General features: G+C 54.5%; 4 protein-coding genes across 12 annotated transcripts; 1 reads left to right on the forward strand and 3 right to left on the reverse strand.

Moving 5' to 3' along the window:
• The first annotated feature begins 4,988 nt into the window (after positions 1-4,988).
• On the forward strand, positions 4,989-22,272 carry TMBIM6 (transmembrane BAX inhibitor motif containing 6). Of its 5 annotated transcripts, none has more exons than XM_089308302.1 (10): positions 4,989-5,121; positions 12,192-12,279; positions 14,447-14,555; positions 15,662-15,782; positions 17,582-17,630; positions 17,712-17,809; positions 17,973-18,052; positions 18,881-18,981; positions 19,716-19,791; positions 20,547-22,272. In XM_089308302.1, exons 2-10 carry the CDS (start codon positions 12,224-12,226, stop codon positions 20,568-20,570), a joined length of 714 nt encoding a protein of 237 aa, XP_089164428.1. In that variant the 5' UTR covers positions 4,989-5,121; positions 12,192-12,223; the 3' UTR covers positions 20,571-22,272. The 5 variants fall into 5 exon arrangements, with proteins under 5 accessions (XP_089164428.1, XP_089164429.1, XP_002711141.2 ...); XM_089308303.1 differs by having other exon boundaries at positions 4,989-5,115; XM_002711095.6 differs by having other exon boundaries at positions 4,989-5,043.
• A 7,647-nt stretch (positions 22,273-29,919) lies between these two features.
• NCKAP5L (NCK associated protein 5 like) lies at positions 29,920-63,461 on the reverse strand. 5 transcript variants are annotated; one of them, XM_051845449.3, is made up of 13 exons: positions 63,323-63,407; positions 41,142-41,203; positions 39,537-39,665; positions 39,136-39,204; positions 38,984-39,022; positions 38,327-38,446; positions 36,016-36,129; positions 32,744-35,361; positions 31,936-32,095; positions 31,617-31,698; positions 31,128-31,436; positions 30,902-31,044; positions 29,920-30,746 (listed from the first exon to the last, which is right to left on the reverse strand). In XM_051845449.3, the coding sequence occupies exons 3-13, from the start codon at positions 39,645-39,647 to the stop codon at positions 30,534-30,536; spliced, it is 3,978 nt and encodes a 1,325-aa protein (XP_051701409.3). In that variant the 5' UTR covers positions 39,648-39,665; positions 41,142-41,203; positions 63,323-63,407; the 3' UTR covers positions 29,920-30,533. The 5 variants fall into 5 exon arrangements, with proteins under 5 accessions (XP_051701409.3, XP_051701410.3, XP_089164430.1 ...); XM_051845450.3 differs by having other exon boundaries at positions 39,537-39,695; positions 63,323-63,377; XM_089308304.1 differs by lacking the exon at positions 63,323-63,407 and adding an exon at positions 44,255-44,361 and having other exon boundaries at positions 39,537-39,695.
• A 10,981-nt stretch (positions 63,462-74,442) lies between these two features.
• BCDIN3D (BCDIN3 domain containing RNA methyltransferase) lies at positions 74,443-79,870 on the reverse strand. The gene is made up of 2 exons (XM_008256429.5): positions 79,570-79,870; positions 74,443-75,964 (listed from the first exon to the last, which is right to left on the reverse strand). Exons 1-2 carry the CDS (start codon positions 79,804-79,806, stop codon positions 75,398-75,400), a joined length of 804 nt encoding a protein of 267 aa, XP_008254651.2. The 5' UTR covers positions 79,807-79,870; the 3' UTR covers positions 74,443-75,397.
• A 24,186-nt stretch (positions 79,871-104,056) lies between these two features.
• FAIM2 (Fas apoptotic inhibitory molecule 2) lies at positions 104,057-127,783 on the reverse strand. The gene is made up of 12 exons (XM_002711124.6): positions 127,619-127,783; positions 125,331-125,526; positions 123,477-123,580; positions 122,989-123,053; positions 122,647-122,700; positions 117,917-117,967; positions 117,706-117,745; positions 117,234-117,271; positions 116,657-116,744; positions 116,305-116,400; positions 114,732-114,785; positions 104,057-104,338 (listed from the first exon to the last, which is right to left on the reverse strand). The coding sequence occupies exons 1-12, from the start codon at positions 127,631-127,633 to the stop codon at positions 104,189-104,191; spliced, it is 951 nt and encodes a 316-aa protein (XP_002711170.1). The 5' UTR covers positions 127,634-127,783; the 3' UTR covers positions 104,057-104,188.
• Between the last annotated feature and the right edge of the window lie 10,586 nt (positions 127,784-138,369).

The following is a 138,369-nucleotide window of genomic DNA, read 5'->3' on the forward strand; positions in this document are numbered from 1 at the left end:
TGGAAGATCTCTCTTTGTCTCATCCTGCCTGTTATTCTGCTTTCAAATAAATCTTGGGAAAAAAAAAAAAGAAAGAAAAGAAACTTGTTGGCCAGTTGGAATTGAGGCTTGCTCACACAGCCGGAAGACCCTACAGGCATGAGTTCCAGAGTTCCTCTGGTGTCCTGGGATCAGAGGATGTTGTGAAGGAGAGAAAATGGGACGAGGGCTCCTGCAGAGCCTGGTCTGACCTCAGCTTTGAGGCACCCAATGGCCCCAGCTGCTCTCAGGTAACTACAGAGAGAATTGAGAAATTTCCGGAACACTTCCCATGGCCTGAGGCCTCTGAGGCACAGCACTCAGGCAGGGATCTGGATGCAAATCAGGTGTCTTAAGAAAAAAAAAAAAAGAGCTCCTCCATGTGTCACTAGGATTGCTTGCTCTCGGCCAAGCTGGCCCTCCTGCTGTGAGGACATTGGAACAGCCAAGGGGGAGGGTCTAAGGCTTCCTACTAACACCCAGCTTGGAAGTAGTCCCCTCAGTCCTAGTCAAGCCTGGGGTGACTGCAGCCCCTGGGGACTGAAATGCCCAGCTCACAAATTCCTAACCCACAATCAATGACTCCTGGTTCAGGCCACAAAGTTTGGGAGCAATAGATAAATAATCCCTGAGGCCAAAACCCAGCAATCCCACATCCAATCTGGCAGGAAATCCCACTGGGTTTATCTCGACAATAGAGTAAATTCTTCCTATCCCCCAGTGCCTGCACCACTTCCACTTTGCTTCCAGACTGGTAACGGCTCTGCTTCTACCTGTGAACCCTTGTGAAGTAGGCAGGCATATAGGTTAAAATTGATTAGGTTTGTGAGCTGGAAGACCATGCCTTCGCCATGCCCCTGTGTGACCTCATGCCCTACCTGGCCACACCTGGGTGCCCATCAGCCAATCAGGTTAATTAACCACTCCCCTTTGGAAGCCGGTCAAAAGCCTGGGACACAGTGTGTCCCCGCCCTTCTCTTCTTCCCTGGCCTCTTGCCAGGAGGGGGCTTGCTGTAGCCCTGCGCCTCCAGGGCACATGGCCTTCGGGCCACCCGTGCCCTAGGCTTCCTGGTCTAGATGCTCCTCCACGTGGCTGGTTCCTGGTGCTCGGTATGAACCCAGATTTACCTCTCTCTCTCAATAAAGCCCTCACTCTCCTATGCACCTTTCACACTAAATAAAAGCCTAAAATGTACCATGCTACCTCGTTTATCTGCGCTGGTATTTAGAATTCTTCTCTAAATATTAGGCAAGAACCCTCTTGGGCTTATTAATATTGGGGATTTATTAGTAAGCATATGGTGAAATCGTATGGCACCCTGAATTCCGGTAGCATATGTGGCACCCCAGATAGCGCTTCTGGGGAACTTTAAAGGGCCACATTTTGTGTAGATTTTAAGGAGTCATCTCTGATTTCACTCGCAGCTTGTTTTCCAGTGGTAGCCGGTATCCCTGTAATAAAGCAAGCTAGATAATCTCCTTTGCTCAAATCCTGCAGGGTTGCACAGGTCCCCAAAACAAAAAAAGTGAAAGTCATCCCAAATCTTTTTTTTATATATATATTTATTTATTTGAAAGGCAGAGTTACAGAGAGGCAGAGAGAGGTCTTCCATCTGCTGGTCCACTCACCAGATGGTTGCAATGGCCAGAGAGCTGCGCCAATCCAAAGCCAGGAGCCAGGAGCTTCTTCCGGGTCTCCCATGCAGGTGCAGGGGCCCAAGGACTTGAGCCATCTTCCATTGCTTTCCCAGGCCATAGCAGAGAGTTAGATCAGAAATAGAGCAGCAGGGGTTTGAACCGGCGCCCATATGGGATGCCAGCGCTGCAGGTGGCGGCTTTACCCAATATACCAGAGTGCTGGCCCCATCCCAAATCTTTCAAGGCCCTACACCATCTACTCCTCCCACACTAGCTCCCTGCATGTCCATCTGTTTTCTCTTGCTAACAACAAAATGCTACGTAAATGACAAAGAAAAGAGGTTTACTTTGGCTCACAATGCCGGTCCAAGGTTTAGGGCCCACACTTGGCAGTGGCATTCTCACTGGCAGAGTCCCAAGGTGGCACAGGGCACCACATGGCAAGAGGCGGGGTCAACACATGTCCCGGTCACTCTCCGTCTTCCCACAGAGTTCCTGGTACTCAATCACAGGCCTTCAACCCAGTGACCTCATCTAATCCTATGCACAACCCAAGGGCCCCACCCCTACGCCCAAGCATCAGATGAAATTTCCACCCTCTTAACACCTCACAATGGGGATTACATTTCTTTTTCTTTTTTTCTTAAAGATTAATTTGTTTATTTGAAAGTCAGAGTTACATAGAGAGAGAAGGAAAGGGAGAGAGAGAGGTCTTCTATCTGCTGGTTCACTCCCCAATTGGCTGCAAAAGCCAGAGCTGTGCTGACCCAAAGCCAGGAGCCAGGAGCTTCTTCCAGGTCTCCCAGGCAGGTGCAGGGGCTCAAGGACTTGGGCCATCTTCTACTGCTTTCCCAGGCCATAGCAGAGAGCTGGATCAGAAATGGAGCGGCTGGTGTCCATATGGGATGTTGGCACTGCAGGCAGCGGTTATACCTACTACACCACAGCGCCGGGCCCCGGGATTACATTTCAACCTGAGTTTTCAGCAGGGGTTGGGGGGAGGGACACAAATCCTGGCCTGCTATTCTGTCCCATCCCCCAGCACACCAGGCCCACTACCCTCCTTACCATCTGGCTGTGCCAGGCAGACCCCTGCCAAAGTCTCTACACTTGCTGTTCCTCCACCTGGAATACTTTTCCCTTTAGCTCCTGCATTGTTTAATCCTTCCTTGCTTTCCAGTTGGACTGCCTCGTAATTTCTCAGAACGTCTGATCCCAATTACTCTATCCCTTTGCACTTCTACACTAACACCCTATATAATTCATTCATTTGTGATGTTTCCTGTTCAGTTTGTCTCCTCTGGCAAGAATGAATGTAATGTCTATGAGGCCAGAGATCTTTGTATTTTTATGGTGATGTGTCCACAAGTACCTAAAACATGTGCATCATCAGTGTCCAGTGAATGAGTAAGCCTGTCCACCGACACAGGCTAAATTCAGTAACCTATTGTTCTAGGTAGGAGATTCGGTATTAGCCTAATGGAAGGTTAACAACCCAGAAACACGGCAGAAGTTAGGGTTGGGCAGAGAAACCCCATGACAGTCTGATAATATATGTTCTTCTGTTCTGTGGAATGAAGTTAAGAGTTAATATTAGGGGGCTGGCACTGTGGTGCAGTAGGTTAATCCTCTGCCTGCGACACCGGCATCACATATGGGTGCCAGTTCTAGTCCCAGCTGCTCCACTTCTGATCCAGCTCTCTGCTATGGCCTGGGAAAGCAGTGGAAGATGGTCCAAGTCCATGGGCTCCTGCACCCACGTGGGAGACCCAGAAGAAGCTCCTGGTTCCTGGCTTCGGATTGGCCCAGCTCTAGCCATTGCAGTCATTTGGGGAGTGAACTAGTGGATGGAACTCCTCTCTCTCTCTCTGTAACTCTGTCATTCAAATAAATAAGTCTTTCTTTAAAAAGAGTAAATATTAGAAAAATTAATAACCTTTCTAAAAAGAAACATGAAAACAATAAATATTAACTTGCAACATAGGAAATAAACTTACATTTATCGCATTTGTAGGTTTGTGTTCCAAGAATCACACATCTGCATTCTCCAGTGAAACCACTCTATCCCAGAAGGTGACATCCTGCACCTTGGATTCTGATCGAATCTCCATCGATCAAGTGCCTAGTCTGAATTTCTTCAATTTTTTTTTTAAACCAGAAACTTTTCTGTCTGTGGTCCTGTTCTGTCATCTGGAAAATGAGGAGCTGAACTGGCCTGAAGCAAACGAGTGTGGGACTCTACAATTATGTAATGAAGTCAATATTTATTTAGAGTAAATAAAATTATGTAACAAAGACAAAATTATGTAATAAAGTCAATATTGATTTAGAATAAGAAATCATCACAGGTTTTAAAATGCCGGAAAACACCAGACTTCGCAAAAATAACATTAACTGCCTAATAACCGCCACGAATCTTTCTTCCTCTGCCTCTTCGTATGACTTTTTAATCTATTTCTATAGAGACGGTAGACAAATAAAATAAAAATTATTAAAATAAAAATGTATCGATAGCTTTAGGAACTTCTTATCACCTTTGCAACTCCTTACTCTAAGTCCTTGCACAGTGGTTGGGATTAAGCCCTAGAGGGAGCTCCAGCCCTTCGAGCTCCACCCGCCGCACCCCACGCCCAGCGTGCAGGGTACAAGTGGCTTTGAAGAGCCCACCTCCCCCAGGCAGGCGGCTGGGGAGGCGGTCCCCGCAGAACCCAGGGCCCCCATTATTAGGTCTTCCCGGATGACCCCCGGGGTGGGGTCCTCGCCGTCTGAAGCTGGACTGGGGCTGCCGTTTCCTCCTCGCTTTTTTGGGGAGAATTTGTTGAGTCTAAGCGTTCTCTGAGGCTTAAAGTCCCCTAGCTTCTCAGTAAAGCGGCCCCCGTGAGAGCGATTTTCTGTGTGTGGTCTGAATCGCGTCCTCCCTGTAATCTGAGAAACACGAGCATGTAGCATGTAACATGGGAAGCTACATGCATGTAGCGCTACCCCATAGCGCGTCACGGGCGTCCATGACTCCCCAGGTGTTCCAGGCAAGGCCCGCCCTGCTTCACTTTCTCCACTAGAGGCAGTGGCGGACACCAGTCCTTCTTTACTACCGCGGAAGAAGGCGGACACCTTGCGCTACGACACCGGTTCGTGGTCAGAGCCTTGATCGACAAGGGAGCTAGCTAATGACTCTGAGGTAAGCGGCCGTTGTTTATGCACGTACAGCCAATGGAAAGACAAAAATGTAGCCAACGGCCAATGAGAACCGGCCTCGAGGGGGGGCGCGGGGCGGGGCTTCTGTCGAGGGGCGGATGCTGCGTAAAGAGTCTGGAGCCAACGCTGGGAGGGTCAGAGCACATCCGGTGTTAGAAGAGCTCGTAGGCTCCTGCGAGGCGGGTGGAGAAGGTACGGCCGAACCTAGCAGTGGGCAAGCCGGGAGCGAGAAACGGAAAAGGAGCTAGGAACGTCCGAGCGAAAGTGGGCGTAGGCTCTGTTTTGAGACTACACGCTAAGGGAACGGGGGCGACGAGACTCGGGAGACCCGGGCGGGTAGGGGAGCTGGGGGGGGGGGTAACGCCGCGCATGCGCACCGGCGCGGGGGAGGGGCGCGCGCGAGGCCCCCGTTCTGCGCCGGGGCGGCGGCGGGGGCCCCTGGTCAGCCCGGCTGCTCTCCGCGCTCTCCGGGTGCTGGCTCCTCCCCCGCCGGCCGAGCGTAGACGCCGGGGCGCCTCGGCCCGGGCTCCCCCGCCTCTTCCTTCCGAAGGTGGGTGGAAGGGAAACGGCCCGTGGGCGCCCCGCCCCGCTGATGGCGGCTGGGGCCGAGGCCCGGGCTCGGGCCTGGTCGGACAGGCTGCCTCGTCACGCTGGGCGGGTGATGTAACACTCGAGGCTGCGTGGTGACCGGCGGGGAGGGGACACTGGGGCTCGGCCTGGCTTCGCGGGCGCTCGGGGGCGGCCCTGCTCCGGTCCGGCTGCTCACCTGTGGACAGGTGAGGTCTCGGGCGGAGGCGGGGGTTGCCTCTTCCCCACTCCGGTCTGGCTGCTCGCCTGTGGACAGGTGAGGTCCCGAGCCTCTCGGGCGGGGGTGGGGGTTCTGTGTGTTGCTGGGTTATAGACCTGTGGTCAGCCGCTGCCGGCCCGGGTTTGCCTCTCACCCAACGGCGGCGGAATCCACTTTCAACCTGCGACTGGGCTCTAGCAGAAGTTAGCTTGTGAATGAGTAACCCGTGGAAGTGCTGACTCTGCCCGGAGCGGGGGCCAGGGTTTTAAGGGTAAAGGCTAATTGGCTTTTCTAGTTAGCGATTGACATTTATTTATAGTTTTTTCTTTCGGCCTCACTGTGTAGTTTTAAGAATTCAGTTCCAGAATGATTATCCACCTTTCATAACCGCGTTTCTTGCAGTCTCTGTAATTTTTAGATTTATTCTATTCCTCTTTGCCTAGCCTTTCGCTGTGGCTTCGAGAGTACATTAATATTTAGATTTTCTCCTATTTCCTTGCAGTAAGAACGGCATGGCTAAGTCCTTGAGAAATGCAGTCTGAGCTGGATCTAGAGTTTCCCTGCTCCCTTATTTGTCTTGTGGGAACGTGGCTCTGCCCTTTCTTCTTTTCTCTCCCTTCCCCACTAGTAATCCCAATGAAGTCTTACTGTTTGAAGAGTAGGAAAGGCCAGATTAACCCACGAACTTCGCATACCCAGATGCCCCACCCACCCACCCCATTTGTGCTTATTGTCGAAATGAATGCTGAAAAATACTGCAGAGTGTAACAAGAATCATGTGTTTCGGGTTTTTTGTTCGCTTGCTTTTAAGACAGTTGGGACTGTTTTAATGAGAGCTTCCTTTCCTGTTGAGTGGAGCAGTGGGAAAAAAGCACAGACGTGGATGTTAGCATATCTGAAATCGCGTTCTGGTTCTGCATTTTGAACTTGCTGGTGTTGTTCCCAGATTTTCGCTCAGGCATTCTGTAGAGCAGGTATTAATCATCGTGCTTATCTACCGAGGAGGAAGCGAATGACCTTAGATAAAGTGATTTTTCTCAAGGTTGTGTGGTAGGAGACGGCTGGACTTGTAGCACAGCTGGTGTTCTCGCCACTGTTACACTGCCTTTTTTAACTTAAAAAATAAATAAATAAATCAGCACTCTAAAGTTTCCCTTTCCTGGCGGATAGATTTGAAGATTAAAGGGGATAAAGTATGTAACAGCACATTGAAAGTTGTAAAACTTTATGTAGGTGCAGGCCGTGAGGTTATTGTAGGAGGGACCTCCGCTGCTGGTCGGAAGGGTTTCGTTTTGTTTCATAAACTTCCCAAGGGTATTGCCGTCCCCTGGGGAGACCGCCAAAGAGTCTCACGATGCTCTGGCTCCTGAATTTTCCTTTGCTGATTGGACTTGGCTGCAGAAGCTGGTAGAAGTGCCTTCCACTTCACCCTGTTTTGTTCTGCCAGAGTTTCGTAACCAAATTTCAGAGCCCTTTATAGTTTTTATATTATATTATACATTTTGTTGTTTCCCAAAGACTGTTCAAGATCAAGGGAACAGAGTGGCTTTTAGGGTAGGTTCCACCCTGAGCCTGTATGCAAATGTTGATTGGTGGCTGCTGCACTGACAGTAGAGACTCTCCATGTGCCTAAGTCTGGGGGCGGCCAAGGGGAGTCAGATGTAAGCTCCGCTCCCAAGGTGAGAAGTTCCTACAGGATTAACTGAACTCAACACACTTGAAGGGTGAGAGTGAGTGTGCTTCCTTATCCTCATCTGGGCTTGCTAATATTGGGCTCAGCAATTGGGGAGGGATTACTGATGTACTGGAAGATGATTATGTATTTAGGGTATTGGAGCCACCTTGTGAGTCAGTCTCTGTCAAGCAGTTGTGAGTGTAGGGAGGGAGATTCAACGTGTTAAATTTGGTACAAAGGGTAATTTATGGAAGGCAGTAGACATTCCATGTCGGTTTACTGGTTTGGTTTTGAGGAATGGATCCAGTGTCAGCTGATGGGGAGAATTTGGTCAGAGTTAAGGGCCAGGCAGGGACGACTTAGGGTCCTGATATGGGATGATCAGAGCCCAGCCCCAGTAGACAAGGAATTCCGGGGATTATTCTGAAAGGCAGCTGACTGGGGGCGGCAGGGAAAGCGTGGAGCTAGTGACCACTTAGCTCATCAGATTCTCTGCTGAATCGGATCACCACTGAGGGGTTATTAGGCTCTCAACACAGGAGACACCATGCAGGTGTGTCAGAGAGAGACGTCATTTAAACAGAAGTACCTTTGGCTAGTAATAAGATGCTTAAAATTCCTTTAAATTTCAATTTATACTTTTCTTTGTTAACACCCCCCATTTAATTTTACTCTTTGATTTGGATGAATAATGAGTTTTTATGATGTGGTTAGCTGTGAGTTATTAATATTTTCTAAGAAATTTACAAGGCTCGTGTAAATGAGACCTGGGATAAACATTTTCTAAAACTAGGCTTTTAAAATGAAAAGAATACTGCTCTGAGACGAGAGAGTAATGAGTACTGACATCAGGAATGCTGGTTCATGGTACTGAGTGCATCCTATTGTGAAGCGCTGCTCTGAGCACTTTATTATCTCTTACAAATGTATGTCACCCAGCTAAGGAAGTAACAGCCATCTATTACAATGTAATAGATAATGTAAAAGGTACAGATGTCTCCTGGTAATGACTCCCCTGCCAGCCTCTGCTGTATCTTCCTCTCTAAGCAAAAACAGACCACAGAAATACCTAACTTACAACATGGTTGCTTTTTTTCTTAGTAAAGCTATGCAGAAAGCTCTTAGCTCTGTTTTGTTTGGGGTGGCTCTGGCAGAGAAGGCTGACCTGGGGAACACAGAATGACAAACAGAACTAAGCAGTATGTGTGTGAGACATTCTGATAGATTCTGACAAGTGTTGGAGTTACTGCTCTTCTGACGGTTATGGTGTAAACTGAGGCTGTGAACCAAGTTGAAGGAGTCGGGTTGTAATGAACACCTAAACATTGATTTCTTAGGCAGATGCAGCATAATCCCATTTCTCACATCCCTCCTCCATCTTTAGTATTTAAGAAATGGGGAGTGGCAGAGGGTCCAGTTTGTAGATTTCTGTGTGAATTGGGGTCCACAGGAAGCCAGATTAGTGCTATAATCATTTTGTAATAGGCTTAGGTATATATTAGGACTGCTATATTGTATTTTTAAGCAATGCATAAAATATAATAGCATTTTAATGTACTTTTTCTTAAACAGATTTTCCCTTAGCTGTGGCTCAGAATGTTAGCTGAGTTACTTAGTGGTTTTGAGTACATTCAGGCTCTAAGTGCCGTCAGTTTCTGGGCCTGAAAATACTTTTGGTATGAGAGCTGCTATTTTTGAGTTGAGTGCAATTTAATCTTGTTAAGCTGAGTGTGCATATTAGCCATTGAAAATGTAGGTATCTTTGCCATGTGACATCTGAGCACAACTAGTTGAGGTTAAGATAGAAACCTAGTAAGTTTATGTGATAAAACTTGAGGGAACATTTGTAATTATATACTAGTTATCTGTACCTTAGTTTTGTCTGTTTGGAACAGACCTAAAGCAAACTATCATATTCCTTGATTCTAGGACTTATTTATTCTGATGGATCAAGGACATAAACCTCAGCTATTTTAGGTGCCTATTCCCCTGCCTTTTTTTTTTTTTTTTTTTTTTTTTTTTTTTTTTTTTTTGACAAGCAGAGTGGACAGTGAGAGAGAGACAGAGAAAGATCTTCCTTTTTCTGTTGGTTCACCCTCCAATGGCCGCTGCAGCCGGCGCGCTACACTGATCCGAAGCCAAGAGCCAGGTGCTTCTCCTGGTCTCCCATGCGGGTGGCAGGGGCCCAAGCACTTGGGCCATCCTCCACTGCTTCCCCAGGCCACAGAAGAGAGCTGGCCTGGAAGAGGGGCAACCGGGACAGAATCCAGCTCCCCGACCGGGACTAGAACCCAGTGTGCCGGCGCCGCAGGCGGAGGATTAGCCTATTGAGCTGCAGCGCCGGCCTCCCCTGCCTTCTTTCAAGAGATCAGTAACATCCCCATACCCTGTATTGTTCCCTACCCAACCCCCTGCATTCTTCCCCAGGTTTGGAGCCAGTGGGCCAAACTTGAAGAACCAGTATGGAGAAGTTCACTTCTGCCTACTGCCCTCCCCCCACCCCCAAGATATAAAAGGGCCCTGCCTGCTGAGGTCTGGGTCTGCCACTTGTTCCCTGTGAGCATGTATTCCGTCTCCTCTCTGTTCTGTGCCTCTTTTCCTTATATTTTGGTGCCCCGTGTAAGGAGGCACCAATCTACACTCTTTTCCTAACATTTTCCCTTCAAATTTTAATTTTTCTGTAATAGATTGTCATATCTATTAAGTCTGTTTTATTATTTTTCCCCAAAGCTGTTATTAAAACGACTATCTCTTTGGCAGCTGTAAAACCTGGTAATTAACTGCTTCAGTTAAATGTGTGCTCTAGTTTTGTTTTTGTGTGTATAATTTTCAGCTGCTAGTGAGTCAGGGTGAAGTTAGAGTTGTACATCTGCCTCTCCACCCTGGCAGCCTTTGGAGGACTTGACTTGCTCATGAACAGTTGTTAGAGCCCCGGAAAGAGGCAGGCAGTGCTGCCGGGAAGTGCCAGCAAGCACACAAGCCTGCAGTTGCACCCCGTGGGGTCTGTTGAGTAGGTGCTGCCCCTTTCTGACTAACGAGCCTCTGGGCATTTGAGGATGTCCTGCCACCTCCCTGGTCTGATTCTTGAAATGGGAAGCAAGAAGTACTTCACGCTGCTGCCCTGAGTACTGAGAAACGTGGCTGTGAAGGTTGCTTCAGCGCTGTTGCGTGTTCTGTCTGGGGAGGTCATTAAAGCCTTAATGGAAGCCTTAGCAAGGTACTTTGCAGGTGCTGGATTCTGCCCTCTTGTCAGTGTGCTCTCTGGAGGGCATGTGCATCATGGTGTGGTAGGCAGCAGTTGCCCTTGCAACAGCCTGCAATAGTTGCGCCATCTAGATCAAGAGGGCTCACAACCCGTGACTGGGGAGGGAGCGGCTTTGGTGGCTTCCTCAGCGCCTCACTGCTTTCTCCCTAAGAACAGAACTAAGGGAAGAAGTGAGGTGAGTGAGCCTGTTGGTGAGGGAAGGGAACGGGAAGTCATCTGTCATGCTTGTTCCCTGTGTGGAGAAAGCCCCAGCACAGCAGTGGGGGAGAGGCCTAGGGACTCAAGGGCAGCGTCTTGGGAGGGTGTAACTAATGTTTGAGAGAGAGAGCGATCTCGTGGACTGGCTCTCCCCTCCATGTATTCTCGACCAAAAGTTAGGAGCCAGGAACTCTATCCGCAGGAAGCCGGAGTCAGGTGTTGAACCCAGGCTCTGTGATGAGGAACTTGAGAATGAAAACCACCAGGCCAGATGCTGGCTCCTGGGGGTGGTGCCTTCTTTGCCCAGAGTGGGTATGCTGACTGTTGGCTGGGTGCCAGCAGTGCGTCTTTCAAACAGCTCATCCTTGGTGTTTGAATCCCTCGCCTCTTTTGGTAGATTCGAATGGGTGGGCATTATGGGTCTAGTAAGGGTTTACATTTAGAAAAGATGAAAACTTTTGATTAAATGTTTAGTTCTATAGAAGGGATGTGTTTATTTCAGAATGTGTGTGACATAGGGGAGGGAGCAGAACTCATGGTATTGACATAATGCAGCCTGGGTGTAGCCGGTTAAAATGACATTTCTCACGTAGTGGACAGTTAGCAAAATCTGAATCAGGCTTATAGATTGTGTCAGTGTGAATTTCCTGCTTTTGATCATTGTTTTCAGGATATAAAACTCAAATATTTAGGGGCATACTGTCTACGTAGAAAAGTATTTTCAGAGGATAAAGCAAATATAGTGAAATACTAACGTTCAGTAAGCCTGAGTGAAGAGTATACGGGGCTTCTTTGTGCTGGTCCACTTTCCTACAGAAGGGCTCTGAAAGTGTCAGACGTGCAGAACAGGCGTTCCTGTCTGCCTCAGTTTTCAACGAGGACTTTCCCCTCCCAACTCTAAATTGTGAATCCCTCTCAGTTCCTTTGTAACATGTATTAAGTAAGCAGTTTTCTACTTGTATTTTAATTCAGATCGTAGTGCCAGACTCTATAGATTTTCTTTCTTTTCTTTTTAAAAAATTCTTGAGGAACCATTACTAAGAGAATTCTCTAATACTCTGAAACAATGGTATAGAATTGCTTCATACTCCAGTAACTTATCCCTTTAATTAGATGGCTGATTGAGAATTTCTCTGACAAACTATTTAAGAGGCACATTTTCTTCTGAAAGAATAGAAAGCAACGGCAGTCACAAAATAGGGAGAGAAGAAAATGGGTTTGTATCCTCTGTTCCCTTTAAAATGGTTGGTTGACCAGGAATCTGGGCATGTTCTAGAAGGCCATGCGCAGGCCCTTCAAAAAGTTTCTGGAAAGTGCAATTAAGAGATAATTTTTTCAACCTTGTGTGTTGCTGTTGCTTGGAAGGACATTGTGTCACTTTACATGTTTAAGCTGGTCTCTCATTGATTCTGCAGAGCCGAGGCTGTGTCCCACAGACTCTGGAACCATGAACGTGTTTGATCGGAAGATAAACTTTGACGCGCTCTTAAAATTTTCCCACATGTAAGTGTTTTCACCTTGACTGCAGTTTCACCTTTCTTATCTGGTTTCTTCCCTTTTCTTAGCGTATTAAGGTTTTTTTTTTTATTTTTTATTTTTTTTATTTTTTTTTTTTAAGATTTATTTATTTATTTGAAAGTCAGAGTTAGAGAGGTCTTCCATCCAGTGGTTCACTCCCCGTTTGGCTGCAACTGCTGGAGCTGTGCCTATCCAAAGCCAGGAGCTTCTTCCGGGTCTCCCACAGTGATGCAGGGGCCCAAGGACTTGGGCCATCTTCTACTGTTTCCCAGACCATATCAGAGAGCTGGATCGGAAGTGGAGCAGCCGGGACTAGAACTGGTGCCCATATGGGATGCTGGTGCTTCAGGCCAGGGTGTTAACCCTCTGCACCATAGCGCTGACCCCGTTAGCAAATTAATTTGGCTAAAACCCAGAGGAGCTGATAAAAGTACCCAGATTCTAAGGATTGCTATGTGGTATTGGGTACTAGTTGTTGATAATTTGGGGCTTTTGGCTCTTTCCCAGCTGCTCTTTTTTTTTTTTTTTTTTTAAGATTTATTTTATTTGAAAGAGTAAGAGAGGTAGAGACAGAAGGAGAGAGAGAGCGTCTTCCATCTGCTGGTTCATTCCCCAAATGCCTGCAGCAGCCAGTGCTGAGCCAGCCCAGAGCCAATAGCTTCTTCTGGGTCTCCTGTGTGGTTTCAGGGGCTAAGTACTTGGGTCATCCTCTGTTGCTTCCCCAGGCACGTTAGCAGGGTGCTGGATTGGAAGTAGAACAGCCAGGACAACCAGTGCCCTCTCTCTTCTCCAATTTTTAAGATTCTGTTAGGGGCAGGTGTGTAGCCTAGCAGTTTCAAGGTGCTTGTCTCCCTTAGCAGAGTGCCTGGGTTTAATACTTGGCTCCAGCTCCTGCTCATGCAGACACTGAGAGGCAGTGGTAGAGGCTAGTGTTTGGGCCCCTGCACCCATGTGGGAAACCTGGATTGAATTCTTGGCTCCCAGCTTTGGCCCAACTTGTTCTCAACCATTGCAGGCCTTTAAGGAGTGAACCAGAGGGTGACAGCTTGTGCTCTCTCTGCCTCTCAAAGAAATTAATTAGTTTTTAAAAGGGGGCGCCAGTATTGTGGTGTAGTAGGTAAAACTGCCAATTATGCCGGCATTCCATATGGACACTGGTTTATGTCCTTGGCTGCTTGACTTTTTTTTTTTTTTTTTTTATATTTATTTATTTGAGAGACCTAGTTACAGAGAGAGAAGTCTTCTGTCCTCTGGGTCACTCCCCAAATGGCTGCAGCAGCTGGAACGGGGTCAATCCAAAGCCAGGAACCAGAAGCTTCTTTTGGGTCTCCCACATGGGTTCAGGGGCCCAAGCACCTCAACCATTTTCCGCTGCTTTTCCCAGGATCATTAGCAGGGAGCTGGATTGAAAGTAGAGCAGCCAGAACTCGAACCATCACCGATACGAGATGCCAGTGCCACAGGTAGAGGCTTAACCTATCATGCCACAGCGTTGGCCTCTGTTCCACTTCTGATCCAGCTCCCTGCTAATGGCCTGGGAAAAGCAGCGGAAGATGGCCTAAGTGTTTGGGTCTCTGCCACCTATGTAGGACACCCAGATGAAGAAGCTCCTGGCTTTGGCCTGGCCCAGCCCTAGCTATTGTGGCCATCTCGGGGAGTGAACCAGTGGATGGAAAATTCCTCTCTGTAGCTCTTTCAAATAAATAAATATTAAAAAAAATTCGGAGGCCGGTGCTATGGCTCAGTGGGTTAAAGCCCTAACCTGCAGCACCGGCATCCCTGCTAATGTGCCTGGGAAAGCAGCGGAGGATGGCCCAAGTCCTTGGGCCCCTGCACCCATGTGGGAGACCTGGAAGAAGCTCTTGGCTTCAGATCGGCTCAGCTCCAGCCGTTGCGGCCATTTGGGGAGTGAACCAGTGGATGGAAGACCTGTGTCTTTGTCTCTACCTCTCTCTGTGTTTATTTCAAATAAGTAAATCTTTTTTTTTTTTTAAATCCCATTAACCTATTTGAGACCATTTTTTATGTTACTATATAGTCTCCTCAGGCTATTTCAGACTGTCTGAATACAGCTTTCACACATTCTCTGGGAAGGGAAGGAGCACTGAGGTCGGTGCGGAGGTGCTGACCGTTACCCTTCGTTGCCTCCTAGAACCCCCTCGACGCAGCAGCACCTGAAGAAGGTCTATGCCAGCTTTGCCCTCTGTATGTTTGTGGCGGCTGCAGGGGCCTACGTGCATGTGGTCACGCATTTCATCCAGGTAAGAACGGGGTCCTGTGCTGGTTGCTGTGGCACAGACCGCGTGAGGAAGAAACCAGCTCAGCAGTGTGTGTTGTGAGCCTGTGCCCCTCCTTCATCTGGATCAGTAGTTTGGGCCCTGTAGAGCCATTTTCATTTTTAGATACTGAAAACACTGCGTGTGAACCTTTGCACTGAGTGCTGTGTTTCTGACCACACTATAAGAAAGCTGCCCGCTGAGGAGAGCCATGAGCGGGTGCTAGGGTCCTTTCTTTCCTAAGTGACTTAAGTGAGTCATTTCTCAGGAGATGCAGAGTTGGGACCTCCTAGCCACTGTTACCTACATGGTGGGGTGAAAACCTTCAACCACTCGTTTTCCTGTGTTTTGGAAGAGTTCGGGGTTGGCCAGTAGGATCAGGAATAATAACGTTTGAAGTTCGCACTGATGAAGCACCATCCATTTTCAGTGTCTTTCTTTTTTTTAGCATCTGCTTAGAGCGTGCCTGTGTTGGTGTTTACCATTGTGAAAGAAAAACTATCCTTGTTGTTGTTCTGAGTGATGAGAAAAGAGTCATTTCTGCTTGCCTTGCAGACGGATTGTGCTTCAAGCACATGGTGCGTTGGTTCTTCTGTTTCCGTCTAGACGGGACTGACTCATGGTTTGACTTGGGTGTTTGTGCTATAGTTGACAGACTTCTCAAACCAGAAGAGCCTCCAGCGTCCACTGTGCTCCTGACCCTGGCCTTCAAGGCTCTGGTTTCTCTTCTTAGTCCCAGCCTGAGAAAACACTGCCTTTTCCCCCATGACTGTATTAGGAAGATCAAATGACTACACGAAACTCAGTAAGGTCTCTTGCAAAATAAATTGGGAACTTTGAGCTACATATTCCTTGAAGTAGTGATATTACATAAAAATCCGAATAAATTCAGTTTTAGTTGAAAGTATTGTAAATCAAAGAGCATTTAGTACACCTCACTTTCTGAACATCCTGACTTAGCACACTGTAGAGGATCCGTTGTTCACTCTCGCGAGAGTGTCAGAATGAATAGCGCTAGCCTGGAATCCCTCTCGCCCTGTTGTGAAGTCAGGGGATCGTCTGTGTGTAATTACTGACTCTGGCTCTGACAGGCTGGCCTGCTGTCTGCTCTGGGCTCCCTGGGGTTGATGATGTGGCTGATGGCAACACCTCATAGTCATGAAACTGAGCAGAAGAGACTGGGGCTTCTCGCCGGATTCGCTTTCCTTACAGGTACAACAAGGGATTGGTCTGATTTTGAGGGAGGGAGGCTGTGGAAGCTGTGTTTTTAGTATCGCTAGACAAATGCCCAATATTTATTTATTTATTTTAAAGACTTATCTTTGAAATAGGGGCAGAAAGAGATCATCTCTCTGCTGGTGCACTCCCCAGATGGCTACAACAGCCTGGGCCTGGACCAAGCCAAAGCCAGGAGCTGGGAACTCCATCTGGGTCTGCTGCATGAGTGGCAGGAACCCAGGCACTGTGATGGGATCCAGATGTCCCAGGTGGTGGCTTCCACTGCAGTCCAGTGCCTGCCCTGGGATCTCTTTATTCTGATTTCTGATTTACTCCAACTGGCGGACTTTGTTGTCTGCATGCACAGTTCCCTCAGAAGATTTTTCTTTGTGGGGGCTTCTCTGAAGCGTCTCCCTCTATCCTAATGTCTCCCTCCTAGCATCATACTGGCCAGTCTCGAGTGTTTTGTGCCTTGCGCGGCTCTTCTGTCTGGTATGTGCTCATCCTGCTTCCCCATCCGTAGGGGGACTGACAGCTGTAGCTTCTGCTGTAATGTACTAAGCAGGCAGTGAGTGCCGGGCTGAAGCAAGCCCGGGAGCCGACATGGTGTAACTTGTCGGTGGCAGTCACGGTTCTAAACTGATTCTCAGTTCTGAGAGTGAGTGACCCGCACTGGCAGCCATCACATGAGCGTCCGTCCTCAGCCTTGCAAACCATGAAAGCTGTATGTTGAGGTCCATTGTGCAGGACACTTTGCTGATTCTGGAGAAAAATAAAAGTGGAGCTCTTCTAGAATTACCATGAAAGGAAGTAGGACTTAAGCTGCATAATAAAAATACTTGCAAAGCAGCATTTGAATTAGTACAGCTTGCTCCGAGGGACGGTAATCTGTACAGTGTTGAAGAACTTTTAGCAAGGAAGAGATTTAGGGATTAAGGTTTTTGATTAGGGAAAGCTTATTTTTGAAGGCATCGAGCGGTGGGATTACCAGCAGGAGAGAGGAGAGTAGCCAGAGTAGGAGAACAGCCAGGGCCAGAACAGGTTGTCTTCCTGCTGGCAGCGTCCACCTGCAGAACCTGTCTCACCTTCTTCCCTGCGAGAGTCAGTCCTGCACGACTGCCGAGGTCGCTGTCCGTCTTGCTCTTCTGATTCTGGGCCTGGCCGCATCCTTCTAAATAAAAGTACTTGACCTGCCTGCTTCATTTTTCCCCTAATTTCTGTTTCTCCTGAGATCAGGCATGATTGTCAGCTAAAAGGAGAGTTTTGCAGCTCTATTACATGCTCTCGAAAAACGGGTGAGGAGAGGGAGAAAGAGCCTTCCCTGCTCTGGTCCACATGTTTTGTTTGTTTTGGGGGAGCACGATCATGTCTGTGCTCTTAGTGGTCAGCTTTTGGGCCATGTACCTCTTGAAGAGTTGATGTTGGGGGTGGGGGGAGTCTCGGTGGTGGTGCAGTGTGTTAAGCTGCTTGTTGGGACACCCAAATTCCGGATCAGAGTGCTGGTTCGAGGTGCTGCTCCACTTTCAGTTCCACCTTCCTGCTGTTGCACACCTTAGGAGGCAGCAGGTGATGGCTCCGGTACTTAGGTCCCTACCACCCACTTGGCAAGACTCAGATGGAATTCTGGTTCCTGGCTGCAGTCTGGCCCAGCCCCGACTGTGTAGCATTTGAAGAATAAACAGAAGATGTCTCTTCGCTCTATGTCTCTATATTTCAAAAAAAAAGTACTTTCTAATTAAAAAAAAAAAATTGATGGTAATACTGTTTTCTGGGATTATTTTTTTATTTCCTAGGAGTTGGCCTGGGCCCTGCTCTGGAATTGTGCATTGCCATCAACCCCAGGTAATTATTTTCACAGTGTCATGTCTTCTGAGTGTGGGCTGTGTGTGTGTTGCCTGAATCCAGTGGGCTTTGTCTTGACAGCATCCTTCCCACGGCCTTCCTGGGCACAGCCATGATCTTCACCTGCTTCACCCTGAGCGCACTCTACGCCAGGCGCCGTACCTACCTCTTCCTGGGAGGTGAGTCTGGGTGGGGAGTGGGTTCTGCTCCGGCCAGAATTCCTGTTAGGACTCCTTCCCTACCCTGGCTCCCCTCATTTTGGGGAAAGTGAAAAATGGCTTTACTGAGAGTGCTTTGCTTTGCTGCGGCTTCTCTGAAGGTGGTTTTTGCCCTGTCTCCTAGGTATCTTGATGTCGGCCATGAGCCTGATGCTCTTGTCTTCCTTGGGTAACCTTTTTTTTGGATCCATTTGGCTTTTCCAGGTGAGATTTGGCAGAGAATTTCCCAGCAGCCATTTCTTTTCCTTGCTGCTTTTCTTGCTTAACCCTAGAGTAAGATGAGATTGACTGTCAGGGGTGCCCACTGTTTTGGGCACTTGCCACCTGGTTTAGGTACCTTTTAGTTACGACAGCTAGAGTACCCGAGGCGCTCCTTCAGCATAAAGAAGGTTTAGCCCAGCTTCCAGTGTTGCCGATTCACAGTCCCGTGTTGGGGCCCCCCATCGGCTTGGGCGTCTGGTGAGGCCAGAGGATGGTGCCTTTGTGAGCGGGGCAGCAGGGACGGAAGCAGGGAGCCCGCTCTTGTTAGGTCTGGTCTCCTTACAAAGCCACCAAGTGAATCAGTCCAGCCAGTCCAGACACTTCCCGAAGGTCCTGCCTTCGAACACCATAACTGGACCAAGCCCCACTGCAACCCATGAACATAAGACTGGGCATTAGGCCTCTAGCACATGGACACGTGGGAGACTCCCAAGCTGTTCTCCAAAGCGTAACATCAGCTCCCCCTCAGGTGAAGGTACAGGCTGTGCGTGATTGGCCCTTGCTAAGGAGAAGGTGTTTTGCTTAGAGATCATTTGCCTAAGGCAGGTCCAGCAGTGGTTCTTTGTTAAAATGGTTGAAGCTCTTCAGTGACCTAAAAAAATTGAAAGCAGAACGGGTAACGTCTGCATCACAGGCCCGCTGCCGTGAGTGTTCTGTCTGTAGGATTAGCTTTTGGTGGACTTCGCCGTGACCAAGAGCCAGAGAGTATGACTGTCTCTTCCTTCTCTGCCACATCTGCTGTACGGTAACTTCATTTCAATCTTCTGTTAGGCAAACCTGTACATGGGGCTGGTGGTCATGTGCGGCTTTGTCCTTTTTGATACTCAACTCATCATTGAGAAGGCTGAGAATGGAGATAAGGATTATATCTGGTAAGTGTGAGAACTGGTCTTTATTTTTCAGGATTATATATTTATTGGAAAGGCGGGGGTCACAGAGAGGGGTGGGGTAGAGAGAAAGAGAGAGAGGTACCCACCAACCACTAGTTCACTCCCCAGATGGCCTCAAAAGCCAGAGCTGGTCTGGGCCAAAGCTGGGAGTCAGGAGCTCCATGCGAGTCTCCCACAGGGTGGCAGAGGCTCCAGGACCTGGGCAGTCGTCTTCTCCCTTCCCAGGTGCATTATCAGGGAGCTGGATCAGAAGGGGAACTCTCTGGTGTTGGGTGCCAGTGTCCCCAAGTGGCTGCTTAGCCTGCTGTACCACAGCACCAGTCCCTCATGCAACCTTTAACAGAAAAATACATTTTTAAAAGTTTTGTTTTGTTTTTAATTCAAATGCATTGTCTTGTCTTTTGGATTATTTTAACCCGTAGAATTGTATGTATTCATGAGGCACTGTGTGCAGTTTCATTGTCTGTTTCTGTAATGTAGTCATCCTCTCCAAGTCTCCTGAATAACGAGTGGTGGCTCAGGGTTCAGACGTGGGCCTGTGCAGGCCCAGGCCGTTTTCCAGCCCTTGTGGCTTCAGTGAGTTGAAGACCCCAGAGCTTTCTCTCTTATAGGGGTGTGGTGTTGGAGAAGCTGACTGGCGGGTGAGGGTGGGTTTGTTCTGCACCCTCAGGGGTCTGTGGGGAGTGCGGTTGGTTCACCTGCTGCTGCTCTCGCAGGCACTGCGTGGACCTCTTCCTGGATTTCATCACTCTCTTCAGGAAACTCATGATGATCCTGGCTATGAATGAGAAGGTGAGTGAACCATCGCCTCACAGGCTCTGCCCTGTGATGCCTCGGGTTGGAAACCTGAGAAGGGAACAAGTTGAAACAGGTCTTTTTGAAAAAACAGGCCTCTGAGGTAGTAATGAAGGGAGGTGAGAAAGGGCCTGCAGCCGACAGCGTGAAGACCGCAGAGAGGCCTGGCGAGGCGGGATCCTGGCAGCCAGCTTTGGTCTGTCTTGGAAGCATTTGCTTGTTTTCAGAAGGGCATCTTGGGGAGGGTTAGTGAGTGACGCGCGGTCCAGTCCGACAGCGAGGAGGCGAGTGAACGTCACAGATGCTGTTCTGGAAGAGCAGGTGACTGCCCGGGACTGGGGCAGGAGTCCCCATTTCAGTCGGGGCCCCTCACTTTGGTTCCTGAAACACGTCAGGCTTCTGCCTGAGGTGGTAGGAAGAGGCCGGCGTCCAGATTCCCTCTGTGGGTCGGCCGAGCAGTGGCGCACTCTGCCCTCCAGGCGGGCAGTTCCCTGGCCGATGCAAAGCTGCCGGTCGCGGCCGCTGGCTCCCTTCTTTCTCTCTCTGAGCTGTGGTGGCCGTGAGCGGCCAGCTGGCCTCCGTTCGGGTGGGAACAGGTCAGGCAGAATGGTCAGGATTCAGTTTTGCTGAGCCAGAGGGCCAGTTTCTTGTTTTTATTGTCTGGCCCGCTGGGTTCCAACCAGAAGCCGCCTCAGGAGTTGCAGCGTGCATGTCTCATGCCAAAAACTAACGGGCGGTGTCTGCGTTCCCAGGACAAGAAGAAAGAGAAGAAGTGAGTGACCACGCGGCCTCCCGGCTCGGCTCCCTCCGCCCGCCTTCCCTCCTTGCACACATTACAGGTGGCGTGCTCTGTGATAATGAAAAGCATCAGAAAAGCTTTTGTACTTGTGGTTTTCTCTATTTTGAATTTTTTGATCAACAAACTGATTAGCAGAATATAGTTTGGAGTTTGGCTTCGTATTCCTGGGGTTATTCTTCACTCCCTTCCATCAGCCCCGCCCTTAGCCTCTTTCTCACTCAGCGGCCGGGCCACCCGTGAGAAGAGAGGGAGCCAGCTCCAGGAGCCCGCCTGCCACCCGCTGCGCCTCACCACGTGCACCTGAACTCCTGGGCGGAGCCAGCTCCTCTGCTCCGCTGGCTGGTGGATTGTTTGATTTGCTAACTGTTCCCAGGGACTGGGCGATGTGTTTTTCATTGGAAAGAAGTTTGCCCCATTGTTAACTGAGGCTCATAACATCTGAGGCGTCAGCCCCTACAAAGAGAATCAAGACCACCTCCGGGTGGGTGTTGGCTGCTTCTGGGCTGCCCAGGCTGGTCTGGCAAGCACTTCCTGCCTTGCAGTCCCTGCAGGAGCCTGCCTTTCTGTGGCCCTCACTGGACCTGCAGGGCACGTGCCGGGTCTGCACCCCTGGGGCAGGTGGATTTCAGCACGAAGTGGAGACATTCACGGAGAGGCAGAGGATAGCTTCGGTTTGATTGATTAAGCATTGGTCGTTGCTTCTGTCGGATGGCTGTGATTAGCTGTGGCAAGAGAGGGAGGCTAGGGAGGGGGCGGGGTGCGGGTGACCTCTGGCGGGAATTGTAATTAAGCGCGCCGGACGTGTAGATAAGGACTTCTGGGGCAGGGCGGACAGAATCCGTGAACAGCGTTCCTGACAGTTTGTCCCCAGCTGGATGCTAGAAGACAGAGTGATGTCCATTTTCCAGATGCACTTTAGGTCTTGACCTGGTCGCCTGTTTCCAGAAGTGGCCAGCCCTCTAGGCAGGAACCAGGTGGCCAGGCCTGGGAGAGCCCGGTCCCGCGGGTGGCCCTGGTGGGGATCACCCACCTGTCTCCTGTGTGCCGCGGCTGCTCACAGAGCCTCAGTGTCGGGACCACACTGCGTGCTGAGGCCATGGCAGTAAACGCCATTCAGGGCTCTCCCATGCACTGCATGGATGCCGCAGCTGCTGGCTCCCTGTGTCCCACGCGAGTGCTGTCCCATGAAACTATATTCCTGGGCTGTCTGTTCCTGGAGGGCCGTGTTCCCCAGAAGGTTCACTCCCACCGAGGTGCTGCCCTCCCATCCAGCTGCCGCCTTAGCTCTGGCTCTAGACCTTCCTGAAGGGACTTCCTTCCTACCAGGCCCCATTAGCAACTCAGAAAATCTGGGGTTCTCGGCCAGGCTGAGAATCCGAGTTCTATCTCCTGAAGCCAAACTCCACCTCTTGTGCTTTTTTGCTTGGGATAAAGAAATTTTCTTTAGAAACAGTGCCAAGAATGATGAGATATTAAAAAAAAAAAACTACTTTTAAAGAAAATGCCTAACAGGTTTTTAATACAGTTACCACTGTAATTACCACTTTCTTTTCTAGTTCTTGGTTTTCAGCTCAGGCTGCATTCTCTTAACTCATACTGTGAAGACAGAGGTGTTTTGATTCAGAAGTATATGAAATCGACATAGTCTTAATTTGTAAAAAATAAAGGAAATTCCCTAACCTTTGCGGGTGTTGTGTGTGTGTGTGTGTGTGTGTGTGTGGATTCCAGGGCACAATGGGCGTGGGGCTGGCTTGCTGGGGAGGGCCAGGCCAGGCCAAGGCCACATCTATGTCAGACCCCTGCCTGGGCTCCCACTCCAGCCACAGACACTGGGGTCTTACGTCAGGTGCGCAGCCCAGAGCCTTCCCCGTGCTCTCTCCCTGCCCTCGCCTGTCACGTGGAGTCGGTTCAGATGTGTGACCAAGCTTTGGAATTCAGGGATGCAGATGGAGAAGTCATAATGTACCCACTCTGCGAGTATTTGGTTCATGAACAGCGGCCAGACCCAGTTGTAGGTGCGCCAGTGAGTACAATATAAAATTTCCTGTCCTCATGATTAAACCGGCCCCTGGCGGTCAGGTTACTCAGCTCTGGCGTTTGTCTTGGTGGTGGTCCTTGAAGACCCAACTTTCCCCATGAAGTTCTCACAGGTTGGCCTGTTTGGGTTCCAGGGCCCCATGCGGCTGGCATAGCCACCTTACCCCTTAGCAGGAACCCCATAGGCATTTTGTCTCGTGACTTCGAGGTAAGGGTGCGTAAGTCCAACCTTGACCTTGGACTGGTGGGAGGCACAGGACACAGAGTGCTTCGATGGGTTGTTCCGTGTTCCCACATTCTGAGAGTCAGTTTTGTCCCAGGTCTCCCTGGCAGATCTCTGCAGAAGGCCCTGATGTCTGAAGCCCCTGCTCTTTGGTTTTGGTTTTTAATTATTTGGAAGAGTTAGGGAAGGAGAGAGCAAGCTTCCATCCACAGGTTCACTCCCAAGGTGGCCACAACGGACGGCAGGCTGAAGCCAGGAGCTTCATCTGGGTCTCCCATGTGGGTGGCAGGGACCCCAAAGCGTGGACCATCTTCTACCCCTACTCAGGCCATTAGCAGGGAACTGGATCAGAAGTGGAGCAGTTGGGGCTTGAACCAGCGCCCATACTGGATGCCAGCATTGCAGGCAGCACTTTACCCACCACAAAACCTGGCCCAGCCCCTACTCTGATCTTAGCTTGTGAAGATAACACCAAGGTTAGACCACCTGGTCTGAGGTCATCTTGGCAGTGACCCCAAGTCTTTGCAACCAACATAGAAGAGGGAGCCCCCTGCCAGCCAATTGGTCCCCAATTACAAATTGGGTAGCAAACCAAATGAGTCTAGAGAACCACTGATCCTGTGGCCTTGTGGTGAGACAAGACACATCTTGCCTGAGGGTGATCAGGTGTGGAGTCTGGCATCCAAGGAGGTGAGCATAAGTAAGCTGGTCCCTGCTTTACAGTCACCTCCAAGCACCTCGGGGAGACACTACAGTGGGAGACAACAGAGAAACTGCTCAAGGGAGTGGCCACCCTGGTGCCTGAGGCGAGCCCAGGAGTGGGGGAACAGTGGAAACCACCCTAATGTCAAGTGTACGCTCTCATTGCCCTCCCCAGGTACCAGAGTGTCCTTGGGAGGTGTGCACTGAAAGGTGCAGGCTGAGCCTGGATGGAACCGTCTGCCAGAAGGTGAGGCTTGTGGGAGGTCTCTGTCTCTGCTGCTGATGTTTTCAAATAAAATGAATTCAAAAATTTTTAAAAGTTAAAGTTTATTTAATGGAAAGAGTTAACAGAGAGGGACAGACCTTCCTTCCATTTGCTGGAGCTTCTTCCAGGTCTCCCACAGGGTACAGGGATCCAAGCACTCAGGCCATCCTCTGCTGCTTTCCCAGGCTCATTAGCAGGGAGCTGGATTGGAAATGGAGCAGGACTCTAACCAGAGCCCATACAGGATGCTGGAGCCACAGGTGGCAGCTTTACCCACCATGCCACCACGCCAGCCCCTCCATGAATTTTTTGAAGTCACCCCAAGTCTTGCTGCTGGTGAGGTACAATGGCACAGCCTCCCTGGAAAGCAGTTTGTCAGTTTCTTATAAAATTAAAAAGTTAACCCTGTAACCCAGCCATCACACTGGTAGATACTTATCCTAGAGAAAATTTTTGTTCATGCAAAAGCCTACTGATGAATATTCAGAGGAACCTCATTTGTAATAGCCTAAAGTGGAAAACAACTCAAATATCCTTCAACAGGTGAATGAATAAAACGGGGGTCTGTCCACACACCAGCATATCGCCCTGCAATAAGAACAAACTGTAGACAGAACAACTCAGCACTGTTACGGTTTTCATGAAACTGGGGGACCCCAAGAGCTGCTTCATTTTAGAAGAGAATGGAACCGTACACACAGACACACACACACACGTTATTTGAGAGGCAGTGCACCTGCTGGGGCTGGGAACTTCATCCAGGACTCCAAGTGGTTGTCAGGAACGCAAGCACTTGAGCCGGCCGTGCCGCTTCCCCGGGTGTGCTTTAGCAGGAAGCCGGAGTTGGGAGTCAGAGTTGCAGCTTGAACCCTGGTGTGGGATGCAGGAGTCTTCACCCCAGCCACCACCGTCCAGCTGTAGGCCCTCCTGAACCTCACCTGGAGAATTGTTGGGCCTCTCCAGTCCGCTCTCCATACTATCTCTAATGGAGAACTTTCCAGGGGCTCACCCTTGCCGTCAGGATAAAACCTAAACCTTCGAGCCTTCAGCTTACCAACTGTCCTCTCCATTCAGTGCCCCAGCCATAAGCTCATGTTTGTGCTAGAAGGTCCCCCTTGCTCTCTCGCCGCTGTGCATTGGCAGGATTTTTTTTTCTTTCTATCCAGAACTTTCACCCAACGTGCTATGCCTGACTCAGTTGCACCCACACAGCAGCTCTTAGATTTGTTCTCACCATGAGCCCCGGAGCCTGGACTAGAAGAGCTCCCTTCAAGGTGCTGGTCACAGCATCACCTTTCCTGGATCCCTCTGTGTGGCTGGGTGCCCGGTGAACCACAATGAGGTGGTTGCCTGAGAAAATGAAGGGAAAAGAGAGGAAGGTCGCCCACAGTACCCCGCCTTCAGAAGGGTCGGGAAGAGAGAGGCAAGCAGCACCCAGAGTCCCTTCTGCAGCCCTGCCAATGCCATCCAAGACCTTGGGGCTGGCGGCAGGAGTAGTGACCCCACCATTCCAGGCTGGGGTGTGTGGGGCTGCTTCCAGGGGAAAACCATACAGACAGGGAAGAGCGTATGTCCGTCAAGTCTATATACGCATATTCTCCAGACTTGGTCCCAAGCTTGTAGTGGGTGTGGGGGGATAAGTGAGAAGGAAGAGTGGAGGTCAGCATTTGGTGCCTGGGTCACAAGAAGGTGGAACGAGGGTGCCCTGTACTACTACTTCTTACCACAGGGTGGCAGTGCAGACTGTAAACCTCTCCCATGGAAGCCGTCTCCATGGTACCACCTAGTGGCCACATAGTTTCCCAACTGCTCTATAAAAACTTTTTTCCTACATTTAAAGAAATGTACATGTAAGTTGTATGACAAACTTAGATCTGCTATTTTTTAATTAGAAATTTATTTTTGGAATTTTGAACTTCTTTAAAAGTTTACTTTTTATTTGAAAGTGATACAGAGATGGCTCTTCCATCCATGGGTTAACTCCCCAACTGCCACAACAGCCCCTCACACTCTCATATTAACAATGTCAGCGGGGAGGGCTGGATCATATCTACCTAAAGGGTGTGATGGTTGTTATGAATAAACGCCTCAAGGGCTTAGATCGCTGAGCAGCGCACTGCACCTGTTACATACTTCAAAAAGCTCATGTATGAAAAAGAATCACACATGGACTTCAATTTCCTTTGCACCAAAACAAACTGACCTTTTAATTCCATTTTTCTACTCCCCTGGTTCACTCCCCCAAATGCCTGCAATTGCCAAGGCTGGGCCAGGCCAAAGTTAGGAGCCAAGAAGTCCATCTGGGTCTCCCACATGGGTGGCCGAGCCCCAAGCGCTTGAGCCACCCAGAGTGCACTTGAATGGGAAGAGGAGCCAGCACCCAAACCCACACACAGGGGTCCCAGATGGCAGCTCACCTGCTGTGCTGCTGTGCCAAATGCCTGCCCCTCCCCACCCCTTGGGCCACCGTGAGTTGTGGCGGGTGCCCCCCTTGGTCCCCTGGGGCGGCTCTTGGCCCCTTCTGCCATCTGCTTGCAGCTCTGAATCTCACGCAGAGTAGCTGCGTTGCCCTGGGTGCCCCCTTGCCGTGGCTACTCCCCCCACCTCAGTGTCGCCGTCTCTGATGCTGAGTCTGTCCCAGTTTGCAGGTGCATCCCAGGTCTCTCTGCCTGGGCTTCTCCTGTGTGTGTGTGTGTTTCCATCCAATGTCGCCCTTTTAGAGGGACACCCGTGGGATTGGATTAGGGCCCAGCCAGATGACCTCATGTTAACTCGATTCTTTCTGTACAGATACAGATCCCATCTCCAGTAGAGGCCACATTCTGATAGTTGGGGGGTTGGGGGATCCCGACACATTTTGCCCGTAGCATCTGCATGCCCTGCATCAGCCATCATTTCTTCCTAACCCATTCCTGGCTGCGCTCTGTTGCCCAAGTTTTAATGAAGATTTTATTTGAGAGAGTTACAGAGGGAGAAATAGAGAAAAGTTTTCCATCCACTGGTTCACTCCCCAAATGTCCACAACAGGTGGAGCTGGGCTGATCTGAAGCTGGGAGCTTCTTCCAGGTCTCCCATGTGGGCCAGCACCGTGGCTCACTTGGTTAATCCTCCGCCTGTGGCACTGGCATCCCAGTTGCTCCTCTTCCAGTCCAGCTCTCTTCTGTGGCCTGGGAGGGCAGTGGAGGATGGCCCAAGTGCTTGGGCCCTGCACCCGCATGGGAGACCAGGAGGAAGCACCTGGCTCCTGGCTTCAGATCGGTGCAGTGCGCCGGCCGTGCTGGCCATTTGGGGGGTGAACCAATGGAAGGAAGACCTTTCCCTCTGTCTCTCTCTCTCACTAACTGTCAAAAAAAAGAATGTAAAATTCTGAAGTCCAGGCATAGTTTCTCATAATACTCATTTTGTCATGAGCTTTTTATAAATGCCTCATACTTTATCATTTGTATGTCTTTTTATATTTTAACAGTTAAAAAAGTTTCTTGGCCACTCCAGGATCACAGAAATGCTCACCTGCATTTACCTGGAATTCCTGTGGCTTGGAGGCTTGGATGCACTCACCCGGGCCACAGGCAGGGGGCGCTGCATGCACAGCGCGGTGGTTTCTTTTTTGAGACTTTTTTTTCGATAAAGAAAACAAAACATACTATTTGTAGAAAGTCTTTAAAAAAAAAAAAAAGAGTAAAGAAGGAAATAAAACAACACCGGCAACCAAGAGAAAACCTCAGTTTACATTTTTGGGACAACCCTTGGGGTTGGAGGGGGTTGGGTGTTCTGGACACGGCGGCCTCCTGTGCTTGGGAGGCAGTAGACAGGGTCTTGCACAAGCGGGAGGCAAGCCCACTCACCCACTGTCCACGGACACAGGCGCGAGGTCACTTGAATGCTGCCCGCAGATACTGCAAGCCCAAATACGAAGGGTCACGTGGGTTTTAGCCAAGCCCTTCCTTGAGTCCTAGAAGAAACTGGTTTCCCAGGACTCCTGCGGCTTGCCTGAGTGTCCCCCCAGCACCCCAGCCCAGCCCCTGAATTATTGCGGATGGGACATCCGGCCTGCGTGTTGGGTGCACACTTGTGTGGTTGTGGGATGGTGGTCTGGGTCCCCAAAGGGCTTTGGCTGCACGCTGGGGAATCAGCACGTGTGTGTGTGTGTGTGTGTGTGTGTGTGTGTGTGTACACGTGCTACATTAGGCCACTGTGCTGGAAGCCCAGGGGGCACTTCACATGTGCCACCACCAGAGGGCAGCACAGGGCAGCAGGTTGCTGGGAAGAGGGCAGCTGGGCCCTTGGGTCTCAGCCGGGATGAAGCGGAGTGAGAGTCAGACCCAGGCCCAACTCCTTCCCGGAAAGGCCACAGAACTCTCCTTCGGGCGAACAATGCCCAGTAGGAAATGAGGTAATCTTGCAGGCCCGAGCAGAGCAAAGCGCTTGAGAAACTCCAAGTCAGGAGGAGGACGCAGACTTCCCGGCAGCTTTTGGGAAACCAGTTTATTCTTGGCCCAGAAATCCAAAGGGCTAGAGAGAGAGAGAGAGAGAGAGAGAGAAAGAGCGAGAGCGACCTGGGAATAGAATGACCCGAGGAAATGGGATTGGGACTTCTCAACGAAACCAGGCTGCGAGGCTGACTCCTGACTTCAGGTCAGGCGAAGTCAAGCCCTGGCTCTCAGGAAAGCTCCCAGGGAGGGAGTTCAAGTCCAGGCAGAAGACAAGCCGGCACTGTGGTGCCACCCGCAGTGCTGGCGTCTTAGAGCCCTGAGCGAGCACTGGTTCAAGCCCCAAGCTGCTCCACTTCTGATCCAGCTCCCTGCTAATGCACCTGGGAAAGCAGCAGACGGCCCGAGTGCTTGAGCCCTGCACCCATGTGGGAGACCCGGATGACCGGAGTTCCTGACTCCAGGGTGCCCCAGACTGCGTTGTAACAACTATTTGGGAAGTGAACCAGCAAACGGAAGCTCTGTCTCTCCTTCTCTCTCAGTGTCACTCTGCCTTTGAAGTCAACCAATCCATCTTTTTAAATAAATAAACAAATACCAGTGCAAAGCTCACAGGCAAACAGTACCCCTGTCGGGTTCCACCACATCTCAGCCACAGGTAGGCACTCACTGAGCACCCCGGGCTGCACTGATCTACTTTGCATGTACTGGTGCTTTGGGAACTGTGGGGGTGTTTGAGGAGCAGTGTGTGCTGTCTTGCTCTCAGGGTGCACTGGGGGTTGGAGAGGCACTGCTGGAACGAGCTGGTGTGAAAGGAAGACCCACGAGCTCTCTGGTTGGCCACAGCACAGGCTGGGCCAGAGTTCTGAGTGGGCCCAGCCATCCTCCCTGCCCAGGGACTCCCCAAGCCGGGTCATAGACCTTTGGTACCAACATAAAGTAGGACGTGTTCCTACAGGAACCCCCCACATCACACACAAACTGTCCAGAGCCCTAGCCACACATCCAGGGCCTCCCAGCTCTGTCCCAGTGGCCTCCAAGTCAGCAGGAGGTGATGTGCAACAGGCTTTGTCACATTGCCACACCTTGCACCCCGGCCAGGAAGGAGGTCTTCCCAGTCCAACCCGCTGGCCATTGTGAGATGGGTGGGTTGTCACCTGGCCACCAGTAAATCATCACCAGCCAGAGGACCGGAAACCCACAGTTCCCTATGCCATGACAAGGAAGCTTGGGCCCTTCCCAACAGCCCAGTTTCCGATCCTTCCTTCCCAAACTGAATTCCCATGCCAGGGAACTTCTGGCTGAGATCTGAGCTAGGCATGTGGGGAGTGAGCACCTGGGAGACTGAGCAGAGGCTTGGAGGAAGCAGCGGATGACCCCCCCCCCCCCCCCCCCGCCAGGGAGGCCCACAGCTGACCTGGCCTGAGGCAGCTTGGCCCCACCCCCGCCCAGAGCCCTGGGGTTGGGGTCGCTTAGTAGGCCTAAGCCACCCCGCGTCCCCAGCCTCTGCCCCTTTGAGGGTAACTCCAGCCAGCTCCACTTGCTGGCCGAGCAGTACACAGGGAGCCCAGGTCCCTGGCCAGTCACAGACTGGCGATGCCAGCTGGAAGGGAGACGCCCACCCCTGACACCCCCCGCCAAGTCCTCCCACATGACAGCCCAGCCAGAGTGCGAGGGGCTCCAGGTTTTATTAGGGATCCGGCAGAAGCAGAGGCTGGGAGCAGAGCAGCCACGTTGTGTAACGACACATAAATTAACCGCAGTGCGGGGCTGGGGGGAGGGGACCGGGCCGGGCACTTATATATATATATAAAAACCAGACAGACAAATCGACCCCAAGGACATGGGGCAGTGTGTGTGTGGGGGTGGGGTGGGGGCAGCACCATCCAGACAGCAGGGAGGGCCAGGGCAAGGCAGAAGGCAACTTGTCCCCCGCACCCCACACCCCACCAGTGCGGGATCCTGGGACGACCCCACGGGGCCTTCGGGGCAGGGAGCAGCCAGGTTGGGCAGAGATGGCACAGCTGGTGGGCCGGAAGCCCAGCACCACAAGATGGCTCAGCCCGACGTGGGGGCTGGGGGCTGGGCCACGGCGGCCGTGGGAGCCCCCGGCCCCTGCAGGAAGAGCCTTACTCTGGGTGAGAAGGGGCCGGGGCTGGGGGGGTCTCTCCCTGAGCTGAGCATGGGCGGTGGGCTATGCCGGGGACCCCCGTCACCTTCTTCTGATGCACCTGCCGCCTTGCGGCGTCTCAGGGCAGCACGGAGAGCGCAGGGGGCCGGCCCTCAGCCCTGACTCCCGCAGGAGGACAGCGAATCATACAGTGAGTCGCTGAGAGACTCCGAGGTCTCCAAGCCCGGAGGGCCTCCGCTGGCCGCCCTGCCTTCCTCGCCCACATCCGACGTGCTAGGGGTGCGGCTGCCCCCGAAGGCAGGGCCTTGCGGCGGAGGGGACGGGCGGCTGGGCTCCAGGTTCTGCTTCCGGTCCACGGGCAGGGCCTGCGAAGGAGACGTAGCTGGAGGACGGCCCACCCCTTGTGCACCTGGTCACCTGGCCGCGTGGCCCCAGCAGCTGCCAGCAGAAGCTCCCTCATCCTCACCCCCTGGAGACACTGGCCTCCCCGTCATCCCCTGCTCCCCACCCTGCCTCTCACCAGGGGGTTCCTGGGCAGCCCCTCCAGCTGTCGGGGCGAGCACAGGAAAGGGTCCGCAGAGCTGCCCGCTGCCCTCGTGTTGGGGAAGGTCCAGTTCTTGGCCAGCTGCACGGGGGGTGTTGGGCCTGGGTCTTCACAGGGATCTGTCCAGGACAACGGGAAGGAGGATGCGGCCAGCCGGCTCCCAGAGCACTCCAGGACCCCCGGCCAGCCCGCTGACACTCACCCTCGGGACACTTCTGATGGCCACGGTGGCTCGGGGCGGCCGGAAGCAGTGCCGGGAAGGCTGGCAAGCTGGGGTGCCGTCCACTCACCAGGAGCTCCTCTAGGCCCGGCACCTCCCGCTCCAGGGTGTGGGCACGGCGCGGGACTTTGGTGAGGGCGGGGGGCCGGGCTGGGGGCACCCCAGGAGGGGGCTCCAGCCGTGGAGGCTTGGTCTTGGGAAGATTCTTGCTGGGCGTCCCGCAGCTGCCGTGGTCTGGGGGTGGGAAGGTGCCAATGCCACTGTCCAAGGTTCGGGTCAAGGAACCACAGGCTGGGAGGAGAGAGAGAGCACGTCCAGGGGTGAGCTGCCCGTCCCTGGGCTTGGGGAGGACAGGGAAGGCACTGTGCCCACCGGCTGCTTCATACTCAGGGCCTGGGACCTGCTACAGTGATGGGAGGGAGTGAGGGGGGTGGGGGGTAGATCCCATCCGCAGGCCCCTCCCCTGCTGACCTGTGAAGTGTGAGGCGGGCACTGCCTCTGCCAGGCTGTCCTCCGAGGGGGTCTCTTCCCGCCGCCCCGTCTCGCTGCTTGGCTGCATGGGTCCAAGGAGGTCGGAGTCTGTTCCTAATCCACCTGAGCCCCTCCCCATGCCTCCGAGGGTCCCCGCAGCCTGTCAGCCCTCAGAAAGCACCCTCCACTCCCCAGCGCTTCCCCCAGGGCCCAGGAATGCACCCAGCCCTCCCAGGCCCCAGCCAAAGCGGAACCCAACAAAGGGTGGACCTGGCAGCCCAGAGAGCCACGCCCTCGGCCACGCCCCCAAAGTACATACCTTCCCAGGAGGTTTCCCGCAGCCCTGGAGTGGGCCCACAAGGCCATTGCGGGGCCCGCAGGCCGGCCAGGGGTTCTTGGGGTCGGAGGCCACCGGCTGGAAATCGTACTCAGGCCTGGGGTCCCGCCAGCTCTTCGGCGGCAGCTCCTTGCCATCCACCCTAGGGGCAATGGTGCACATGCAGCCAGGGTGGCCCTTGCTGCTACCCACGCAGGGAAGGGGGTGTGGCTGGCAGTTGCCCCTCCCCCCAGCCCCTCGTGACACTGGCCATGGGCAGAGATCCCTCCCAGTTCCCCTCTCCCCGCTTAGAGACCTGCAAAGGCAGGGGGCAACGTGGGAGAACTCCCCCAGAGCTCCCCGGGGCAAGTGCAGAGGGTGCTCACAGCGTGCTGGTTGTTACAGGTGGATCTGCAGGCCCCGCGTCATCCCCGTCCAGGCTTTCACACCGCTGCCTGCTCCAGCTGAGCCTCAGACACACCTGCTGTCCCGGTCCCACACCCCACCTGGAGCCGCACTCCCATGCACTTCCCACCCCACTGGCCCAGACCAGGAGATGGACAGCCCTGTAAGGCCTTTGTCTGCCCACAACAGGGACTTGTGCTAACAGCCATTTGCTCCTGGACAGGCTGCCTCATCTTCCTGCTGACCCCTCTCAAGTGAGAACGGGGTCCCGGTGACCCGGACATCAGCCAGCCAACAGAGGCAGGTGGGTCGGGGTGCAAATCCAAGGCTTCCGCTCGAAGACCCTATCTGTCCACGGCCGCTCTGGGGAGCCCCAGCTCCAGGGCAAGGGGCCCCAGGCCCTCACCTGTTGAGCAACTGTTGCATGAAGGTGTCTGCGCCCTGGTACATGCCAGCCAGCTGGCCCTGCACCTGCCCGAGCCCTGCGCCGGGCCCCGGGCTGGGGCACCCAGGCCGTGGGCGGGCCCTGCTGCTCAGGTAGGCTTTCTCCTCCTCCAGTGCCCGCCGCAGGTCTTCGGCCTTGGCCATCAGCTTGGAGATGTTGAGACTCTCGGCTTCCAGCTTCCGCGCTTCCATCTTGACCTCCTTGCGGAGCGGGGAGCCCCCGCCGGCCCCCTCCTTGCCCTTGGGGGCCTCCGTGCGGCGGTTCAGGGCCGGCAGTTTGCTCTTCTTCAGGCCGAACCAGCTGGCGATGCTACTGGTGTTGCGATGCTTGACCTCGGGGCCCGGGGCCCGGTCCTGGCCTTGGAGCCGTAACACGTTCTCCTCGATACCTTTCATCACCTTCTCCTCGATGGCCGAGTGTGGGGCTGGTGCCTCGGGGCCCTGGCCTGGGTCAGCGGGGCCGGATGCCGGGGCTGTGCCGCTGCCGCCGCCACAGTCCGCCCAAGGCGGGCCCTTGCCCTTGTCAGGCTTGGGGGGCTCCTTGGCGACCGGGGAGGCCCCAGGCCGGGGCACCGCCTTGGTGGGGGTCTTGGAAGGCAGCTTCGTAGGGCTGCTGTGAGGGCTCTTATTGGGCTTGCCCAGGCTGGGGGCTGAGGCTGGCACTTTGGCAGGGGTACGGGGTACCTGGGGGCAGAGGGCCCCTGCCAGCCGGCTCTTGGCCAGCTCCACTTTGGTGAGGCAGCTCCTAGGCGAGACAGGCTCCAGGTCTACCCGGGCCCCCATGGAGTGCGAGGAGTAGACGCGGGCTCCGGGATCTGCCACGAGTCCAGGCTCCTGCTGTCTCAGGCTGCTAGTGCCTAAGGCCACTGCCCCCCGAAGGACCCCCTTAGCTTCTGGCTGCTCTGCAGGCCTGGGTGTCACCATGTCTCCAATGCTCTCCCCTGTCCTTGCCGGCCCCCGGGCCTTCTCAGTGCCAGGCCGGGCCCCGTTCTTCTCTGCGCCCAGGGGTCCCTCGGGCCCCGTCTTCAGCTTCCCCAGGGCGGCCAGTCTGTCCCGCAGAGGTGGGTAGCCAGGATCCCCGGGCCGACGCCCTGACCCCTGGCCAGTCTTCTTGGCTGAGCCGCCTGGGGTCCTGCGGCCAGGATGCGGAGACTCTGAGCCTGCCTTGTCCAGATTTTTCTCCTGGGTGCTCCCATAGGGACAGGATTCTGGGAGGCAAGGGCTGGGCGGGCCTCCGGGGCTTCTGAGGCCCTCGGGGGCCTGGGGTACCTCCAGAGTGAGTTGCGAGTAGGTGGGTACCTGCAGGGGGGTTGGAGGCAGCTCTGGGGAAGACCCCCTGAAGGTGCCCCGAGAGAGGTCCAGAATGTTCTCATAGCAGGGAGACCCTGCTGCTCCCGGGGACAGTGTGGCGGACAAGGCTGGCGGGGGCGGTCTGAGCTGTGCAGAGTCCGGGGCTGTGGAGCAGGCCGAGGGGCTGGTGGGCAGGCCCTGCGCTCCCTCCGGGGACAGCTCTCCCGCGCCCAGGCCCCTGCGTGCCAGCAGCGGGGAGGGGCTGCCATCCGAGCCACTGTTCCGGCAGGGGATGCGGGAGTTGCGGGGGAGCTGGGGGCTGAGCTGGGGGCCGGCCGGGCTGGGGACCTTCTCCGAGGCGGGAGGCAGCTTTAGAAACTTGAGACCTCTGGCCGGAGAGGGAAGGAGGGGTCCCTGGGCCTCCCCAGGGGAAGCGGGCCCAATTTGGAGCTTGCTTTTGACCTGAGATGAGGAGTGGGGGTGGCCAGACTGCGAGCCCAGTGGGGCATCCCCTGGGCCCGTGAACATGCTGAAGAAAGGGAGTGGCCCCCGGCTCTCTGAGGTAGCACCAAAGCCCGGCCTGTGGGCCTCTGGGCTACCCCCACCCCAGGCTGACCTGGGGGTGCCTTTGGACTTGGACACCTGCGGGGGGCCCTGGTCTGGGGAGGGTGGCTGCCCAGGCCCGGGGTGGTCCCCGTTGAGCGGGCCCGTGGCCCCGGCCAGGAAGGCCTGTAGGTAAGACTCCGTGTCCTCTAGCAACCGGCCCAGGTTCAGCTGCTTGCGAGCCAGCGCCCCGAGCAGGGTGTCGGGGCTGGGTGCCTCGTTGGGCTCGCCCGTCTCATCAGATGAAGATGAGGAGCTGCTGCCCGGGACACAGTGTGGGCCAGCACCGGGGCCCTGGGCTTGGGGGGCACTCCCGCTAGGACCCCAGGGCCGCCCAGCGCCCTCTTCCTCCCCGGGGGCCCCCAGGAGGCGCTCCCAGTGCAGCAGGTTTCCCAGGCTGCCGGGGCCTGGCAGCAAGTAGGGAGCCCAGTGCGAGGGCTCCGGCTGAGGGGGGCCGCAGAGTTCACCGTTGATGGGCTCTGGGGAGCCGGACCCCTGGCCTGGAGGCCGCCAGGGGCTGGCAGGCGAGCAAAGAAGCAAGGGGTCCGTTTCTTCCAGGGCTCTCAGCACCTCCAGTATCTGGGCTTTCTTCCGAAGGAATGGGGACAGGGCATCCAGGGCTGGGGGCGGGGGCGGTGCGGCGGGGGGACCCGGGCCTCCTGGCCGCAGCTGCTGCTCCCAGCACACCTGGAGGGGAGGAATGGCGTAAGGGGACAGTACAGCTGGGATCTTGTTCCAGGCCCTTAGCTGAGGAATGCCAGGAACACGACCAGTCTGGACTTGGCTGTCCCCACGCAATTCAAAGCTCCTGGGACCGGAAGGCCCAGCGTCCTCCAAGGTTGCTGAGGTGTGGTTAGCCCAGTTCGTCTGTCTGGTGCCCTTGGGATGGGGTGGGCAGTCTCTATCCCCTTCCCCTTCTCGGCTAGTCCACTGTTTGGAGTAGCAGGACCGACCACTGACAACTGACCCCTGTGCTCGTCCCAGGGGAGGGTGGGAAGGGCCATCCACTTTTCAGGCTCCAGAAAGAACACGGAAATCCAAGAAGGGGCCGTGCTCCGTCACTGCCAGCCAGCCAGGGGCTCCCCAGGGCAGACAGCTGAGCAGGAGCAGGGGACTGCGATGACCACGCACGCAGCCCTCCCCTGCTGTGATCCAGAACCTTCTCAAGGACAGGATAGTCTTGCAGACTGGCTACCTCTGCAGTCAGCCCATATAAGTTTAGCTCCCAGGCCTCCGAGGTCTCCTGCACCTGCGTCCAGCGTGGTCGCTGTGCTGGGAACAATCCCCCCCTGCCCCAGCACTTGGGACAGAGCAGCTCCCCACCATACCCGGCCCTCCTACCTCTCTCTGGCCAGTGCAGTGTCCCAGGGGCAGCGAGGTGGTTGGTCCCTCGGCGGAGCTCAGGGCTGGGGAGGCTGGGGGCTCGGCTGGCGGCCGGAGTGGAGTGAGAGGTATCTGTGGGGTGGGAGAGGCAGAGTTTAGCACAGCAGCGCCTGGGAGCGGCACCCGGCTCCCAAGAGGCTTCTCCTGCCGGAGTGGGAGTGGCCAAGCCGCTGTGTCCCCACACACTGGCAAGAGGAGCCTCAAACCCGTGGCACAGCTGGAATGCAGTGCAAACTAGGGGCAGAGAGGGCTTTGGGGAAAGAGAAGTGCCTTGTTGAGGGGCCGGCGGCAGCCTTAACCTGGGTACCCCTTTCAGCTCTCGGCCTGCTTTATTTTCCTGTGGGGCTTTCTCCCCTTCTACAAAGAGGCTACTGCGAAGGTCTCTTCCTGTTCCGGCCCCACCCACATGGGATCTGAGGATGGTGGGCATGGCTGAGTCTTAGAGAAGGGACCAGCAGGAGTCATCACTCGTCTCTGCTCCCCAGTCTCAGGGGAAACACCCACTCTGGGGACTGCACAAGTGCGATCTAAACCTGGGCCACTTCTCTCTCAGTCCCTGAGAACGCCAAGTTCCTTCTCCCCGGCATCTCCACCAGCTATGAGTTGGCCTTCCCTGGGCCTCGCCCTGGGTCTCGACCCTGCAGCCCGAGGCTCCCCTCTGGGCACCGGCAGCAGCTCCTTTGGGCCAGATCTCCCTGCCTCGGGCTCAGCATTTTGGTCTCCTAGACCCGGCTGGGAGGCCTTTTGCTCGCATGCACCGGGCAGCCTGTGTGACCCTGTCTCTTTGCTCTTCCTAGGGTAGCTTTGAGCTCAAGTGCCTCCTTGGCCCGCCCACCGAACATGGAAACAAGGCCAGACTCCTCTGTGGGTGCGGGCAGCTCCTCCCCTGGCACTGTCCCCGGCTCCATCTCACCCGCACATCCTCTGCTCCAGCCAAGCCTCTCTGCACCGGTGCCTTTCCTATGCGGTTCTGTCCACAGGGGATCCACTCTTCTTAAATCTCCCACCCATCAAGGCCCAGGTCCAAGCCATCTCTCTCAAGGGATCTTCCCCAGCCTTTCTCTGCCAGCTTCTCCCCACCCTGGAGCAGCAGAGTTGCCTCAGCTCCAGCAGTCCCAGGCTTCTTTCTGGGTCAGGGGCACCCTGCACCGGCCCCAGCTCTCAAATAGGGCCTTGTGATTCACTCCAACTGCATATGCATACACGTTGGCAAAGACACTGCTCCAGGGAGCTGTCACCCAGGGAAGCACAGCATGGCAGGGACCACATTAACAATGGGACACGTGGGCCAAGCTCTGCCCACATCCACCTGTAACATCAGCGGTTTTTATCCCCATTTATATAAAGAAGAAGCTGTAGTTTGCAAAGCTGAACAATTTCCCCAAGGTCCCACAACTAGATAGATCCATCCCCTCGCACCCCAAGAGGCCCTGAAATTCATTTAGTTAACAGAACAAGTGAATTAGCAGGCTCAGCTCCTCCGTGACCAGCGGTCACCAGCAAGGGTGTGGCGGTGAGGTTAGGCCTCTGAGAGTCCAAGGTGAAGAAGCCCTGGGCAGCGGGCACAGACGTGGCGCAAGGGGCTGCTGTCACCACCGCCAACTCAGACCAGCACCGCACCAGCTCGGTGAGACGTGGGCTCCGGAAGCCATACGCCAAGGGGCATCCTGGGGGCCTGGCTCCATCAGACACAAACTCACAGGCATACACGGAAAGCGCCTCTCGTCTCTCCCAAGGAAGGGAAGGAGCTGGCTGCCCTCAGAAGCAGCCCTAGGCTCAGTGCAGGCACCTGCTCCTCTTGCTCCTTCCAGCAGCCACATCTTATCTCCTCCTTGGGGGGTTCCCGATAGTGACCTCAAGTGACATCTTAGCCGAGGCCAGGATTCGGCCTCTGGGCCGAGGCAGGAATCAGAACTGGCTGGAGGCATGAGGGTCTGCGAACACGTGTGCGCTGGTGGCGGGTGCGCGCGCAGCGCACTGCCCACACATACACAGCAACAGGAAGTGAAGGGCCTGACCTCTCGGTGACACTCAGCCCTGGGCTGCCTTCTTCCCGGCCGCACCCCTGGCCCTGGCCAAGAAGAGGCCATGTCAGTGGCCCAAGGGTCTCTTGGGAACTTGAAATAACTGCGCTCGCGGCTCCACCCATCTCCCGACACGAGCAGGAGCGGCGAGAAGGGAGGCCAGCTGGGTGAGGGGCGCTGCAGGGCAGGGACAGGCCTTGCCGGGGCGGTCAGTCCCCATCGTGGAGCGGAGGCGCGGTGCCCACCTGCGGGAGGGAGCCTGTGGTGAGCTGCAGTCTCTGCTGGAACAGGCTGCTCAGCAGCTGGTTCTGCCGTTCCAGGTCAAACACCCTCTTCTTCAGCTTGATGCATTCTTCCCGCAGGTCCTAGGGGCAGGACAGAGAATGAAATGAGCAGCCCCCCGCCCCCCCAGGAGCAGCCAGGGGATGCCCATCTCCTGCGCCCTCCTCTGGCGAGGCACGGGACTGCCCGTGCGTGCATCTCTGGGGTTGGCAGGATTCCAGAGCTCCCCAGCCCTGCCGGGAGCAGTGCCTTCTCTCCTGCCACCCTTCCTTCTGACCCTGGGTCAGAGTGGCCCCTGCAGGTGGGAGCGGACAGTGGGATGCCACTAAGGCTTCAGGGGGGCATCACAACCCTGGGGAACCGGCTGGGGCCAAAGCAAAGAGAACATCCGAGCACAAGTCCTGGTTCCCACTGCTCCAGGACCTGGTCCTCCCTAAGCCCCTCCCTGCCCCGCCTCCAGGTAGAACCGCAGGAATCTGCCCCAGGCCCATAGGGGCATCAGGCCCCTCTTCCACCTCTCGCCCGAGGGAAAGCTTAGCTGAGCAGGTGCAGGCGCCCCAGGAGGGCTCTCCCGAGGCATCTGGGCTTGGAGTGAGAACCCGTCTCCTCTGGCCGCTCACCTTCTGGTTCAACAGGGCCTGCACCACGTGGTTTGCAACCTGCGAACAGAAAGCCCCCACTGTCAGACCACCCAGCTTCTGCTGGCAGCAGCCGCGACCCCCACCCTACCCCCTTGCTCTCAGCCCAGCCCCCCGCTGAGGATCCTGCAAACCTCATCCAGACAGCGCTCGTAGGTCTCCCGCTGGTTCTCGTTGGCCTGGGCAAGTGCCGAGTTCTCTGCCTACAAGAGTAAAGGAGGAAGAAGGCAAGAGCTTGCCCCCCTCCCCCAGGCACATTTCATTCTGGGCTTGGGCGGCAAGGAATCTTCTAGAACATCAGGAAGGCAGGGCTGAGACGGGCAGGGTGTCTGACCCACATCCTTTACACCGCTCAACTCCTGGGCCCCAGGTCATCAGACCGGCGAGGAAAGAAGGCCTTCTCAGAATTCTGCTGAATTCTCCTCTGGGTTGGCCAAGCAGGCAGAGAGGATGGGCTGCCCGCCCCCACCAGGCCCCCACTGAGCTCAGAGGGAGGGGACACTGCCCCCCCGTCCTGCCCCCCACCGGGCCGCACCTCCAGCTCTCGCAGGCGGTGCAGCAGCTCCTGGCAGGTGCCCGACTCCATGCTGCCATCACCACTCTCTTCTGGCCTTGGGTTTCCAGGGCCTGCGGCCAGCTCGTCCATGGCCTCCAATGTCAGGCCCTGGGAAAAAGCAAGAGAGGCCCTGGAAGACTATTCCGGGGCAGGGGAGAAGGACAAAGATGAAACTCTTCAGGGTCCTGGGACTTTAGATCTGCTGACATAGGGGCCACCGACATTGTAACAAGTCAGGGACAGGCTGGGAAGCTCCGGGCACAGAATATGCGCGCGCGCGCACACACACACACACACACACACAGAGAGAGAGAGAGAGAGAGAGAGAGAGAGAGAGAGAGAAACTGCCCTGACTTCTCTGCTGGGTTGGCCTCCAAGGCCTGCAGGTGGATGTGGGCCTCCCCCAAGCATCACCCAATCTCACTCAACGTTTTGCAAACAGACTCTGTATGCAAAAGTGATTTGGAAAAATTTGAAAAAAATTACTTAAGGGGCCAGAGCTATGGCACAGTGAGTTAAAGCCTTGGCCTGCAGCTTTGGCACCCCATATGGGCACCGGTTCGAGTCCTGGCTGCTCCACTTCCGATCCAGTTCACTGCTAATGTGCCTGGGAAAGCAGCAGAAAATGGCCCAAGTGCTTGGGCCCTCGCACCCGCATGGGAGACCCGGCAGAAGCTCCTGACTTCGGATCAGCCCAGCTCCAGCAGTTGTGGCCATTCGGGAAATGAATCAGTGGATGAAGATCTCTCCCACTCTCTCTGTGCGTGTGTCTACCTCTCTTTCAAATAAATAAAATGCACCTTGAAAAAAATAAAAATTACTTAAGACACAAACTATCACTGTTCAAGCAGTAGGAATAGCTGAAACCCACTGGGATTCTGTGCTGATGACCTGTGGTCCCCGCCTTGGCCAGGGCACACTTTAAGTGGTGGAGGCAAACAAAGCCCTGGCTCTGCACCGAGCCTTGGCCCGGCTGTCTGCAGGGAGCTCAGCGGACAGAGGGAAGGCTGCCTGGCTAGTTCATTCACTCACTCAGTCAACCAACCGGTCCTCAGTTTCCCAATTCTGAGAAGTGGACAGAAGGAGTCTTCCTACCCAGGGAGGCATGGCCACCCACAGGAGAGCACCCTGGAAATGGGCCACTCAAGTGCTATCGCTGTGACTCGCGCATGTGCAGAGCTGTGGCTGAGGCCCGCTTCCCATGCTCCCTTGCTGCTGGCAGCTCGGGACACAGCTCCTCCCCCGCCTCCTGGGCCTCATCTCGCCCTGGATATACTGGACCCCTCTCTGTGCATGGGGTCCCTGTGCTGGAGTCTCAGGACACCACCCTTCCCCCTCGGCTAGCTGGCCCCTGTGTATCTCTCAAGTCTCCAGGTCATGGGCAGGTCAGGGGCAGCTCCCTGCCACCTGCCCCCACTAGACAGAGCTTCCTGGACCATGGGAAAGGTGGGCCCCAAGCAGCTGATGGCTCAGATCTGAACACGCACCGCTCAGACTCCACAGAGGGGTGCAGGGGATGCCTCCCCAACCCCCACCCTCTCTCCAGCCCCTGCCACCAGCACGCATGGGCCAGAAGCCCCTCACCTGTCTCTGCCCCCTGCCCCAGGCTGACGTGCTCACTCCCACAGCCGGAACAGTCACCTGGCCTGTGGAGACACAGAGGGGGATGACATCAGGCAGGCATTGCACAGGCACGGACCTGGCTTCTGCCGTGCCAAGCGCTGGGACATGGAGTCAACAAGACAGAGAGAGAGAGAGAGAGAGAGCAAGCCTTGCCTTTACGAGGCTTCTACTCCATTGTGCAAGGCAGACCAACAGAACCCTCAGCTGTGAAGTGACAGTTAGGCAGAGGCCTGAATGATGTCCTGGAGAAATCCCGGAATAAGAAAAGCAGGCAGAGCTGGCGCTGTGGCATAGCGGGTAAAGCTGCCGCCTGCAGTGCCGGCATCCCACATGGACACCGGTTCAAGTCCTGGCTGCTCCACTTCCCATCCAGCTCTCTGCTGTGGCCTGGGAAAGCAGCAGAAGATGGCCCAAGTCCTTGAACCCCTGCACCCATGTGGGAGACCGGGAAAAAGCTCCTGGCTCCTGATCAGCCCAGCTCCGGCCATTGTGGCCATCTGGGGAGTGAACCAGTGGATGGAAGACTTCTCTGTCTCTGCCTCTGCCTCTCTGTAACTCTTTCAGATAAATAAATAAATTCTTCCTCTCCATCGCATCCGACTCTCCTCTAACACCCTGGAAGGGGGAGCTCTGGCCTGGGTGAAGAGCAGACCCGAGAGGCAAAAGGCACTGCTCCAGTCCCAGGGTGGGATCACTCAGCCCACTGGACAGGCCCGGCTGTCCCCCTCCCCCATGTGCGGCGAGCTCTGTGTGCTCCAGAGCCCGGGCGCAGGCTACCGGAGCTTTGCAGGTGGACCGGTCAGGGTTAGAATCCCGCTTCTCTTTCCTTGACTCTGAAGTTAGGGATTAGGATACGTAGTGCAGAGCGCTGCGGAAGGATGAAGCGAGATGATCAGAGCCCTGTCACACGAGCACAAGCGGCCACAGACCCAGAGCCCGCGGAGTGATTGCGGCGAGCCTGCCATTGCTTTCTCTGCTCATGCGCAGGTGGACTAGGCATTGGGCCCTCTCACCTGCAGGGGTCTCACGCCTTCAGCTGCAAGGGGTCTCGTTGCCGGGGCGGCTGAGGATCTCAGCGTGCGCCCCACCTGCCCTGTCCTGGCAGCACCCCCCAACTCCCCAGCTCCCAGGGCCAACCCCAGCCTTCTCTGCCCTCTGCCTCCTACCCTATGGGGTGTGTGTGTGGGGGGGGTTCAGCAGCTGGAGATCCTGAGACCAGAGGTGACAAGGGGGAGCACTTCTTCCCGGGTGTGAGGAGCACGGCGGCACGGGCTGGGGGTTCTGAAAACAACTGTTGGGGAAAGAGACACTGCGCGAGGCTGACTTTTACCACTCCACAACAATCCAAAGTCCGTTGTTATTTTAACATCATAAAAATGTGTCATGCACAGCTTGGTGTGTGTTCACACCTGATCGTGTTTGACACGTTTAGAGATGCACAGACCTGGAAAATAAACGCACTGAAGAAATATCCTCCTTCCTTGGGGCTGGCGCTGTGGCGCAGCGGGTTAAAGCCCCAGCCTGCAGCGCTAGCGTCCCATAAGGGCACTTATGCGAGTCCTGGCTGCTCTACTTCCCATCCAGCTCTCTGCTATGGCCTGGGAAAGCAGTAGAAGATGGCCCAAGTCTTTGGGCCCCTGTGCCCACATAGGAGACCTGGGAAAAGCTCCTGGCTCCTAGCTTTGGATTGGTTCAGCTCTGACCATTTGGGGAGTGAACCAATGGAATGGAAGACCTCTCTCTCTCTCTCTACCTCTCTCTGTAACTCTCTTTCAAATAAATAAAATAAATCTTTTTAGAAAAATCCTCCTTCCAACACACAAATAGGGGTTAAACCAAAAGTGGCTTTAGGTTACCCCCCGACACTTAGCCAGCTCCCCGCCACCATCAGCACCCTAAACTCTGACCTCTGCGTGCTGCCATCACCCTCACCCCTGCCGGGGCTCCCCCTGCCCCCTGCCCAGGCAGAGGCTGCCCCTGTTGACCACTAGCTTTCCCCTCAATCCCTCAACATTTATTTCCCTAATAGAAACTTCCAGGGAGGGAAGGAGGTGGCTGGGGAGATGGGGGGGGGGGTGCTGTGGAGGAGGGGGAGGAAAAAGTTGGAGGGCAGGATCTGGGATGAGCAGCACAAGGTGCATGGCCCAGAGCAGGACCAAGATAAAGATGGGAGCGGGTGTGAGTGGGTGGGGGAAGCGGTGGTGGCAGGGTCGGGGAGGGGGAAGCAGGACTGGCAGTTAAGGCGCCCTCATCCCACATCCTAGTGCCTGGGTTTGAGTCCCAGCCCTGGCACCGGATTCCAGCCTCCTATTCATCTGCACCCCGGGAGGCAGCAGTGAGGCTCAGGTCACTGCGTTCCTTCTCCTAGGTCCTGGTTCAGTCCAACCCTGACTGCTGGGGGCATGAGGGGAGTGAACCCTCCCTCTCTGTCTGGCTCTTAAATAAATAAACAGAAATTTGGAGAAACATTACATAAACACACACACACATATAAAGGTAGGGGGAGCCCGAGGTTCTGTGTTCTTCACTCAAAACCAGAAAGAAAAAAAAAAGTGTGAGCATGGTTTAAAAAATAATTTTAAGAAATGGCAAGGCATCCAGGTTGGGAGGGAGGCCTGGACCCTGAGGCCTGGCAGGGACCGCGGATGTTGCTCAGAGCGGTTCTGTGTTGAGGATGGAATCCCACGCAGAACCCCACAATTGGGGGAACCCCTCGGGCGGAGCCTGCAAGGCAAGGCTGTGACTCAGGCCCTGGCCCTGCCTGCGTGTGCAGCGCTGCCCCCCGCAGAGGGCACGCGGCCGGCAGCCTGGACTCACAGGAGAGAGGTGGGGCCCGAGGGTGGGCTCCTGGTGGCTCAAAGACAACTTCCTGGGTCCTCCTCCAGGGAGCACCCACAGCCAGGACACCGCCCCTTGGAGCTCCAGACCCGACCCCAGTGGGAATCTGGCCCTTCCCAGGCTGGGAGCCAGCAGCCCCAGGCCAGGTGCCCCGTGGCTGTCCTGTAGGGTGTGGGCGTCTCTCCCAGGCCCAGCACCCTCTTCCTCCCCGGGGACCCCCAACTCCTCTTACTCACAGTCTCCGTGCTCGTGCTCGGCAGACCCTGGGCTTCAGGAGTCCGCCCCGCGCATCCTGCACATTGGGTCTGAAACACAGGACCCCAGACAGGGTGCGCAGGGCTGAGGGGCTACGGGGCTCCCCTTGCCTGGAAGCTTCTCCCAGCCACAGTGCCGCGGGGCCCCTCCCTCGCCAAGGCCTGATTCACAGGGAGGTGACCTCAGTGCTGAGGGGACCTTCGGGCCGCCCTCGGTTCTGCCCGGTCAGGCCCGCTGCCCCTCCCCCTTAAGCCAGGAAGGGACAGAAGCTTCCAGGGTCTCAGGCAGCCAGCCGAGAAGGAGGGGGTCTGCAGCTCCATCCCCCTAGCCAGGGCACAGGCGAGACCCCTCCCTGAAACAAGAGTCCAGGGACACAACAGCCAGCAAGCCCGTCCCCGCCATCGCCCCCTCGCGGCTCCTCCGGCCCCTCAGGAGCCCCTCACTCACCAGCTGTTCCCCCTAGAGTTCCCCAGGGGCAGGGGTGGGGGAGGGGCGGGCAGCTGTGGAAGGCAGAGACACGTTGAAGCCGCCCCAGCCCCTCCACTCCCCTCCCCAGCTGCCTTCTGGAATCTCTGCTCCCGTCCAGGTCCCAGGGTTGTCACACCCAGGAGTGCACTTGTAAACAGCAACTTCTGCGCCCACATCCAACTCTGTAGCCAGGAGCAGCCCTGGGCTTGTGGGGAGGGGTGCAAAGGCTCCCAGGGCCTGGGAGCGGCCCAGCCGCTCAATCCCTGGCCCAGGGCATCCCAGCAGCCCTAAGCATTCCAGCTGTCCCCTCCCCCACAGGGAGGGAGGGCAACGGATAATCTCCTTCCTTCCAACAGGCCCTAGGAGACACAATAGCCCCTCTGAGAGAGGCATGGGTCTTGGGGAAGGGGCCAGCTGCACACTCCTGCAACTTCCTCTTTGCGGGCACTCCAGGAACCTGGGTTACTGTGGTGTAGGTTGGTCCCAACCCACAAAGACCTGTCCCCTGCCCTTCTGGGCTGTGGCTGTGCCCCCAGAGCCTTCCAGGTTTCCAGGTCCCCTCCCTGAGCCCTCCCATTCCCTGTCCCCAACGTGATCCAACCACAAACACAGCAGCTGCTGGGGTGGGGAGGGGAAGGGCTCTGATACAATGGGTTTATTTATAGGGCCCACACCAGGGGCTCTGCAGCCCGGCAGCCCAGCCAGCCCATCTTAGCCCAGCCTAGGGGACTGAGAAGGCAGAGCCCCAGCATGTAAGTCCTAACTCTGCCATCTGCCGCGACTGGTGTGACTTCCGGCCCATGGCTCAGTCCCTTCTGGCTCTGACCAAGGGGGAGGCTGGTCTGGAACCGCGTTTCCCAAAGTGGGGCCCAAGCCATTGGCCTTGTGCACCAATGCGCAGAGGCTGTGTTTTGTGACAACACAAGTAACAACACAGAAGCAAATGCCAGAATCCAGCCGGCCACCTTCTGCTAAGTCAGACAGGAAAGATTTGCAAGAATGAAAAGCAGTGGGGTCTATGCTGTGGCACGGTGGGCTAGAGCCCCAGCCTGCGGTGCCAGCATCCCATGTGGGCACCAGTTCTCCACTTTGAATCCAGCTCCCTGCTAATGCACCTGGGAAAGCAGAAGATGGCCTAAGTCCTTGGGCCCCTGCACCCACGTGGAAGACCCAGAGGAAGCTCCTGGCTACTGGCTTGGGATCGGGTTGGCTCAGATCCAGCTGTTGTGGCCGTCTGGGGAGTGAACAAGAAGATGGAAGACCTCTCTCTCTCTCTCCCTATAACTCTTTCAAATAAATAAAATAAAAACTAAAAACAACAACAAAATGAAGATTAGTGATGGTCTTCTCACTTTTTCATTTTGGTTTTGGAAAACACATGTATATATTTACTTCTATAAAATCTATATTATAGGTATCTATTTGAAAGGCAGAGAAACAGAAAGCAAAGATCTCCTATCTACTGGTTCAGTCCCCAAAGGGCCACAACAGCCAAGGCTGGGCCAGGCTGAAGCCAGGAGCCAGGAACTCCAGCCAGGTCTCCCACATGGGTGGGACTTGAATCTGTTGCCTTGTCCAGGGTGTGCATTAGCAGGAAGCTGGAATTGGGAGTGGAGCCGGGACTCAAACCCAAGCACTCTGATTTGGGATGCAGGTATTCCAAGTAGTGCCTTCCTTGCTATGCCAAACACCTATCCCGGAAAATAAATACGCTTTTCATAAAATGTATTACAGTATAAGGGGCCTTTTGATTGTTACTTTTAAACAAATTTACTAGATGTTGAAAACTCTTCAGCTCCAGCTTAGGTCTGTAAGTCTGAGACACGGACACAAGTTTAAGAATTGCTTTTCTAGAACAGGGCTGTCCACGGAACTTCCTGTGCTGATGAAGCCTGTGGTCTCTGGCCAATATGGTGGCCAGGAGCTACACGTGGTTACGGAGCACCTGGAATGTGGCTAGTCTAAGGGGGGGACTGAGTGCCAAGTTTAGCTCTGGAAAGCCACATGCAGCTATCTGCAAAGAACTGAACTGAACACTGCTTCTCACTCTCTTCTGCACCAGAGGAAAGGCCCCACCCCCACCCCGGCCCCACCTGGCTCCCGTGGCTTTCTGTGACAGCGGCTCTCTTGCACCCTTCTCCACTGTCCTCAAACTTCCCAGAGCCCTCCTGCTTCCCCCAGAGGTACGTGGCCAGTTGAGGGGAACCCCTCCAGCCTCCTGCCACCATCCCCAACTCCCCACGGGCCCTCTCCCTGACACTCATCTCTCATGACTGCAGGGAGCTGCCCTTGCCGCAGCCGGGCCGGCTCCTCTGCCCCAGACCTCCCCTCTCCACGGGGGTCTCCACCCCGAGAAGGGGTCTCTGCCATTCGCCATAACTTCTCAGGCATCTCTCACCTTGAAAACAATCATCCTGGGGCCAGTGCTGTGGCGTAGCAGGTAAAGCCGCCGCCTGCAGTGCCGGCATCCCACATGGGTGCTGGTTCAAGTCCCAGCTGTTCCACTTCCAATCCAATTATCTGCTATGGCCTGGGAAAGCAGTGGAGGATGGCCCAAGTCCTTGGGCCCCTGCATCCACATGGGAGACCAGGAGAAGCTCCTGGCTCCTGGCTTCGGATCAGCTCAGCTCTAGCCATTGTGGCCAATTGGGGAGTGAACCAGCGGATGCAAGACCTCTCTCTCTCTCTCTCTCTCTGCGTTTAACTCTGAGTTTCAAATAAATAAATCTTTTAAAAAAAATCATCCTGTGACATTTCTCTAGATACTGTCTTCTTCTGTCCTCCAAAGACAAACTCCTCTGGATCTTTTTAAAATCATTTTTTAAAAAGATTTACGGCTGGCGCTGTGGCTCACTAGGCTAATCCTCCGCCTTACAGCGCCAGCACACCGGGTTCTAGTGCCGGTCGGGGCGCCAGATTCTGTCCCGGTTGCCCCTCTTCCAGGCCAGCTCTCTGCTGTGGCCTGGGAGTGCAGTGGAGATGGCCCAAGTACTTGGGCCCTGCACCCCATGGGAGACCAGGATAAGCACCTGGCTCCTGCCTTTGGATAGGCGCGGTGCGCCGGCCGCAGCGCGCCAGCCGTGGCGGCCATTGGAGGGTGAACCAACGGCAAAAGGAAGACCTTTCTCTCTGTCTCTCTCTCTCACTGTCCACTCTGCCTGTCAAAAAAATTTAAAAAAAAAAAGATTTATTTTATTTATTTGAAAGACAGAGTTACAGAGAGAGGTAGAGCCAGAAAGAGAGGTCTTCCATCTGCTGGTTCACTCCCTAGATGGCCGCAATCCATTGGCTGTGCCAATCCGAAGCCAGGAGCCAGGAGCCTTCTCTAGGTCTCCCATGTGGGTGCAGGGGCCCAAGGACTTGGGCCATCTTCTGCCTTCCTAGGCCACAGCAGAGAGCTGGATCAGAAAATGAGCAGCTGGGACTAGAACCGGCGCCCATATGAGATGCTGGCGCTTCAGGCCAGGGCTTTAACCCACTGCACCACAGCATGGCCCCTTAAAACCATTTTTAAATCAATTAATTTATTTGAGAGGCAGAGCTAGGGGACAGGCAGAGAGCTTCCTTCCACTGGCTCACTTCCCAAATGCCCCCCAACAATTAATTGGCGCTGGGCTGGGCTGAAGCTGAGAGCCACGAACTCAGTCCAGACTCCCACACAGGTGGTAAATCCAAGCAATAGCTTTCGGTTCTCAGGTGTTAAGTGGCCACTGTATCCTGAACTTTGCAGAAAGCCTTGCAATATAGTTAACAACGCAGACAATTCACCCGTCTAAAGTCAACAGTTCAGTTCAGGGGGTCTTAGTATCAGTGGAAATACTTACACATGCACAACAACATCACCATAGTCAGCTTAAGGAGCAAAGTACCCCCTTGGGTCTCCCATGTGGGTGCAGGGGCCCAAGCACTCGGGCCCATGTTCTGCTGTCTTCCCATGTGCAGGGAGCTGGATCAGAAGCAGAGCAGCCAGGTCTCAAACCAGTGCTCTGATATGAAGTACTGGTGTCGCAAGTGGCGGCTTAACCCACTGCGCCATGACACAACCCCTATTTGCCTGGTTTTCTGATTCCAGGCGCCCCGTAAGTGCCAAGTGGCATTTCACTGCAGGGTTACTGGCTCTGATGACACAGGACGCTGAGCAGATAATGGATCTTCCATCTATCTCCCTTGGAGGTGTCTACACAAACATCACCCTTCCGTGTGCACACACAAACACACGCACACGCTTGAAGGAACACAGTAGCATGTTCTCCTCCCTGTTCTACATCTTTCTTTAGCAGAACCATTTTTAGAAAATGAAGCCATAGACTTTATTTGTATCTTAGCAGCTTTTTCCACTGAGGTTCTGTTCCAAGATCCAGGATGTGGTCTCCTAACATGAATTCATGACAGTCCCCCAACTCTCTCCACATCCATCAGCTTGATGCTGCTGGAAGGGGCTTGTTGGCATTCTGGAGAACGTGGTCCAGTTTGAGTTTGAGGTTACGGATTCCAGGGGCAGGAAGGGGGGACTAGCATGGAGGTGAAGCAGTGCCCCTCCCCCCTCCTTCTCCGGGGACACCCATGATGTCAAGACAGCGGATTACCGGTGATCCTTGTTGGGAGGTGTCTCCCATGGGGTTGGCCATTGTCAAGTTTACTGTTTTTCCTTCTGTAACTAACACATATTTTGAGGGGCAATACTTTGAGAACGTGCAAGTATCTTGCTTCTCCAAATTCTACCCGCTAATTTTAGGATTCATCCATGGATCTTGTTGGCGGCAACTACCGTCAGTGTGCTAATGATAATTTTCCATTTCCCCCATTCCTTTTACATTTGCAAACTGGAAGTTTTCTGTAAGGAGGAATTGTGCCTCGACCTCTATCCATTTGATTAGACATTTATATTAGCATGGACTCACTGGATATGGATTCTGTTAATTGAGTTATAACCCAATGTTGTCATCACTTATTTCATGGCCTGAATTCCAGGTTTGGCCACTGGGAATTCGTTCAGATCGGTTCTGTGCGCTTCTCAGGCATCTCCACTGTCGCCTTGCTTTCTTTTCTTTAAAATTTATTTTATTTATTTGAAAGACAGAGTTACAGAGAGAGGTGGGGGGGGGGCTTCCATCTGCTGGTTCACTCCCCAAATGGCCACAATGGCCAGAGCTGGGCTGATCAGAAGCCAGGAGCTAGGAGCTTCTTCCGGGTCTCCCATGTAGATGCAAGCACTTGGGCCATCTTCCACTGCTTTCCCAGGTACATTAGCAGGGAGCTGGATTGGAAGTGGAGCAGCCGGGACTTGAACCGGCGCCCTTATGAGATGCCGGTGCTGCAGGCTGGGGCTTTAACGCGCTGACCCCTTGTCCTTGCTTTCTGACACCATAAGATATTCCGTGCTTAGCTTGTGTTTTCTCTGCCATAACCGCTCTTCCAAGGAGTGTTACCAGAGCACGATTCTAAAACTACCGATCTGACTGTGTCCCTCCGACTTCAATCATCCGAGACCTCCTACTGTTTGGAGTGAGACCAAGAAGTCTCACTGTGGTCTGGCCCCAGAACAATTCTTTCACAAAAGCTTTCCTGGGCTCAGGCAATGCACACAGATCTCTCCACTTCAAGCGCCTGTAGGACCTGCGTTTCAAAGCTGAAGGCATGCCCTCCTGTGGGGGGATGGGAGCTCCACTGAAAACGCCATCTGTATTTTTGGATGCACTGCGCCAGCCAGTGCACCACTCCTGACAAGGAATGAGGCTGAGGCCCAGAGACCCCTGACCCGCGTCCCTCTTCCCCTGTCCCGCCCAGAGATGGGTGATCTGCTTTCATTCAAACCAGAAAAAAAACAAAAACAAAAACAGGAAGACAGGACAGCTAAGAGGACACAGTGGGCTCACGGGGTCCTCCTAGAGATCCCCAGTCATCCACCCATGACGAACCATGCTGAGGGACGGGCATGGGACATTTTCAGATCTGTCCTTGACATTGAGATGGCCTTCTTGAAGCTGTTCGCCCACTCCCACACCTTGCTGACCGTCCTGTGGTGTCTCCTAGATAGGCAAAGAGGACTAATTTACCCATTCTACAAATATTCCTGGACAAACAGCCCATATGAGCTACAATGCTGGGTGTTAGTGCAGGGAGCAATTCAGAGAAAGGGCAGCTCTTTTTTGGTTTCTTGGAGCTTTCAGTCTAGTAAGGGACTAAGACAGGCAGGTACAAAAAAATCAGTAGTACTTCAGTGCAGGCACCTGAGCCAGTGAGGAGACATTGTTTGGGACACCCATATCCATTCCTGGAGTGTCTGAGTTACAGTAGTGGCTCCCACTGAGGATTCCAGCTTCTTGTTAATGCAGACTCTGGAAGGCAGCTGTGATGGCTCAAGTAATTGGGTTGCTGAGTTCCTGGCTCCTGGCCCTGGCCCAACCCCCCCAACCCCAACCACTGTGGGCCTTTGGAGAGTGAACCAGTAGATGAGAGTGAAGCAGTAGATGAGAGCTTTGTCTTCCCCCACCCCCGAGTGAACCAGTGGATGAGAGCTTTCTCTCTCTCTAATTTTTTTTTTAATTTGGAAAGAGAAAAGAATCAGTAGCATTCCCTATACATTAGCAATGAACTATTCAAAAAGCAATTAAGAAAATTCCATATACAATAGCTACAAAATAATAGTATACTCAGAAATAAATTTAACCCAGGAGGTGAAAAATCTCTACATTGAAAACTATAATAGAATGATGAAAGAAATTGGACAGGACACAAAGAAAGAAAGATATCCCATCTTCATGGATTAGAAAACTTACTATTGTTAAAATACTCATGCTATCCAAAGCAATCTACAGATTCAATTCAATTTGTATCAAAAGTCCCATGACATTTTGCACAGAAATGGAAAAAACAATTCCTAAAAATTTAAACGGAGTGGGGCTGGTGTTGGGACATAGTGGGTTAAGCCTGTGAGGCCAGCATCCCATATGGGTGCTGGATCGTGTCCTGGCCACTCCACTTCCAATTCAGCTCTCTGCTTACACACTTGGGAAAGCAGCAGAAGGTAGCCCAAGTCCTTGGGCTCCTGCACCCACGTGGGAGACCCAGAAGAAGTTCCTGGCTCTTGGCTTTGGCCTGGCCTACACCTAATCCTTGGGCCACTTGGTGCAAACCAGCAGATGGAAGATCTCTCTCTCTCTCTCTCTCCCCCTCTCTGTAATTCTGCCTTTCAAATAAATAAATAAATTTTTTAAAAAAATTCATAAGAACCATAAAAGACCCCAACCAGCCAAAGTAATCTTGAGCAAAAACAACAAAGTTGGAGGCATCATACTATTTGATTTGAGGTCTCGTACAAAGCTACAGTATCAAAGCAACATGGTGCCGGCATAAAAACAGACAAGACAAATGAAAAAGAGTACACAAGGCCAGCGCCGTGGCTCAATAGGCTAATCCTCCGCCTGCGGCGCCAGCACACCGGGTTCTAGTCCCAGTCGGTGCGCCGGATTCTGTCCCGGTTGCCCCTCTTCCAGTCCAGCTCTCTGCTGTGGCCCGGGAAGGCAGTGGAGGATGGCCCAAGTGCTTGAGCCCTGCACCCGCATGGGAGACCAGGAGAAGCACCTGGCTCCTGGCTCCAGATCAGCGCGGTGCGCCGGCCGCAGTGGCCATTGGGGGGTGAACCAACGGAAAAAAAGGAAGACCTTTCTCTCTGTCTCTCTCTCTCACTGCCCACTCTGCCTGTCAAAAAAAAAAAAAAAAAAAAAAAGAGTACAGAACACACATCTAGGTTCAACTGGTCTTGAACAGAAATGTCAAGAATATCAAGAATACACAATGGGGGAAAGAACAGTCTCTTCTACAAACAGTGCTGGGGGTGGGAGCATCTGGTGTAGCAGTTAAGACACCACCTGGGATGCCCTTTTCTCATGTGAGGGAGAGCTTGGATTTGAGTCCTGGTTCAGTTCCTGATTCCCGCTTCCTGCTAACTACCACCCTGGGAGGCAGCAAGTGAGGGCTAGGTCCCTGCTACCTACAGGGAAGACCCTGACTGAATTCCTGGCTCCTGGCTTTGGCCTGGCCCAGCCCTGGCTGTTTGGAGAGTGAACCAGCAGATGGGAAATCTCTCTGTATCTCTGTCTGTCTGTCTTCAAATAAATAAAAATAAAGTGTTGGTAAAACTGGATACTCAGATGCAAAAAATGAATTCAAAATGGATTAAAGACTTAAGAATAAGACTTGATACTGTAAAACTACTAGAAGAAAATATAGAAGAAATATTCCATGATACTGGCATGACCCCAAAACGCAGGCACTAAGCAAAAATAGACCAGTGGGATTATCTCAACCCAAACAGCTTTTTGCACAGCAAAGGAAACAATCAACAAGGTGAAGAGACAACCTGTGGAATGGGAGAAAATATTTGCAAGCCACACATCTGATAAACGGTTAACAGTCAACATTATATACGGAACTCAACTCAATAGTAAGAAATCAATGACTCAGTTTAAAAAATGGGCAAAGAACCTGAACTATAGACATTTCTCAAAAGACAACAAATAGGGATTGCATTGTGGTAAAGCTGTCGCTTGCAAGGCTGGCAACCCATACGGATGCTGGTTTGAGTCCCGGCTACTCCACTTCCTATCCAGCTCCCTGCTAATCTACCTGGGAAAGCAGCTGACGATGGCCCAAGTGCTTTTGCCCTTGCACCCACATGGGAGAACTGGTGGAAGTTCCTGGCTCCTGGATTCAGCCTGGTACAGCCCAGGCCATTGCAGCCAACTGGGGAGTGAACCAGTGGATGGAAGATATCTCTCTCTCTCCCTCTCTCTTCCCCTTTCAAATAAATAAAGTAAATTTAAAAAAAGAGAAAAACACAACAAATAGCCAACAGCTGTAAGAAAAAAAAGCTCAACATGCCTAATCACTAGAGAAATCAATTAAAACCACAATGAGACATCACCTCCCACCTGTTTGAAGAGCTATCAACAAAAAGACAAAAGTAATTGTTGGCAAGAATGTGGAGAAAAGGGAACGCTTGCACATGGTTATTGGGAATGTAAATTAAAGCAGCCATTACGGAAAAAAATATGGAAGCTCCTCAGAACATATGACTCAGCAACCCCACTACTGGGTATACATCCAAAGGAACTGGAATCAGTACGTCAAAGAGATATCTACAGTCCCATGTTCACTGCAGCATCATTCACACCACGGGAACCAACCTAAGTGCCTCCTGACAGATGATGGAGAAAGAAAATGTGGTATACATGTCTCAGAGAACACTGGTCAGCTTTTAAAAAGAAGGCAATCCTGTCCTTTGTGACAGCATAGACAAAAAAGAAAATAAGACAAATACTGGTTACACGATCTCACTTCCATATCCACGAAAGCCCAATTCAGCCTCAGAAGAGAGCAGAGTGACAGGCAGTCACCAGAGGCCGGCAGTCAGATGGGGGAGACATTGGTCAAAGGCCACAAACTTTCAATTGGAGCTAAGTTCAAGAGATGCAACGCACAGCAAGGTGAGCACAGTGAATATGGAAGACACTTGAAAATTGCCAACAAACGAATTTTCCCTATTCTCACCACAAAAAAAGTATATGAGAGAATAGATGTTATTATGTGGATTAGCTTGATTTAGCCATTGTACGATACACACATACATTTATATCAAAATATCAACATATATATATAAATATACACAATGTTTGTCAATTTAAGAAAAAAAAAAACACATGTAAGAGCTGTACTGCGAGGGAAGTTCCACAAAGGCAGGCATTGGGAGGATTTTTAAAATCGGGAAGGAAACAGAGCCCTTACAGATAGACAAGGTTTAGATCTTTGTGCGAGAAAGCGGAAGGGGCCACTCCAGACAGAAGGAAAGGCAGACACAGAGAAAGGAGGCAGAAACCACAGGTCGTCATGGAAACACAGTGACTCAGGGCAGCGGGATCTGAGGGCACTTCAAGGTGAGTGCTTCCTGCTCCGGGGCTCAAGCCAGTATTCCTTCCTCTCCTGTCCCCTGGTGGAGTCGGGGCTCCAGCAACTTCTCCACGTTCTGGGCGTAACCAGGGCTAGCTGCCGGGTCCCACGGTAGAGTCTGGGCAGAGGGTCTGCAGAGGGTGGACGGGGGAGGCGTCAGCCGGAGCTTCAGCTACCTGCTCTCAGAGCTGGGATCCAAAAAGGGCCTGTGGCCTGCAGGCTCAGATCTGGGCAGATACTCTCCTAGTCCCCCACGCCTGCTCCCAGTACCCACTCCTCCAAGCTTCACTCCCGCCAGGGTGCAAAGCGCAGCGGAGCCACCAGAGAGGAGCTCCTGGCTTTGATGCTGCCTTTCACACAAGGCCTGCAGGCTTCCCAGGAAGCCAGTGGGGGAGGAGAGAGGAAGGGACAGCAAAGCCAAGAGCCTTAGCCTCCTTCTCTCGCCTGGGAACAGGAAGTGAGGTGCAGTCTACAGGGGAAATGAGAAGCCAACACTCCCCCCCAACTTCCCTTCGGTGGAGTGGAGAGCAAGGCTCCAGCTTCAGGAGGTCCCAGGCCCGGAAGGCAGTACAGTGGGGGTGGGGATGAGGGTGAAGGCATTATTAGCTGCCCCAGGGCAGAGTAAGGTGGGGGTCCTCTTGTTTTAGATGCAATAAAACTCAAGACCCCCCCCCCCCCAGCACATCCCACAAACTGCAGGCAGGTTGGGGGTTGGGGATGGGAGAGAAACCACTGAAATCAGGTTGAGGGGCCGGCGCTGTGGCATAGCCAATAAAGCCGCTGCCTGCAGTGCCAGCACCCCAAATGGGTGCCGGTTCGAGTTCAGGCTGCTTCACTTCCGATCCAGCTCTATGCTACGGCCTGGGAAAGCAGTAGAAGATGGCCCAAGTCTCCGCATGGGAGACCAGGAGGAAGCACCTGGCTCCTGGCTTCGGATCGGCGCAGCTCCAGCCGCTGCGGCCATTTGGGGAGTGAACCAGCTGATGAAGACCTCTCTGTCTCTCTCTCTCTGCCTCTCCTCTCTCTAATTCTGCCTTTCAAATTAAATCAATAAGTCCAAAAAAAAGAGGTCAGGCTGAGAAACGGCAGCGTTCCAGGTCACGTGCACTGTCGACTCCAGCCCCCAGCCTGGGTGCGCTGTGCCACGTGCCTCACATGTGCACATACCCAAGGTGGGGCAGCTTCTCGGAGCACCCCTGCAGCACGTGTTCTTTCCTTACAGCCCTATCACAGCTGCAATTCTGAGCTGTTTAATTACTTGATTAGTGGGCGACCTTTTGGATCACCATTATATCCCTAGAGACTGGCACATAAGAGATTCTTTAAAAAAAAAAAAAAGATTTATTTTATTTACTTGCAACTCAGAGTTACACAGAGAGAGAAGGAGAGGCAGAGAGAGAGGTCTTCCATCCGCTGGTTCACTTCTCAGTTGGCCGCAATGGCTAGAGCTGTGCCGGTCCGAAGCCAGGAGCCAGGAGCTTCTTCCGGGTTTCCCACACGGGTGCAGGGGCCCAAGGACTTGGGCCATCTTCCACTGCTTTCCCAGGCCACAGCAAGAGAGCTGGATGGGAAGCGGAGCAGCCAGGACTCAAACTGGCGCCCAAATGGGATGCTGGCACTGCAGGCGGCTTTACCCACTATGCCACAGAGCCAGCCCCACATAGGAGATTCTTTTTTTAAAAAAAAAAAAAAAGATTTATTTATTTATTGGGATCAGCTTGGGGAGTCTGGGAACAGATGGTGAGTCTGGCATCACGGTCTGAATGCATCTGCCCCCCCCCCAAACTCATATGGGAAGTGACTGGATCGTGGGGACGGCGCCCTGCCCATCCATGAATGAAATCTGTGCCCGAGAGACCCCTCACTCCTTCCCTCAGGGGAGGCCAGTGAACCAGCTCTGGCACCTGTCTGTGAGCCATCACGGACATCCAAGCTGCCTGTCCCTTCATTTTGGGACTTCTCCTTCAAAACTGTGAGAAATCAGTGTCGGCTGTTTAGAAGCCACCGATTTAGGGTATTTTGTTACAGCGGCTTGAAAAGACGACAGCCAGAAACCGGAGACTTGACAGGGGCTGCGGGAAAGATCCGTGCACAGCTGGGTGCTGCCAACAGACAGGCGACAGACTGCGTGGTGCTTTGGATAGACTAGGAGAAAAAGAGTCCATAGCTGTATTTGTTTGGCTTTGTGTAAAGAAGCTGGAGGGACATAGAAGAAAACAATAAGTGGTTAGCTATGGGGGTGGGGAGGATGTTGGTGGGAGTGTGTTTCTCAGTGCATGCCTTTGGATATCATTTTAATTTCTGCACTATGTTAAGGAATCTAAAAAACGATCCAGTGGAAAAAAATATAAAACCTTAAAGGAATGAAACCACCCAACCAGGAGATTTGTAAGGCTCCCAGCTGTGGCTGTCCATCCTCTTCCTACGAGAGGTGGTGGGGACAGGGCCCTCGGACAAGAGAGCAGTTGAGGGCGTGTGGCCAGAGGCAAGTAGTTTGCGACCAGGGGGACACCGCCACCATCTCCACTTCGGTTCTTCCCTGAGACCTCACCCCGGGCTGAGAGCGAAGCCCTGCAACCCCCAGGCTGTGGTGTGGGCCTCGCCACTAGTCAGGAGTGGGTCGGGGTAGCTTCTGCCGGGGTGACAGCTGGGGTCCCTCTACCTCCCTGGGGACGGGGACCAAGTTAAGGGCAGAGGCGGAAGGGGGATGGTAGGGGCAGGTGGGGGTGAGGCGGATGAATGACTCCAGCAAGTGCCTGCGGCTGCTGTGGACAGGTTCTAGGGGTGTCTCAGCAGACGGTTGCACAAAAGGGCAATTACAGGCCCCACATCAAGCTGGATGGGCAGGGGGTGGGGACCAGACCCTGGGAGTTGCAGCTGTTAAACCCCAGGGCCACACTCCAGGGTTCCAGGGGGCCCTCACAGCCCAGTCTAGGAAAATTTCACCCCCTACCCGGAGGGCCCCTGGGGCCACAGAGCTGCAGGAGAGTGAGAGCTGAAGCCCAGCCCCCAGCCCTGCAGGCCACGGTAGGTGCAGCGGCCCAGGGCTTCTGTCCCTTTAAAATCTCTATACATTTCTGTCTAACAGCACGGTGAATGCCGGAGCACTCCAAAGAGCGCAAGGACTGGCGTGAAGGTTCAGGGTGCTGTGGCCGACTGGCTTCTTCCCAGCAGCTGCTGGGTTTTCAGAAATCAGTAATAACAGCAATGATAATTCACCTTAATAACAGCCTGGCCTCCCCAGGCCTCTTTCATCTGCGTAACTCCCAGAGCTGAGAAAACCGTAATTACTAGTGGCTGCCACACCCCAGTGATGTGAGCATTGGCTGGGAAACTGAGGCCCGGGGGGAAGCAGTTCCCCTCACACGGATCTAAGGCTATGGGTGCCAAGGGCTGCCAGGCAGTGGGAACCCCAAGGGACTGGCTCCACACTTGCTGTGTGTTGGGAAGATGTTGATGACAGGGATACATGCTCCAAAGCCATCCAGACCTGGGCTTGGGGAGGAGGTGAGGAGAGGCTCCACTTATGTGTCCCAAGCCTCCGTCCCAGGCTGCGGCAATCCGGCTGGGAGTTCTTGAGCTCACGCACCCAGGTCCCAAGGGGTTGCACAGCAGGCTGCCTGGGCAGGCCTCAGTCTCCACTGTGCTCAGGAGCCCAGGTAAGGGAGGACTCAGCCCTTCAAGCAGCGCCATGCCACAGGCACAGTCCATGAGTGGGGGGACTGTGGGGAGCCCTTGCAGCCAGGTAGGTGGCTCAGATCAAGAAAAAAGTCGGGGTGGGGGGGCAGCAGGGTGGAAGGACTGGTGTCACGGCGCAGCGGTAACATGGCGCAGCTGCTTACAATGCTGGTTGATTCCTGGCTGTTCCGACTCCGATCCAGCTCCTTGCTAATGCGCCTGAGAAGGCAGCAGGCGGCCCAAATGCTTGTGACCCTGATACCTACGTGGGAGACTCAGATGGAGTTCCTGGCTCCTGGCTTCAGCCTGGCCCAGCCCTGGGCCATGTGAGGAATGAGCCAGTGGATAGAAGATCCACCCTCCCCGCCCCATCACTCTGCCTTTCTAATAAATGAATACATCTTAAAAAAAAAAAGAGGGCCGGCGCCGTGGCTCAATAGGCTAATCCTCTGCCTTGTGGCGCCGGCACACCAGGTTCTAGTCCCGGTCGGGGTGCCGGATTCTGTCCCGGTTGCCCCTCTTCCAGGCCAGCTCTCTGCTGTGGCCCGGGAGTGCAGTGGAGGATGGCCCAAGTGCTTGGGCCCTGCACCCCATGGGAGACCAGGATAAGCACCTGGCTCCTGGCTTCGGATCAGCGCGGTGCGCCGGCCGCGGCAGCCATTGGAGGGTGAACCAACGGGAAAAGGAAGACCTTTCTCTCTGTCTCTCTCTCTCACTGTCCACTCTGCCTGTCAAAAAAAAAAAAAAAAAAAAAAGAAAGAAAGAAAAAGTGGGGAAGGGGTAGCCATTTAACCTGTAGTTAGGACACCTGGGTCCCATATCAGATGGCCTGGGTCGATGTCCAGTTCCATTCCAGACTCCAGCTTCTTGCTAATGCAGAATCTGAGAGGTAGTGGTTCCTGCTACCCAAGTGGGAGATCTGGAGTGACCTGGCTCCCAGCTTCAGCCCTGGGCCAGGGGCATTGTGGGTATTTGAGGAAAGAACACTCCTCTTTCTCTCGTAAATTTTTTAATTTAATTAAGAAAAAAAGACCTGGAAGACTGCTTCTTGGAGACCCCAGCCTGTCTTTGCAAACCTCTTCTATCCTTGGCACTGATCCTAGAATCATGAGATCCTTCTGTCTGGTCACTCCTGCAGGAGGCCCGGCTGGCCGATATCCTTAAAGAGGGCTGGCCATGATAGGCACAGAGTCGCAGGAGGCGAGAGATCTTTCACCACTGTGGCCACACAGGGAGCATCGGGTGGAGGCGCTGAAGTGAGGACCCACCCGAGACCTACCACGCGCCTGGTTCTGTGACAGATGGTGGGGACAGACACATGCTCAGCCCTGGGGAACCCTAAGGGCAAAACCAGGCAGCAAAGCAATGACCTTGGCCTTCATACTTGTCTGGGGCAAATATGAAGGGTCTTGTCCTAAGGGATTTGAAGTTGGTTTCCTCGAGCATGTTAAATAGCTGACAGCGCTCCTGGGGGCCCTGGGAAACACTCTGACCCTCCAAGAGCCCAGCTCTCTGCAACTGCAGGCTGTCCATTCGGCCAAACCTCCACCATGAATGAAAACTTAAGGCAGACTGGCACCACGTGAAACTACAGGCCGCAGTCAGCAGTCCTGCCTCTGACGCTCACCGCTGCGTGAATCACTTCCCTCTCTGGCCTACAGTGCCTCCATTCTTAGCACAAGGGCGGTGGAGTCTGTCTCCAGGATCCCTTCCAGCCTGTGGCTCGAGGTTGTTTTGATGTGGTGGCAGATCCCAGACTGATTTACATAAATTTGCATGTTCAATCAGAAATCCCAAGCTCCGAGGATAGAAAATCCAATCAGTCCATTAGTGCAGCCAGACTAAGGGCTGGAGGAGCCTGCTGGGTAGGGGTGACAGCCGGCCGGTGGTACTGGTGGTGGACTGGGGTAGGGGCTGGGAGAAACGAACAAGAAAGGACATCCCATCCGTGCAAGGAGAGGCAGCTCCAATGATCCAGGAGCAACGGGGCCAGGAACCCCTCCGGCTGTCAGGCGAGAGTCCTTTCTCCTCTTGCTTCTAATGGGGCTTCTGGCTGGCTAGCCTCAGAGCCACACCCCAGAAGGGAACAGCAGCTCTGCCTAGCAACAGGTGATACTCCACCATTAACTACTTTCTGGGAGCTTCCATTATCCACTCTGAGAGCTCACAGCTGTGAGGGCCGCTTCCCTGGGTCTAACCTACACACCCCCCATGGGCAGCAGGCCTTCCCCCAAAGAGCCAATAGAGGAAAAGGTAACCAACCCCGGGGGCCTCTCTAACCACCCCCCCCCCCACCTGTGGGACCAAGGATGCAAACAAAGCAGTGAAGGTCTTTGGCTCCTGGGCTGGAGAGCAAGTCCCAGCCTGCAGGAAGCAGGCTGGCACAGGAGGGGCAGGGGCCGCTTCTCCTGGCTGCGGTGGGGCTGCAGCACCTAGCAGGCCGGCCAGCCTGGGTGAGGGCCCCTGGCCTGGGAGTTGGGGCTGTGAGTGCAGAGGTGAGCTGGGTAGGGCCAGGGTGTGGGATGGGCAAGAGCAGTGGGGCCCTCCTTTCCTAAGAGGGTGGATGAGTGTGCTATGTTCCCTGGCCCAGATCCTAAAACAAGTCCCAACAGCTGAGATGCAGACTGTCTCCTGGGAATCTGCTTACCCTGCTGGCCCCTGGCTGCCTCCTCCTCTCTCAACCCCTCCCCAAAGGCCCAATTCAAAGACTGGCTGGGTCAGGATGTCTCTCCAGGGCCTTGATGGGTGGGCTAAACCTCAGCCAGCAGTTCATATCCCAAGGCACCAGGCAAGAGTAGTACAGCAGCTGTTCTCGGGCAGGGGCAGAGTCTCCCCAAGTTCTCATTCCAACTGTGATTTCAGATGCATGCACGTCACCCAACACCCCAATCCCTCTGAGGGGAGCCACCGTTCCAGAAGACTTTTCTCCCCCCTGCATCCAACCATCAGGGCGGCCATTCAACACCACGGTGTGGAAGGGAGGTGCTTTCTAGTCCAGATGCTGTTTTGTTTTGTTTTTTGACAGGCAGAGAGAGAGAGACAGAGAGAAAGGTCCTTTTTCCCGTTGGTTCACCCCCCAAATGGCCGCTACGACCAGTGTGCTGCGCTGATCCGAAGCCAGGAGCCAGGTACTTCCTCCTGGTCTCCCATGTGGGTGCAGGGGCCCAAGCACTTGGGCCATCCTCCACTGCCCTCCTGGGCCACAGCAGAGAGCTAGATTGGAAGAGGAGCTGCCGGGACAGAATCCGGTGCCCCAACCGGGACTAGAACCCGGGCTGCGGGCGCCGCAAGCGGAGGATTAGCCTAGTGAGCCACGGCACTGGCAAGACGCTGGGTTTTAACAATGAACGTAACTGAGCCCCAGAGAGGGAGACCGTGGTGGCTAAGGTCACACAGCAAGCTCAGAAGAGCAGAGCTCCTGACTCAGCCTGAACTGACAGCAGCTTTGTACCCAAACACGTGCGTTTCCGCCTGCCTCTGCAGTGCTGCTGAGAAGCAGAGCCTTAGCGCCTGCAGCCTAGGGCAGGGGCCTCTCAGACCCTCCCTGTCTCCCAGGAAGCACTGAACTGCAGGACATGGGAGGGCTGAAGCCGTCCCAGACACAGACCACAGACTTGGAAAACAAACTTGAACTACACAGGACAGCATCCATCTCCCCAGACAGGAATGCACTTGGTTTTCTTCTGGGGGTTAAGAAACCACTAATCCCAAACTGTGGAGGGGAGGGTGTGAAAGGGGGAGAAGGTATCTTCCTGCGGGAAAAGGGGTCTACAAAAAAAAAAGGAGGGGAGGAGCCAGCAGGCGTTAACATCTACAAGCCACAGTCTGTCTGCAGCCAAATACCGGCGTTAGATTCATTTTCCCCAAAGAACTGGTCACACAATGGTTAGACGCTGACCCCGTCAATGCCTCTCCCGGACCTCTTGCTGCAAACCACTTCCTCTGGCTGGCAGGGTGGACCCACCCCGGGCTGGGGGCTGAGTAGCGAGGCAGGAATACAGGAATCGCCTCTCCAGCCAGGGGACCCTGGCTCCCCAGGCAGGCCGGCCGGGTTCTAGCAAGCAGCAGCGTCCAGGCTTGGGTGGGTTCAGTGATGCAGGCCTGAACACCCTGAAAACCAGGCCCGTGGGAGGTGAGGGCGCTCTGTGCCCTTGGGGCAGTGCCAGGGCTTTGGGGAAGCTGGGGTCGATTTCCTAGCGGGGCTGAGCCAGGGGAGTGCCTGGCAGATAAATTCTCTGCATTCTTCCAGCAAGGCAGCCAGGACCTGAGGGCCTGTTTTCCAGGCGCTGCCCCGTCCCTGCCTCCCTCCTTCCCTCAGCTTCTTTTCGGCGTGCAGCCCCGCAAACCTCGGCAGGGTTGCGCGTGGACACCGGGTCTCTCCGCCTCCCCCACGCCCTACCGCCCCAGGCCACGGGGACTGGAAGGAGTGCTTAGAGGAGCCCCAGGCTCGCTCCCGCGCCTGCGCTTTGGGGACAGCACCTCCCCACCCGCGTACACACACACACACGCACACACATACACGCACAACCCGGCTCCGCTAAGCGGTACCGGACGGTGGGATGCGGGTGGGGCGCGGTGCGCGGCTGGGGCAAGGTCAGTCTTTCAAAGAGGGAGGGCGGCCGGCCCCCGGAACATCCCCCACTCCCGAAAGTTTCCCTTCCGGGGCCACGGAGTGTGCGCGAGGATAGCGCGGGGGGCGGGCGGGGGTGGGGTGGGGGCGGACGAGTCGCAGTGGGACCCCCCCCCCCGACCCGGGCGGGAGGAGAGCAAGGCGGGAGGGAGGGGCTCGCAGCGAGGTGCGAGCAGAAAGCCGCGGCGCCCCCTCGGACCCACGGCTGCCGCCAAAGCCTCACCCTCCACACCCCCAGGCTCCGCCCGGAGCTTACAGACCGCCCCCCTCCCCCCGCCGCCGCCCCATCGTCGCCCTTTAAATCCCAAGTCGGCCTGGAACTCACAGAAATCAGATGTCCAGCGGGGCCAGGGCAGGCCGGATCCGCCGGGTCCATGGCCGCGGCTCGGGGGCGGGGGGCAGAGAAAGGGGGTGCCGGAGCCGCCTCTTGATGTCAAGGCTTTAAAGGGGCCAGGGAGCCCCGCCCCTCGCTCGGGCCCCGCCTCCCTCCTCCAGCGCAGCCAATCCGCGCTCGCCCCGGGTACGCGCCCCTCCCAGCCCGCTCCAGATGTTCCCAGGACGGGAGTGAAGTCTGCCCGGCTGGCGCAAGGCGCTTCCGCCCGGGCGGGAAGGACCTCCCCTTCCCCTGTGGAGAAGCGCTCTCGTCCGGCCTGGCGGGGCCTGGGGCACCTCCTCGGCCCGGGGAGGGAACGCTGAGCGGGGGGCGCAACGGGGGCGTCCAGAGCAAAGCAAACTAAGTCGGGGCGGGTGGGCACGCAGGCGTGCGCGTCTGCCTCTGTGGGGCTAGGCGTGCACGTGTGTCTGTGGTGTTGGTAATTTGCCTTCCTGCATACGTGTTGGGTGTAAATCCTGGGGAAGAGGTTGGAGTGCCTCCTTGGCCTTAAACGCTCCCGCCTCCTTGTTCCGCTGAGAGGATTGGGTCTTCCCGGAGTAATGTGGAAAACGGGGCGCTAGGATCAGGCTCCGCTCTTCCGAGAGCTCTGCTGGCCGTGTCCTCGCTGCTTTAGGCTGGGGACGGCTGGGCAAAAAAAGGATGCAGCCTTGTTTCTATAACAGTGGGGGACCAGTCCCAACCACCTGCAGAAAACCAGCAGCGCACGAAGGCCCCTTTCAGAGGCCCCTTGCATCCCATTCTCATTGGTTCCTAAGCATCTTTGGATACCATAATGTCCCGACCGGCCCGCAAGGTACCAACTGGTTAGGCAGTGCAGGTTCTGAACTGGGTTCCACAGGAAAATACAAAGGATCCCTGGGCACGGTCTGCCCATTGTATTAAACTTGCTTCTGTTGCGGGTGTTCACGGGATGTGACTTAAAGTGTGTTCGTCCGCAGAGGGAACACAGAAACTCAGGGAACATAAGGTGTTCAGATTGGCTAGGGTTGGTTAAGTTTGTCTCTGAAGGAGGCTTCTTATTTAAAATGGGGTTTGAAGGACAGAGAGGATTCAGGCAGAGTGAGGACACAAAGAGACTCAAGCAGGAAAGAGCAGATTGTTGCTATTGGTATGGGACGGTGAACAAATCACCTTTGTGGGCTAGGAAGCAGAAGTTAATGGGAGATTTTGTGTGGAGATGAGGATGAAGGCAGTAGAGGATGCCCCAACTGCTTGGTTCCCTGCCATCCACATGGGAGACCCAGGGTGAAGTTCCTGACTCCTGGCTTCAGCCTGGCCCAGCCCTGGCTGTTGTAGGCACCTGGGGAGTGAACCAGTGGGTAGATCTCTCTCTCTCTCTCTCTCTCTCTCTCTGCCTTTCAAATACATAAAAGTGAGTAAGTAAACACTTTTAAAAATGATGACACCATCAGGAGACAATGTAAGATTGTAAAGACAGGACCATTATTTGAGATAAGAAGAAGAGTCTATTAAGAAAGAAACAAATTGAGAGGTAAAGAGACAAAGAGAGAGCACCCATCACTAGTTTACTCCTGAAATGCCTGGGACAGCTGGGGCTGGGCCAGGCCAAAGCCAGGAGCCAGGAACTCAAACCAGTTTTCCCACGTGGGTGGCAGGAACCCAGTTGCTTGAGCCATCAGCACTGTCTCCTAGAGTGTGCTAATGCAAGAAGGCTTCCATCAGGAGCCAGAGCCGGGCACTGCCTCAGGCACTCTGATAAGTGGTGCAAGCATCTTAACCATTAGGCCAGGTACCCACCCCTGGTGGAAATCATTTACGTTTCCATTTCTCTCCCCTGCCCCCCATGTTTCCTAATGACAGTGGCCTCTCCAAAGGCCTACAGCATTGATTCTTGTTCATTCGATCATTCTGATTCGTGGAGTAGGGATCAGTGGCCCAGTCCTGGGATTACGATTACGACAAAAATTACACAATCTCTCCTCAGAAGGTGTGAAAGACCAATACCACTCCATTGCAGCTGTTGCGTCCCCCAGGCCTTGAGGTGGAAAAGCCTTACAAGTCTGCTAGGCATTTAACTATTTTGGGGTGTTTTCCAATAACAGGTCTTTTGAAGCACACAGAACATTGGGTATTTTTTTTTAACTTTTCATTCATGTTTAGCCTTGGTTAACAAACATAGCCGGAATCTCTGCACTAGGCTCCTGCACACTTGCTGGCTTAGGCATTTAGATTTCTGGCCGATTCTCTATGCTGCACATTCTGCATCCTCACTGGTACGAGGTGAAAGAAGTGTAGTTACTATTGCTCCCCGGCTACTCTTCCGTCTCAGAGGAGGCTTCATTCCCAGTGCTAGTATTCTCTTAAGTCATTAAAACTTCCGCACAAGTCCCCGAGTTGAATTTCCACCCTTTTGCATACCACAAATCATACATTGTTCTTCACTTGAGCTGTCTGTGCTATTACAATACCAGCGAGGCCTCTTAGATGTTTGGTAGCTGCAAGCTATTGGTAGCGAGCCAGTACTGTACATGTAGCGCTGGTGAGTGGCGGGTGGATGAGCTCAGAGAACCACCCCCGCATGGCTCACATCAGTGCGTCCAGACTATGGGGTCATTCATTCAGTTTGAGGCATCTTCATTCCTCAGAGGCTGACCCTGTAGCCACTGTGTTTACACTGGTGGATCGACTGACCAAAGTTGGAACTCCTGAATCAAATATGGTAACTGGGCTCTTAAAACATTTTACTAATCCCCAGGTGGGATTTAAAAAAAAGATTTTAAAAATTCATTTATTTGAAACACAGAGTGACAGAGTGAGAGGGAGACAGAGATCAAGGTCTCCCATCTGCTGGTTCACACCCCAAATGGCCACAACAGCCAGCTCTAGGCCAGGCTGAAGCGAGGAGCCAGGAGCCAGGAATTCCACATGGGTGGCAGAAGCCCAAGTACTTGGGCTATCCTCTGTTGCCTTCGGACCGGAAGTGGACCAGCCAGGACTCAATCCAGCATTCCAAAATGATATCCTGGGGTGGCAAGGAGCAGCTTTACCCACTACGCCACAGCGCCGGCCCCTGGATTGAGTCATGAGTGAAGTCTTGATGCTTTCCATGCTCCATAAGAGGATGCTGGTTAATGTTTTTTTTCTTTTTAGAAATTTATTTTATTTATTTGAAAGACAGAGTTACAGAGAGAGGTAGAGACAGAGACAGAGACAGAGGTCTTCCATCTACTGGTTCACTCCCCAGTTGGCCACAATGGCCAGTGCTGTACTGATCAGAAGCCAGTAGCTAGGAACTTCTTCCGGGTCTCCTACATGGGTGCAGGGGCCCAAGGACTTGGGCCATCTTCTGCTGCTTTCCCAGGCCACAGCAGAGAGCTGGATCAGAAATAGAGCAGCTGGGTCTCGAACTGGCACCCATATGGGATGCTGGCACTGCAGGTGGTGGCTTAACCCGCTACAGCACAGTGCTGGCCCTGGGGTTGGTTAATGTTTGACCTGCTTGCTGAATGAGAACAGATCTTTGCCCCCACTGCTTCAGTCTACACGGGATGGCCATGTTCCTTGGATTCTGACAGCACTGCCAGCACGTGCTCTGAAAACCCCTACGTGGGCACAAACACAATGGATCTGCTCAAATCCTTGAAACTCCCCCCTACCTTTAAATTCCCTTTCCATCATCTACATTTTACTGAGTGTTACCCAGGACACTGCATACAGTGTGGAGCTCACCTGGGGTAGGCTGAGCAGTGACTGGAAGGGTCAGTAGTGGGAAGATCGTATTGCACATGATTGCACGGACTTTGGATGGTTTTAAGCAGGAGGGTGGCATACTCGTATTTTCATTTTACAAAGACTGCTGTGGTTGCAGTATGGAGAAAAGAAAGAGCAGGATTGACGTCAGTTTTTGCAGCAACTAAGGGCAAAAAGGAGAAACTATGTGGTCTGGTAAATGGAGAAGGGATGACTTCATGATATAAATAAGAGTAGAAGGGCTGGCGCTGTGGTGTAGCAGATAAAGCTGCCACCTGCAGTGCCAGCATCCCATATGGGCGCCAGTTCAAGTCCCAGCAGCTCCACTTCCTATCCAGGTCTCTGCTATGGCCTGGGAAAGCAGTGGAAGTTGGCCCAAATCCTTGGGCCTCTTTGCCCACGTTGGAGACATAGAAGAAGTTCCTGGTTCCTGACTTCGGATCAGCCCAGCTCTGGCCATTGCAGCCATCTGGGTTGTGAACCAGCAAATGGAAGACCTCTTTGTTTCTCTTTCTCTCTCTGCCTCTCTGTAACTCTGCCTTTCAAATAAATCTTAAAAAAATAAAAAGTATAGACAACAGATCTTGGGATAAGAAGTGGAGGAAAGCAGAGGCCTGAGACAGTAGGACCACTCACTGAAATAGAAAACCACTGGAGGAAGTGGAGGTCTGGGCGCTGACGCGCTCCCTTCTTAACATGTTCACACTGAGATGCCCAGAGGGCGTCCGGGCAGAAAGAGGTCAGAGCTCCCCAACTGTTGTGCCCAGGGCGGTCACAGCTGTGCCCACTGCTTATCAGCCCTTTCAGTTCTCAGGGCAGTGCGTGCTCCCTAGGAAACACGGCAGCCTTGGTTCTGCTGGACTGCCTCCTGCGGTACAGCACATGCCATCGTTTTCTGTGCACAGGGAGTGGAAACGCATGGTGTAGGTGAAGGCTGGGTTAGAGAGAAGCGTTGGGTGAGTTGTCAGAGCACTGGTGCTCACAGAAGCCGGGCAGTGGTTATCATCATTCATGGAGACAAGGAAAAGGACTGGAACAGTCCAAGGAACACCAACTCTGGAGAAAGAAAACGAAACGCTGTCACCAGAGACCGGGAAAGACCAAGTAGACCAAAACGACTAGCTAGTTCCCAGTGCTGCTGAGGTCAAGCTGGACCAGCACAAGGATGTCCCTGCTGACTGTGGCCACACATCATGGGAGGCTGTGGCAAAACCTGATTCTGAAGGATTGTGAGAAAGAGGTACAAAGCAGATTGGAGAATTCCATCCGGGTCTCCCATGGGGGTGGGACTACGTGAACGATCACCAGCCTCCCAGGGTGTGTCTTAGCAGGAAGCTGGAATCCCAAGTGAAGCTGAGACTTGAACCCAGCCACTCTGATACAGGATGCAGGCATTCCAAGCGGCATCTGAACCGCTGTGCCAAATTCCTGATCCCATTCTAACTTTTTGATTTATCCTTTGATATTGCCAGATATGCTTATACTCTCAATTCTTTGTTTTTTTTTTAAACAGTTTTATTACCATCTATGTATACATTTATTTTTATTTTTTAAAATTAATTTACTTTATTTGAAATGTGTTGGGGGGAGAGAGGGATAGAACAGAGCTCTCCCATTCACTGGTCCACTCCCCAAATGCCTGCCCAGAACACCATCCGGGTCTCCTACATGAGTGGCAGGAGCCCAAGTACTTGGGCCAACTTCTGCCATCTTCCCGGGCCATTAGCAGGAATATTGGATCACAAGTGGAGATGCTGGGGCCCAAACTGACACTCTGATAAAGGATGCCAACATTGCAAATGGCAGCTTAACCCCACACCAGCACTGACACAAGCATCTTAGCTGCTAGGCTAACTGCCCATCACTACAGTATACATTGAGATGTGTAGTGTGCAAATGACCTTTCAGAACAGCCATACTAATTTACATTCCCACTAACAAGATACAAGAATATCTATTTTCCTGTATTCTCGCCACCAATTTAAAAACAATTCATTAATTTGCAAAGCAGAGAGAGACAGAGAGAACTTCCATTTGCTGGTTCACTCTCCAAATGCGTGCAGAGCTGGGGCTAGGCCAGGCTGAAGGTAGGAGTGTAGCGCTCAATCCAGGTCTTCCATGTGGATGGCAGGGACCCAAGCATTTGCACTATCACCTGCTGCTTCCCAGAGTGGGCATTAGCAGACAGCTGGGATCAGAAGTAGAGCCAGGGGCCGGCGCCGTGGCGCAGTAGGTTAATCCTCCACCTGCGGTGCCAGCATCCCATATGGACGCCGGTTCGAGTCCTGGCTGCTACTCTTCTAATCCAGTGCTCTGCTGTGGCCTGGGAAAGCAGTAGAAGATGGTTCAAGCCCTTGGGGCCCTGCACCTGCCTGGGAGACAAGGAAGAAGCACCTGGCTCCTGGCTTTGGATCAGCACAGTTCCGGCCATTGTGGCCATCTGGGGAGTGAACCAATGGATGGAAGACCTTTCTCTCTGTCTCTCCCTTTCACTGTCTATAACGCTACCTCTCAAATAAATAAATATCTTAAAAAAAAAAAAGTAGAAGCAGAACTCAAAGCTAGGCACTACAATATGGGATGCAGCCCTTCCCCCATCATTACTGTTGAAGAAATCTATGAATATTGAACTAAGTGATGAAATGCTTTCATTGTTTTTATATGTGCGTAGTTAAGAAATAAGAAGAAACAACCTTTTAGGTGCTTATATGCCACTGGTTCCTGTGAATGTCTTCTTTTCTGATACTTTTATGAGTTTGTCTTTACGATGATGAAATTAGCCATTTTGTCACACGATTCACACACACTTTTCCTAGATGGCAGTCTGTCATGCAATTTCATTGGCTTTTGGTTATTTTTCCTTTTTTGCCTTGTGCAGTCTAAGTCATTGATTTTTTTGTTTGTTTATTGCTTTGGGCTTTTTTTTGCTTCTTTGGAAACTAGTCCATTTTAAAAAATTACTTTTATTCTTTGGTCTGCTTATAGCTTCCTCTTTGCTGACAAATATCCTACTTAGAATCCACATAAGTGACAAAGTTCATCACTACTCCTGCCCAGCATGAGGTCCTTGTTTTGGGCCAGCCACTGCTGACTGTTCTCAGTGTGCAAAGCGTCCACGCCTGCGTGCCTTGCCAACAGGTGCCCGGGCTCACGGGGATGCTCCTCTTTCTCCACTGCTCCCAAAGCAACATTTCTTTTAGAGACAGCTTAAGGCCCACATCCCCCAGAAATTCTTCCATGCCCACACCGACTGTTTTTTTTTTTTTTTTTTTTTTTGACAGGCAGAGTGTACAGTGAGAGAGAGAGACAGAGAGAAAGGTCTTCCTTTTTTTCCGTTGGTTCACCCTCCAATGGCCGCCATGGCCAGCATACCGCGCTGATCCGATGGCAGGAGCCAGATACTTATCCTGGTTTCCCATGGGGTGCAGGGCCCAAGGACTTGGGCCATCCTCCACTGCACTCCAGGGCCACAGCAGAGGACTGGCCTGGAAGAGGGGCAACCGGGACAGAATCCAGCGCCCTGACTGGGACTAGAACCCAGTGTGCCGGCGCTGCAAGGTGGAGGATTAGCCTAGTGAGCCGCAGCGCCGGCCCAGACTGTTCTTTTTTAAAAGATTTATTTTTGAGGGGCAGAGTTACAGAGAGGGGGTGGTGAGAGATTGTCCATCCATTGGTTCACTCTCAAATGGCTGCAACAGCCGGGGCTGGGCTAGACTGGAAGCCAGGAGCCAGGAACTCCATCTGGGTCTCCCACATGGGTGGCAGGGGCCCCAAGCACTTGCGTCATCTTCCACTGCTTTCACAGGTGCATTAACAGGGAGCTGAACTAAAAGTGGAACAGGTGCTCACATGGGATGCCAGCATCACAGCTGGTGGCCTAACCTCCTGTGCCACACACTGGCCAGGCTTTTTTTTTCTTTCTTTCTTTTTTTTTTTTTTTTTTACAGGCAGAGTGGACAGTGAGAGAAACAGAGAGAAAGGTCTTCCTTTGCCGTTGGTTCACCCTCCAATGGCTGCCACGGCTGGCGCGCTGCGGCCGGCGCATGGTGCTCATCCGAAGGCAGGAGCCAGGTGCTTATCCTGGTCTCCCATGTGGGTGCAAGGCCCAAGCACTTGGGCCATCCTCCACTGCACTCCCGGGCTGTGGGGAGCAACCCGGACTAGACTGAGTTACTGGAATTAAGACTTATTCTATGCATCTGCTCTCCCACAATATGGCGCTGGGAGAGAAGAAAACAGCTTCTACACAGGTGCCTCCAGTTCAGCCAATAAACTGTAGGACTTGCTCCTGATTGGAGGAGAGCAGCGTACTCAGCGTGTGGGCAGCCGAGTTGGGACTGGTGGAGGAGGACTATAAAGGAGGAGAGAGACGGCATGCACGGGGGAACATCTAAGGGGAACACCTAAGGGGAACACCTGTGCAGCCCCCGAGAGAGCCGGCCGGCGGTGTGCCGCTCCCCTGCGGAAGTGGGGAATGTGGCCAGGGGGAACCGCCCTTCCACGGAGGTGGAAGGGACAGTAGCCAACCCGGGAAGAACCAGCAGCAAACCCGGGGAGGGCCGAGCAGACGAAAGAACAGCGCAGGGTCCTGTGTCGTTCCTCCACGAAGAGGGGGAGCGACATAATGGTGCCGTGACTCGGATAGGAAACCTAGGCAAGGTTTAGTGTCGTTCCTCCACGAAGAGGGGGAGCGACATAATGGTGCCGTGACTCGGATATGAAGCCTAGGCAGGGTTTTGTGTCGTTCCTCCATGAAGAGGGGGAGCGACATAATGGTGCCGTGACTCGGATATGAAGCCTAGGCAGGGCTTAGTGTCGTTCCTCCACAAAGAGGGGGAGCGACACCGGGCCACAGCAGAGAGCTGGCCTGGAAGAGGGGCAACCGGGACAGAATCCGGCGCCCCGACCAGGACTAGAACCCGGTGTGCCGGGCGCCTCTAGGCGGAGGATTAGCCTATTGAGCCATGGTGCTGGCCAAGGCTTTTTTGAAAGCTCTTTTCCTCCTTAACATCTGAGTATTTGCTGAATGAGTCAAACACAACCTTCAGAAGTTTGGATTGTTTAATCTACCCTTCCCTTAACTCCCAAAGCTGCTAAAAGTATGCGGGGTATATGGAAGGCATTTGATAAAATGCTTCTTATTTATTTGAAACACAGAGACATGATTGATTTTCCATCTTCTGGTCCACTCCCCCAATGCCTGAAACAGCCATGGTTGGCCCGGGCCAAAGCCAGCAGCTAGGGATTCCAGCTGGGTCTCCCACCTGGGTGGCAAAGGCCTAGCCACTTCAGCCATCCTCTACTGCCTTGCAGGAACGTTAGCAGGACACTGGATTAAAGCAGAGGTGGGACTTTATTCCGGGCACACGGATATGGGATGCAGGCTTTCCAAGTGGCAGCTTAATCCACTGTACCATAACACCTACCCCTGAAAAAATACTTCCTGATTCACCATCAAAATACATGCACGAGCCATGTGAGCATCTAGTGTGGCTGCTCCAAGTTGAGATGAGCTCTAGGTGGAAAACGCAGACCTGGTAAGACTTAGCCTAAGAGAATAATTTTTATGCCTCATTTTTATATTGGCCATACATTGAAATGATAATATTTTGGATATACGTGGATTATATATATTTTTTTAAATGCTGATGTATTTCCAGGACTATAATGTTTGGTTTGGCTCCTAAACAAGGCTGGTTTCAGGGTAAGACGATCTTTACTTGGAGCCAGAGATATTCTGTCTCCAAGGGCTTTTGTGGGCCAGTGTGTGATGGTTACACATCTTCAGAATTAACTGTCGCAGACTTGGAAAGCAACGGCTCTTCCCAGCAGCTCAGGTAACTGCTCAGCCAATAGAATGCTACCACGGAACAGGTCAGGTTCCATACTGAAGCATCTCGTAAAGCTGTTGGTGGCTAAAGGTTTCTCGGTTAATCGCACAGATGGAGCCCCTGAGTGTCTTTTGGTCACTGGGGGCCGTTTTCTGCCAGGTATGCAGTTTGACCTGAGCTCCTGTGTTTCCTGTTACGGCTGGAACAGACCACCACAAACCCAGGGGTGTCTCAAAGAGCACAGATTTGTTCTCTGACAGTTCTCAAGGTCAACCGTGTCAAGGCCAGGTGCTGTGTGCCTTCTGCGAGGTCCCAGGGGAGAATGCATTTCCTGTAACTTCCAGAAGCCTCCTGAACCCCTTGGCAAGCTGCCCTTCCTCACATCACTCAGCCTCTTGCTTCTGTCTCCCATCTACTTCCGTGGCCAAATCCCCCTCTGTTGTCCTCTTCCAAGGTCACGTGTGATTGCAGTGAGGGTCCATCCAGGTTCATCTAACCATCCTCAATTCTTAATCACTTCAGCAGAGTCCAGTGTTGCTATCCAGGGTAACACTGACAGGTTCTCGAGATTGGAATTGTGGATGCCTTGGGGCACTGGGATCCAGCCCAGTGCTTTGTGCGCTGCCTTGGTGGCGGGTGACATTAGAATACACCCAGCAGGGTCACCAGGTCTCAACATGTTCCTCCACTGAGATCCCCAGAGAGCCTACCTTTACTCTGTGACCTCTACGGTCACTCGTATGGCCTTAGGTTTGTTGAACACTCCACACTCTGCAAAACACCTTCACGTCTGTTAGCTCACTTAGGCACGGGAACAGGAGGATGTTACTCCGTCAGCCACACGGATGAAAACACTGGGTGCAAGGCAGAGAATGGACTGGACCCCTGGGACATGCCAAGGACATGATTGAAACCAATGGGGCTTACTTGTCATTGGTAGAAATCATTGGACTTTCTACTTCCATATGAGGAATATAAGTTAGAGTCAAATGAGGGTTCCAGCCTGAACCAGGAGTGGATGCCATCAACTGAGATTGCAATTGGGTTTGGAATGAGGGTAATGAGTTTGCTCTGGAGCTCTGCTGAAGCTGAGATGTCTAAAAAATTCTTGAGTGGCTAGGATTATAAAACAGGAAAAATATTAGTCTGAAATCATGAAGATAGGAATCCAAATTCATTTGGAGGGTCATTAGCATATAGCTAGTGGTGACAGGCACGGGAGTGGAAGAACTCACCCAAGCAAGAGTATGGAGAGGTGCTGGGATGGAACCATCAGCCCTCAGTGTCTCCACTTCTGCCTATGCACCTGTGGTGCCTGGTGAATGCAGATTTCTCATTGTGAATGTACTTAATGCCACGGAATTACATACTGAAAAAATGATTAAAAATGGTCAACTTTATGTTTTCGACATTTTACCCCAGTAAAACAATATAAGCAAACAGATTCCAGAGCCCTACTCTGACCCGAAGCACTGTCTTTGGGTTCACAATTTAAATCTTTGGAATATCTTTTTACTTTTATTTATTTTTTAAAGATTTATTTATGTATCTGAAAGGTAGAGTTACAGAGAGGCAGAGGCAGAGAGAAAGGTCTTCTATCCACTGGTTCACTCCTCAGATGGCTGCAACGGCCAGAGCTGTGCCATTCCAAAGCCAGGAGCCTGCTCTGGGTCTCCCACATGGGTGCAGGGGCCCAAGGATTTGGACCATCTTCCACTGCTTTCCTAGGCCATAGCAGAGAGCTGGATGGGAAGTGGAGCAGCCAGGACTCGAACCGGCGCCCATGTGGGATGATGATGCTGCACAGTGGGGCTTTAACCTGCTGAGCTACAGAGCTGGCCCCTGGAATATCTTTTTAAATGCCAGTCAATGCGCCTTGTCTACTGCCTGTAACTGCTGTGGCAAGCCTGGGTACGGGAGGGGCCTGACGACCTGCGCTAGAAAGATCAGACCCTTTTCCTACTAAACCCTGACTTCAGCCAGGCCACTGACTCTTTGTTTTAGGCTGCATTGTGAAGTTCTGCCCAAAGGTGGGCTTAGCAAATCCAGAAGCAGCCTGAAGAAACCAGAACAGATCTAAGGAACCCAAGGAACGGATACGTTCTAAGGCTAGCCCTGCTCTGATCTTTATAAATAAGGAACCCCCAAAGCAGCGTCTTCCATATTCTACAACCATGACCGCTTTCTTCGCTATCACAATCTAGATTTCCCAGCTCAGTGTCCCATGGATTCATCCTCCTCCATAGCAACAGGAACAGACAGATTCCTCTGATCAAAAACGCCTTGGAACTGCCGCCAAATCTTCTGCCAGGCTGCCCAACGGCTAAGGAGAGCAGCCACAATTCCCCGGATAAAAACTCTCGTCTCTATCTTGGGTCTTCCTGCCCTCCCATCTTAGTGCTTCCAGAATCTCAATCTGTTCCTTTTTTCCCCCTTCTCCCAGTCATCCCAGGGTCGGATGAGTCTATGGTTTTGCCCGGAAGAGCAGGAGGCTGCGGTCCCAACTGGTGTTGCCAAAGCAGCATACCAACTCCATGCCATGCTCCTGGGTCAGGATCTGCCCAATCTGCTCAGCCATATCTCCTCGGATGGCAAGGGACTGGAAGTGGTCAAAGTCATGGAGTCCCAGCTTTCGTAGACGCCGCGCGGCGGCCCGATAACACTTCCAGGGCTGCGGCTCCACAAGGAGGTAGCGGCACAGGGAGGCGAGATGGGCCAGGAACTCCCTCAGGCCACGGTCCCCGTGATTCAGGTGAATCCACATGGTTACGGACATGCAGAAGCCGATGTCAAAAACCGAACGTCCAAACTGGCTTAAGAAAGAACTCAAAAGAGCCTTGCGGGTCCTCTGATTCATGAAGTCCAGGGTGACAAAGGTCAAGGCATCCGGGAAAGGACACTCCTTTTCAGCTCGCGCCACCAGCACCGGGTCTATGTCACAGCAGAGGAGACGGAGATCTCCTAAGGCATCTGAGCAGGTCTCCCCGTCACGCAAGGAAAGGAAGTGTTTGTACAGAGCCACACTCAGATCCTAGAGGAACCCAAAAGAGCTTTGTCATTGCAGTTTTCCACCAGCGACTGAAGAGAAATCTCCATCTCTCCTTTTCCCACGGAGGCTGCCATTTAACCTGGCTCTAGGCATATCAGCCTCCCAAACCATGACCTAAGGAGGGCGGGTCAATTTTCCAGCGCGGGCTCTTAGCGCCCTCCAGGGCCCACAGGCTGTAATGCATCCTGGATTTTTCCTGACTGGAAGATTGCATTGTGCGTGTCTGGTTCAAAGTTACAGCCCAGAAGATGTAGCCAATGAGCCTTAAGCAAGCAGTATCTTCCAGGTTAGGTGACACCATGGCCAACTCGCTATCTTTTTCTGGAGGAGGATAGGGGTCCAGAGACATAAAGTGTCTGTGACCTGGAAGGTGAGGGACACAGCAGGCACTATCTTTCCAAAAACCCATTTCTAAGTCCTTATTCAGACTTTACTCTCCAGCCACAGCCTTTCACTTCACCCTCTTCTCCTGAGACTCCTTCTGCTTCTAAAGTCAAGCCACCATCTCCTTTGGCTGATTTGGATTCCCACAACCATTCAATCTCAAATTTGTTACTCTATAGTTTTGTCAAGCAATTTGCCCAATTTCTTCCTCATCTGCTACTGTGTCAGGAAGATACTATGTCTGCTGTGCAGGTGAAGAGAAGGCACAGTGGAAACCACCCAGACGTCCAGAAACAGCAGCATGAAGGAATAAATGTGATACGGCCATTGAGATAGTGTTAGATAGCAGTGAACAATGAAGGAATTCAGTCCAGTGCGAGAACATAGATGACTCACACAAATACATGACGCTGAGTAAAAAGGTAGTCACAAAGAATAATGGATGGCAAGCTTCTACTTCAATGAAGTTTTAAAAATGAAAAATGACACTTTATAGATTTAAAAAATAGTAAGCTATGAAGAAAAGGCAGGAAATATACAAGTCAGGCTACTTATTACCTCTGGGTGGAGAGGGGTACTCTATGAACAGGAAAAAGCATATTGGGGGGCTTTCAGGGTGGGGACAATGTTTTATTCTTGACCTGCACAGTGCTCATAAAGGTGCTTGTAACTCCTAAAATGTAGATTTGTTTAATGCTCTTTTTTATATGTGTGGTGTTGTTCACAGAAAAACTCTATTTTAAAAATTATGGTAAAATTGGTTCCATAAAACTCTGAGACATTTGGCTCAGTGGTTAAGGTATCGTTGGGGTGTTTACAATTCATACTGGAGTGTCGTAGTCTGAGTCTTGGCTCTGCTTCTGATTCCGGCTCCCTGCTAATGTGCAACCTAGGAAGTAGATGGTGATGGCTCAAGTACTTGGGTGCCTGCCACCCGCGCGGGAGACCTGGACTGAGTTCCCAGCCACTGGCGTAGGCCTAGCCCAGCTCTGGTTGTTACAGGCATTTGGGGAATGAACAAGTGGGAAGATCTATGTCTTTATCTTTCAAAATAAAGTGGAAATTGAAAAAAAATGAAGATTTCTTTCTTTATTTGAAAGTCAGAATTACACACAGAGAGAAACACAGAAAGATCTTCCATACACTGGTTTACAATGGCCAGATGACTGCAATGACCAAGCCAAAGCCAGGAGCCAGGAGCTTCATCCACGTGGGTGGCTGGGGCCCAAACACTTGGGCCATCTTGTGCTGCTTTTCCCCAGGCAGTTCGCAGGGAGCTGGACTGGAAGTGGAGCAGCTGGGACATGAACTGACACCCACATGGGATGCTGGGGTCACAGGTGGCAGCTTTCGCCACTACGAGACAATGCCACCCCCACCCCCACCCCATGACCATGCTGCAGCTCAAGGATAGCACCTGTGCTGTGCTGTCGCTGCTTCTCTCCGCGTCTCTGTTTACTTCTTGGCCACCTTCCTCCCCTCTGGTCCTGGGTGTTGGCCCAGCTCTGACGGGTCACTTCACATCAATCCCTCCTCCCCTTTCCATCCTCAATTCCCCGAGATCCTGACTCAGCAGATCTAGTGTGGGGGCCTCGGAGTTTTTACAATTTGAAAAAAGCACCAACAAATTATAGCATGGCGGGGCCGGTGCTGTGGCACAGTGGGTAAAGCCATTGCACACAGTGCTGGGCACTGGTTCAAGTCCTGGCTGCTCCTCTTCCGATCCAGCTCTCTAATGTGGCCTGGGATAGCAGAAGATGGCCAAGTCCTTGGGTCCCTGTACCCAAGTGGGAGACCCGGAAGAAGCTCCTGGCTCCTGGCTTCAGATCAGCCCAGCTCTGGCTGTTGTGGTCATATGGAGAGTGAACCAGTAGATGGAAGACCTCTCTCTCTCTCTCTCTCTGCCTCTGTAACTCGCCTTTCAAATAAATAAATAAATCTTTAAAAAAAATTATAGCATGGCTATACAACAAAATATTATGAAGCTGTTAAAGAATGCTGTGATATGCAAATGATTAAATAAAAAAAAAACAAATGAAAAATTGTGTGCTAGACTGTTAAAACTAAAAGAGAGGGGATATTTACACATGCAGGGCGCATACCCAGAAATCAGTGGGCCACTGTGTGGGGAAAAAGGAAGATCTAGGGCTGCAAGTAGAGCCTTTACTTTCTACTATGTAACACTTCTGTATTTTGAATTTGTTTATTTTATCCAGGGCAAACTCTTTTTTTTTTTTTGTAATAGAAAATTGAGAGCTCTGTAAATACATGGCTGGGTCTGGGAGGCACTGCCTTAGTCAACTGGATTACTCACACGTTTTATCTCTCTGCTGGTATCCTAACGCCTTGCTAAGAAAACCCAAGCCTCCAGTTTATCTTCTGGAACCTTCTGCCTCAGGCTCCCTCTACCATCACAGTAGAGACATGTTTGCAGGGAACCCGCCACCCCCCACCCCCACCCCGGCACCCACCTATCAGCTCATCCCAGACTACAGCCACATGTCTCTCAAGGTCTTGAACCTTTCACTGAAGACTCCTGCCAAAGGCCATCAACGCACCTCCCCTCCAGCTCCTGGGCTGCAAAGACGGAGCTTAGGACGGCGCCTGCTCACAGGGCCAGGCTGCTCGCTAGGGGATCCGCTGTGGTCACAAACAGGTGTGAAGAGACATTTCCTTATTTTGCATGTGGTTTGACTATAACCATTACAGGGCTAAGGACACCTTGCGGTAAGGGTGACAATGCCTCCCTGCGGTATTTTCCTTTTGGATCCTCTCCACCGTCCGTCCACTCATTGTTTTTTTTTTTTTTTTTTTAAATAAATATGCACTTGGCTCAGGGCTCCATCCTACACACACACACACACACACGTGTCTTCACGGCCAGCCCGATTCTGTCACCCCTGGTTCATCCCACCCGCCACGCAGTCCCCAAACGTGGGTCTCCGGAAGTCCTTTCCACCTGGGGTCTGGCCCCGAGGGACGGCGAAGCAGGAATACAGAATGTGGTCGAGGATCCCCCCCCACCCCCGCCCCATCAGGAGTCCTAAGCGAGATGGTGGCCGGAGCCTGGAGGACAACAGGTGACCACAGCCAGGCTTTGAGAAAGCTTCGGGGTGTGACGTCACGCCCAGGAGGGCCCACAGTGGACACGGAGGCAGTCAGCCACCAGGCTCCCGGAGCTCCGATCCCGCCCCCTCACTCACCCCGGAGTTACACCCCACGTCGAGCCCCAGAATCGCCCTCTTCTCGGGACCCTCGGGAGGAAAGAGCCGTCGAAGCAGCTCCGGGGGCAGGAGGCGGAGCCGTTGCTCCGGAGGGTGGAAGCGGGAATAATGAGGGAAGTTGCCGAACGGGGCGGCCCCGGGTTCCAGAACGCGCTCTTCCACCGTGCCCGCGGCCTCCTGAACGCCCCCTCCGGCCAGCTCCGCGGGTGCCGCCATCAGTCCCGGGAGGCGGAACCGGAAGCCAGGCCCCCGCGGCCGGCGAGGGCCGTCGCGGCACCAGTGCGCGTGCGCGCGGGGGGCGAGGTCGGCCGGGTGGGCGCGGCCTGTGTGCGCCTGCGCTCTGCTGACGTGCGGGCTTGGCTCACCGAACCCTAGCCGCATCCCCAGCGGGTCGATTTTTAGCGATGTCATCCACTTTTTTTTTTTTTTTTTTTTCAAAGATTTATTTAAGGGGAAGGGGCAATACATCTTCCGTTCGCTGGTTCACTCCACAAATGGTCGCAAAAACGGCCGAAGTTGGATCGGATATGGAGCAGCCAGGACTTGCACCGGCGTCCATACGGGATGACCGGCACTGGTTTACTCCCACAGCGCCGTCCCCTAGCATCCACTCTTTACCGGCAGGAAACAGACGCTCAGAAGTTAAGATCTTGGTCAAACTGACGTAATTTGAAACATGAGCTTTTTTTTTTTTTTTTTTTTTTTTACGTTTTTAAAATAAACTTGAGGTTCTTGATCCCTGAACTAGGGATTTGTTGGGATCTTGGAAACCAGTTTTAGGCCATCTTCGTTTCTTCATAATCGTACAAAGCAAGACCCACGGGAGAGAAATTACTTATCCCCTGAGCGGGGGTGGGGTGGGCGGTGCCGCCTGGTGGATCTGTGGCATAGGAACTTGCTCCTGGTTCTGGAGGGTGGCCAGGAGCCACAGGTTACTTGAGGTGCCAGAAGATTCCATAGCCCTGCCTGTCAGGAGAGGCGAGGTGGGCAGGGCAGCTGAGCGCTGTGCTCCTGCAGATGCAGGATCGGGAGGTGAGATTCCACTGGTAGAGTGTTTACCACTCACCTTCTAAGGCCCCGACACTAACCCCGGGGGAGGACAGGACTAGGATTACCATTCCTTGTTCAGGGCTGCACAGTGAGCAGTGACAGTGCTGGGATCCAAACCCAGGCAGTTTGGCTGCCCCGGATGCGCTTGCAACACTGTGGATGAGTCTCAGCTTTGGGTCGACACTGCCTAGCACGAAGGGGTTCCAGATATAAGACCCAGGTCTGCTATGGGGGAAACTAAAAAGGGAGGGAGAAAGGGAGAGAGCTGAAACGGACAAGGTAGAAGGCAGCTAGACAAGATGTGAGCTTAGCCAGAGGCTGGGAAAAAATGCTGATTAGGAGGGAAGCTGAGGAGTAGGTCTAGAAGCAGGTTCGAGTCAGAAGCCAGGACGGCCCAGCATATGAACCAGCAGTTGGAAGATCCCTCTCTGTCTCTACCTCTCTCTGTAACTCTGCTTTTCAAATACACAAACAAATCTTTTAAAAAATTAGTGTGCTGTATATTTTTAAAAAATTCACAGGGTACTAATGACTCCAAATCACAGTGGAATGGAGTGAACTCCAGTACTCTACCCTTCCCGAAAAGGGGGAGCAGGGGAAGCCGCACCCCTTCCCTGTTCTGACTTATTTTGGTGAGCTGCGCTTACTCCTTTTCGTCACTAGGTGGCGCCAGCGGTCGCACTTCATAACCTGTCATTTTGAAGGCGCGAATCACCTTGCTTTTGTAAGGCCTTTTTGTTTGTTTGTTTAAACACAGGATGTTTTTCCCAGTTGGACACTGGCATGTTTTTGAGTTCTGGACACACCATTCCCAGAAGAACAATGGGGCAGCAGACCCAGGCAGCAAATGGCAGGTTCTTGCTGATTGTGGGTTCTTTGGGGGAGCAAAGGTGTGGCCCTGGCCATGTTCCTGATGACCTAAGATGACCCCATTAAGAGGCGTTTTAATTTGATCCACTCTGGTGACTTTTTCTAACCTGTGCCCATTTTTCAGAGCCTCATCAGCCCGGATGACCTGAAAATATTCAGCTCTGGCCCTATGGCCTGCGTAAGCGGCCGTGGCCACATAGCACACAGCCGGGGACAGCACCTGAGTGTTCACTCTGCAGTTCCATCAGCCAGGCTTTGTGGGACTCAATGATTGCATGGTTCAGGGGTGGGGGACAATGGGAGGGAAAAGACCCCATCAAATGACAAATGCATGTGTATATTTTTATTTATGTTCACCTACTTGAAAGGTAGAGCAACAGAGTGAGAGAGAGAGGGCGAGCTTCCATCCCGATTCACTCCCCAAATATCTGCAGCAGCCGGGTTGCCAGCAGGTGGAAGCCAGGAGCCAGGAACTCTATTTGGGTCTCCCACTTGGGTGGCAGGGGCCCAGGAACTTAAGCCAACATCTGCTACCTCCTGGGATGCATTTGGAGGAAGCTGGATTGGAAGCAGAGTAGCCAGGACTGAAACTAGCACTCCAGTAGGGGACCCGGGCACCCCAAGTGTTAGCTTACCCTGCTGTGCCACAAATATGAAAGTAGGTATGAAATAGATTTTTTAAAGTAGTAAGTTTAAAAAACCCACACAATTTAAAAACTGATATGTATAACAAACAAAGAAATTCTCATGATAGTTTAATTAAATGACAGTCATACTTGAATATTATTTTTTCTCACACTTTTGACTGCATACTCTTTTTGCTTCTTCACTTGACCTTAGCCAAAGGCCAAGAAGCGATGTTTGCTTCTTCATCTGCCACTAACTTGATTACTGTTTTCGAGAGGAAATGTAGAAAAATAGCTCAGTCTCAAATTTGCCATTTATTATTTGATAGTTTTAAGTAGTTTCTTCCAGGTTCACAAGTTGTTATGGTCAGTGTTATGTAAATTTTCAGGTTTGTTATCAAATTGGGGAAGAGCCTTATTCAAATTTCATTTATGAGCTGTAAGATTTCAGAGCTTCTCCAACTTTCTTTTTTTAAAGATTTATTTATTTGTTTGAAAGGCAGTTACAGAGAGGCAGAGGCAGAGAGAGAGGGAGAGAGAGAGGTCTTTCATCTGCTGGTTCACTCCCAAGATGGCCGCAATGGCCAGATCTTCACTGATCCGAAGCCAGGAGCCAGGAGCTTCCTCCAGGTCTCCCAGGCAGGTGCAGGGGCCCAAGGACTTGGGTCATCTTCTACTGCTTTTCCAGGCCATAGCAGAGAGCTGGATCAGAAGTGGAGCAGCCGGGACTGAAACGGATGCCCATATGGGATGCCAGCACTGCAGGAGGTGGCTTTACCCACTACGCCACAGCACTGGCCCTTCCAATTTTCTTATGCAACGACTGATCTGAGATCTGTTCTTCCAACTGACTGTACTCATTAGTCAATTTGTCTTTGAAAGACTCATTATGAATGGTGAATTATAAGGTTTTTTAAAATTTTTTGCATTTGGTGTCAGTAGTGTGTCAAGTCATCAAAAACTTTAAACATAAGAATTCGGATATTACATTTTGGACAATTCCCATCAAAAAAGAAAAAAATCTGATGCATTTACATATAATTACATTTACATATAATTACAGATACTGTGTTTCGGAGTAGGTTGCTCACAGGACAAAACTTGTTTTGACTGCTGTCAGTATGGGAGAGAATCTGATAATTTTGCATGGCTGGAAGAATTATTTCAGGCTAAGTTTTGCCTTCATATTTATTTTCCTATATACATATATAAGATTTATTTATTTTATTTGAAAGGCAGAGTGACAGAAAGACAACAGATTGTCCATCCACTGGTTCACTCCCTAGATGGCCTCAATAGCCATTACTGGGCCAGGAGCTTTTTCCAAGTCTCCCAATTGGGTGCAGGGGCCCAAGGACTTGGGCCATCTTCTACTGCTTCCCCAGGGAGCATTATCAGGGAGCTGGATCAGAAGTGGAGCAGCCAGGTCTCGAACCAGTGTCCGTATGGGATGCCGGTGTCACAGGTGGTGGCCGTGTGGCACATTTATATCTTATTTGAACACCTGTAAGTGTGTCAGCATGTGCTCCTGAAAGGTCTTCCTGCACCTGGGTGGTGAGTGATCACTTCGTGGTGACCGTAAACCATCTGAGCAGATCCCAGATGGAGTGTATTCCCAGCCGAAAGCCTCCTTAGGTGGAGCCCAAAAATGCTCATGACCACTGCAGTGCCATCTAGCAGGAGAAATGCAGAGGTGGTCGTCAACCCATTGACGGTCGTGAAAACAGCTCACTTTTTCAAATTTTACCAAAAGCCAGTGGCCTGTGAACACACTGCTAGGGCCTAGGGTGGGTCCTGTCTGGAAGGAAGACAGGCCCTTGAACTTGGAGCTGCCTTAGCTCCACAGTAAATTCCGCCTTTGCCCTTGCCTGGAGCTCCTGACCGAGCACAGTTCAAGTGAAGGCAGTGACAGGAAGTGGAAATACCGACTTTAGAACAACTCATCAGCAGCAAGGGACTCAACCTTGAGGAACACAACCCATCTATACACAGGGAATTCTGTATTACAGTCGAGAAATCCTACAGTTAGTCCTTTTAGAGTCCGTTGTTTGAAAGGCAGAGTTGCGGGGTGGGTGGGTCGAGGGGAGATCTTTCGTCCTCTGGTTTACTAAACAGCCACAGTGGTTGGCGCTGGGCCAGACCAGAGCCAGGAGCCTGGAACTCCATCCTGGTTTCCCACGTGGGTGCCAAGGGACCCAAGCACTTGGCTCATATGCTGTGGATTTCCTCTGCCCTGCGGTTGTGGAGGTGTGTATGTGTGTTTATTTATTTGAAAGGCAGTTAGAGAGAGGCAGAGAGAGAGAGAGGGAGGTAGGGCAGTAGGTGTCTTCCATCGCTGGTGGTTTACTCTCGGAACAGCTGCAACCGCCAGAGCTGCGCTGATCCAAAGCCAGGAGCCAGGAGCTTCCTCCAGCTCTCCCCCATGGGTGCAGGGGCCCAAGGACTTGGGCCATCTTCTACTTCTTTCCCAGGCCATAGGGGAGAGCCGGATGGGAAGTGGAGCAGCAGGGACTCTAACCCGCGCCCCTACGGGATGCCGGCACCGCAGGCGGCGGCTTTACCCGCTGCGCCCCAGACCCCTTTCCCCTCATTTTCTGATGAAGAAATGGAGACCCGGGAGGTAAGGCAGTTTTTTCATAAAACAAGCATGGGTTAGGCGCACTACCAACCAACCCCCAAATCCCAGTGACTCCCCGGGAAAAAGGCTTATTTCTCCCGGAGCCGCAGGCCGATGTGGCTAGGGCAGGGGGCGTCCTGCTCCCAGGGGGCTTCGCGAACTTCCGAAGGCCGCGCCCGTTTCCTGGGCGCTCGGCTCTCGGCGGCGGAGCGTGCGCAGCCGCAGACGGAAGAGGAGAAGCCGGCGCGCGAGAGGGAAGGCCGCGCATGCGCCCTGGCGCCGGTGAGCCGGCCCGGTGCGGGCCCCGCCGGGGGGCGTCTGGCGGCGGGAAAGCGGCAGGGCTGTGGGGGCGCCGCGGCCGGCCTCCGTGCGGGAAGCGGGAGAGGCGGCGGGGCGTGAACGTCGGGGAAAGCTGTGATCGACGCCGCTCTCGGCGTGAGCCTCTCGCCGTGCCCGCGCTGCCGTTGTTCGAGGATGTTTCCCAGGCCCCAGCTCTCCCGCAAGTGGCTCAGGAAGCCCGCAGTCCGTCTGCACCTGACGCTGAGGGTGCAGCGGGGAGACTTTTCCCCGCCCACGTTCCACAACCTGAACCCCCTTCCTGGCCCTTTTGATGTCCCCAAGGAATGAACCATGATCTCTGTCAATCTACTTTGCAAGGAGATGGAAAATTATACTAAAATTATTAAGTTATATGATTCAATGCCAGCGCTGTGGCGTAGCGGGTAAAGCCGCCGCCTGCAGGGCCAGCATCCCATATGGGTGCTGGTTCGAGTCCCGGCTCCTCCACTTCCAATCCAGTTGTCTGCTATGGCCTGGGAAAGCAGTGGAGAATGGCCCAATTCCTTGGGCCCCTGCACCTGTGTGGGAGACCCAGAAGAAGCTCCTGGCTCCTGGGTTCGGGCCATTTGGGGAGTGAACCAGCGGATGAAAGACCTCCCTCCCTCTCTCTCTCTCTCTCTCTCTCTCTCTGCCTCTCCTTCTCCCTGTAACTCTGACTTTCAAATAAAATAAATAAATCTTTAAAAACCGATTTATTTCTTTTATTGAAAGGCGGAGTTACAGAGGCAGAGACACAGAGAGAGGTCTTCCATCCGCTGGTTCACTCCCCAGATGGCCGCAACAGCCAGAGCTGGGCTGATCCGAAGCCTGGAGCTTCCTCCATGTCTCTCACGTGGGTGCAGGGGCCCAAGCTCTTGGGCCATCTTCTACAGGAAGCTAGATCAGAAGTGGAGCAGCTGGGACTCTGGTGCCCATATGGGATGCCAGCACTGCAGGTGGCAGCTTTACCCGCTATGCCACAGAGCTGGCCACTTAGCCATGATTTTGGGAGGCATTGCAAGAGCAGGAGCATCTGGAGAGGAAGCAGCTAACCACCTCCCACCCACACCTCTTAAAGGTCCCATCATCTCTCAACATCAGCACAGTGGGAACCAAGTTTCCAGCACATGAACGTTTAGGGGACAAAGCACATCAAACCATAGCATTTTGCAGTATCCCCCAATCAGAAACAACCAAAATGTCCTTCAGTAAGTTAATGGTAGAGGTCAGTGTTGTAGTATAGCAGGTTAAGCCGCTGCCTGTGATGCTGGTATCCCATATGGGCGCCAGTTCAAGTCCCGGCTTCTCCACTTCCAATCCAGCTCCCTGCTACTGCACCTGGGAAGGCAGCGGAAGATGGCCCCTACCTGAATTAGCATTCAACAATAAAAAGAAATGAATGAACTACTTATTTGTGCAACAACTTGAATGGATCTCAGAGTCACTACATGAAGGCAAAAAAAAAAAAAAAAAACCTCACAAGGATATACCGTATGATTCAATGTATATAACACTTAAAAACAGCGAAATGATAGGAAGTGAAAATATGCGTAGGGAGTTAGGTATGGTGGGGAGGTGGGTGTGACAGTGAAGAGGTGGCTCAGTGGAGATGATGGAACAATTTTGGATCTTAATTGTAGTGGTGGCTACAAGAATCTGCCTGCGTGAGTCAGTGTCACAAAATTATACACACAGTGTAGCAATGGGAATTTCTCAGTTTGGGCAACACATGATAATTATATAAGATGTATTGAAGTGGGAAGTAAGAGAGAGCGGGGGATGGGGCTGTGGTGCAGCGAGTAAAGCCACTGCCTGCAGTGCCAGCATCCCACATGGGTGCCGGTTCAAGTCCTAGCAGCTCCACTTCCGATCCAGCTCTCTGCTATGGCCTGGGAAAGCAGTGGAAGATGGCCCAAGTCCTTGGGCCCCTGCACCCAAGTGGGAGACCCAGAAGACGTTCCTGGCTCCTGGCGTCTGATCTGTGCAGCTCCAGCTGTTGCAGCCAACTGGAGAGTGAACCAGCGGTTGGAAGACCTCTCTCTCTGTCTGCCTCTCTCTCTGTGTAACTCTGACTTTCAAATAAATAAATAAATCTTGAAAAAAAAAAAGATGAAGGACAGGTCCAAAATGCCTAAAAACCAGGAAGTCAGACCAGCAAAGACTACATAGAAGAAAACATAAAAAAATCTTGAAATACTGATATTTCTTTGAAGAGATATTGCATCCATAGAAAGCTATACAAAGAACACTCAAGGGGCCAGTGCTTGGTCTACTGGTGGAGCCACCAGTTGAGCCACCCACATTCCACACTGGAGTAACCATGTTTGATTTCAGGCTCTGTTTCCTGATTCCAGCTTCTTGCCAATGCAGACCCCTGGAGGTAGTGGTGATGGCTCAAGTCATTGGGTTCCTGCTGCCCATGTGGGAGACCTGGACTGAGTTTCTGGCTCCCAGCTTCACCCCAGCCCCACCCCAGCTGGGGCGGTAAGCTTTTGGGGACCTTTCTCTTTTTCTTCCTGTTTCTGTCTTTCTCTGCTTCAAACACTCAATATAGTGTTTACTGAAAAATTATATCTATATATTTAGAAACCTTTCTAATAAATTATTGGGAGGGGGAACATTTAAAGGACAAAGGAAAAAAAACCCTACTGGGAATTAAAGACATAACAGAAAAGCAAAACGCTCCATAGAACAGCTGGAAGATAAGATTGAGACGATCTTCCACGATTTAGAGCAAACGAGGCAATGGCAGAGCCCAACCTAGGAGGTCTGACAGTCCAGTCAGATTTCAGACAAAGGATCGAGGCCCATCACAGTGGTTGGTTGCTCAGGAGCCCCACGGGCAGCTGGAAGACCACGGAACAAGGCTCTGGAAATTCCAAAGGAAAAAGATGCCCCGTCTCTCGTGCTATGCACAGCCACATTTATAGGAGACAGAAGAAGACCTTTCCAGACCTCCCGTGGGTGCTCTCTCAAGAATCTTTCCCACCAAAAGGAAATGGAAAATCACAAAGGGGAAGTTCCTGGAAAGTAGGAAGCAGGCTTCCAGAAGAGGGGAGTGGAGAAGGGGGTCCCTGGGAAGGAGCTGCTGGGAGATTCCTGGGCAGCTGCTGATGGCCAGATCTTCAGTGCAACCAGAACAGGTTAGAGCAGGGGAGGACGCCCAGGAGATGACCCTGATAGAAAATGTGTCTGGATATACAGAGAGGACATTTACCCACTTAGGCGAGAGCTACATATGAGCTAACAATAAAGACGCAGACAATTAAGCAAACGAGTGAACAACAACAATAACGATTAACTTCCAGAAAAGGAAAACATGTGTGAGACACGGGGAGTATTCATGTACGGCTACATAGTTCCGTGAGCAGCAGGGTTTAGAGTCTTTTTTTTTTTTTTTTAAGATTTTATTTATTTATTTGACAAGTAGAGTTACAGACAGTGAGAGAGAGAGAGAGAAAGGTCTTCCTTCTGTTGGTTCACTCTCCAAATGGCCACAATGGCCGGAGCTGCACTGATCCGAAGCCAGGAGCCAGGAGCCTCCTCCAGGTCTACGACGCGGGTGCAGGGGCCCAAGCACTTGGGCCATCCTCCACTGCTTTCCCAGGCCACAGCAGAGAGCTGGACTGGAAGAGGAGCGGCCGAGACTAGAACCAGCACCCATATGGGATGCTGGCGCCGTAGACAGAGGATTAACCTACTGCGCCACAGCACTGCCCCCAAGGTTTAGAGTCTTGTGCACCTCAAATATGGATCAATCCACAGTCAATAAGATGAGGTCAGGGTGGTGGGAGGGAATGGGAAGATGTGTGTGTGTGCATGTGCATGTGTGTATGCATGTATGTGTGTATACGTGTGTGCATGCGTACATGTGTGTTTGTATGCACACATGCATATGTATACATGTGTGCATCTGTATATGTGTGTATTATGTGCATATATGTGTGTGCGTGTGTGTATATATATGTGTGTGTATGTGTGTGCATGTGTGTATATGTGTGCATGTATATGTGTGTGCATGTGTATATATGTTCATGCATATGTGTATGTGTATATATGTGTGCATGTGTATATATGTGTGTGCATGTGTGTATATGTGTGCATGTGCACATGTGTATGCATGCATGTGTATATGTGTGTATGTGTGTGCATGTGTAGATATATGTGTGGTAGTGCATGTGTATATGTGTATATGTGTTCATGCATGTATGTGTATGCACACATGCATGTGTATGCACGTGCATGAATGCGTTGTACGTATATATGTGTGCATGTAATATATGTTCATGCATGCATGTGCATGTGTATATGTGTATGAACGTATACACATGTGTACGTGTGCATGTGTATATGTGTATGCATGTGTACATATGTATATATGTGTTTGTGCATGTGTGCGTTTGTGTGTGTATGTGTGTATGTGTATGTGTGTGTGCATGTATATATATGTGTGTGTGTGTGTGTGTGTGTGCCCTTGATTTCCATTTCTCCCTCTCCTAGTTTCTTTTTAATCCTCTCTGATTTTTTTCCGGACTGCTCTTTGGTTTTCTTCTTTAGGTCAATGTGTTTTCCATACTTGCTATCACATACATATACAGTTTTATAGGCAGAAAAACTCAGTCCAGGCTATCACAAAGCAAAGATTGGGAGCCTGTCTCCAAACATCCTCAGCTTCCCTTCCTAATCCACCAGGGATTTGGCACCTGTGAATTTTTCCAAATGTTACTCGAGCCTCCTTATGTTTCCAGCCTATAGCCTTGCTTGGCCATAATGGCTTCTACAGTGTCAGCTAAGCAAGTGTTTCTTGAGCCCACAGAACCTTACCGTTGCATAGATCCTAGTTAGCCCCTAAGGGCTTTCCTGCCTCAAATATTTTGAATAAGTGGAGAAGGCACTCCCTGCATGGTGGTTTATGAATCAAGGAAGCCTGTGAGAGCCAGTTCTTACTCTCCTCTGACTAGGGACTGAACATATGGTATGCAAAGTAATCAACCTGAACATAGAAACAGAACTCAGCAAGAGAGGAAGAGGGTCCAGCCCCTCTTGCTGAACCATTCCCTCCAGGATGGAAACAGCTTATGGTGCTGAGTGAGGACCCGTCTCCGGGCCCTGTCTGAACTTGGTAGGTTCTTTCTCTTCTCACTTAAGCTGTTGTATTTTGAGTACCACAACTCCTTTTTTAGAAATCTATGCTTCACTGAAATTCTTTCTCCTGACTTCGTGTTATGTAAGGGAATGAAATAAATTATCATTAAGGGGAAATTTTTTTCCAAAGGTGTGTTCAGGGCTGTGTGAGTGAGGCAAGGTCTGGGAAGGGAGGCAGAGGGTGGAGGACTGGTGGAGGGGATGGTGGAGAAGCCAGGAGGAGGGTTCTGGGAGGAGTGGATGGAGATCAACTCCTGGAGCACACAAACCATCTCTGGCTGCCTTCCCAGGTGCATTAGCAGGAAGCTGGGGTGGGGGAGCTGAGACTCAGAATGGCACCCCGATATGGGATGTGGGCACCCCAAGGAGTGGCTAAACCCTCTGCATCACAAATGCAGACCCCATGTCTGGTCTTCATTCCCAGCATCTGAAGGCACAGCGCCTGGCGACTGGCAACCAACTCAATTCCACCTCAATTTGAATAGCTGCTGTCAACAAAGCAGCTTCCTTTCATGGAGAAGAAATGTGCTCTCAATCAGTTACAGTTTCATGAGGGAGACAGACATTAATACTCAGGAAAGGACATTGCACTGCACAGGTGACAGCTGGTGACAATCCAACCGCTGGCTTTTGTTCCAGCTCCCTGCTCCTCCTCTCCTCTGCCTGCCTTCTCTCCTCCCTTCACGTCTTGCTTTTTTCTCTACTTGTTTATTTTTTTAACTTACCTTACAGCATCTTCTATATATTATTCTATACAAGTGATATAACTTTTCAATATACAGAAATTAGTATATCTGGAGTGGCCAAAGGCAAATATATACTTTTTGTCATCATCTTCAATAAACATAACCAACATGATGGTGCCTGTCTATTTAGGTTTCTTTTCTATTCATTAGTCGATATAAAATGTATGTGTGTATACATATATATGAACTTCAACATTAAATAGTGAGGCTGGCGCTGTGGCATAGCCAGTAAAGCTGCCACCAGCTTCCATATGGTCACTGGTTCGAGACCCAGTTGCTCCACTTCTGATCTAGCTCTCTGCTAATGGCCTGGGAAAGCAATAGAAGATAGTGCAAGGTCCTTGGAACCCTGCACACACATGGGAGACCCAGAAGAAGCTCCTGGCTCCTGGCTTCAGATCGGCCCATCTCCTGCCATTGCAGCCATTTGGGGAGTGACCCAGCAGATGGAAGATCTTTCTCTGTCTCTGCCTCTCCTCTCTGTAACTCTGACTTTCAAATAAATACAAAATAAATATTAAAAAATTAAACAAATTAGGGTTTTGGTATTACTCAAACACAGCTGTGGCAATGGCCTCCTCTGGGGATAGCAGCAGAAGCCGACCCTTCAGAACATTCTTCAGGAATGCAGGCTGGTTAGTCTATAGAATATGCCTTACTATAGTGTTGTGTAATGGTCCTTAGTGGTGAGACTTGGGCTTTGCAGTTTTTGGTAGAACTGTTAGCTAGGGAGATGTGCACCCTTCTCAGCTCATCACACCGGCAGGTGCCCAGGGTCGATGTGTGGCCAGGTCTGTGATGTTGACCTTGGTTTATGATTAAGGTGAACTCTATCAGCTTTCTCTGCTGTAAAGGCATCATTTTTCTCCTTTGTAATGCAAAAGTAATCTGGGAAAAAAGTAACCCGTGCACATGAAAAAATACTAAACATGGTTACTGATTAAGGGCGTGCAAATCAAAACTATGGGGAGATTCCACCTCATAGCCCCAAGGATGGGAAGACATCAGAACCCTTATCCATAGCTGGTAGAAGTCTAACATGGCAGTTCCTCAAAAAGTTAATCACAGCTACTTAGGATGCAGCAATTATATTCCTGTGCGTACGCCCAAGAGAAATGAAAACACGTCCACACAATAGCTCGTACGTGAATGTGTATGGCAGTATCATTCATAGTGACAACAATAGAAATAACCCAAAGGTCCACCCACTGCAGCACGGAGGGATAAACTGTGGAATATGATCTGGCAGGATAAAGAAATGAAGAACCTACGTGTGACAAGATGTGGATGGAAGGGGCTATTTCCAGAAGACCACCTATTGTGTGATCCTGCTTCTAGGAGATGTTCAAGAGCAGGAAATCAGAAAAGCAGAAGCTAGATGAGCAGTTGCCAGAGGAGGCTACGGATGGCAGAGGCGAGGGGGGACCTTCTAGAATCAGGCAGTGGTGGCACGGAGATGGGGCCAGGGAGCCCGTCTAGAGTTAGACAGTGGTGATGATTGCACAACCCTCTGAGCCTGCTAAAGAAGCTGGCGAATTGTGCATTTTAAATGGGCACGTTATCTGGTTTGTGAATTATATCTCAATAAAGCTGTTTACACAAAGAGAAAAAGGGTTATCCACATAGAGATAAGTTGAAACTATATAAACATTGTTTCCTGCTACACTTTCACCTGAAAGTTTCAGCATCCATTGATAGTTCTTGACTGGCTAAATTATGGAGTATTGCAAAATGATCATTTTGGAATTATATAATTCCTTCTACATGTATGGGTTGGCACTTTACCATGAGGAAGAACCATAAAAATATTTTTAAAAAATAAAAATGAGATCACATGAGGCCAGTGTTGTGGTATGGTGGTTTAAGCCACTGCCTTCAGTGCCACATTTGGCTTCCTGCTAATGCACCTGGAAGAGCAGTGGATAATGGCCCAAGTACTGGCCCCTGACAAACACATGGGAGACCCAGATGGAGTTCTAGCTTTCTGCTTTGGCCTGGTCCAGACCTCATTGTTCCAGCCATTTAGAAAATGAACCAGTGGTGGAAAGATTCTCTCTCTCTCTCTCTCTCTCTCTCTCCCTCTCCCTCTCCCTCTCCCTCTCCCTCTCCCTCTTTCTCTCTCTCCTTTCCCCCTTTGTTGCTCTGCCTTTCAAATAAATAAATCTTTTTTTAAATCAAGACCACCCTCTGTATAATCCTTTGTAATTTGCTTTTTACAAAATATTTATTGATCTTCATATTTTGAAAGTGTGTGTGTGTGAGAGAGAGAGAGAGAGAGAGAGAGAGAGAGATGCAGAGAGCTCTTAAATCCACTGGCTCACTCCCCAAATGCTCACAACAGTTGGGTCTGGGCCAGGCCAAAGCCAGGAGCCCAGAACTCCATCTGGGGCTTCCACGTAGATGGCAGGGATCCAAAAACACTTGAACCACGAGCTTCTAGCTTCCAGGATGCATTAGCAGGAAGTTGGGTTGTAAGCAGAGGTGCTGTAACACAAACAAACTGGCACTTTGCTATGGGATGTAGGCATTCCATATGTCGGCTTAACCTGCTGTGCCCATCCCTATAATTTGCTATTTAACTTAATATTATTCACTATTATGGTTCTCCATATAAATATTTACCCATATAATCACTTTAGTGGCTTCCAAATATTTAGTAGAAGAAATGTATCACAATGTGGCTAAACAATCCCTTATTGTTTAATATTTATTTTTCCCAGCGTCCACTCTTATCAACAATATCACAGTGAATGTCTTTGTATCCTTTTGGCATTTGTCCAGTGATTTACTTAGGATAAAGATCGAGAAATATGATTTCTGGGCCAAAGGGTGCAAGCCTGCAAGGCACTTGAGGGGCAGGCGTCTGGTTCAGCGGTTAAGAGGCAGCTTGAAAGCCTGCCTTCCCTATGGAATTCAAGTCCCAGTTCACGACTTCAGCTTCCCGCTAATGTGTACCCTGGGAGGCAGTGGTGATGGCCCAAGTGGTTGAGTCCCACTCACCCATGTGGGAGACCTGGATGGAGTTCCTGGCTCTCTAGCTCTAGCCATTGCAGACTTTGGGGGAGGGAGCCAGCCAGTGGGAGATCTTGATCTGTCTGTCTGTCTTTCTGTGTGACTCTCCAATAAAAATAAATCATTTGGTAAATGCTGTCAACTTGGATGCCCGAGTTGTTCCTTGAACACAGATCCGACCTCGCCAATGCTCTCTCTAACCCTTGTCACTGCTCCTGGCCACCCACAGAATCCAGATCCCACTCTGGCACGACGCGGCAGGTGCTCCCCTGTCTCCCATGGCGGCCTCCTCTCCCCCACTCCTCCCTTCTGCTCTGTGCTCCAGCTGCACCCAGCAACTTGCCATCCCAAAAGTGGAACACCTCAACCACCCAGCCTTTTTCAATTTCCTCCCCTCTCTTGTCTCTGCTTGTGTGAAATCTGCTCATCAACTCAGAGTGAGCTTCAAGGTCTCTGAGTAGCCTTTCTCTCTCTCTCTCTCTCTCAAGATTTATTTATTTATTTGAAAGTCAGAGTTACACACAGAGAGAAGGAGAGGCAGAGAGAGAGAGAGAGAGAGAGAGAGAGAGAGAGAGAGAGGTCTTCCATCCGCTGGTCCACTCCCTAATTAGCCACAATGGCCAGAACTGTGCCGATCTGAAGCCAGGAGCCAGGAACTTCTTCTGGGTCTCCCACATGGGTGCAGGAGCCCAAGGACTTGGGCCATCTTCTACTGCTTTCCCAGGCCACAGCAGAGAGCTAGATCGGAAGTGGAGCAGCTGGGACTAGAACCGGTGCCCATGTGGGATGCCGGCACTGCAAGTGGCATCTTTACCCACTACACCACAGCACTGGCCCCAGCAGTCTTCTCTACCCGCCCTCCCCACCTAGCTACACTAATGCAGCTCATGCCACATGATAGTTCATCCCCTGAGGCCTCTGGCCTCTCTGCTGGGTTTCTGGGGGACAAGGTCTCTGTCTTGGGGTGCTGGACACATGCTATGTTTGCTTGCTTGGCACGTGTACCTTCCCCCTGGGAACCACATTCATGAATTCCCTTTGGGGAAACATCTCTCACCACCTGGCTCCTGCAGAGTGCAGCTGCAGAGGTGAACACAGTGACCCAGGACCAATCAGATCAGTGCATCCACCTTGGGACCAGAGTGATTGGCCCAGGGACTTTGGCTGGAGTCGCAGGGCCAGGGAAGTCTTGGAACTCACACAGTATCACTTCCATCACATTCCACTGGTCAAAGAATTTTTGTGGTTCTTGGTTGAAACTGCCCCAGTCTGCTTTCCGGCCTCATGAGTCTTATTCCACAACAGCACCAGCCTCAGACTTGAGGTCCACGGTCAAGGCTCCTTGGTTTGGCTGGGAGAGGGCCGCCCTCAATCTGAAGACTTCAGGGCTAGAGACATGGTTTCTGCCCCCGCCCCTTCCACACACACACACCCAGCACCTGATGGTTGGGCAGACACAGGATTGCCACAATGGGTGCTCTCGTTGGAAGGAGAAGCAACGGGGAGTCCTGCTGCCAGTTCTTTAATCAGGGCCCCAGGTGCTCCCTGCAATGATTCTCTGCAGCTCTCAGTTCTGTCTTCCCAGCCTCCCTTGCTCTGCCAGGAAATAGCTCATATTTGCAGCTGAGTTGTTTCCCAGCCCGCTTCCTGCTCACCGAGGTCCAGGGACCTTTCCCTTTGTACAGTTTCTGCCGCTTTCATTTGAAGCTGGTGGTGATTTTACCACCACAATTACTCTAAAAACTCTCTGTTTTTTTTTCTATGAATCTTATTGAGGAGTCATTCCATTAGACAAACACCACACTGATAATTCTCTTTATGACAAGGTCTTAGTGGTTAAGATGGTGGCTGAGACACCCACATCCCATATCAGAATACCTGGGTTCCATTCCTGACTCTGGCTCCTGATTCCAGATTCCTCCTAATACAGACCCTGGGAGGCAGCAGGGATGGCTCAAGTGGTTGGGTCCCTGCCACCCCCGTGGGAGACCTGGATTGAGTTCCCAGCCTGGCCCTGTCCTTACCATTGTGGGCATTTGGGGAGTGAACCAGTGGATGTGAGAGCTCTCTCTCTCGCTTTTGCTCTTGCTCTCTTGCTTTCTCTGTCTCATCTTTCTTCCTCTCAGATAAATACAGAAATTTTACAAATCTATTACAAAATGAAAATATGAGATCTGTCTTGGGCTCCCCAGTGAGGCTGCTGCTGCGTGGGGAATTCTCTGATTCTAGAACGGTTATCCTGGGGCCAGTGCTGTGGTGTACTGGGTAAAGCCGCCGCCTGCAGTGTCGGCATCCCATATGGGCATCGGTTCAAGTCCTGGCTGCTCCACTGCTGATCCAGCTCTCTGCTATGGCCTGGGAAAGCAGTAGAAGATGGCCCAAGTCCCCAGCGCTGTGGCACAGTGGATTAATGACTTGCCCTGAGGTGACAGCATCCCATATGGGTGCCGGTTCGAGTCCCGGCTGCTCCTCTTCCTATCCGGCTCTCTGCTATGAACTGGGAAAGCAGTGGAAGATAGCCCAAGTCCTTGGGCCCCTGCACCCACGTGGAAGAACAGGAAGAAGCTCCTGGCTCCTGGCTTCAGATTGGCGGTGCAGCTCTGGCCATTGCAGCCAACTGGGGAGTGAACCATCAGATGGAAGACCTCTCTCTCTCTCTCTCTCTCTCTCTCCCCCTGCCTCTGCCTCCCTGTAACTCTGCCTTTCAAATAAATACATAAAACTTTTTTTTTTTTTGACAGGCAGAGTGGACAGTGAGAGAGAGAGACAGAGGGAAAGGTCTTCCTTTGCCGTTGGTTCACCCTCCAATGGCCGCCGCGGCCGGCGCACCGCGCTGATCCGATGGCAGGAGCCAGGAGCCAGGTGCTTTTCCTGGTCTCCCATGGGGTGCAGGGCCCAAGCACCTGGGCCATCCTCCACTGCCTTCCCGGGCCACAGCAGAGAGCTGGCCTGGAAGAGGGGCAACCGGGACAGAATCCGGCGCCCCAACCGGGACTAGAACCCGGTGTGCCGGCGCCGCTAGGCGGAGGATTAGCCTAGTGAACCGCGACGCCGGCTAATACATAAAACTTTAAAAAAATAAAAAAGAAAGGTTGTCCTGGGCTTCTTTCTTGTTTAGCTTTTCTCTCACTATCTGTATCTTTTTTATACAAATCCAAAATAAACTAAGTGACACTTCCAACATACTGCCTGAAAATCTTCCTAATCAGCGCTAGCAGTTAATTAGATACTTTTTCTATTTCTCACATTACTGTGGTATATAACAAGAGTCTGTGTTCCTCAAATTTCTAATAATGGGGCTGGTACTGTGGTGTAGTGAGTGGGGCCTCCCCCTATGATACTGGCATCCCATTTAGGCGCTGGTTTGAGCCCTGGCTGTTCCATTTCCTATCCATCTCCCTGCTGATGTACCTGGGAAAGCAGCGGAAGATGGCCCAAGTACTTAGGCTCCAGCAACCGGTTACGTGGGAGACATGGAAGAGGCTCCTGGCTCCTGGCTCTGGATCAGCCCAGCTCTGGCTGTTGTGGCCATTTGGTGAATGAACCAGATGATAGAGGATCTCTTTCTTTCTCTCCTCTCTCTCTCTCTCTGTAACTCTGCCTTTCCAATAAATAAATAAATCTTACAATGAAAAAAATTTACAATAACATTTTTTCTTTCTTTCTTTTCTTTTTTTCTTTTTCTTTCTTTCTTTCTTTTTTTTTTTTTTTTTTTTTGACAGGCAGAGTGAGTGAATAGTGAGAGAGAGAGACAGAGAGAAAGGTCTTCCTTTTGCCGCTGGTTCACCCTCCAATGGCCGCCACGGCTGGCACGCTGCAGCCAGCGCACCGTGCCGATCCGAAGGCAGGAACCAGGTGCTTCTCCTGGTCTCCCATGGGGTGCAGGGCCCAAGCACCTGGGCCATCCTCCACTGCCTTCCCGGGCCACAGCAGAGAGCTGGCCTGGAAGAGGGGCAACTGGGAAAGAATCCGGCGCCCCGACCAGGACTAGAACCCGGTGTGCCAGCGCCGCTAGGTGGAGGATTAGCCTATTGAGTCGCGGTGCCGGCAACATTTTCTTTCTTTAAAAAATGTAGAGAGAGAGAGAGAGAGAGAGCGCTCCCATACACTGATTCATTCCTCAGCTGTCCGCAACAGCCAAGACTGGGCCAGGCCAAAGCCAGAAGGTAAGACCCAATGCAGCTCCCTATACTTGAGTCATTGCTACTGCTTTCCAGGGTCTACGTTAGCAGGAAGCTGGAGTCAGGAGTCAGAGCCAGGTCGTGAGATGTGGCTGTGACATTTTCAGCTTCTCCCCCGTCTTCTCAATTTTCCTCAAGGCCATTCCAGCTTTCCCACCTTCTCATGGCGGGGGGAGAGGGGATCTGTCACGTGTCTCCCATTCCCCAGGCCAGTGATAAATGTTTCAGGTGCCTCACTTCCGGGTACCAAATTCTGTTGCTGCTCAGTGAGCAACTTCCAAGTTGGTGGCATAAAACCGCAACTGTTGCATTGTGTTCTCGGAGTCTGTGGATCAGGGATTTGCACAGGGTGCAGAAGCGGTGGTTGCCTGTGTGCTTTGTGAGGTCTTGGACCGAGCGTGGGAACACGCCAACAGCTGGGGGCTGGGGGCTGGGACACCTGAGTTCAGAGAATCTCTTTTGAGATGTCTTACTCTGCACAGGACTGCTGCCTTGGCGGACAGGTGGGCATGGCTGACTGTGAACTTACCGAGGCACAGCAGCCCCAGGGCGGCTAACTCCTTATGCAGTGGAAAAGCTAATGAAGGGGAACAGAAGTGCCGTACGACGGGACCAGGCTCAGTCCTCTCTGCAGGGCAGAAAGCAGAGCCCCTGGAGGAGGAGTGTCTTAGCCATCTGGGGGTGCACTGGGTGTGTGTATGGGAGCACACATGTTTGCTGGGAGTAGCCAGATGTGAGCAGAGGCAGGTGGCAGGTGGCAGGGTCGCTTGGCTCTGGAACCCTCCAGCCTCACTGGCGTCTGGAAATGGGAAGAAAGAGGTACATGGAGGTCACCACCTGGGGTAGTAGCTGCCAGAAGGGAATGGATGGTGTCCTGGGTTGGACAGTGGCCCCCACCCCCTGTTCCTGCAGAGAGATATGTCCGAATGCTAAATCCTTGTACCTGTGAATGTGACCTCTTTGGGAAACTAGGTCTTTTTTCCAAGTAAGGATCTTTTTTTGTTGTTGTTGTTAAAGATTTATTCATTTATTTGAAAATCAGAGTTACACAGAAAGAGGAGAGGGAGAGGGAGAGGGAGAGGGAGAGGGAGAGGGAGAGAGAGAGAGAGAGAGAGAGAGAGGTCTTCCATCTGCTGGTTCACTCCCTAGATGGCTGCAACTATCAGAGTTGGGCTGATCTGAAGCCTAGAGCTTCGTCCATGACTCCCACATGGGTGCAGGGGCCCAAGGACTTGGGCCATCTTCCACTGCTTTCCCAGGCCATAGCGAGAGCCGGATCGGAAGTGGAGCAGCTGGGACTAGCACCAGCACCCATATGGGATGCCGGCACTGCAGACAGCGGCTTTACCCGTTATGCCACAGCGCCAGCCCCCAATTAAGGATCTTGAGATGAGATCATCATGCTGGATTCATGGAGGGCCTTAAATACAGAGACAGGTAACCTCAAAAGAGAAAGGAGAGGTAGATTCAAGACACAGAGGAAAAGGCCCCATGAAGATGGAGGCTGAGCTGAGAGAAGCACCAGGGGCTGCCGGCAGCTGGAGGAGCAGGGCCCACCAGAAATCAACCTGCTGATGCCCCATTCCAGGCTCCCAGCCTCCCCCAACAGCGGCAGAATGAATTACCTGCTGTTCTAAGCTCAACAGGTTGTGGGAAGTTGTTAGGGCAGCCCCAGCAAACTAACAGCAGTAGATTGGGTGGGAGAGTGGGGAGGCTGGGGGGGGGGCTTCGGAGGCAGGGGGCTGCCACATCCCCTCCTTCCCACCTGTCCCGCCCCTCCGCGCTGATCCAGGGGCTGCCTCCTGCCATGGTGCCCATCCTGGTACTGCTTTTCTGCTGCAGCAGCATGGGGCAGCGTGGACCTGGGACACTCGCTGTGCAGCCTGGAGCCTCTGCACCTGCTTCCTGTCCTGGGACACGACCGGCATCTCCTACTCCCAGGTCTAAAGTTGGATGAGTCACAGCATCTTCTGCCACTTAGGTAAAAAGGAAAAGGGTTGGAGGAGATTCATCCATTCATCCAGGGGTTCCTCCATTCACCCCAAATTGCTTACTGAGACCATGCATTCTAAATCCAAGAGAAGTTGCCCGGCTTTGAAGTTGCTGTTCCAGGGGCTCTGTCCAGGTGTGACACAGGCTTTCCTTTGAGAGAAAGCAAGGAAGAACTGGGGCAGGCATTTTAGTCTGGAGGTTAGGATGCTGGTTCCTGCATCCCACATCCAAGTCCCAGCTCCGGCTCTGGACTCCAGCTTCCTGCTAACTACTTGGGAGGTAGCAGTAGGTGGCTCAGGCAGTTGGGTCCCTGCCACCCACATGGGAGACCTGGATTGAGTTCTTGTCTCCCGGGGCATTTGGGGAGTGAACCCGTTGATGGAGTTCTCTCTCTCTCCCCATCTCTGTCTCTCTGCCTGTTAAATTAAAAGATAAAACAAAGACAAGTCAGAATCTTCTACCAGAGCTGTCCAAGAAATAGGCTTCCATGGAAAGGAGTGTGGTCCCTGTCCAGAGGGGCTTCTCTGGGGACTTTCCTCACCCAGGATCCTAAAATCTACATAAAGGGTTTATTGGGAAGGAGAGCCCTGTTGCTTTTTCTACAGAAAAAGGCAAACTTAGCTACAGTGGATGGCAGCGCTGCGGCGGGAAAAAAGGATCAGGTTCATGTGTGCTAAATGTTTTTATTCCTGTCTCCAGTGGGACATGAGCACTCCCCCCTCCCCCGATGGCGAGGCCCCAGGGAGCAGTCACCGGTCTCCGGGGACCTCCGAGCAGCGCAGGTCAGGACAGCAGCGGCGTCTGCACTGTGGCCCACAGGGTCCGGGGCGCGACACGGGAGGGGGGGGCTCTGCCTCAGACCCTCAGGGCAGCCGCCCAGGGGAGGGGGTGGCTCAGGGTTGGTTTGGGGCACCCAGGTGAACGGTGACTGAGAAGATGCGGCAATCCCTGGAACATAGGGGACACAGCTGGGGCTGCTGGGAAGTCAGGTCTAGGACGGTCTGAGGAAAACTGCAACCAGATCCGGGCCCCCACCTCCAAGGCCCCCCCCCCCCCCCCCGCTCTAAGGCCCCTTCGGTTTCCCTCCCTCATAACCAGACCTTGCATTCCCTCAGGAAGCCGCGGAGGGGCAGCAGAGAGCCAGCCCGGCCCGTGCTCCCCGGTTCAGCGTGCGGACCAAGGGCCCGTGTTCCCAGGGAGGCAGCCGCGGAACCCTTCGGAACAAGGGTGTCTGTTCCAGCCCCGATCCCAGGGAGGTGGAAGAACAGGATTCTTGGGGCTTCCCCAGCCGTACGGCAGGGGCCACGCGTGTGCCTGGGAATTGGCGTCCGGGAGAGAGGAAAGGAGAGGAACTCCTAGCCACCGGGCATGAGCGGGTGACCTCTAGCTTTGGTCACAAGGCGTCAGGTTCCCGGCTGCCTCTGGTTTTCTCAAATCCAATCTACCACTTTACCGCCCCAGCCCCACCCAGGCCAAAAATGCAAGGAGCCAGCGGCCTCCTGCACACCTGCCCGGCTTCGGTTTCCCGTAATCCTGCATTCCCGTTCCCCCGCCCTTGCTCTGTCCAAGACCACTGCAGGTGTTCTGGGTTCGCCGCTGCCTGGATGCAAGGTGGAAGGCGGGTGCTATGCCCTGGTCCTGCACAGCCCTGCAGGGCCGGAGCCTGCTCGGGACCCCTACTTCCTGGCTGAGGGCGTCCCAGCCCCCCGGGATTTTAACTCTCCGCCTTGGGCACTCTCTCAGTGGGCATGAATTAGCCTAAGAAGAGGAGGACTTGGACGCTGGATGCGGAAGCAGGAGAAAGGCAGAGTTTTGAGTGGCAGGACAGTGGGGGTTGGTAACAACTGAGGCCAGGGGCCTGCGCTGTGGTAAAGCAGGCAAAGCCACCGTCTGCAGTGCCGGCATCCCATAAGGGCGCCAGTTCGAGTCCCGGCTGCTCCACTTTCCAATCCAGTTCTCTGCTGTGGCCTGGGAATGCAGTAGAAGATGGCCCAAGTCCTTGGGCCCCTGCACCCATGTGGGAGACCCAGAAGCAGCTCCTGGCTCCTGGCTTCGGATCTGCACAGCTCCGGCTGTTGTGGCCAATTGGGGAAATAAGCCAGTGGGTAGAAGACGTCTCTCTCTCTCTTTCTATGTCTGTAACTCTGCCTCTCAAGTAAATAAATACATCTTAAAACAAAACAACAAAATGGAGGCCAGAGATGGGGCAAGGAACCCCTGGGTCACAGCTGGGTGAGGCAGTTGGTGGACAGAAGGGATTTCAGAAGTTCGTGGAAAATGGAATTAAACGATATTTATTTCAGGGCAAAAAAAATTTTCCAGATCCATGGGGTTGTTGTCATAATACGCATTTTCCTCGAACCTTCTGAAGATCCTTAGAAGTGTTCAGGTGCCACTTCTCACCCCCCCCCCCAATCCCAACATGGCTATGGGCGGGAAAACCGAACCCCAGACAGCAACAAGCAGGTGTGTAAGAGCAGCGAGGCTGGCATGGTGCAGACACACACACACACACACACACCCTGCCTGCTGGCTCCTTTTCTGCTCACATATCCAATACACACACACACACACACACACACACACACACCACCTGGCTCTGGGCTCCTTTTCTGCTCACAACCCAAGATGGAACAAAACTGCAAAGGCTTCTGCAATGTTTCTTGGAAACTCGAAGCAGGAGGGTGTGGAGGGCTGGGTGGGGGATGGAGATAACATCTCTGAGGCCTTCCAGGGGTGAACAGAGCACACCCCACCCCCAGGAAGAAGGGAAGAGAAGCCCCTGGAGGGAGAGGCGAAAGGAGGGCCGAGCCATCCAGCCCAGGCCTCCCTGCCTCCAGCCAGTAACTTTCCACTGGCCCGGAGCTGGCCATGCACACATGCCAGCTGCACGTTCTCCAGGTGTGGCCCCCCAGTCCCCTCCCCTGGCCGAGCTTGGGTGACCCAACGCACACCCTGCCTGAGATCCCAGCCGCCTGGAGGCTGATAAGGGAGCCCTGGCCTCAGCGCATGGGGCCAGCCGGAGGGCCTGGCCCTGGCTGTCAGCATCAGGGCTGGACAACTTGCAAAGGAGATGCAGCGATAAGGGGTGGGGGCGGGGGCTTGGGGCTGTGGGCCTGTGGGGAAGGGACGTGGCATTGCCAACACCACTAAGGCCTTAGGAGGCCCGGCGGGGAGGGGAGGGAGGCTAGCAAAGGGGAGCAGGTGGGGGAGGGCTCTGGAAACAGGTACAGAGGGGACTTGGGGGGGGGCAGGACAAGGCGCCCTCCAGAGGGGGTGGCCCAGCTGCTGCAGCCACTGCCTCTTCCCCCAGAGCCTCCTGCCTGAGGGCCTGCACACCTCTCTCCAAGCCTCAGGCCGGGGCTAGAAATCAGAGAGAATGGAGGCAGAGGGGAGGTGTAGGACTTGGCTCCACACCCCCAACACCTGCCCTGTGGACACAGCGGAGGGTCACGTACTACAGAGGGTCACTCCCTGCTCTCCAGGGGACCCAGGACGGGCCTTTTTCAGGAGAAGCCCCCTTCCCCCCAACCATGTCCAAACCTCCTGCCCCAACAGAGCTCTGTCACACCCAGGAGGGGAAACCAAGGCAAGCAGCAGAGGCACCGGCTTCCTGCCTCTCTCCTGCAGCCCTGGGCCCCTGGGCCCAAGCCCCTGGAGCAAGCGACTGGTGGGAGGCCCTTCTCTCACTTCATCCCCCACCTGTGAGCATCCCCCCTTCCTTCCAAAGTGACAGTGCTGACCTGTGGCACAGTGGCAGCTCCAGGCGTCCTGGGAAATCCTGCCAGGTCCCTCTCACCCGTCCCTCGGATCCCCAGACTCAGAGGGGCCTTCGAGTGTGACTGTCCCAAACTGGAAGATGTCATTGGAAAGGTTCTCCATGGGGCCCTGATGGTAAATGCACATGCGACATCTTAGGGGCCGGGCGGGGCACATGAGACGTGGGCTGGCGGGCAGCTAGTTTTATGTCTGGTCTTGGGAGAGCAAGGGGAGAGGGCGTTCTGAGGGAGAGGCAGGGGTGGGGGCAGGGGGCGGGGCTCCTCAATCCCGGTTGGTGCCAAAAAGCTGCAGGAAGAAGGTGAAAATGTAGATGATATCCAGATAGATGTTGAGGGCTCCAAAAATATACTCCTCGGGGCTCAGCGAGTGGCGACGGTTACCCATCAGCAACTGGGTGTCAAATGCCAGGAACTAGGGAAAGGAAAGAGAGAGAGAGCCAAGTCAGAGCCCGGTTAGAGTGACACTGCCTGCCACAGCCCCGCCGCCCCACCCAGGTCACACCCCCTCCCACCCTTTTAATCCCTTCACCTGCTGCTTGGCTGCTCAGTGCCCCACTCCCCGCATCCCCTGCGACAGCCTGGAATCTGGAACCTTCCCGACACCTCCCATCTCTGTTCCTAGTCAACACCTGCTTACTGGGCACCTACTACGTGCCAGGCAGAAAGACACAGCAGAGACACAGGATCCCTGCGGTCGAAGAGCTCAGGGAAGACCAAGAGTATAATCCAGGAAAATACAAAGCTCCCCCTGGGTGCTGGAACCCGACCCTTGGAATCGGACCCATGAGTGGGAGTGGGGAGTTAGGGAAGGCTTCCTGGAGGAGGGGACCTTCTTCCAAGTCTTCTTGCTGTGCCCTCAGGACCCTGCTCTCAGAGGCTAAACAAATGCTTCAGGGAGCAGTGAGCAGGGATTGAGCGCCTGTGATGTGCTCTGGAGACATGTTTCAGCCTTCTCAGTTTTCTTAACATCTCAATCCATCAGGGACTGTATTATTCCAGGGGAAACTGACGTTACGTGTTTGCCCAAGGTCCACAGCTGGGAAGTGGCAAAGCCAGGATTTGAACCTGAGCATCCCAGCGGTCATTCTACCCCGCTGCTCTCCTGGAGGTGGGGTGGGGGTTTGCTTGGTCTGATGGGCTGGGAACAGCTCCTCTCTGCCCCCACCCCTGCTACCCCCACCCAGCCGTCCCACTGTCCACAGTGACACCGGTGATGCTGCCTCCTCTTCTTCCCTGCCCCCTACATAGTTTTCCCCCGCTTGGGTACCAGCCCAGGGAGCATAACCCTCCGGAGACAGCGTATGACATGACAGGTACACAGCCTGTTTCCCTTGGGGGAAGGAAGCCAGCGGCTCCAAGGTTATGAACCACTGGTCCACACAGGATCAGAATCCTTGAAATTGACTCACATTCTTGTGAACTGGGCTGTGCCCAGTGCCTCCGTCACTTGCGTGTAGAAAGCTCTGTGTTCCCCAAGCCCCTGAAACGCGTTCATTATTCTACAAACCTGTATTGTGGCACCGGCTGCGGGGATGTGGGGGAACTCTCAGAGGGCTGGAGAGACCACAAGGGGCCCTAAAGCCAAGCCTGGCTTCCAGGAAGCCCTCAGATTGGCAGGGGGTGGGCAGGGGGCACTGGTAAGTGCCTGGAAGTTGGCCTGATGCTGTTATGAGGGCTGTGGGCAGACAGGTGACATTGCACCTGCAGCTCAAAGATGAGACCTATAGGAGCCCTGGGGACCTGCGGGCCACGGTGTGAAGACGGTGGGGCTCACTGTAGCAGGGGTGATGGGGGAAGGGAGAGAGGACATCGGGGACCATGGCGTTGCCCTCGAAGCTTGCACTTTGCCTACTGCTGCTGGGTGCGTGCCCAGGTCCCCTCTCCCTCACCCGACCTGAGTCCCAGGATCCAGAGGAGGCAGTGGATGTGGGTTTTACCGTCAGCATCACCAGGACAAAAGCCCTGCTACCAAGACTCAGATGTCTCCTGTGTCTCTGCAGGGAGGCAGATGGGTCCCCCCGGGGAAGGCAGTGTGGCCTTAACAGTAGGAAAATGGGGAGCCACCATCAGGATGGAGGTGCCCCTGCAGGGGTACGCATAGACACCAGCTTTGTTGTAGGATGAATGAGTTGCAGGGGCCTGAGGAACACAGAGCTTCCACACGCAAGTGACAGAGGAGCTGGGCGCAGCCCAGGTCGGGTGCACAGCGCATACACGGTGAGGGCGTTACTACTGTCCCATTCTGTAGATGAGTACAACTGAGGCCAAGGGGCTGACTCCACCACTGGGGGATGGAGGCAGGACTCAAACCCAGGCACCCGCTCCTCTGATTCTTTAGCCTCATCGCACTCCATTCCACCCTGTTCCTTCTGACTCTGACTTGGATTCCCAGGGATTCGCAAGGAGCGAGCAGAGGAACCCTCTGAAATGCTACAGCCAGCTCAGCAGAGTCGCTGGCGTCAGTTAATAAGTGGCTGGTCTGACTTATCAATCAGTAGCTTGCCTGGTTGATCTCCCAGAGCCTGGTCACCCCTGGGTGAACTAATGACATGGAATCTCTCCACCTAGCAGGCTTGGACTTGACCAGGTCTGGGGGAGGGGAGCCCATCTAAGGAGTGTCCACCCAAGAGGCCTCCTAGAATGGCCAGCTGGCTCTCTCCTGAAGACAAACCTCAATGATTCCTGCTCCTGCCCTTGGCCTTGGGTCACTACTATTTCACACATGGCACAAGGAGTCGGGGGTGGGGATGGTGAATGAGGTGCTGATGGGTGGGGCAGGGTGGGTGTGCAGGGAGGGAGGGCCCAGCACGGAGGGGCAGGTTCACCCTGCAGCCACACTCTCGGCCGGGCCCTGTGTGGCCCCAGAGGTGGGGCTTAAGGGCTCTGGAGGAGGCAGACCATGGAAAGGCCAGGCCAGCCCGGAGCTACCAAGAGAAAGGCACTAAATACCAAACGCGGGGTCTGCAGCATAGAGAGGAGCCGGTGCAGCCAGTCCGGCAGACAGAAATGCCATGTGTGTGTGCCGGGTGCACACCCCACCCGGCCTGTCCAATGCCGAGGTGCCCCTTGGCAGTGAAACGCTAGACATAACCAGAACTCTGTCTCCAGGGGTACCAGACACAGACACAGGGGCTTCCCTGGTGCGTGCAATTGCAAAGGAAAAGTGGCAGAGCAAGCCACATCCTACACTCCCATGGGACTGCACGTGTCACAGGGGCCTCGGTAGCAAATGCCCACTTGCAAAGAGAAAGATTCTGCAAGGAGAGACAGTTGGCCAGTGGCTATTGCTGGGGAAGGCAGCAAGGGACACCGTCAAAGCCTCAAAGCCACATTTGCTTTATCTGTGTAACATTTAAGATTAAAAAAAAAAAAAAAGAAAAGAAAGATTGGGGCTGGTGCTGTGCATAGCAGGTAAAGCCGCTGCCTGCAGTGTCAGCATCCCATGTGGGCGCCGGTTCGAGTCCCAGCTGCTCCACTTCCGATCCAGCTCCCTGCTGTGGCCAGGGAAGCAGAGCTCATGGCCACCTGAGTGGGAGACCTGGAGGAAGCTCCTGGCTCCTGGCTTTGGATTGGCACAGCTCCAGCCACTGTGGCCAATTGGGGAGTGAACCAGTGGATGGAAGGCCTCTCCCTCTCTCTGCCTCTCTCTCTCTCTCTCTCTCTCTCTCTGCCTCTCCTTTCCCTGTGTAACTCTGACTTTCAAATAAATAAATAAATCTTTTTTAAAAAAAGGAAAGATACGAACAAATGTACACCTATACTATGTCTTTAGAAATTAAACAACAACAACAACAACAAAACTAGAAGGGTTTAAATGACCCTGTTCATCCAAAGCTCATGCTCAGCTTCTGATAGGTGCAGCGGCAGCAGCATGAGCCGGGAGGGCAGGCTGAGCCTCCTGACACCTAATCCTGCTCCCTGCCCACCACGTGCCGCTGTACGTGTGCACACGCGTTTGTCTCTGCACGTGCCTGCTTGTGTCCATGCGGAGGACAGAGGAGGGGAGAAGGGAAGCGGAGCTCATGGCCACGAGCGACACAGACTTCTTGTGGGGGACGCTCTCTGAGCCATGGGGTGAGTGAGCTTGGCCTTTGTGATGCTTTGCTGAGGCTGGGCTGTAGGACAGGGGGAGGCGCAGGCGAGGGGAGTAGGGCTCTGGGCTCCAGGTCATCCTGATGCCAACAGAAGCTACTCCGAGTCATTGGACTGGGTGCTAAACATTCAAATGGCACAGGTGGACCATGGATGGACAAGATCTGGCCTAGAGGCCCGGGCCAGGCTGAAAGGAGAGCAGTGTGTACAGGTGTGTGGAAGAGCCCATGTGTGTGGTTTGAGGGAGGGTGTGAGTGCTACACACTCAAGAACACTGGCTAGGGGCTGGTGTCATGGTGCAGTAGGTTAAGCCACTGCCTGCAATGCCATCATCCCACAGAAAAAGCAGTTTTGAGTCCTGGCTGCTCCACTTCTGACCCAGCTCCCTGCTAACGTGCCTGGGAAAGCAGCAGAGGATGGTCTGGGTGCCTGAGCCCCTGCCACCCAGGTGGGAGACCCAGATGAAGCTCCAAGCTCCTGGCTTGAGCTTGGCCCTTCCCTGGCTGTGTGGCTATTTGGGGAGTAAATCAATGGGTAGAAGGTCTTTCTCCAACTCTGCCTCCCTTCAAATCAATCAATCAATCAATCAATCAATCAATGTTTTAACAAAAGTGTTGGTAATGTCCTTAAAAAAAAAAAAAAAAAGAACCCAGGTAGGGGAGTCCCACAGACCCGGGTTTCAATCCTGGCTCTGACCTAATGCAATTCTTTGCTACCCACAGGTAAGCGTTGCTGGTCATGGATGTGCCACGTGCTGTTGGAGCGCTTTATGTGTATTTGTTCACTCGAAAGTCACAACCACCCCAAGGTGGGAGCGATCACAACGCCCCTTGTACACACAACGCGGAAACACAGCTATGACACAATCGATCCGTTCACGCACCTGCTACAGAGATCCCCATGAAAGAAGAAGAATGAACCCCTTCCCCGAGTTACTGAGATGAGATGGCCGGGGCTCAGCTTCCGCTGCACCCTGAGGCTATGCTCGACGTGTGGTGCTTCCCAAGATTGAGAGGGATCCCTTCCCATCCTCCAGTTCTCTCTCTCATCAGCAAGGGCTGGATCAGGGCTGAAGCCAGGAGCTTCCGAAACTGCAGAGCCACAGCCCATCGCTGGCAGGAATTCCACATCCTCCCACGTTCAAGAATAACCAGCTATGTCCTGCCATTAAAATTGCTGTTGCGCATATTAATACATCTTGATAGAGTAAGTTACGCCCCCATAAATCAATCGAGTGTTTCTATCGGAATCTTACTTGGGACATAACTGGGATGCCGCAGAGAAGGGGTTCGGCCGCAGGTCCCCCGGCTGTAAGCTTTGGTGCTTGCTACGTCACCATCTACATTTGCAACAAAAGCAGAAGCCCCGGAGTGCCAGGTGCTGGGCTGCTTTCCTTCACGCATTCTCTTATCCGACCACCGCAACAGCCTCGCTTCCTAGCGGCCCCATTTGCAAGATGAGATGGCTGAGGTACAGAAAGGTCAAATAGCTAGGCCAAGGTCACAGTGTGCTAAGGGGACAAGCAAGGTGGGAGTTTGATGGGGGTGCCCTGGGGCGGCCTGAGGGCTTCCTCCCTCTCCACACACGGGGTGGGGGTGCTGAGAGCACAGTGGCGCCTGCCCTGGCTGCCCCCTCTGAGTCAGCCCCCTCTGCAGTCCCCGCCCCCAGGTTGGGCAGCTTCTTGGTGGCGGGCGGGGGAATCAAGCCGGAGCAGGGCTTTAGCAAGCGCAAGGTGCGCCCGAGGCGTGGCCAGGAAGGAGACTCCGCCCAGGAGCCATCACCAGTGAGACCACCGAGCCCCCGAGCCCTCACAGGAACCCACTCAACTTCCACCGGGGGAGTGGCACACGGCGGGGGGGGGGGGGGAGTGGCGGAGCACCAGGGGCGGAGGCAGATTAGGCTCCGGAGAGGGAAGAAGGCAGGGGCTTCTGCTTTTGTTGCAAATGTAGACGGAGACGTAGGGGACGCTAAAGCTTGCAGCCAAAGGCAGTGAAGTTAAGCTGAGTCCAGGGTAAAATCACACCCTGGCCTGGGGTGTGTGCATCCGCGCTGCCTTCCCCAGGGTTTTCCTAACAGAGGAAGGCAGGGCATATATCCGGCGGGGTGGGGGTGGAGTGCAGGGGCGCTGGAGTATTTCTCTTCAATTCCCTCAGACGCTGTGGGGCTGACCTAGGCAGTTGTGGTCTTACAAGTGACGGGGGCTGAGGCGGCCTCTCTGGGCTTCCACTAGAGCATGTCTTTGGGCCTCTACTTTCCCATCTGTGAAGTGGGCAGGGAGACGGAACGGAAAGACCGCTGAGCGAGCGTCCGGAAAGCGGGGCTTTGGTCCGGTGTGCTGTGTGCCTGCGTGCATGTCTGAGTGCATGTGTGCGGGTCTAACCGTGCTCTCTCCAGGCCTCAGCACACGCTCCTCGGGGAGGTCCCTGCCAGCCGTGACAGGTGGCCGTGTGTGGCCACAGCCAGGGGTCAGCAGCACCTGGCACCGGAGGCTGAGCGGCATCTTCCTGCCTGAGCTCTTCTTACCCAAATGCCATCAGGCCCAGCGGCATCCAGCCCTGACCACCGCCTTCTCCCTGACACCCCGTCCAGACCCCGGGACCCTGCGGGGGCCCCCTGAGCGGTCTCCCAGACTCTGGCCTGGCCACTCGGGCCTCTCATAATCTTCCTATGACCAGCAGTGGCTCCCAGCATCCTCAAGCTGGCCAAACAGGACAGGGAGGGGAGAATGCTGTTCCCATGGGACCCGCTGCCTGATTTCTAAAATCTTACGCCTGCTTTCTTCTCTAGGTCTCTGGGACTGGCTTTCCAATTTTGGTGTTTTGGAGGCATCAGCTTCCTCAAAGGAGGACCAAGGAAGGACCAACTCTGGGATGCAGCAGCCTGCCCAGCATCGCACAGGCCCTGGAGGCTCAGCCCAGCTAGAAGCCAGCGGCCAGGCCCGGGCCGCACGGCTCTCCTGTCCTGGCCCGGCCCCTCAACCCTGCCCCGTCACCGGCCCAGCCCATGAGTGTCTGCAGAAAAGCACCCAAGGAGAGGACCCTGGAGGGGAGAGGAGACAGGGTCACCCAAAGCCATTCAGCGGACTCACCCACTTCCGCCTGTATTTGGATCCCGGTATCTAGTGGGGAGTATGGGGTAGGGAGGGAGGAGACCAAAACCCCAAGGCTGCCTGAGACTGCCCCAGGGCTGTGTGGGTGAGGCCTGGGAGACCACGGCCCCCACCTGCTCCCTGCCCTCCAAGACAGCAGGGCCCCTCAGGGGAGAGACAGTCACTGGACTCTCACAGGGTCCCACCAGGGGGCTGGGAGCCCTGTCACCCGTCTCTCCCCCACCCCTCATGTGCAGGCCCCCAGTGAGGCAGCACTGGGGGAGCCCTGAGTGCACCTGCTCTTTCGCTTGGGCCGTGCGGAGGACCCCCCCCAGATCAGAGTGGGGGATCATAGAGGAGCCAACAGAGAGGCCAGGGACTCTGGGCAGGAGCTGGGAGACCCCAGGCTCCATAGGACAGAGGTAATTCTGGGAAGCCAGTCAGAGCAAGGTGGCCTGCGATGCCCTGGTATCCCATAGGAGCGCTGGTTTGAGTCCCAGCTGCTCCACTTCCAATCCAGCTCCCTGCTAATGTGCCTGGGAAAGCAACAGGAGATGGCCCGAGTGCTTGGGCCCCTGCCACCCGCATGGGAGACCCTGATGGAGATCCTGGCCCCTGGCTTCAGCCTGGCCCAGCCCTGGCCATTGTGGCCACTTGGGGAGTGAACCAGTGGATTGAAGACCTCTCTCTCTCTCTCTCTCTCTCTCTCTATATATATATATATAATTGCCTTTCAAATACATAAATAAAGGCCCCCACCATGTTGGTGTCCTCCTAATGAGACACTGATGGGTAACTGGGCACTGGCTCCTCCTCCTCCTCCCTTGAGACTCACAAGACACTGACAGCCAGTGCTCAATTCCACTGGGCAACCGCAGCTCCGACAGGATGTCGGCGGCCCGGCCCCGCCCCCGGGACCACACTTCCCAAGCATCCGTCCATTCTGTACAAGCCTGTGGAAGCACATTTCTGCATGCCAGGCACCAGGGCCGCAGCAATGACCAAGTCAGACAAAAACCTCCACTCCCAAGGATCTTAGGTTCTGCTGGACGAGGGAGACAAGATTGCGCGGCAAGGACAAGAAGCGCTACGGAGAGAAATGAAGCAGAGAGCCGTGCCTCAGTGCTCAGGCACACAGGACTGACAAGAAAGCACAAGCCATGAGCAGCTCTCAGGGAGTGAGCTTCCCAGGGGCGGCAAGGAGGCCAGCGTGGCAGCGGCGGCAGCGGAGTGGGTGGGAAGAGATCAGAAAAGGGACACGAGGCAGAGCAAAGTCCTGACCTCACTCAAAGCAGCTGCAGGCTGTGGGGGCCAGCAGGGGCAGCCTGCAGGAGGCAACGGTGACCTGGATCTGGGAGGATCCGGGAAGCAGCTCAAATTCTGGGCGGCAGGGAGGACCCCAGAGGTGTGGGGGAAGGGGAGACGTTGTGAGAGTGTTGCCAAGGTGACAGAGATGGGAATGCAATGGGAGAAGCAGGCACCCAGGGAGAGAGCAGGAGGTCAGCTCTGTGCTGTGCCTGACAGACTTCTAAGTGGGACGCTGACTACCCGGAATCCAAGAGAGTTGCGGGCCAGCGATGCGCATTTTAGAATCAAACACAGCATCAAACATGGCATTCCAAGGTCTGAGGGTAGAAAGGGGGAGATGACAGCAGGCAGTGTGGTGAGGAAGGCGGGAGAGAAATGCGGAGGGGGCGTGGCCTGGGTGCCAAGGGGCAAGCAAGCTGAAGGTTGGCAAACTGGATGGAATTCTTCTGTGAGGGTTACGCGTGGGTGGGAGGAGAGAGGGGTAGGCTAGTGAGCGCACATCCCACCGGGGGGACTTTCACTCCGTGGGGAGCATGGGGTGAGGTCAGGGGTCCAGGGTTTCGCAGGAGTTTCTTACAGTGGGTGCATTTGTGTGCCCATAGGAACCATGTGGGACCCCAAGGGCAAGCTGCTGCGGAGGCCCCCGCCCCGGCCCGCAGGAGCTGTCCTCTTTGATGGGGACCCCAGGGGCCCCGGATCCTGGTTCCCTGTCTGCCCGCTCTCTGGCCACGACTTGCTAAGGCTCCAGAGGTGGAACACCGTCTCCCTAAGAGCAGCGCGCTGTCGCCGCCTCCCTCCCTGGACTGAGCTGGAGAAGCAATGAAGTCACAGGTGTGAAAGTGTTTTTGCTAAATGTAACCAGTGGAACAGATGGCAGGGATTATTTTTATTATCTTAAAAAAGCAGAAGATTAATAAGCAGGTTTAGGGGATTAACGTTCGCCCAGCCCTGCTTGTGTGTGTGCACCTGCCTCGCACACTGGCTGTGTGAGAAGCCAGGTACCCTGGCTGATGTTCCCTGTCCTCTGCCTGCACCAGCCCCACGTGCCCTGGCCTGACTCTTGTGTGTCCCTGGCAGAGGTGGCCCTCGAAGGCCCACACATGCCTGTGTCCAGCTTGCTGCCCGCCGTGGGGCCCTCTTCATTCCGCCCTCCTGACCCGACTTCTGACCTCGCCCTCGGAAACAAGACTCGTTCCAAGGTGTTGCCTGGAGGGAACAGCATGGGTCTGGGAGCCAGGAAAACTGTACGTAGGGGTGGCCCAGGACTCTCCAGGAAGTGGGACTTTCCAGGCTGAGAATGGGAGAGCCCCAGGCACCCTGGACCTGGCCAAGGCTGCTCTTACTGATTGGCCGTGACCTTGCCAGGAAACCTGGGACTCATCCCTTAACTACTATGCGATCCGGAGTTCTCACCTATAAGAGGACGGCTTGGAGTTTCGTGAGATCTCTACAGGCTCTTGAGCCCTGTATTCATCCCCAGTGTTCCCCCTCGGGGGCCCGAGGGCCACGCCCAGCACCTCACACACAGTAGGTGCTCAATTAAGGCTTTAAGAATGAGCCCACCTCACTGGCTTGAGGTCCAGCTGTCCCCACACCTCTGCTCATAGTCATGACCCCTGACCGCTATCAGTGACCCATGAGCCTCTGAACCCGTGACTGAGGCAGGAACTCTGGCCACTGGGTTGGGCTGAACATTGGTGCCTTCCTAGGCACAATGACCAGTGCAAGCCCGCCCACCCGAGCACTAGTGTTGGTGCCTGGCCACCTCTTGTCTACTGGCCATTTGCTGGCGGCTGCTCTTGGCCAGAATGCTATATGACCTTGAGATCTCGGTTTCTGTATCTTAATCAAATAACAGTAAAATCGGTCTCACAGACGGACGGTGAGGCTAGCGGGAAGCAGGTGTTTTGCCAGTATCCGTGCTATTGTTCCCCTAACCAGTCCCAGCCCCCGCCACGCTCCAGTAGACAGCAAGCCCAGCCTCACCGGGCCACACAGAACCCGATGTCTTCCCAGCTTTCCAGGAAGCCTATACCCAGAACGACAGCTACTCACTCGACCCCCAGAGCCAGGATACCCCACTTTCCCAGCTCCACCGGCAGCAGAGAGAAGGCCTAATACCTTAATACCTAATACCTCTGCCCACAGCCTGGATCCTCCTGGGACAGCTTCCTCCCCGCCCCCCAGCTCAAAACTCCCTGAGCACAGCCCGGCCCACAGGTGCACCCAATGGGTTCAGGGAGGAATACAGGGGTGGGGGAGGGACTTGGGGACACAGGGGAAAGTCTGAAAAGGCCACGTGGGGGCCCAAACTCACCAACGTAAACACGCCCGCTCCCAGCACTGCGTAGATTGCATGGAGCCAGGGCACCTGTGGGCAGATACAAAATGAGATTAGGGACAGCCAGGAGGGGCAGCAGAACAAGTGGCCACGATACTGGAGGGCGTGTGTAGACCAACCCCAGTTCTCCCAAAGTGCCCCAGGGCTGAGAGGGGTCGGTGGGTCCAGGGATCCTAGGTGGATCACAGAAGGAGCCCCCCATGGGGTGACTTCTAAGGACCTGGCCCTCTCCCCACATACACCCCCCACCCCCAGCCCAGGCTCAGGCTGGAGGGGGAGGAGGATGAAGGGATGGAGGAGGAGGAGGGAGGTTCATCCTCCCTCCCAGGTCTGGCTGCAGGTTGCTGCTGCCTCCCAGGGAGCACTCACCCCCAGATCAGAGTGTGGGTCTGTCTGTCTCTCTGGCTGGGAGCTTCCTGGCTCTGCCTTGGAGGTGAGGGGCCTACGCGGAAACGGCCCAAGACGTGAACACAAGGATTGGGGGGGGGGGCAGCTTTGCAAGATGGGCTTGTGTGCAGAGGCAGCTACAGCGATCCCTAACCTCCGCTCCCCCCAGGCTCGCCCCGCCCAGGTCTCAAGGTCACTCAGCTGTGAGCCAGCCCCCTCCCCCAAGAGGAGTCACCCTGGCCTGCGCCCTCTGTGAGGCCCTCCCCCAGAAGGTCCCTGGGAACAAAGCCATCCTATCAGCCTGGCCTCTGCATAAAGGGCTCTTTGAAGTCGCCAGGGTGCCCCTTCCCGCAACCCCCTCCCCATCCTGGATACACAGAGGGCCCCCGGGCCAACTCCGGTCCCTCCTTTCGTCAACAGGATCTTGGGAAGAGCCAAAGAAATGCCAGAACCGATCCTGGACCGGGAGCCAAATGCCCCAGGCTGGGGCTGGGCAGGACAGGAGGTGGAGAAGGCTGAGGGCAGCAGTTCGGCTCCCAGCCCAGGCAGAAGCAGGACCAGACAGCGTGGCTGAGGGGGTGGTCAAGCACTGAGCCCCCCCCAACGGGGCGCCAACAGGTTCATCTCCCCGGTTCCCAGGGTTCAGGCCTCAAGGCTCTCCTGTGATGTCCCCAAGCTGCCCCCTGCCCCATGTGCTGGAGCCTCAGCACCCACACAGTTCTGGGCAGACAGCTCTAGAAAAGCAGAAATTTGGCTGCCAGCTTCTGGGTGCTCGGGGGTGAGGGGGCTCTGCTCCAGCCCCACAATCCCACTCCCCACCTGCCTGGCAGATTCAGTCTCTTTGGACTTCCTCTGCAGCCCCGTGGAGCCCCAGTCCTTCCTCCCCTGCCCTGGGGTTTAAGTGCTCTGGGTGTCCCCAGGGTCTCACCTTACCCTATGGGGAAGAGGGGGGTGTCAGGAAGTGGGGGGGAGAAAGGTGAAGCCGGATGTGGCTCCTGGAGCCGGGCAGGTGTCCAGGCCTGCCAAGAAAAGCCTCCTTGTTTGCTTACACTGCCACGGGGCCCGGGCAGGTGCCAGGGGCCTGGACAGGGTGGCAGGCTGTGGGGCTTGGGCTCCGGGCCAGCCCTGGAGGGCACAGGAGATACAGGGCCCGCAGACTCACATATTGGAAGGGCAGGAGGATGGCTAGGATGAGTCCACTGAACAGAAGGGTCATGAGCAGCACGAAGATCACGCCCTGGCAGGAGGTGAAGTCAAACTGTGGAGACAGGACAGCTGTCAGAGCCTGCGCATGCGCACCCACCCGGCACCTGCACGGGCCAGCTCCGCCTTCCCGGGGTTCCCCCCCAGCAGCCACTGGGGCACTTACCCCCTTATACCTGCGGCTTCTCCCCTTTCCCCCAGGAGGCCTCCCCTGACCTAGCGCCTCCCCCCTCTCCCCTCCTCCTCAACCCTGGATCCCAGCCGACTGTCCACCCTCTGCTCCGCCTGAAACTGGGCCCCCTGAACCTGACCTTGGTCTGGAAGCTGAAGATGGTGACCGAGAGGCAGACGAGGGCTGTGATTCCCAGGCACAGCAGCACAGATGTGGTGTTGTAGTAGCTGCGGGCGTCAGGACACATGGGGGTCAGCCTCTGGTGCATGCGCGCAGGGTGGAGGGGGCCTCTGTGCTCCCCCACTCCTCACAGTCCACTCCCCTCTGCCAGGACCTGTGTGACCTCTGACCCAGCCCCGCCCCCAGCCCCTTCCCCTGATCCCTCCTGCCTCAGCTTCCCCAACTTTCCTACTGAACCATACTTAGACCCAGGGTCATGTTGGAAGAATCTGGGACAGGTGGGTGCGGGAAGGGGGAAGGGGTCTCTGTGGGTGCTGGCAGTGGCTTTTGGGGGAGGTGGGCCTGCAGAGTCATGAGTCTGGGGTCTTTCAGCTGCTGCTTGAGAGGACTCCCCCTTGCTCCCCACCACTCCCCACCCCCACCCCACAGGCCTGCTGAGCCCTTGGAGTGCCAGAGGGGAGGAATTCCACCTGCTCCAAATGCCCCCATCAGGGTGTGGCCCAGCCTGCCCTAGGGCCCTGCTCTGTTCCCTTTACCTGGACAGCATCCCAGTGAGGTACGCCATGGACAGGGTCTGCAAGGAGAAGCAGGGTGAAGGGATGTTCGTGGCAACACTCAGACTTTGGGGGCCCCGGGCACCCTCCAGGTCAGCCTGGGCCTCTGCCCCACGCATGCTCCTGCCTGTGTCTGCAATCCGGACTCAGCCGGCGCAGGAACGTCCCAGAGGCCAGTGCACCTGCTGTTTTGTTCCTGGCAGCCTCATCCTTCCCTCCCTGCAAGGGTCCCCACACTTCTACATAGCCCAGAACTCCGGGTGCCCCCATAACAAACCTCTCAGACCAAAGCCACAAGGAAAAGGGGTGGGGGTAAGGGGAGAGCAGCTCCTTGGAAAGAGACGGCAGAAGGGCTCCATGAAGAAGTGGGCTGAGAAAGCCCCGTCCCCGACCCCCGACCCAGGCTTCCCCTCCTCCTCCATCCCCAGGCAGCACCTGGCCCCAGATCACTTACGAACACGGTCAGAAGAATCAGGTTCCATGGAAAGTGCCTCCTGCAAGCAAACCCAGGCTCAGAGGGGTTTGTGCCCAGCCCCTTCCCGCTCCTTGGGGTCTCCTGCTTCAGCCACATCTCCCTGTGCCCCCCATCTGTCTACCTCCCCCCGCATGAGAGGGAGGGGACACCCCTTTTCCTATAAGCTGATCCCCGAGAGTCATTATTATACCTGGGTCCAGAGCAGCAAGCCAGGGTCAGATAGGTGACGAAGAACACAGCGCTGTGGACAGAAGGAAGGGGAAAGGGTGGGTCAGCCGCAGCCTGGTGTCCTCGAATGTGCACCCCTTCTCTAGGAAATAGGTTCTTTACAGTGTAGGCGGCGTGAGGTCAGGGGACTTGTCTGGGGACCAGGGCCAAGCAGCCAGCATGTTGCTTGCCACAGCCGGCTTCAAGCCCACATGCGCCTGCTCCCCACACTGCCTCATTCTGCCCTTCACGGCCCCCTTGTGACCTGTGACAACCTTGTGGGTCCCTAGACCGCCACTGACCAGTCCCCGCATTAGACTGCAAGTTCAACATGAGCAGGGCCCCTGCCCTGCCAGCCTGCACCTGGCACTTACTCAGTGAGTTCCTGGGTCAGGGGCCATGTGTGGTGGGGGAAGGGCAGGTGCTCGGGGCAGTGCAGAGGTGGCAATGGTGGGTCCAGCATCCTCTGGAGAGCAGTGGAGGAAGAGGCCAGTCCAACAGGCTGGAGACGAGGACTTGGGACCCAAGGGAGGGCTTGCCCATGCCTACCTAAGTTAGTGCCACCACCGAGGCACGGTCCCCAACTCCTAATGGACCTTCAACGTGGCACAGTCGTCCTCTCCCCATCTCCTCCCTGAGCTCCCTCCCGTATCCCAGCTGTCTTCTGCACATACGCACGCACGCACACACGCACAAGCCTCCCAGCTGCCTCACCCCTGTTGTGTCCCAGAAGGAGCTGTGACGTTGACAACGAGGTGGGGCTCCCTGGCTGCCATCACACTGCATCCTCCTGCTGTCTCTCCTCCCAGCTCTGGTCCCGCCCCCTCCACTGCCAAGCAATGTCTGAGAGGTAAGCCTTTCCGCTGGACCCCCCTGCCACTTGAGCTCCAATCCGACATCTTCTCTGCCTTCATCCACCCTCGCAGCCTCTGGAAAGGGACCTCCACTCCTGGCATCCTCTTCTCCATCTCCCGACCCAACAAACCCAGCCCCAACCCCAGTTAATGACAGCTGGCTTTGCCACATCGCAATGATCTGAGTCCCACTGACACGCGCCAGCCCTTACCTTACCTGACTTCCCAGCATCCTCTATTCCTGGCCACTCCTTCTCAGCCTCCTGCGGTTCCTTCAACACAGGCTCTGCTCCCACCACGCTCTCCCGAGGCAGGTGCACCTGTCCACGTGACTCGCACTCCCGTTTCACCTCGGTTTTTCCCTTCTCAAACCCAGACTCAAATATTCCACTGCCATCCGGGAAGAGGTGGGCACTCAGCCCTCCATCGTTGCCCGTTCCTACTCCTGCAAAGGATGCCGCACAGGTGGAGGCTCTGGTCTCCAAGCAGAGATGGCAGCATCATCCTTGGCTCTCACCTGGTCCCGCCCAGCTAATCGCCTGCATCTGTGCATCTGCCTACTCAGGCAGTTCACAAACCTGCTGTCTTCCCTCTTTCCCACTAGCACCCTCTCAGCGTCTGGCCAAAGCTGTTGCAGCCCCTTTGGTCCTCCTGCCTTCCACAATCCAGGCCGTCACGTGACTCCTCAGTGGAGACTCCCCAGAGACCTGGCAGTGCCCCATCCGATCCACGCCCTCCGGCCTCTCCAACCCGTCTCTCATCACATTCCGCCCCCTCCACACCCTTCTCATCACAACCTGCTCTGCACCCTGGAAATGCGCCTGCCCCTCTTGGCTCCTGCTGGCCAGGACACCTGAGGTTTCCTCTTCCAAGAAGCCTTCCTGCATTGCCCAAGTGAAGCCACACCTCCATCCACAGGTGCAGCATCCGGGGGCGGCCTGCCGTATACTCGTGTTGTATTGTTGACTGGGGGCTTGGCACCTGCTGGGTGCTCCTTACATGTTGCTGGGTGAAACAGAAACACAACCAAGAAACCAGAAACCTGGGGTTGCGGCAAGCCTATAGAATAGGGGGTGAGACCCCCTCCCACTGCCTTAACCCTTTCCTGTTCTTCCCTGGTTCTCAAATAGCACGGAACTTGTCCGGGTGACGGGGTCCCCCTGTCAGGTGGTGTGGGGGTGCCCTTTCTCCATCCTGTCCCAGTTGGGAAACAGCCACACCTGTCCTCTCTTGGCCACCTTTGAGTCATTCCTCTGCCACTTAACAGCGCCAGCAAGAAGAGTCCATCTGCATGTGTCCTGGGTGTGGGCCCTGTCTTCCAGGCCAGACTGGAAGCTTCCTGAGGGCAAGAGCCCACAGCTCCTCAACCCCTGGACAGGGGAAAGGAAGACGGGCAGAGGGACCAAAGCCCCAGGGATCAGGACGCAGCTGTGAAGCCTGATGCACGCCGCCCGCCTGCCCCAGCTCTGCCCCTGCACCCGCGCAGCCCTGTACAAGTTCCTTAGCAGCCCAGGCCCGGCTTCCTCCTCTGCAGATCAGAAACACTGAGCCCAGCTCACAGGCTGCGGGGAGGATGGAGGAGAGAACGCAGTCCCATCAGCGCAGGGCTGAACACAGGGCAAGGACTCTCTGATGGGAGTTGCCATTATTATAATTAGACACCGGCTGATGGACAGCTCCCTCCGCCCCACCTCTGCTCTCTTCTGTTCTGCCTGCCTTTCTCCCAGATGCCCCGCTGCACAGACACTGGTGGCTCAGCGGGAGCAATCAGACAATAAGGCGAGAACCCACGGGGGAGACGCCTGGGGGCTGGGGTGGGGGAGCTGGCATCCCAGGGGGCAGAGGATGAGTCATAGAAGAATGAGAGAACGCAGGGCGGGCTCGCACGTCAGACGCTGAGCCCCAGGGCCTGGGCTGGTCTGCTCCCAGAGCGACGAGACCAAACCCGGCACCTCCCCAACTTGGCCTGTTTTAGGATGCAGTCCTGCATTCTACGGGGGCAGCAGGGCCTGGGTTTCACCACCAGAAACACCTGCTTCTCCAGCCTGGCTGTGCTGCTTAGGAAGCAAGAACAGCTCTCTGAGCCTCAATGTTCTCATCTGCAAAATGGGGGTGAACAACAGCATCTGCCGGGATGAAGTGAGACGTTTATACATGGGGCCCCACTCGTAGAAAAAGCCATGTTGTATTCCTTGTGCTGTTTGGGTTGTTCTCAAAGGCAGAGGATGGAGCAGCTCTCAGGCGTGGTGGCGGAGTCGGGACCCTGTAGCCCTCAGACACCAGATGGGATGTGGGGAAAGGCAGGGCAGAACCCAGGCAGGCTCCCTGGAGGAAACATCATGGTGCCGAGAGAAGCCCAACACCTTCGAGGTTTTGTGGCACCCGGTGAAGAACATATGGTTCACGCCCACCTCTGCCTGTCTCTGCCTGAGCCAGGACGTGGAAATGCCAAGGGCAGGCTCCCAGGTGCTCCTTCCCCACCCAGTGCTCCCTTCCCCTACACCTGAGCTGCCCCCCCACCCCCACCAATCTGCTCAGAGCATCCCCCTCCCAGCCCACTGGCAGCAGAAGGCCCTGGGGGAGGGGTCCCAGGGCTCCACTGTCCAGGCCTCGGGGCCCCCGGCTGCCAGCACTGCTGACGTGCCGGGAGCCATGCCAACCCGCCATGTGGGCTGGCCCGGGTGGCGGTCGCTGGGGCCTCATTAGTTCTCCCATCCAGGGCCTCCCAGTTCCCCCGGGCCCAGGCTGCCTGGCCTGGTCTGCAGACAGTGCTCTGCCCTGTGCCGCAGGAAAGACTCTGCCTGGCAGTCTCCTTGCCCTGGCGGCGCCAGGCTGTCCCACCACGGGGCTGGAATGAGTCTCCAGGCCCAATACTGAGGGCTGAGCCCCCTGCCCCACCAGACCCCAACCTGGGCACAGGTGTGCCGGGGAGGGGGAGGGGCAAACTCCTTGGTCAGCCCCACTGCTCCCCTGCGTGGAGTCCCCTCGTGCCTATGCCACTCCTTCCCATACAGCGCCTCAGTGGTCTCCGCCCTCCTTGCAGGTGCACCTTGGGATATGTGCAGGGCTCCCTTCTTCCCACCTCTCTGCGGCTGCCTTGCGTCACCCCAATCTTCCCCAGCAGCCCCAGAACAGGGCTGGGCTCACAGTGGGAGTGGAGGGAGACCAAGACCAGTGTATTTCTGCTTTCGGCGTCCCCTGGGGCTGCTGTGGCCTGAGTCACCTGGACAGAAAGGTGAAAGCAGCTACACTTCAAAGCCCTTCTCCAAGGGATCCGCACAGGAGCCAAGTGGCTCTAGGGTTGAGGGGAAGCTGCCAAGCAGAGGTATTAGGAGCACAAGTCTCAGCCTGAACCCTGGGTTTGAGTCCCGGCTCCACCACTGGCAAAGCTGGGTGACCTTGGGCAAATGACTCAACCTCTCTGAGCCTTCGTTTTCTAAGGTCATCGCACTAAGCAGATTTGAGGATCGGATGCAACATTGTACACAGAGGGACACCCAGCCCTTATTAGACACTCTCTGAGTGGGAGCTATTATGATTAATGATTGTGCAAGCACTAATAACATCGTTAATAAGAGCAGCAACAGTATCATTATTGTGGGTCGAGGTGTTCCAGTCCCCCTCCCCTTAAGGTCGATGGTCTCCATCTCCCCAGCCCTACCTAACCAGCACGCGCGCCATCTCTCCTCTGCCCCACCAGATCTCAGCTCCCTCCCCTCCCCCCAGCAAGATCCTACAGAATGCAATAGGGCCATGGGGAAGCCTGGGTTTGGATTTGTCTGCACAGACACGGCGGCTCCCTCCTCCCACTCCTGGGCATCTCTGGGAAGGGGCCCCGGGGGGGCCAGGGGGTACTCACTAGGACGCCCAGTACCAGCCCGGATTGGCTTGAACATAATCCTTCACAGGGTCACTGCAGAGAAGTGGAGAGAGTCAGGATGACCCCAAGTCTGCATTTGTACCCCTGCCCTGTGGCTGCCCTGCACAGCCCCCTGGGCACGGAGCAGTGGGTCCCTTGGGTGTGTGGCAGATGCCCTGGGGTGGCCGATGGCCCAGAAGGCTCCAGGTGCAGCCCATGCCCGACCAGAGGACGGCTCTCCCAGGCACTCTTTTGGGTTCCTCCCCGCATGGGGGAGGAGCCTCCAACCACATCCCGGGAGAGACCCTCCCAGGCCCACGTCCATGCATGTTGTCAACTCACCAGAAGGTAAAGAGAGCCACGACGCCCAAAGTCACCAGCAGCTGGATCAGCAGGATGGTGTAGACCTGGGGGAGGGAGGAGGCTCACACTCAGCCTGGGGCTGGGGGGCGGGGGTGCTGGGTGGGGCTGGGTGGACTCAGGCCCCCAGCCAGGCCCCAGGAGAGCCCGCCTTCCCCAGGGGACTCAACAAACTCTCCAAGCTCATGGCCTGGGTGCTCACCCTGCTTCCTTGGGGTCACTGGGACCGGCCTGGGACACAGAGAAAGGAGAGTGCCGAGAGCGGACCCGCAGGAGAAGGGGTGGAAGAGATGACGCGTGCAGGGGTGGTGGGGAGCTGGGGTGAACCCTAAGATGGCCCTGCCCTGTGGGTGCTGATGGCTGGGATCCCCCAGGAAGGGGGAGGAAAACTTCTGTGGCCAAGGGCTGGGCTCTTCGGGGCTCCCCCAAGGAGGCCCCCAGTCCTAGAGAGTCGGGTAGAGGCAGCTAACCTTTCTGATAAAGACGCGGCGGACTTTCTGGTCGTCCCAGCTGAAGGTGGTGAAGAGTTCATGGTGTCCAGTGGAGAATCCGCGGTCATAGCTGGAGCTGCTGCCTGCGTGGGCAGGTAGAGGGCCGTGAGGGTCCCCGTGCGCGCGGAGCTAATGCCGCCAGCGGCCCCCTGCCCAGGGGGCGCCATTCCATGCCATGGGCTCTCTGCATCTGCTGAAGTCCTCCCTCTGGCCACATCACCCAGCACCACACCCCTGCCCGCCCCTGTTCCCTCTCCCCTGTCACGTCTCGCTTTCTCTAGAATGAGCTGTCATCTCCCTCCCTGGCCCTACACCCTGGCAGAGCCCAGATGATGCTATCCACCTCCTGGACACCAAACCAGCTAACAACAGAAGCCTGTGGCTCTGTGCCTGGTGGCAACGACACCACCGTCTCCCTAGTACCCCCCCCCCCAAGTTGAGGACACTCCCAAGTCCTCACATGGGGTCCCTTAGATCCCCTCCACTGTCACCCCCTCCCCGCCCTGCTAGTCCCCTAGCATGGCCCCCGTCTTGGTCTTTCAAAGCTGCCATTCTACTGCCCTGTGGTGAGCTCTTCAGTGACTCCCCACTGCCCTCATTCAAGTTCAAGTTCCCTATCAAAGCCTGCACAGCCCTGGTGAGTGGGGCCACTGCCACTCCACTGCACATTCCTCCCTCCCACTCTTCCCATCAGCCTCGCGCTCTCTTTGCCTCTGGGCCTCTGCACATTCTTTTCTTTTGGTCCTAAGCCCTCATCTCCCTGGCAGAGCCTGGGATGGGGATACGGCATGGATACCCCTTCCTCCAGGAAGCCTTCCCAGACTGCCAGGCAGGTTAGGTGTGCTGCCCAGGCCTCTCTCACTGCCTCTGGATCACTGTGTGATAGTCATCCCACTTATTCATCTCATGCAGCTAACTTTGTCAGGGCAGGGATTCTGGCAAGGCTTGCAGATCAGTGTGTCTCCCCAAAGGAGCCCAGGGTGTCAGACCCTGCCTTGGTGCAAGTTTAGCCAAGTGTTGGTCTTGTCACATGCTGGCCTGCCTTCCCGCCTCCACAGCTCCTTGGAAAACGGCTCCCGTGGTAGTCACTTCCGGAACTGAGAAATGGGAAGCGAGGCAGAGGACAGAGGTAGATCCACTGTAAACCCAGCCTGGGGGCTGGGCACCCTCAGCCACTCGTCTCTCCTTGTTCCTTTATGTTCTAAATACATCCCGGCCAAGATCCAAATGGCCAGGACCCAGCAAGGCGGGGGAGAGGGAGCAGGCACGCTGTCCCGGGGGGTTGGCTGGGGGCGGGGCAAGGGGGCTCCATGCAAGCCAGACCTTCATGAACCTTCCAGTAGGTCACATTGGGGTGAGTCTTCAGGGCTCTGGCCCCGGAGGACGGGGAGTGGGAGGGTCGGCCCATGGCAGCCACTCCCTGTGAACAGAAGCTCTGTCCAGGGGCATTGTCCTTGGGATTCCTTCTAGAATTCTGCGAGCAGTGGGGGCGGGGTCAATCAGTGATGAGGGGCTTCCCTACAGCCTATGGGAAACTGTGTGTTCCTGGCCGCCAGGTAAGGCTCCTGAAGTGAGTGGCTCAACCCAGCCAAACACCCCCAACGGCTGCAGGTGTGTCGCCCCAGTCACTTATCTGATGGTGAACACTGCCCCTTTTCTTTCTCACGGAGCCCTCCAACCAGTCCTCTGAAGCCCTCAGCCTTTGATAACAGCCTCGTGCAACACACACACAGTGCATCTCTTTCTGGGTAACTAACTTCCTCCTACCCGGCTTTCCCACCTGGGTCCGCCACTCCCTGCGATGTCCCAGCCTCTGGGAACTGGGAGACTTACTGGGGTCCACGTAGGCCCAGCTGGGGTGGAGAGGCACAGCTGTGGAGGTTGGGGGGAAGGCCCCTGCCTTCAGCCCCTCCCCAGAGGTGGCCTCTTCGTAGGAGGGCGGGGCCGAGGGCACAGCCGGAGTCTCCTTCTTCTCCCCCTGCGCCTGCTGCTGCCCTTCGGTCCCGGGGGCCTTGTTAGCCACGGAGAGCTGTGGAGCAGAGCGGGGAAAGGTGGTCACCAGGGAGAGGGGGCTTCCACCTCCGCGTCCCCAGCCCCTTGGTGCCTGGGGCTTCCTGGCAGGTTCTCACCTATGCTCAGAAGGCAGGCGTGTGCACCGAGCCTACCTATTGGGTAGCCAAGAACTCTGCTCCAGCGGAAGTGAGGAGGGAGGGGCTTCCCCGAAGAGCCCACCACTGCTGGTCACTGTCCCCGGGGCAGGGACCGGGACTCCCTGGGGCCCAGGAAAGGGTGGCACAGAGGAGCCCCTCAGTAGTGTCACTGATGGAGTGTTCTCCCATCTAATCTCTCTGCCACTTTGTGGGCTGTATGCTGCCTCGGGATCAGAGAGGAAGTGACTTGACCAAGGTCATAGGGCCGCATGTGGCCTGCCTAGCTACAGGGCCCGGGCAGTGGCCCCTGGGACTGGCTTCCTTGGGCTGGGCTAGTAATGGCACAGGAGCATGAGGAGGGGAAAGAAAGAGGGTGGGGAGTGAAGAGAAGAGAAGTGGCTGCAGTGTGCAGAAAGGGCAAGGGGTCCCCACGAAGGGCCCCGTTCTGGCCTCATCCTGTTGGGACCTCAGCATCTCCCCCAGCCCAGAACACTTCCCTCAGAAGGCACACAGTTTAGCTCCTACCTTCACTCAACAAATGGGGAAACTGAGGTCCAGGGGCCAAAGTGTTCCCAAGTCCACTTATGCGCTGCTCTGCCCTCTGCCTTACAACATACACTGAGCTGTGCTGAGGGGATACGAGCTGTGAGGGCTGGAACACTGCAGCCAGACGAGGAGAGGCTGCTGTGGAGGGAGTGGGGTGTGGAAAACACAGCGACACCAGGCCCTGGGCAAAGGGGAATCGTTCAATGCAAAGGTCCCCCCCACCAGAAGGAAGGCTGTGGGCTCCTTAGCAGGGAGACCTGCTGGCGGTGGCCCAAGGACAGGAAAGGGCCAGGAGGCTTTGAGTACCCATCTGGCCTCCAGGACCCCTGGCCTGGAGGAGTCTTTTCCACTCCCTCCACTCCTGGGGCGAGGAGTAGGTGGGTGGGGGCGGGGCCGGGGTGGAATGAGAGGCTCAGTGGAGGGGATGCACCTGCTTTTCACAGCCCTCAATCCTCACCAGGCCTCCTCGGTGAGGGTCCTTGGAGCCCAGGCCCGTGAGAACGCTTCCCTCCCATTCCCCACGCCCTGTCACTGCCCCCCAAGACCAGAGAGGACACCCAGAACCCCCACTGCAGTGCCCGCCCTGCCATGCAGCCCCCAGAGCCTCCTGGGCCCTGCCCACCCCCTGCCCCGATGGTATTCCCAAATGAGGGCTGGCCAATGGTGGGGGGTGGCATCACCCAGTGACACCACTTTGAGGCCCGAAGAGCTTAAAAACAGGATACGGGGGGGGGGGGAGGTATCTGAGGAACCAGGGACGGCTGCCATTGGCTCCGAGGCTATTCTTGGAAAGAAGAAGTGGGGGGGTGCAGGGGGGCCTTTCCTCGGTCTCCCTGTCCTATCCCCAGTACCCCCAACCACCGATGGGGACCCCCCTGTGCCCCTAGGCCCCGCCTTTGTGTAATTCCACAGGCTGTTGACATTACATAACCCTAGGAGGCCAGCCAAGTCCCTGCCCAGCCCTTCCCCCACCACTCAGGGCTGAAACTGGGGGAAAAGAGATGTTGTGTCCGGTCCCCACCAGCTCCACACCTCGTGGAAACCAAAACAAAAATCAGAGCATCCTGATGCAGGGTTGCCATAGTAACCCCAGCCACACGGGATGGCACGCAGACATCCAGATGTTAGCTAATGAGGAGGGAGGTGCTGGGGGGTGCTTGTAGAGGGGGCAAAGACCCTCGCAAAGTGGCTGGGTTTGGGGCTGGAGGGTCGGACCACAAGGGATGCTTCTCGGGCGCTGTCCCTCAGGGCTGCCCTGGCAAGCAGGTGCCTGGGAGGGGCGGGGGGCGCGAGGAGAGGACAGCCACGTCTTGCAATGGACCTTTCGGCCCTGACCGAAAAAGAGGATGCTTAAGGGTGCTCGCTCGGATGGCAGGGAGGCAGGAGCCCAAGGGATGGAGGATGTGCAGGTAGGGGTGCCGGTACCTTGCCCTGGGTCATGGTGCCGTCTCTCGGGGAACGGGTCCCTGAGGCAGGGGTGGCCGCTGGGGTCAGCGCAGCCTGCCTGCGTCGCTTCCTTCCTGCGCGTGGATTCTAGCAACATCCACTGCGGCCGGGCCAGGCGGACCGGAGCGTACCATCGGCGCGGGGAGGAGGGGCGGCGCGGGGGCGGGCCAAGGATGCTGCGGAGCCGCTGCGGCTCGGCGATGCGGGAGCAGGACCAGCGCGGGCGCGCCTCCCCCGTCCCCCCAGCCCCGCCTCCGTGCACTGCCGCACCTGCACCCTTAGGCGGCCAGGGGCGCGTGGCGCTGCGGAGCAGCCCGGTGGATGAGTCCGCGGGGGAGGGTGCGGGGGCGGCGGGGACCGTGACATCCGAGCGGCTGATGCCGCTGGCTGGCATCGAGGCCTCCCCGCTCCGCGTCTCGCGCCCAGGCTCTGCCTTTCCCCCTCCCTCCCTCTTTGGTTGCAGCCCTGATTTCTGCCCCCATCTCCAGCCGGCTCAGCGGCTCCGTTTCCGCAGACCCCAGGCGTCTGTCTCCCTCGCCCGCTTCTAACAGGGCCCTGGAGGAGCAGTGCAGCTGCCGCTCCTGGCCTCTCTTCTCGCCTGTGAAATGGGTCCGATGCCCACCCCCCGCCCCCACCCCCGCAACTCTTTCCTTGTCTGAGGGGTACTGCAGGGGAGGATGTGGCTTCTGTGTCGCTCATCCCTGCTGGGATATTTCACCACATTTTTCTGTCTCCAGGGCTGGCCACCTCCTGTGCTTTCCTCCTGCCTCCATCTCGCCCTCCCTGGGCAGAGCCGGGTCCACCCTCCTGCCCAGCTTTGTCCTTGAGACCCAGGCCATCACCGGGCCCTGTTTTCTGCCATTGCCGCAGTGTCACTGTGGGATTTGCCATCTCAAGACTTGGGCTCAACTCCCAGTTTAGTCACCCACTGGCCGTGTGACCTTGGCAAGCTGTAACTTCTCCCGTGTCTGAGCAGCCCACGCCCTGCTGCCTGTGTGAGCTGTTGGTAAGAGAGGTCTCTCCTGCCACAGTGTCTGGGGCCTCTCTAAGGTGAGCACTTAGAGATGGGCCTACAGCAAGGCCTGGGATGGGCGGAGGTGGCCACTTCCTTCCCATTCTCCTGGCATCCTGGCAGGGCCCTGGGTGGCAGGTGCACCCCACAAGTCTTTATTCCAACTCTTCTTTGCGTTTATTTGGGTGGAAGGCAGAGAGAGAGAGAGAGAGAGAGAGAGAGAGAGAGAGAGAGGTTGAGATTGATTCTATCTGCTGGTTCAAGCCTCAGATGCCCATAACAGCCCGGGCTTGGCTAAGCCAAAGCCGGGAGCCAGGAACTCCATCCAGGTCTCGCACTTGGGAGACAGGGACCGGGGTACTTGGGCCAGAACCTGCTGCTTTCCCAGGTGCATTAGCAGGGTGCTGGGTTGGAAGTAGAGTAGCTAGGACTTGAACCGGTGCTCCTATGGGATGCTGGTAGCACAGGCAGCAGATGAACCCGCTGTGTTGCAATGCTGGTCTCCATGCCGTCTCTTCTTGGCTCGTTGTTCCCTGCTCCGTAACCACAGGAGCTCTGAGCCCTGCAAATCTGAGCCTCTAGCTTCCTGTTGGGTTGCATTCTCCCCTTCTGAGGTTTCCTTGCACCTGATGGAGCACCCGGCTCGTGGCGGCATGGAATTTCTTTGTCTGTCTCTGTTAGACTCCAAGGAGCCTATGATCCAAGTGCTTGGGTCCCTGCCACCCACATGGGAGACCTGGATGGAGTTCCAGGCTCCCGGCTTTGGCCTGGCCCAGCCCTGGCTATGGTGGCCATTTAGGGAGTGGACCAGCAGATGGAAGATTTCTCTCTCTCTCTCTCCATATCATTCTGCCTTTCAAATAAATAAGTTTAAAAAAAAAAAGGACTCCAAGGGTCCTGTCTGTGGCATGCTTATGTTGGCTGGGCTGAGCACAGTCCCACACATGTAGATGCAGGCAATACATTGCAGGAATCAGTATTCTCCTGACATGTGTCCTTACCCAGAGCCTGGCTTGATGGAGGTCTCTACGCTTCATGCTTCCAAATTCCCCTGTTCCTGTTCCCCTCACTCCCTCTGCTCCAGCTCACAGGCCTCCTGGCTAGACCAGGCCTGCTGTGAGCCCAGGGCCTTTGCACATGCTAGGTCTTCCATCACTGCATGGCTCAATCCCTCACTTTCTTCGTTGCTCTGCTCAGAAGTCATCTTTTATTTTCAAAGATTATTTATCTGAAAGAGTTACAAAGAGAGAGGAAGAGACAGAGAGAAAGGTCTTCCATCCATTGGTTCACTCCTCAAATGGCTGCAATGGCCAGGGCTGAGTCAGACTGAAGCCAGGAGCCAGGAGTTTCTTCTAGGTGTCCCACAAGGGCTCAGGCACTCGGATCATCTTCTACTGCTTTCCCAGGTGCATTAGCAGGGAGCTGGATTGGAAGTGGAGCAGTCGGGACTCGAACCAGCACCCGTATGGGATGCAGCTTAACCAGCTACACGACAGTGCTGGCCCCGAGAAATCCTCTGTTGGGGAGGTGCCACCAACAGCCCCCACCCACCACCCTGGACAGTCCCTTTTATCCTGCTGTAGCTGTGTTTCGTTCCTCCAATGCAAGCCTCCCCTCCGACATCTGTTTTTTGCTTCGTTTTTCTCTCTCTCCCACTGAGACATCAGCTACACAAGTGGAAGAAGTCTAGGGTATTTTGTCCTAGTTTTATCCCCATGGGTTGAAATAGTGCCCGACATAGATGCAGAAGGTGTCTGGTGACACAGCTCACTGGGCTCCACAGTTCCTCAGTAGATTTCTCCGTAGTGCCCATCTCTGAGTGACACACGGTGGTGGCTGTCATTCATCGAGAAGGATGGCATCCATGCAGACTCACCCCATGCAGGAACGGGGTAGGGGTAGGGGTAATGGTGGGGGAGGCAGGGCAGGAGGGCCTGAGGTGTGCGTTCCTTGTGGGGGTGCCCCAGGGCTGGCGGTGTCGCATCCTTGAATCCCCAGCCCTGGATGGGTTTTATTCTGTTTGCATGAGGTGAGGAAGTAGGGGAGACAGTCTCAAGTTGGTTGGCTTGTTTCTAATCTGAAAGAGAGAGACAGAGAGAGAGAGAAGACGCTCTCACCTCCTGATTCACTCCCCCTAAGTGTTTGCAAAAGCCAGGAGCTAGGAACTCAATTTGGGACTCCCATGTGTGGGTGGCAGGGATCCAAATACTCGAGCCATCACCTGCTGCTTTCCACAGTCTGCTTTAGCAGGAAGCTGGAGGCAGGAGCCAGAGCTAGGGATCCATCCCAGGTCTCTGGTGTGGGACAGAGGACCCTCGATTGCTGGGCCGTATACCCGCCGCCTTTTCAAGGTTTTGTGAGCAGGGCGATGACATCATCAAAGACGTGCTTGCCAAAACCAGGTGGCTGCAGCAATGTTTGTTAGGAAAGCGGTTTTTATGGACTGAAGCACAGGCATCCCATATGATACAGGTTCGAGACCCGGCCGCTCCACTTCTGATCCAGCTCTCTGCTATGGCCTGGGAAAGCAGTAGAAGATTGCCCAAGGCCTTGGGCCCCCGCACCCATGTGGGAGACCCAGAAGAAGCTCCTGGCTTTGGATTGGCTCAGCTCCAGCCATTGCGGCCATTATTAAAAATCTTAAAAATAAGATTTATGTTATTTATTTGAAAGAGTGACAGAGGGAAAGACAAGGGCCAGGCTGAAGCTAGGAGCCAGGAACTCCATCCAGATTTCCCATATAGATAGTACAAGTGACCCATGCACTTGGGCCATCTTCTGCTGCTTTCCCAGGCACATCAGCAGGGAACTGGATCAGAAGTGGAGCAGCCGGGACTCGAACCAGCACTCAGATGGGATGCCAGTGTCTCAGGCCACGTCTGAACCCACTGCACCGACCACTGGCCCCCACGCTGTTTTTGAAAGGAGCGGAGCTATGTGCTCTGTGGGCTCAGGCTGGGTGGTGATGACTGTAGGGCATCCGGGTAAGGAAGGTCCCCTGGGCACCAACTGGAGGCTCCTGGCGTGCAGGAGAGAGGTGCGGCGGGCCACCCAGTGTGAATCACGTTCTGCTTCTGGGGAGAGCTGCTCCCCTTCCCACCTTGGCCCCGTGGAGTACAGCAGTGGGGTCCCTACTAAGCCAGGCTTGAGGCTCCCCAGCTCACTCCCACGTGGATACAGGCTGAGCCCTGAGTTCTGTCCCCCTTCCCTCTACCTGCCCCTGGCCGCTGGAGTCCCTGCGCCAACTTCGCCAAGGCTGGCCGGGGTAGGCCAGCACGGCCCACTCAGGGCTCTTGGGGCCACAGGGTGGGGCCCCAGCCACTGCCTCGCCTCCTTTCAGGTCCATGGCGTGGCGACCCAGCCTGCTTCCTGCTCTTGTGTCAGCCAGCTCCGTTCTGGGCAGGTGTTGGAGAGGGCAGAGGCTGCCTTTCCTTTACCTGTGACGGAAGCACAAGGAGGTTTACTTGCCCGACCCCAAGAGACACGGCTGGGGGCGGGGCCGGGGGCGGGGCAGAGGAGGGGCGGTTCTCAGGCTTCCTAGGTGGGTGGTGGGGGAGGGGGAATCGCAGCGACCCAGGCAGCTCTCGGAAGAGCCTCCCCCCACCCATTCTGAGCCCCAGGGGAAGAGAGAACTCTAATTTCAAGGCCAGTGACAGGGAAGTGGGCGGGGCAGAGCCCCACACCCAGGTCTCCTGGAGTGGGCTGGCAAGGGGGCTGCCTCACTGCTGCCCACGGCCTGCTGGGTATGCCAGGGCCTTGGCCCTGAAGCCTCAGAGCCTGCGGGTCCCTGGTCCCTGCTCCCCTCGCTGCTTGCCCCCCACAGCTGGAGGGCAGAGAGCCCCACCCTTCCGTGCAGGCCCCTTGGGACACACTGTACCTTCACAGACACGGTCTGCAAACACAGGATGCAGAAGCCCAAGGGTTGCCAAGCTTCAACGTCCTGAATCACTCTTCTCCTAGCTGCAGGGAGTTCTGGGTAAGGTGCAAAACCACATTCCCGCCCCTCCCAGTTCTCACTCCCCCCCTCCCCAAACCAGGGATCTGGGGCAGGGGGTGTGGCCTGTGTCTGAGACTGGAGCAGACACTGGCTGAGGGCATGAGAGTCAGTTTCCAGGCTCCCCACAGCAGCCTGCAGTCCCCCACACTCCTAACCGGGGTCAGTTCATTCCTTAGGAGGCCCTGGTGAAGTCCCCTCAGAGCATAATAATGGAAACCAACAAATAAACAGCAGGAAAGACCCTGAGAAGTCACATCTTTCTTCTGGTCCTGGGCCTGCCCTGCCTGGCTCCTGGACTGGCTGTGGGGTCGACTCACACCGCGTGGGCTGCTGTGCACACACCTCTCTGGGGAAAGCTCCTGCAAGGTTCCGGCCCTGTATGCTGATCCATGCGGGCCCGCTCTGCCCCGTGCACCTGCTGGACTCCCGTAGTGAAGAGCACAGACATTGGAGGGGAGGGTCTAGTATGAATTCCAGCTCTTTCGGCTGAGCTGTGAGCGTGTTTCCTTGTCTGTGAAATGGGTGTGCACTTACTAAGTCACTCATCCAGCCAATATCTGCTGGGGGCCTACTGGGATCAAACACTGAGCTCAGACAGAATCCCTGCACTGAGGGGTTCACTTCTTGGAGGAGACGCCTCATGCCTGTCTCAGGGAGTGAGTGTGGGAACTCCATGGGGTGGCTTAGGGACTTGGGCTTAGCACTGTCCGTGCCTGGCACCCAGCACAAGGTCTGATGAGTAGAACCATTTATTGAGAACTTACTATGTGCACAGGCAATGTGCCAGGTGCTAGGGAGACACAGATGTGGACCTCACGGAACTCCCAGGTGAATGTACCTGCTGTGTGTCACATGCACCCACTTCGTCATCGCTCAGAAACTCACAAGCAGCACCAGCTTGCAAGCACTGTGGAATTCTAGAACGTCATCCCTCGGCGTCCTTGAGATAAAGCCCCAGGTGTGCAGAACTGTGCTTTGAGGGGGTTCAGAAGGGGGGGGCGATGCTATGTGGTTGGGGGATCAGAAGGGACTGGCAGGAGAAGTGGCCTTCGGGCTGCAGGGTCAGTGGGCATAGGCCGTGGTGGCGGTGGTGGTGGGAGGGACCGAGGCAGACCCCGCAGGGGACCAGCAGTGCACACGAGTACAGGCAAGGAGGAGGGAAAATGTGGGACAGCGACGCGCTTAATCCCAGGACAATGACGAAGGCTTGACCCAGGAGGAGGTTGGATCTGAGCCAGGCTGCTGTCCAGTGTGTGTGTGTGTGGTGTGTGGTGTGTGGTGGGTGTCTGAAAAATTCATGTATCTTAGGAAAAATAGGTGGTTTTTTTTTTTTTTTTTTTTTTTGGACAGGTAGAGTTATAGACAGTGAGAGAGAGCCAGAGAGAAAAGTCTTCCTTCCGTTGGTTCACTCCCCAAATGGGCCACCACAGCTGGTGCTGCGCCAATCCGAAGCCAGGAGCCAGGTGCTTCCTCCTGGTCTCCCATGCGGGTACAGGGCCCAAACACTTGGGCCATCCTCCACTGCCTTCCTGGGCCACAGCAGAGAGCTGGACTGGAAGAGGAGCAACAGGGACAGAATCTGGCACCCCAACTGGGACTAGAACCCGGGGTGCCGGCGCCACAGGCGGAGGATTAGCCTAGTGAGCCACGGCGCCGACCTGAACTTTTAAATAAAAGATTTATTTATTTATTTGAAAGGCAGAGTTACAGAGATGTGGAGAGAGAGAGAGAGAGAGAGAGAGAGAGAGAGAGAGGTCTTCCATCTGTTGGTTCACTCCTCAAATGGCTGCAACGGCCAGAGCTGCACTGATCCAAAGCCAGGATCCAGGAACTTCCTCCAGGTCTCCCAGGCAGGTGCAGGGGCCCCATCTGCTTTCCCAGGCCATAGCAGAGAGCTGGATGGGAAGTGGAGCTGCAGGGACTTGAACCAGCGCTCTTATGGGATGCCAGTATTGCAGGCAGCGGCCACGCCACAGCGCCGGCCCCACCATGAACTTTTTGAAGTTCTCACATATTCACAGGTTCAGGTGGCAACTGCCCAAGAGGTAGAACTTGAACGACCCCCTTCCTAGCCCTCTACCCCCGAGCAAGACTGCACCAGACTCACAACTCCACCATTAGAAATGCATTTCTTTGGATGAACATTCAGATTCCAAGAAGGATGGTTCTGGGCCAGGGGGGAAATGGTGGGGAAGAGACCTGGGCACGTGGAGAGCCTGGCAGGGCAGAGGACCTAGCCCTCCTGCGCACCCTTCGCTGGGAAGTCACCTGTGGCTGCCTGAGCACTGCTGGACCCTGGGAGGCTGCCCTGGGTCACTGCGGTGGGATGAGTGGTGTGGGCCATCCAGGGGGAAGTGCGCTGGGGCTTGGTGGTGAAGGTGGTGGCCATTCACAGATTCGGGGGCTCTTTAAGGGGGTAAATGGCCCACACAGGTGAAAGAGGACCTGGCCGCAGCAGGTGAGGGAGGAGGCGTGTCTCCAGCATGAGCGCCCTCAACAGTAGGCTCTGTGCGTTTAAGTGCTTGCCCAGCCAAGGTCATGCACAGATCTCAGGGCCTGGAGTGGGGCCCCCAGCCCTGCAGTCAGACCCCCGAGCCCAGCCCCCAACCACCGGGCAGTGCCGCCCCTGGGACTCAGTGTCACAGCCAGCTAAAGTGGCTTGGTGGTGGCGGTGTGAGCGCTTCCCTTCCCCCTGAGCCGTGAGCTCCGGTTCTCAGCCCTGAGCCTCGTGAATATTTCAGCGGCGTTTGGTGTAGCAGAGGCCACCTGGCCCCTGCAGGGCCCGCCACGCTGAGATCCCAGGGACTGCTCCAGCTCGTGGCAAGGGTTTGGGGTAGCACGTGCTCCACCCAAGACCTCTCCTGCAGCAGCTGGTGGTCGGTGAGCACAAATGGATCTGCAGACTCTCTTTGGAGAGAGGCCAGGGCGTGAGCTGGCCCCGTGTCCCGTTTCCCCAAGGCAGCGGCCACGGCCCAGCTTCCTTCCCCTGGCTCCGTCACTTGTGCCCTCACACCCGACCTGAGGACTGGGCCCAAAGCCGAACTGGGGGTGGGCTGCCCAGGGTCTGTACCTCAGGAGTTTTGAACACGCCCACTGCCTACCAAGGCTGTAGCCCACACCAGGGCAGGGCTGGCAGGGCTGGGGGAGTCTGCAGCCCACCTCTCTGCCTTGAGGGCTTCATGGTTTTGGATGGTGGGGAAGGGGAGCAGTCTGGCTGGGTCGGCAAGAGGAGGAGCGGCTCTGAGCCCACCACTCAGGGGAGCCCCTACCAGGTGGCGGAGCCTATGCCAGGTCCCATCCTCCAGATGAGAAGATAGGATTGGCCCCAGGTGAGCTGGGGTAGGGACCACGCGGAGGACGGCCATCCTGGGGAGGCTGGGGTGTGCCCTGGTTTTGAAGACCAGGTGGGCTTTGTGAAAGACGTTTATTGATATATATATATATATATGATTTATTTATTTATTTGAAAGAGTTACACAAAGAGAGAAGGAGAGGCAGAGAGAGAGAGAGAGAGAGGTCTTCCATCGGCTGGTTTACTCCCCAGATGGCCGCGACAGGCTGAGCCCATCTGAAGCCAGCAGCCAGGTGTTTTTTCCAGGTCTCCCATGCAGGTGTAGGGACCCAAGGACTTGGGCCATCTTCCACTGCTTTCCCAGGCCATAGCAGAGAGCTGGATCAGAAGTGGAGCAGCCGGGACTTGAACCGGTGCCCATGTGGGATGCTGGCACTGCAGGCAGCGGCTTTTCCCGTTATGCCACAGTGCTGGCCCTGTGATACATTTCTTTTCCCATTGATATAAGTCATTCATACCAGCTTGTGATTTTAAAAATGATAAAGAATTATGGAGAAAAGGCAAAGAAGGGGGTTGGATACCTTGTTGTGAAAACCATGGTTAATACATGGGGAGGTGTTAGGCTGCCTTCTTTTGTTTATTGGGTTTTGTAGCATAGGCACTTGGTAGGGTAGGGCTTTGGCAGGTGCAGCTGAATAAGGAGGGGAAAGGCATTCAGAACGGAGGGGCCTGGCCCCCTGGGCTGGGGTTGCGGGCTGGAACACGGGGCTGCAGCCGCCTCTCTCCCAGCAACTCCACGGAGATGAATGAAGCCCATATTTTTGGGCAGTGCACAAGAGTTTCCAGTTCCAAAGCTACGTAAAGCAAATGCCAGGGTCTTTGGACCTGGTCTGTCCTGGTGTGGTGGCCACGAGCCACGCGTGGCCACTGTGCTCTTAATATTCAGCAAGTTCAAGTTGAGACCCACTGGTGCTATGAAGGTAGATCTTGGGTTTCCAAGATCCTGTGAGAATGAAGGCAAAATATCATATTCATAATTTTCTATCGCTATCATGTGGAAGTGATCATATTTTTTGGTATATTGGGTTAGGAAAATTACTAAAATTGGTTTTACTTGTGGTTTATACTTTTTGCACATGGCTGTTAAAACCGTTTAAATTCTGCCTGAGGGGCAGGAGACATGGATTGTCATTTGGGATGCATGCATCCCCTATCAGGGTGCTGGTTTGAGTCCCTGCACCTCTGCTTCCAACCAAACTTCCTGCTACTGTGCACCCTGGGAGGCAGCAGATGATGCTTCAAGTACCTGGGCCCCTGCCACTCATGTGGGAGACCTGGATGGAGTTCCTGGCTCCTGGCTTTGAACTTGGCCCAGCTCTGAATGTTGCAGACTTTAGGGAGTGAACTGATGGATAAAATATTTCCTTCTCTCTCTCCCTCTCTCTCTTTCTCTTTCCCTCTCTCTTGCTATGTCTTTCAAGGAGATGCAAATAAGTACATAAAGATTTAAATTCCATCTGAGGCTCACTTCCATGTGATGTTTCTTTCTACTGAGCTGATTTAGGTTCAACACTTCCCTAAACCCCCCTCTTCTAGGGGGACTTTCTGGGGTGACTCAGTCGGCAAGGGACTGGGGTGCCTTGGAGCAAGACTGTCTGGGCCAGGCTGGGGGTGGGGCTGGGGATGCCAGGCTGCCCCCTAAGCCTGACAAAGTCCCTGAGAGGGAGGGGAGCATGGGAGCCTCAGTATCCCTGTCCATTGTCTGCCTCCTTAGCAGTGAGCGCCTGTGAGAAATAAGCCAGCCTCCGTGCACAGCACCTGCTGCAGAGTGAGTGGTCGCAGGTGCACACACAATGATCAGATAGGGACTGGGCAGGGAGAGAAGTCCACAGCCCAGGGCTGCGCTGAGGGTGCCAGCCTGCCTGGATGGCTCCAGGGCTCAGAGTATTTGGAGAGTTTAATCCTTAAATCCTTTATTTGTAATCTCCCAGGAGCAGAGAGGCCCAGCGTGGTACCCACATGCACTGGCCCCGGGGAGCTGAAAGACCAGGCATTGAGGAGCCCCACTTCTAAGGGGGTGGATTCTCCCTGCTCCTGTGCTCAATCTGGGGTACCTACCTGGTGCTTTATTTTTTTAAAAAATATTTGTGGCTGGCGCCGCGGCTCACTAGGCTAATCCTCTGCCTGCGGCGCCGGCACCCTGGGTTCTAGTCCTGGTTGGGGCGCCGGATTCTGTCCTGGCAGCTCCTCTTCCAGTCCAGCTCTCTGCTGTGGCCCGGGAGTGCAGTGGAGGATGGCCCAGGTCCTTGGTCCCTGCATCCACATGGGAGACCAGGAGGAAGCACCTGGCTCCTTGCTTCGGATCGGCACAGCGCTCCAGCCACAACGCACCAGCCGTAGCGGCCACTTTGGGGGTGAACCAACGGAAA

This window comes from Oryctolagus cuniculus, chromosome 11 (genome assembly GCF_051225735.1).
Source record: "Oryctolagus cuniculus isolate XC-2025 breed Fujian yellow rabbit chromosome 11, ASM5122573v1, whole genome shotgun sequence".
Classification (NCBI taxonomy): domain Eukaryota; kingdom Metazoa; phylum Chordata; class Mammalia; order Lagomorpha; family Leporidae; genus Oryctolagus; species Oryctolagus cuniculus.

What these genes read in the sequence shown, in the direction of transcription:
- TMBIM6 (XM_089308302.1), top strand. Translation starts at nt 12,224, where the DNA reads ATGAACGTGTTTGATCGGAAGATAAACTTTGACGCGCTCTTAAAATTT. An exon ending in CGGATTCGCTTTCCTTACAG is followed by an intron (nt 15,783 to 17,581) that starts GTACAACAAGGG and finishes TTTATTTCCTAG; the next exon opens with GAGTTGGCCTGGGCCCTGCT. An exon ending in TACCTACCTCTTCCTGGGAG is followed by an intron (nt 17,810 to 17,972) that starts GTGAGTCTGGGT and finishes CCTGTCTCCTAG; the next exon opens with GTATCTTGATGTCGGCCATG.
- NCKAP5L (XM_017341840.4), bottom strand. Translation starts at nt 63,373, where the DNA reads ATGGACCCGGCGGATCCGGCCTGCCCTGGCCCCGCTGGACATCTGATT. An exon ending in ACCGCCTGCGAGAGCTGGAG is followed by an intron (nt 39,205 to 39,536) that starts GTGCGGCCCGGT and finishes TTACTCTTGTAG; the next exon opens with GCAGAGAACTCGGCACTTGC. An exon ending in GCGGGAAACCTCCTGGGAAG is followed by an intron (nt 31,699 to 31,935) that starts GTATGTACTTTG and finishes GGACCCATGCAG; the next exon opens with CCAAGCAGCGAGACGGGGCG.
- BCDIN3D (XM_008256429.5), bottom strand. Translation starts at nt 79,806, where the DNA reads ATGGCGGCACCCGCGGAGCTGGCCGGAGGGGGCGTTCAGGAGGCCGCG. An exon ending in ACGTGGGGTGTAACTCCGGG is followed by an intron (nt 75,965 to 79,569) that starts GTGAGTGAGGGG and finishes GGGTTCCTCTAG; the next exon opens with GATCTGAGTGTGGCTCTGTA.
- FAIM2 (XM_002711124.6), bottom strand. An exon ending in CTCACTGGGATGCTGTCCAG is followed by an intron (nt 116,745 to 117,233) that starts GTAAAGGGAACA and finishes TGACGCCCGCAG; the next exon opens with CTACTACAACACCACATCTG. An exon ending in GAGCGGGCGTGTTTACGTTG is followed by an intron (nt 104,339 to 114,731) that starts GTGAGTTTGGGC and finishes TCCTTTCCCTAG; the next exon opens with TTCCTGGCATTTGACACCCA.